Here is a 144,179-nt window from a genome sequence, read left to right as displayed (position 1 = left end):
ATCATCAGAAGGTATTTGAGAAATGATTTAAACAAAACGATGAGTAGATCCAAAGAAATACCTGAAGACAAAGAAAGACACGACTGAAAATAAAAAGCAGTGAGGAATAAAGATAACTGGGAAGTTGTATTAGTTTAATTAAGGGTGAAGAGAAAACATGACGGCCTATTCAAAAATGTTTAAATGGTCTCATCAAATCCCAGAAGATGGAAAAAAGCACTGGAAGAAATAAAAGCACTCCCAATTTCTCGAGTAATTGCTAGAGAGTGGGAAGAATTTGGTGGTGTAAGATGAGGGTTTAGACATTTCTGGAAATAATTTCTAATCGCTTTAAATATCAAAAAAGGTATAAGTTATCAGTGAATGGGGCTTTTTATGATATGTTGCTTCAAAAAAAATCAGAGAAGTAGGATGTGGATTATTCTGGAAAAAAAAAGAAGGAAGTATTCTTTTGAGCAAGCATTTAATTTTCAAGTATTTTAACATTATTTCAATATAAGCAAATCTGTGAGGGAGTCATGGTTCTCATTGTTTTCTTGTGTTGTCTTGTAGGAGAGAATACTATAAATACTACAAGTAAAATGATTTTCTAATCTCTTTTACAAAAGCTAATATTTTGCAGCTCAAGAATTATACCCAATTCCATACGACATTTAAGCACTTGCTCTAAACCTCTACTCATGCCTGGGAGGCCTTAGAAAACCAAATACTATATTTACTGAGAAAGCATGAAATTAAGAAAAGCATAAACTATACAATCCCCTAAAACCTGAATCTCTCAGAAAGAGGACATGACAGATAAAGAGAACACAATTTTTACCTGGAAAGACAGTTTGGCAAATGCTTTTGGCCTGCCTCCTTCGGTCTTCCTTTAGCCTTTGGTAATTAGTTGGGTTTAGCTTTTTGTATAGTTAGTCCAGCCCAACCTGCAACGCTCTCATAGAGGTGACCCCCCCATTTGCTCCCTGCATCAAGGTCAGAGCCACTTTTATGGACTGAACTTCATTCCCTCCAAAATTCATATGTTGAAAACCCAACCCCAAATGTGACTGCATTTTCGGATGGGGCCTCTGAGCAGGTAATTATGGTTAAATGAGGCTGTGAAGGTGAGGACCCCATCTGACAAGATGGCCTCCTTGCAAGGATAGACCACAGTGCTCTTTCTCTCTTTCCTCCCTTCCTCTCTCTCCCTCCACACGCAAAGGCCACGTAAGGACACGGCAAGAAAGTGACCATCTAAAAGCCACATCACCAGAAACGAATTGCTTATGGCACTTACATCTGAGACTTCTAGCCTCCGAATCTGTGAGAAAGTTTCTCTGAAGTCACCTGTCTGTGGCCCTTGGTTACAGCAGCCCCAGCCAACTAATACGAGAACAGGGGTCATCTACAAACTTTTTCTGCAAAGGGACAAACCATAAATATTTTCAGCTTTGTGGGCCATCAGAAAATGTGTCAACTACTCAAGTCTGCTGTTACATGGTGAAAGAGGCCATAGATAACATGAAAATAAGTAGGTATAGCTTGTGTTTCAATGAAACTTGATTTAAAAAAAAAAAAAACGAGCAGGAACTCTGAGGCTGGAGTTTGCCAAGCCCTGCTCAAAAAACAAAAACAAAAACAAACAAACAAAAAAAACACCTTTTGGTAACAACAGCTTGAATCAATAAACCCCCAGAATCTGCTTTTGGCATACCCTTGAAATCTCATTCTTCATATTACCAAAGGAACTCGAATATTTTCTTACCAATAAAATGTGTGAGACTTGGCAGGACCGAGAAAGGTTCCTGTCTGCAATAACTTCTTTCACACCTGCTTCCACACATGACTTTTGCTCCTAATTGTTCTATAAATGACCAAACAATGGCTACTAATCCGCAAATGCAATTCCTCTTTTAAGAAATATCCTGCACAACTATATGCAAAACAAGCTAAATTCGCCCAGAGCCAGTCCCACTTCCAAAGCCCTATAAAACATGGTGCCTGCCTTCAGGGGCTTCTCATGCATGAAATTCTCCACAAAAAGTCTTTAAAAGACTTGTGCCAACTGTGTCCTGGCCTTAGGGACTTCCACAGAAATTTCTGCAATAATGTGAGGCCCGGATATCCTCAGGTACATTTTTTTTAAAGTAGACTTCATTTCCTTTAAAATAATTTCATGTCACAGACTCTTAGATCCTAGGATCAAACACCTAGCCTTCTTCATCACTCTTCAATCCCTGTACCTGTGACCTGGGCTAGGGCAGCTTGGCAGAGGTGCACTAGTATAAAAAATATGGGATTGAGAGATACCGAATTTTTGTTCCTGTAGTTTAATTATGCCTGCATTACGGACCTAATCCATCAGATTTCCTCAACATAAATCAGTCTGGAACATACCAGGCCCTCAATAAATATTTATTGAATGCATGAATTGGAAGCACAATTTAATATTTTAAATGATGTAAGATCCGCGGGCCAGGAAAGATCACAGTGCACCTTGAAATAACTCAAGCACAACTGCTGCTGGAAATAGGAATTCTTAACACAGAGAGCATTACTGTCAACTGCGAATTCTTTTGAGAGAAAGGATAGGTATATATAGAGACTGTCAGACACCCCTCCGTAGTGTTTACAAATCAATGTTCTTATTATTGCTAACAACGCTGCAATGAATAACCCTGCATACATTTCATATCGTCCATGGGCAGGCAGGCAGTGTGGAACTCTTTGCTTCCTCCCGGTAATAGGATTAGTTACCCTCCCCGTGTGACTGTGCAATGCTTCCTGCTACGTGGGATAAACTTCACTGCCCTGATGACTGTGGTCTTAGCCATGTGACTTTGTCCAGTAGAATTTGGGCAGAAGGAACACCTTTAGCTTCTGTCCCTATTATAAGAACAACCTGTCCCAGACTGTGGGAGCTGCCTCAGCCCTAGTCCATGCAAAGATGGCACGAGTGAGACCAGAAGCTGACCAGTCACCTTCATGTCACATGGGCAATAAATGCATGCTTTCTTAGAAGCCACTGAGATGATATGGTGGCTTATTGCTGTCACGAAAACTGACTAAGCAGAGTCAGTCTCCATCCCCAGAACTGAGATTCCTGCGTCGAAGGGGAAATACAATTTTTATTGATGGATATTGCCAAATTTATTTCTGTAGGAATATTACCACTTTGCCCTCCAACAACATACCGGTATGTCTGCTTCCTGACAATTTGTGCAACGGATTGTGTTAAACTTCTGGAATTTTGCTAATCTGATAAATGAGAAATTATATTTTAGTAGCATTTGTATTCGCATCTCTCCAATAAGACTGAGATTGTTTTTTCTTTTTCATAGATTAAGGCCCCCCTATTTTAGAGAACTCACTGTTAATACTTTTGCACATTTTTCTTTTGATTTGGTAGTATTTTCTTCTCGATTTCTACATGCTCTCTGTAATAAGAGTAGTCCTTTGCAATATGAACACAAAATATTTTCTGTATTTGTCCTTTGTTATTTGACTTAGCTTATGTTTTTTTTTTTATGTCAAATTCAATTTTATTTTATGTCACTTCAAATACTTAAATTTACGTTATATTATTATGGTTCAAAATAAGCAGAAATCAGTTGAATCTCTCCAAGATGTCACCAAGAGGCAGAATAAGTAAATTTGGTAAAGTATGTTTGGTAGAGTTCTTTGTTGGACATATTCTAAGTTTAGTGTGTTTAATCTGAGTTATAGATTTCACAAAGTAGAGAAACCTAGGTTTGATAAACTCTACTTGACTATTATAATAAAGATTCTTTGTCTTAAGATAGTCAAACCCAGGTTTAAAAAAATTACTTGTAGAATTGAGTACTAAGAAAACACAGTTCTAGCTGATTCTAAAAAGAATTGCATGGGATATGAGTCATTTTACATTGATAAATAAGAACGAAAATAATCAAAAAGTCACATAAAAATGATCCAAGTAACACAGTATAACACAGCATAGCAGAATAATCTGATTAATAAAGTATGCATACCTTATACCTTATTTTTTACTATAGGTTCATCACAAAAGAATGACATGTAAATTAAACAATTTCCCTGCTCAACACTCACATCCATAAACAATAACCAGGTCTCTATTTTTCCAAATAGTGTTTTTTTTTTCGTATATTTTTGCTAGTTTGTACTTTTACAAATTGCCCTCTTACACATTTTTTTAAGTCGAGATCTAAAATTATTCATCATTAGTTCAAATAGTTGTAATATATTTTTGATTTTTAATAAAATATTTTAAAAAATTTATGTGGACAGTTGTATGGACAAGTTTAAATTATACTGGACATGATTTGTGGATACTTCTACCCTACCTGCAAAAGCATTTATTACTCTGTTAAGTTATTCAGTTCTCAATTCTGTGAGACTATGCAAAAACAATCAAAAAACCCCACAAACAAATAAAAACTCTTACCTGAGACTTATCAAATGACTCTTAATTATAATGCTAATCTTTAACCTTGACACACCTGCCTTAATTCAATATATTCAGCTTTAGGAAGAATGAAATAGTGTTCATATAAATATGTCTTTGCCAATAAATGTTTTGAATAAAATGTTTTAATCTTATCTCACTCTTCATTTTTTATGTTTGTCAAAACCTGGACCTACAGATTTACCTTATTCAATTTGGAAAATGTCAGCCTTACACCCTAATTGTCAAAGCCAGTCAATATTTTCAAACTAATCAGCCAGATCAGAATTCCTTCTGTCAGAGAAAGTCTGACTTCATTTTTCAATTCAAATAAACAAATTAATATGCATTCCTCTGACAACCATCTCATTTCTGAATTCTAGTTCTAAGATAGATAGATAAGACGGACTTTTCCCATGAATATCCTGGTTGAATGAAATAGCGTGCTGCCATCTTCAATATTTCTTACTGAAGCTCCCTTGCTTTGCTTTCATGAGATTCTCTCAGGGGTGATTAATTTTTTCACAATAGTTGGCAAATCAAAGAGGCAAGTTCCCCAGATGAAAATTGTTACTGTTTCTCTACTGTCATGCTCTAAAATACATAAAAACTCCAGCAAAATATTGTATCTAGGATCGCTCTAGAAATGGAAATGTACATAAGACAAACAATGCTGCCTTAATTGATGGAATCTTCCTGGAAAATAATTCCTGTTTCAAATAGTCACTTCCTTTCACACCCTAGCAAAACCTTTCTTTTGTAAAGTAGGAAGAGAGAAAAGAGAATCAACATTACCACTCCGTAGATGGCACAATCTTAGGCTGATAGGTTTTAGAAAAGAACAGATATGGAATTTGAATTTCTGGAATAAGACATACCTAAAATAGTCTTGTCTTTATATCCCTTTGTATGTTTTTGTGTACTGCAAAAACAAACTGTGCCCTAATTTGAAGTCTGTTATCTCATAGGGTGATAACTTCCTTTATCCTAGGGGAAACAATGTTTTTTTTTGTTTTTTTTTGAAAACATGACATTTTTCAGAGAAACCAGATCATGTGAGGTGGAGAGAATTTCTCATTGTGAACAGATAGAGACTGGAGAGATTGGAACCTGTAGAGTAGTTGGATCCACTTTGTTCTGGGTTGAATGGTGTTTCTTCAAAATTCAGGTCCACCCAGACCTGTGAATGGGACCTGATCTGGAAATATGATCTTTTCAGATGGTATCAAGTTAAGATGTAGTCATATTGTCCTGGGAGGGGGCGCCCTACATCCAGTATGACTGTGTATTTTACAAGAGGAGGGAACTTTGGGCACAGAGATAGATACACAGAGGCAAGATGGCCTTGCAAAGATGGAGGCAGGGACGGCAGCCATGCTGCCACAAACCAAGGATTGGCGGGCACCACCGAAAGCCAGAAGAAGCAAGGAAGCATTTTTCGCTAGACCCTTGTGGGGAGTGTGGCCCCACCGCCACCTTGATTTCAGACTTTGGCCTCCAGAACTGCGAGAGAATAGGTTTCTGTCATTTTCAGCCATCTGATTTGTGTAACCTCATTACAGCACACATAGGTAACTATTACAGGATGAGCTTAGGGCCTCTTATATTGTTATTTATACATTACTGAATTTTAGAAGGGGAGGATATATGCATATTTCAAGTAGCTGGATTTCTGATAGTGTCCTTGGTCTTGAAAAGCAGCAAATTTATCTAGCGATTGAGTTGAACAGGGATGCAATGTTTACTCTAACCAGCATAGTTGGTTCTGAATAGATGTTGAGGATTTTTATAAGGCTCTGGGTATTTATTCTAATTCTCAACTTCTTCAACAAGTTTAAGCAAAAGTGATATAAAAGAAAATTAAGGGAAGTGAAATTGACCTTGAGACAGTTATTAAATATAATGAACGTAGAGAACTACAGCTCATTCCAATTACACAGAGAAGAAGGCTTAGGCAATCAATCACTGAGGTTCTTTCTACACTTATTTCGTATTTAATTATTGAAAAGGAATTTGGTCATCTTGCTTTCGATATGCTTGTTCTTCAACCACATCAGAAAAGAACCAACGACTTAAAAGAGAGAGAAGGATGTTGATAGAATCAGGCACACTGACAACACTTAGAAGTTATGGCCGACATCTTGATGAAGAGAAGAAAGACAAACACTATCCAAACACAAAATAATTAAGAACATAACCTGGACTTATTTAACTGTAGTGTACTACATGATGCAATGTTCTTGAGGGATGGTTTTTATTATATAATAAAGTAGTTTTAATTATTAAAAAGCATGTATTATGTTTATCATCTTTAATAAGAAGAGAGAACCTGCAACTTGTTTGAGAAGAAAATCCAAAATGGCTAAGTTTTGCTATTCTCCAAAAAAAAATTCTCCATTTTCTGCCAAGTTCACTTTGTACCCATCTAGTACCTATCGATGTTAAATAAGAAAAGCCTTCTTGCATTTTCTATAAATATCATTAATAATTGTAAACTTAAGTATAATGCTACGACAGACATTTTATATATATCTGATCAATTCCATTTTCACAAGTTTTAGAACACAATGCGCACGTTTATTGTTTTAATAAAACTGCTAAAACATATGCATTTATGCAACAAATATCTTAAAGCACAGAAATTAAGTTAAACTTGTTTTTCTTTTGTAAATATATCAAAATTACTTTAAATTTGTTGATTCATTATTAGCTTGCTATTACATACATGTAAAATATTTCCACTTCAAGTTAATTTCAGAGAAGTTCTATCTGGAAAACACTTAAAAAGTGTAAATATCTAAAAATGCCTTTCATATTTCAATGCAATCTTTCAAAGTTTATTATAGCATTGAACTGTAGCATAAAACACTCTTGAATCAAAAACTCTATATAAATTGAGTGTAGCCTCCATATGGCTAAAGATTAACAAATGTGTAAAATGGGTTTCACATATTTTAATGCTTGTGCTAAATTTTGCTGAGATTAAAATAAGATCAGAAAATAAAATATATTATTCTGGGAAGAGGGCTGATAACTTAAATAAGGTTGGAAAACTACTGCGTGTATAATGCAAGGGTTTTGTAATATAATTTTGTGAGTTACCAATGAATGTGGACTTTTTGGCCTTTTATTTTTAAGTGTATATGCTTTGAAAATCAAATATTATCAAAAAAATTAAAGCTAAAATATCTTCCTCACACCTTCCTAACATAGACATATTATAGTTTATAGATAAATCATGATATCATGATCCATATTTACATTACTTTGACTGAATATGGTTTCCTGTGATACCAAGTAGTTTATTATGTTTATAATTATTTTCTTGCATAACTTTCCCCTCAAAAGTTTAATAATTTAATTATGTTTCATACAAACATTTTTATAAACTTATCATTTCAAATAGCCATACACCTACTATCGTTTTTAGAATTCTTTAATTAATTTTTCAAATTTTCGAAGATTTAGTATCATTTATTACATTTGTTCTGACAACTGTTTCTAGCAAAGCCTTCTATCTTACTATATAATAGAACTGATTATCAATAATACCTTCCTCAGTCAGATTTCCTTTTTGCCAGAGCCCATTTCTTCCTTTTCCTCAGATTTCTTCCTTGTTTTGGTGATGGATGACCTCCATTAATATTCTAAACTCAGATATATAAGAGATAAATTTTCTGTGTTTTTGTATGTCTAAAACTATCTTTCTTTTTGGCTATCATATTTTATTAGTACTGGACTAGAAATCTAAGTGAAAATAATTTTTGCAAAAATTTTAAAGGCATTTTTTTCCATTGCTCTCTAGTACTCAGAATATTTTGGTTATTATTTATTTGCAACTTTTGCTTTTCTGCAAGGTTTTAATTGGCATGTCTTTATTGTTCATATTCTAATACTTCCTGATGATTTAAGTCTGAGTTATTTTTCATTTATTGTTTGATCTTTTCTAATCCAGAAACTTACTAAAAGAGAGGTAAATAGAAAGAAAATTCAGAAAACATCAGGAATTTGAAGGAAAGAGGAGTGGCTATTAGTAAAAAAAAAAAAAAAAAAAAAAGATAAACAATTTGAGCAGGCTTATAAGGGATAGTTCTCAAAATACCACAGGGATAGGTCTCAAGAAAGAACCTAATTTCTGGAAGAATGAGCTGAAGGAATTAGTTAAAAGATTGCAAAGATAAAATCATTAAAGCTAAATCGTATGGTAACTAGTGACTGGCTAATGTTCACAGAATTATGTACTTGTTAATATGGAGAATCTCTAATCTGAGTATCTGTTTTTTAAAGTAGAATATTCTCTGCCATTCTTTTAAAGGACAGTGGCATTAAAATCATTCAACTAACCATTTTATTTATTTTTGTTGTTTTCCCTTGAAAACAACACAATATTTAAAGAAAGCCAAATAAAAATTTCCTGAGTTGATGTGCACTTATAAGTCACAGAAAAAGTAAATTATTAAAGTGTACACTCTTTAAAGAATTATGCCACTACATTTGTGTCCTTTAAAAAATGTTTATTGCCCGGTCTCTAGTAGGTGAATACGGACACCAAATAATCAACAACAACAAAAAAGTATGTTCCATCAAATACCTTATATAGAGTGGTACATAGTACATCTTTTTTTAGAGTTGAGGAAAGGTTATATATCAATCACTGAGGCAATACCTTCATAGATGAGATGTACTGGGCTTTTACTTTCATATAGCTTTATAAATAACAAATAAGTAAATATCATAGCGAATGTTCTCTAACTTTAATTATTGAAATATTTGAATAATAGAATGTGATACCTGAGACCAAACTTTACACACAACTTAACAAAAATTGTATTTCCTATACAATATCTTACAGCACATATTAAACCAATATTAAATAGATTAGTGCTGAAAGAATTTTAACTGCAAACCATTAAAGAACAGTATTTCTCTCTAAAATTCAAATACTGAATTATCTCCAATTGAACTGATAGAATTTTAAAATAAATTAGTTTAACAGATTCATATTCATACATGGTAAATTTACATCTCAAATCTAGTGAATAAAATCCTGTGGGGCATGCAATTGACACAATGAGAAACTTGCCAAAAAAGACATTTTATAATAATATGGAAGAATACAAGTACTCACGTAGTGTTCCACTAAAAATGAAAGAAATTAAATTTTTTTTTATTACACGCCCTTCAATACAGACATCAATATTTCAACACTATTTTATAGTCAATTTGAGATATAGGCAGCCTCCCATACATCACAAAGGAAGACAGCACCGGTCCTAAGGCTAGAATTCTGTTTCTGCTCTGTGGATTAAATACTATATTTCTCCAATTCGCTCACTGGACAATGTGAGTAACTAATTGTCAATAAAGGACTAAAGCCAATGTTATAGAAATTCAATAGACAGAACACACGAGAAGTGGATACACTGAGGGGCCTAAAACATATAAATGAGTAAAATATTTCATTGAAAGTGAAGTGATTCTTCTCCAGCAAACACTTTGGAGTGCTATTTTTTTTTTTTTAATCTTGCTAACGGAGTTTTCCAAATCAAGATTTCCTAATTTGTTTTTAAGTAGTTTGATTCTTATCTCATTTTTAAAACACCTTTCTTAGGTTCCTGGCTGCAACCTTGAGTATTTATTATTTTTTTTCTACTTAAAACGACAAAGAGAATCATAATCTAAATAATAAAAATCCAAACTATTTTTAGAGCATATTACTATATCTTTGCTTTTACAGCTATTTCATTTTAGTATTTTGATCATTGCAATATCTGTCATTGAATAAAATGAAGATTATATTGCTGGAGTCAGCACAGATCATTTAGGGCATGACTATTATTCTTATTAGCTCTTTGCAACATTTCAAACTATTCTATCCATATTTCATATTCATTATGTAAAAAAAAACCTTCAAACTATGCTAGTGATGGTCCATTTGGTCATTTAATTAGACTATGTCTAGTGTTACAATTATGAAACATTATCAGCATCATTATCCATTCTTTACTTTCCTTTTCTACCCAGTATCAGATATATTTTAATGGCTTTCAAACTGCACGGTCAACAAGATCCAGTTTCATTTAACTCCCAATCATTATTTTGGCAAATTTTATAAAACAGAAAAGTCATATCCTTATGCAATTGGCATCTAAGAATTTTATTATTAAAATCATCGAGAAATTGTTGTTCTCTGACTATCTGTTGTATCTCCAACCTCCAAATTAAATAAATACGTGCACACGCATGCACACACGTGCACACACACACACACATACACACACATATAGTCATGCTTAATTGAAACCTGTGATAGGCAAAGTCTTTATACTTAAATGGTAGTCATCTGAGATTTTTCAGTAAGTGTCTCATTATAATATATTTCATTCTTAATAGTATTGGAAGACAAACATTTGAAAGTTCATCCTGAAATCTGGCATGAAAGAAGAAATCAGGAAAAATAGTATTCCTTTTGAAATAAGGGGATTGTATGTCTTTGATTGTATGTCTTTTATACTGAACTGAGTATCTGGCATTAAAAACAAACAATTAAAGAGCCTTTAGTATATGCCTTGTGAATCTCCAAGATTTAGCCAAAATGTGAAACGCTATCCAAACACAGAATTTTTCACGTTGCCATTTATATTCACATATATAGATATATACTTTGAAGAGACTAATAGTCAAAGAATCACACCTTGGAAAACCTAAGCTGAAAACTTTAGAACAGGGATTTTGACCTTGAGTCAGTGAACTCCATCCATGGATAGGCTTTAAGGGATGCACACATAATCTTTCACATTATGACATTACCATGTGATTTTTTTTTGTCCTCTTATTTTTCCTGGATATATGACTGAACCACATATAACAAGCGGCACATAAAATATACACATTACATCACAAGAAAAGAATGGATGAGGTGTGCAAAATTTCTTTGAGAATACCTTCTTCGTCAAAAAAAATACTCATTTGTTCTTTAAACTTTTTGTACTGGAGAATACAGGAGAATCTTCTTATTTCTTCCACTGATATAGGCACTTATAATCAGTTGGAATCAATGAATCAGCCTCAAATAATGTTAAGAAAGTAATGATTAGCATGTGATTTTTGCCCAGGGGAGGTAACATATGGAGGCAAAACATTTCTCCCCTTTGGTTCCATCTCAGGGCCTTGTCTGAAGGCCTTAGCTGTGTCTGTCCCTAACACCATGGCAATCTAGGATTCTGGAATTTTGGATCACAGAAGCCTTCCTTCTAATAGAGGACCAGAAGAATTTCAGGTAATATGTGAATGTTGTTTAGCAAGGGACAATTAAATTTTGGGGGTTAATTTCTTTCTACTAGTATCATGAAATTTCAACTTACTGCAAATAAAAGAATAGTCACTATAGAGGCAACTTTATTATTTGCAAATCCTAAAATCCCTAACACTGTGTGCTCAGTAAGAGGAAAACGATGTTCAATCAACTAAGTCTCAGAGACTCAGAAAAGACTCAGAAACGAGGGATTAGAATCTCAGTGAGGATGAAACAGTCTCAAGAATGAACATATTACCGTGCTAAGAAATAGGACAGGTGGTCAAGTCAATGGGTTAATGTCAGATCAGCTGAGCTCTCAGGTATCAGAGCAGCTGATTAAAGCTACAGCCACGAATGAAAGAGGGAAGCCTTTCATCACTTACTGCAATGGTGCAAGCAAGTCTAAAAATCAGAGAAGCTCCTTGTCCCGTTTCTTCCACGGGGTGTATTAGACGAAGCTCAGGGAGATCAACAGAGATGTGGGGGTTAGCTCTCCATTGAAGGGGCTCGAACAAAAGGCTCCAGAAATATTATGGGATCTGGAATTGAGGGGAAGATGTGGAGAGGATGCTAAGGGTAGAAAAGTTTTGGGTACCAATTCAGAATGAGGAAAGCATCTTCAAAATTCTCCCGCCTCCCCTTGTAAACAGACCTCGGCTGAGGCATCTGAAGGAGCCCTCTGCCCAAGGCCTCAGGTAATGACATCTGTGAATAAAGTCACAGGGCTGGGAACACAATCATGTAACAGAGCATGACCAGCCAAGGGGCCTGAGTCCTTGACTGCCATCTCCCCTTAGTGACTTCAACGCGCTGGCTGTGCACCACGTCTGGTGGGGGGAGGGCACCCTTCCATGAGGCCTGCCAGGTAAAGCCTTCAGAATTGCTTGTGCGCAGGCCTGAGAAATCACACCTAGGCTTTTAACCAGAAGCTGGGCTCCTCAGTTGATTTGTACATTGAGTAATGTTCGGTCACACCCAAATCTACCATGTATTTATATTTATATAAAGGCTCCATAGCTTATCTTAAAAACATGCTTATTTATTACTAAAATTCAAGTCTATTTTAATTTTTAAGATGTCAAATTTTTAAAATTTAATTTCCTTTCTGATTATTTTTGTCTACATATTGCAAAGAGTAAAAAGACCCTCAATGATTATGATTATTATATTAAGTGTTTCAAGTAAAATATGTGACCTATATATATTTTTTATATAAAAACTGTGAGATACAATTCACCCATTTAAAATGTACAAGTCAACGTTTTTTGATATCTTCACAGAATTGGGCAACCATCATCACAATTAATTGTAGAACAATTTCATCACTCTAGAAGGAAACCATTGATTGACTTTCTCTCTGGATAGATTCGCCTCTTATGTACATTTCATATAAAGAGAATCATATAATACATGGTATCATAGGACCGGCTTCTCTCACTTGGTATGATATTTCAGGGTTCATGCACATCGAACCATGTATTAGTATCACATCTCTGTTTCAGAGCTGGGATGGGGAAGAGTGGCCTCAGAGTGACAGCCTCTGGCCTCCTTCGTTTGTCCCTCCTGGATGGAAATATCTATCTACCTCATTATGAGTAAATTCGGACAAGGGCGAGCAGAGCCACACTGTACTTGGCCTACCATGTCGCCACTACGGTGGTTGGGAGGAGGGATCCTTGGATCTCTTAGTCGCACTCACTTGATATTTAGCGTCTACAAAATGGAACTGGGGGAAGAAGGTTAAAAAATGCTGGCCACCTGTCCCTCCCAGGCTGACGGCACAGCCCTTGATGGAGAGCCTGTCTTCTGGGCCACACTCAGACTTGAGCTTCTGTCGTGCTGAGGTGGGGTGGGGTAGGAAAGAGTGTCTGGCTCATGTGACACAGGCTTACTGTTCTTACAGAGATTTAGTAGATTTTCTTAATATGTGTTTTGTCACTTGCTAAACACCCTTTGGACTATATCCTTAGGCTTTACTGTTACCTTTTAAGTAAATTTCACCAGTTTTGGTTGTTCCCTGGGGAGAGAGTTCATAAAGTTCCTCACACTGCCATTCTGGAAATTGTCCCTAAGTTCAGTTTTAACTACTAAAAATATAATAATAATAAAAAATGTTGCTCAAGTACTTTCGTTGTCATTCAAAGCTGATCACTATTTGGGCATACTGAAATAATTCACCGAGTGTTTTTTATGGGTGCTTCGTTTGATTAATGCCTTCCTGGTGTTTCTCTTATGCTGACTTCCAATAATACCACTAAACACAAACCATTGCTTTATGACCGAAAAAAAAAAAATAAAAGTAAAAGCAGTTCGATCTTTGGAATTTATAACAATTACATTTTTCCAGGTTTCAAAAGGTAATAATAATAACAGCCCCACATGGTAGGAATTCAAAATGTATCATTCTATGTTAAAAAACAAAAACATGCTTTTGGATTAATAGCACATATCATTTGGTATAGGTTTTTTTTTCCTTAATGAAAATACAATACTGACATATATAGGATTTTAGAGTCTATGAAAAAAACAGCAATTCATAATGAATTGGTTTTATTAGAAAATCAACAAGTATCTATTAGTATTTGTCAGATGCTCTAGGAAAAGCGCTGGTATTAAGTCTTTCAGGGAACATAACTTAATTAAGGAGAAAATACAAACATGTATTTCAAGGAAAAAAAACTTGCCATTTATTTCTATTATGTTCCTTTAGTTTTTCCTTTGCAAATCTACTATCTCAAACCCCTGATCATTACACCCTTCTCATTTTCAGAAAAAGAGCTTCCTTATCGCCTTAGCCTGGCTTTCCCTGAAGCAAAGTTCAGGAGGAGGACCTTGTGCACAAAATCCATTTAGAGATAACAGAGAGAGGACAGAAAATGAAAAAAGAAAAAGAAAAGAAAAGAAACAATGTATGAGACTACGGTATAGAATTCACTGCTGTGGGCAACTGAGACTCGACCTTGCCTTTGACCTTCTCAGACCTGTCTGCCCTACAATTGAATGTATTGAATGTATTTTCCTTTGGATCTCAGTCCACATCGGCTAAGGGTTGCCCGTGGGGTTGTGAGTAATCCTACACTTCAAGACTGCTCAATGGGATTGTCCAGCAGGCTGTCAGAGAGTCTGGAAGGAAAGTGAAGGGTGTGTATTCGAGACACAGTCAGCATGAACTGAACGGAAGCCCGCTCACAGCTGTGCCAAAGCCTTGGCTGAACAGGAGGTGATGGGTAAGCCATGAGAGGACTTCCTCTGCTCGGTTACTGGAGGATTTCCTCCTTCGGTACCTGCTCTTTCCTTATTCCCTCCCCAGTAAATACCAGCACTGTCTCTCCTGCTCATGAATGCTGAGCGTTCCACAACACCTTGGTCCATGCCTTTCCATCATTACGTAGGTAGCTAAGTAAAGTGACTCACGAACTTGTACAAAGAAAACGTTCACCTGTGTTTCAGGTTTATCACAATGCTTGATCTGTAAGGACCCCCCTTGCCCCCCAGGCGTCCTCTCATCAGCCCTCTAAACCATGGCTCCAGCCACCTTTAAAAATACAAGTCTAACCGGCATTATTTCTCTGCTTAAATCATCCAGGGTTTTCCCCTTTCTTCTAGAAAGAAGACCAAAACCCTTATTTAACTGACTTTCCCTCGGGAAATGCTCCCTAACTCAAAGACATCAGCTCCTGTTACCGTAGTTTTTTAAATAGCTCTTTATCCAGATTATATATTTATGTGATTGTGGTATTAATATATTCCCACGCCATTAATCTATTAGATACAGAAGGTCATTGTCATTATTTTTGTGTTCGTACCTGCCTTTGTATCCTAGATATGTCCTTCAGTGCCTGTCCCATAGTAATAACTCAGTAAATGTTGGAGAGTAAAAAGACAACATGAAAGTATAAAAGCTTAGATATTAAACTGTATTCCTGTAAGTATAAATAAACTGGTATTTTAAGGAAGGTTGATATCTGCTTTAGTTCGAGTGGTCAGGGTAAGCTTAAGGGAGCACACTCTGATTAAATTGGGCATTGACACTATATTCATATATGGAAATGAATGAAAGGAAATCATTTCCCATTTGGGATTAAAAGATTAGCAAATATAAAGATTCAGAGATGAATATTCCATACCATATATGAAACATATGAAGTTAGAAAACCTGGAAATGAAGATGCATATTGATTCATAGTAAAATTGAATAGGTAGAATCAAACCATTTTAAAAACACCCTTAAAAATCTGGAAATCCTCAGAATATCTAGCTGTATACATGAGAACTACTCAAGGATTCTGATCAGGAGAGAGGGATGATTAAAGTAGCAGTTAATTAAGATGTATAATCAAATAATATGGGTAAAATGGAGAGAAAATAGTGAAAGGTAAGTCCGATATCAGGATCTTGTGTTAATCTGCATACGGCCTTGATGGCCAGGTGAGGGCATTAAAATGGCAGCGAGAATCAAGAGTAATTGCCAAAAAAATAAATAGATTTTACCACATTAGATGTAGAAAATGATGTACAAATGAAATTAAGCATAAATTAAACTTGATTTTAAGAATATTTGCTCTAGGAGAAAAATTAATATTGTTAATTTTAGGGATTATTAAAATGGAAGAAAACTTTGAAGAGAAAGGCAGTGAGGAAAAAAAAAATAAAGTTGTTATAAAACAGACTGAGAGGACCTAAGGGAAAATTCGTTTCGGACATATCCAGAACTTCAAATTCATATCTTGGTGAATACCAGGAACTGAGGTCTGAGAATGGAATCGTGTAATGCAAATGAGACGTTGGTGGGTTACAAACGGCGGCATATTCCTTACAGCTCTTCCCTCCAAGAGGGGAGGCCAGTTTCCTCATGACTTGAACCTCAACTGTCCTGATGACTCTCTTTTGACGAACGGAATAAGGTAAAATTGTGCAATTTTTAAGCCTAGGTTTTAAGAGGTTGGCGACTTGCACCATTATCATGACTAAACATTGCCACAGTGTAGTTCAGACAATAGCCAACATCCACTGCCACACATGTGAATGGGGCCGTCGCAGACTACATAGCTCCAGTGGATAAGATAGATGACCACAACTCCGTGAGTGAAACAAGGTAAAACCAGCGGGAGGACAGACCACCACATGCAAAAAAAGTAGAACAGTTTTGTACTAAGGCACTAAGTTTTAGTGTAGTTATTACACAGCAATAGAAAACAAATTATATATCCCCCAAAGTGAGGGACCAAAAGTATGTGGCACTGGCTTTGTGTCCAAGTAGTCGGAGGCTAAGAAAGTGACCATCGAACTCCTGGTGGCCGCTGAAAATCAGAAAGGAAATTCAAATCTTGATGTAGTCGATTGATCATTTCACTTCTGCCTATTTTTCAGAGGCATCACAAAAATGCTCCTTTAATAATTAGAGAAAATGGCACATTCATCGAAGGGTTTTTAAAAGAGATAAAACTTTATTTTTTCAACCAGCATTGTTCCCTGTGCCTTCTAGGGAAAACGAAAAACGGAGGGATATGGAGGTGGCATGGAACAAATGCCTTTTGTCTGAGAACCAGACATAATTATCATCCTAATATGACCTTTTTCTGATGATTTTGGCGGTTGGAGCTGCCCTTAGTATTTAATTATGAGATGTGCCATAATTGGTAAATAGAATTTTTAAATGTCAATATGTGTGAAGAAAGATATTAGGTAACTTGTGGACCTTTGGAACTTAAGTCCATATTTCTCTGGATAGAAAGGTCTTGAAATACTCCCTCACAGAAAAGATGAAGCTAGGAAATAATTGACAATAATAAAAAAGCGGGCGGCTGCCTCCTGTGATGGTAATTAAAGGATTATTTCCACTGGGAAATAATCTTTGTACAAAGAGGATGATTCAAACTATGAAGACTGTGGTTTGTCACAGATCTTATTTTATTTTTTATGGTAGTATCAATATGGCAATAAGGGGAAAGGGATTCTAAAAACAAATTTATGAGAAAACAAGTTTTTCCTGACAACCACAATTCACAATTTTCTAAAACTAAATGTACCATTTTGATGATGGCAGAATATTGGTACATGAGACCAGCTTCCCCTCTCTCCTGTGAGGGCAAATAGAAGAGATGAGCAAAATATAAGACGAATTCATTTGAAGATCATTAAAGAAGCAGACTATGAGGAGGGCTTAATGTCAGACCTCTCGCGATAACCCGGTCAAGACAGCCAGGGACTTAGGGATGCATTTTTATGGGTGTGTTTTCTGTTTACACTTTTACTTTGTTATTGTGGTAAAAACACAGCATGAGAGCTAACTTCTCAGCAGATATTCAAGCGTACAATATTAACTTTAGACAGTGTTTTCAGGTAGATCTCAAGAACTTATACATCTGCCGAACTGAAACTTTTTTCATGTTAATTAGCAACTTCCCATTTCCTCTTTCGTACAGCCCCCTGGCAACCACCACTCCACTCTGTAATTCTATGAACCTGACTCTTTTACATACCTCATTGAAGTGAAATTATGCAGCATGTATCCTCTTGTGACCTGATTACAGTGTAAGTCTACACTTGACGTTATGGATAGGTTCTGTGACTGTAAGCGAAAAGACACATAGCAAAACCAATCATACCACAGGCTAATTGATATAAACAAGAGTTAAGTTCCTATGGGATATCATCAATGTTATACAAAACGATGTTGAACGAAAGGGTGTTATTCGAGGATCTGCTGTTTCACTTAGCATAATGTCCTCCAGCTTCATTCATATTATCACATCCTGCAGCCTTTTTAAAGCTGAATGATATTCCATTGTAGGTATATAGCATTTTCTTAATCCACCCATCACTTGATGCACATTTAGGCTGCTTCCATGTCTTGGCTATCGTGAATAGAGCTGCAGTGAACCTGGGACTGCCAATATCTCTTCAAAGTCCTGCTTTCAATTCTTTTGATTAAAAACCCGGAAGTGGGCTGACGGATCATAGAGTAGTTCAATTTTCAGTTTTCGGTTTCCACAGAAGCTACACAATTTTGCATTCCCACGAGCAGAGTACAACGGTTCCGGTTTCTTCACACTTTATCCCTAAGTATTCTCCAATTCCTCCTCAACAGTTGTTGTCTTCTGATTTTTTTTGATAATAGCTATCCTGACAGGTGTGAGGTGATAGCTCATCATGATTTTGAATTGTATTTTCCTGATGATTAGAGACAATGAAAATAATGTCATTTATTCGATGGTCATTTGTATATCTATTCAATCTTTAGCCCATTTTAAATCAGGTTGTTTTTTTGTTATTTATACATTTTTTTTTGGTAAGCAAACATTTTCTCCCATTCCTCAAGGCTGCCATGTCACTCTGTCAATTGTTTCCTTTGCTGTGCAGAAGCTTTTTTAGTTTGACGTGATCCCTCTTGTCTATTCTTGCTTCTGTCGACTAAGCTTTTGGTGTCATATCCACGAAATCATTCTTTAGACCAATGCCATCAAGCTTTCCCCCTACATTTTCTGCTAGGAGTTTTACAATTTCACTCTTACACAGAAATCTTGACTTCATTTTGATTTGATTTTTGTGTAGGATGTAGAATAAGAGTCCAATTTCACTATTTTGCATATAGATGTCCAGATTTCTCAACATAATTTTTGAAGAAAATATCCCTTCCTTATTGTGGATTGTTGGCACTCTTTGAAAAGATCAATTGACCATATGTGTGTGGATTTATTTCTAGGTTCTCTATTCTGTTCCATTGGTCTATATGTCTGTCTTTAAATCGGTATCACACTGTTTCAATTACTGTGTCTTTATATTTTTAAATGAGTAAGTGTGATACTCTAGGCTTGTTCCCCTTTCTCGAGATCGATTTGTCTATCTGTGGTCTTTTATGGTCCCATATGATTTTTAGACTTTTTTCTATTTCTATAAAAATACCATTGGAATTTTGAGAAAATTACCTTGAATTTGCAGAGAGATTTCGGTAGTATGGACATTTTACCAATATATTGTCTTTCAGTCCATGAACACAGGATGTCGTTCCATTTGTTTTGTCTTCTTTAATCTCTTCCATTAATATTTAGTAGTTTTCAATGTCTTTTGTCTGCTTAGTAAAGTTTATGCCTAAGTATTTTATTATTTTTGATGGTACTGTAAATGGTAAAAGAGTGAATTCACCAGGAAGATAAAAACAATTATATATGCACCCAGTATCACAGTGATTGCCCAGTATGTAGTAATTTGACTCGTACTTTGCAGCGTTGCATAAAATGATGCTTTAAGACTTTTGTAGTAGATAAATAGGAAATGTGATTGGATAGGGCATTAGCAAGAGCAGCGAGGTACCTCAATATTTTTTCTCATTTTATAAATTCCAAGCAACACAATGAATATCAGAAATTATTTCTTTTACAAAATGAAGTGACTTTTGTTACATATACCTTGACCTTCCTCAGGCTCTGGATCCCAGTGTGCTAAATCAGTTCTCCATTTTTTCTGGTTTACATTTAGGCCTGAGTGGGCAGCATTTTAAAAAGTGAATTTTATGAAATGACTCTCAGTGTGGTCTCCTCTGTGATAAAACTGAAACTTGCGACAAAATCCAGTTTACCTCTTACAACCAGCGGTTGGCTTATTTATTTTTCCTTTTTAATTTCTTGACCCAAAACTTGTTGCCAGAAGTACTGTCTTGGTCCAAGCCTTTTGTCACTGGATTTTGTTCGTTTGTCATATCACAAATATGCAAGGTTATTCCCTGGGAAATGGAAAGTTTAGTGAAGGGGCAAGTTGAGATGGGGGCTGGTTATCTGCTTCTTGTGAGGCTGATGTTCCTCACAAGCCTGTCTTGTGGGGATACTTTGAGATCCATTAATAATCAAAATAACATCTTTCTTCTCAGTGAAGTGATCACCATGACAGTAATTTGGGTTGCTTTGCAATCTCTAGGCTAATACTTATTTTCTAAGCCTGAAAGGTGTTTGAAGAAATCAGCAAATATGTGTTGCTGAGACCAGAAAAAGGGATCAGCCAAACTCTCAGTGTTCTGTGCTAACCATGGTCTGCTATTTATTTCCATTGCTCTCTGGCTGTTCCTGGGCTGAACTTCATTTCCTTTCAAAAACCATATATCAGAAACTAATGCAAATGGAATATCGCTTCTCAAGGATGGACTGGTTTACCTAAAATTCTTCTCTTAGATTTCTACCTCTACAAAGAACTATAAAGCAATGCTGGAATCCTGAAGCTAAATCTTTCGATCATACTACTTAAAAATAGATAAGTGTTGACAATTAGCCTGAGGAAAAATCAAGAAATAGGTGACATCAGGGGGCTTTTACTTCACTCTGTCTCTGTAGTTTTTGCTAGTGCCTGAGGCAAGGCTCCAGATGCTACACAGCAGAAGCTTCCTCTGGCCTCTGGTGGATACTATTGCATATGCCTTCTAATTGGGAGAAAATCCCTCCCTTGATTCAGACTGATGCCTCTGAGTCTGATGGGATGGGAAGCTGACCGAGCAGTGCCGGGACTCTGAATCTCTCAACATCCTATATTTTGTGAGCTAAGTGTGTATACGGTAGCTGAATTTTCCCAATGCTGAGTCACACACAGTCTTTGCAGTCTGTCTCTCCAATGAGGATAACCAAACAGAGGGGCTACCTCGAAATCATTTTCCTGCTAGTCGATCTTTGTCATTTTTCTCCCCCATAAATTTGTCCTTGTGGAAAATAGGATAAAATTTAAGAAGTTTTCAAAAAGAAATACTGGACCCAGTTCTTTCTATCAAATCTCACAGGCGACATCTAATTCAGCTGCCTTCCCAATGGTATAGTCTGTACTTCAGATGTTTTGGGAAAAATGTAACCACTATATTTTATAATATGGGCTACAGTCTGGCATACTAGAGATAAAAAAAAAAAAAAAGAAACCTTGGTAGGCAAAATTTTCATGGAAGAAGTAGAATTTGAACCGGGCCTCTTATAATATTTTAGATTTTAATAGATTATGGGTGCTGCTGAAGACATAGAAAATGGGTGGTTTTCAATGAAAGAAAATGATTTTATATTTTGACAGATTATTTTATATATCGGTAATGCTACTTTTTATAGAACTAGCCAATAAGATAACTGCAAACAAGGAACTAGAATGCTGGTATGTGGGCCTCCTAACTTTGAATAACAATCAAAATTAGTGAAACAAATGAATGAACTTTAAAAATGTGAAATATCCAAATGTGGTCAAATAAAAGGTCACAGTATATTGGATGCTGGATTCAAAGCTAAATTAGTAAACTGAAGAATTTAAGAACTCACAGTGAATAAATACTCCTAATGTGGGTACGAATGCTCTCATAGGATCATAGATTCTGTTCCTTTTCTGCCTTCAGAATCTCATGCAATTTCCTCTCATTGGCAACTTTACCATTAAGGAAAAGGGACTGTAAGAAATACAGTCATTTCCCCTTGGCATTATCCCCTAATGAGAACATTTCTCCCCAGGGAAAAAAGACCTCTAAACCATAAGAGACCAAAGTTGTATTTCATTAGCTTTCACAATACGAGGAGTGAGTCCTGAAGACAATACGGGATATAAACTGAGATACCTGTAAACTGTTTTATCTGAGTCTGCAGAAGCGCATTCCACTATTTTATCAGGCAGGAAGTAGGGTATAGGTAGGAACCATGAATTCATGGGCATAAGCCAACTGTTACACTTCATTTGCTCTAAAACTTTTTTTCTTATTCAGAAGCAATACTGTGGGAAAATTCCTAACAGCGAGTAGAGCAATCTCCAAAATGAATGGTGTTTTTGGCAGGATTATCATTGGCAGTGAAGGCAAATCCATCTCCAGAATAAGTGTCTATTCCAAAAAGAACAAATTGCTTCCCCTTCTGTGATAGAAGTGATTGAATATAATCAAACTGTCACCAGGTGGCTGGCTTGTTTGCTTGGGAAATATTGCCATATTGGTGGCTCAGTGTCACTTTCTGTTGTTTCTGTTGGGCACTCACCAGTAGTTACAGCCACATTGTCCACAGTTGAGGCCCGTGCTGTCGAGCCCATGAATAATGTCCACGCCGGCCTCTGTGGCCACTTGCTTCATCAGCCCAATGAGTGGGATCGCTCGGCAGAGTCATTGTGTCCACATGATTTCCGAGAGCCTGATCTGCTGTGGTTGTCATTTGGTAATCATTACACAGAACAAACATATCCTCACACTTTGCAGTCATGCCAAGAGGTGAGCCCCGAGCCTCTTTGCTACTCGTTCTCCAATATTTTTCTTCTCAAGTCCGTGACCACTCAGCCAAATCACTAGCCACTGCTCAAAAGTCACTGTGAACGTAATATTTCTCTACTTCTTCTTCCAGTAAAAGTAGATCACCATGTTCACTCCTCAAAGGTCAACTCCTGAAAAACTTCCCTTTACCTGTGTTCTATGTCATGCCCAAATGGGGACAATGTTGGAATCATCCACTTTTATTTTTGTAATTAATTAATTAATTTTTAGGCAAGGGAACCCTTGGTTGACCTCACAGATTGCAAGGAGCTTGTCAGCTTATGATCTCTTATATTTTATATTTTATGCACCTGGTCTTCCTAAGTGGTCTCCCATCCAAGTGCTAACCAGGCCCGACCCTGCTTAGCTTCCGAGATCAGACGGGATTGGGCTTGTTCAGGGTGGCATGGCCTTAGACTGACTCATCCATTTTTAGGTATTATTATTATATCATGTGGAACCATCTATAAGCCAAATACAAAATTTTTCTTCAGCAGACAGCTTATCACAGAACATTTGTTTTAAAGCCTTAAGTGTGGGTTCCCAGAGAGAAGGCCATGCTTTCAGAGGTGACTCATGGGTGTCTCAGCCTCCTGCTCATGTGACTTCACTCTGCTTTTAGGATCTGTCCAAGTCTCTCTGTGCTACAGGCCAGCCGCCTGACTCAGAATTCTCGTCAGTCGAACAATTCAGAACCTGCATTAAGTCCCCAACTTGTGCCAGATAAGGCTGGTTCCTTCTCTTCAGATGGAATCCGTGGTGGACCGTTTCATTCTGCCAAACTCTCTGCTCGACAAAGGAAGTTTCTGTTGTGCTTGCAGATCTGGGTAATTATTCTTCCTGTTGTGTACACTTGTTACTACGTTATGGTTACTTAAAGGGCATGGCTTCTATAAAGAAATGCACGCCTCTATAATTAATTAAGGGAAAGTAACATTATTCTTATTTTGTAGAGTAGGTGTGTGAGTCTTAGGACCATTAAGTGCTTTTTAGAAAAAATAAGTAATGGATTTAGACAGAGGCTGGAACAAAGACGCCTTTAATGTGATCTGATTTAAGCAGGGTAAAACTGGATAACTTTTATTGTAGAAAACTTTCAAGAATCTATGGATAAATGTTACATAGCTGTTTAATCGCTATGTTTTAATAATAAAAAAACAACTTAAAGAAATCTTAAATTTTATTCAATTCTCTGCTTAATACTTCTTGGTGACAATAAACCGCTACAAATACAGTTACTTGAGTTCATTTATCCTTTTATCACCATTCTAGAAGTGAGTCTAGAGATCTAGTGAAAAATAAATTCTACTTATGATCTTATTTTTAAAAAAATATCAGATTCCTGTCTTGATTCTCTTCTTTCAGACAAGTATCCAGCTCTATGTTTTGAATTGTTCTTGTAAATTTATTCCGGTTCATAATATCGGCTTTTTTTTTTTAACGGTAATTGGCCTTCACTAATTTGATAAGAAAGCAGAGAACCCAAAGGTCTTGAGAAAAAAATTATTTTTCCAATGTTACACACACAGACACACACAGAGTTTGTGGTTAAATAAGTTTGTGAAACTTATTTACAGTACATTAAAATATATTCACGGAATTCTGTGTACTCTAAGATAACGAAGACCAATGCCTATATCATCTTCTAGATTATTATTGTCTTGCCTCTCACATTTAGATGAGCAATTGACCTGAAATTGCTTATAGTAGTTTGACATATGGTATAAGCTCCATTTTTTTTTTTCTTCAAAAACTTTGCCCAGAGCTATACAGTGCTGGGTTTATTATAAATCAAATGCCCATGTATGTTAGGTTCTGTTTGTAGACTCTCTGTTACGTTCCTTTTGTTTTTTCTTGTACTATTGCCACGTTATTTTAATTACTGTAACTTCATTATAATTATTAAAATTAGAGCAAGGCCTCCCACCTTAAAGACTGCTTCGCTATTATGCCCATTTTCATTTCTCCTTAAACTTTATGATAGGCTTGCCAATTTCCTCAAATACCCAAATATACACAGGCTAACTTTATTGGGGGTTTTTATTGGGTTTGAATTTGATTTATTAATCAGTGTAGGGAGAATTGCCATCTTTCTAATCTATGATATATTTTTCCATTTATTTATTTCTTTACATTTGATTGTTAATTTTCTGCGAAGGGATATTGAACAATTTTAGGATCATCCCTAGATACTCAATGCTGTGTCTATTGATTTTAATATATTAATATATATTTAATTATGCTGTGATTATTATAAACTTTCACAACCTTAATTTCTTAACTTGAAGGTGATATGTAGAAATCTAACTGGTTATTTTTATATTTTTTTATCCAGCAACTTTGTAAAAACTCAGTCATTAATTCCTATACTTAATTATATGTTCTTTTATATGTTTTATATGTTAATTATATGTTTTTTCAAATGCAGCCATATGGTTTGCTTTATAAATGAATTCATGCTGGATACACTTTACATGGATTGCATCTCTCTCTTTCTTACTTTGCTTGTATACATAATCATTACAATCGGAATAAAAGTATATGGGAATACTATATCAAATTATATATCATATATAAATAATACATCATATAATAATCGATATTTCCATAATCATCGACTATCTGAAAACATAGTTTTTCTTCCTTTATCTTCTCCATATTTTGGCTGAACTGAAGTCTACATAGAATGCCCCTCAAAATTCTAAATTAGCAATTGAATGAATGTGTTCTTCAATAAAAGAGCTATTGTACATGCTATTGTATGTATGGTGTCAGATGGGTACTAGATTTATTGGGGTGATCACCTTGTGAGATATATACAAATGTCTAATCACTATGCTATACACCGGAAAGTAATATAACATTGTATGCCAACTATAACTGAAAAACAAAAATATTATTAAAAATAAAGAAAAAGAACAGAATGTGTGAGAGTCAACTCAAAGAGCTATATAATATTCTCAAAAAACAAAGTACATAGAGGGCATTATTGAAATGTGGAAGACATTCTTTCAATGAGTTATGACTTTCAATCACATGATAAATTCCTGCTTGAGTTTAGTTCCAAGTAAAAGGTTATCCATTTTTGTTTTTATCTTACCTTCTATTTATCGTTCAGCTAAACTCTGTCCATAATTTTATAAATCGGTGCATCTCACAGTGCTGCTCATATCTCTCATCTCTTCCTCTATAAAATGAGCTTTGTGTGTTTTTAAATTCTAATAGCCGGACATATTTTTATTTTATATAGTCTGTTACACTTTCTCAAATTCTTATGTTAATAAATAAAATTTAAATCTAAACTAAGTGAGCAGAAAGTGTAAATGCAATCAAATAAAGTTGTAAAAAAATATGATAGAATAGAAATAACTGAAAACTACTCCATGAATATTAAATATACCTGTAAAGTAAGTTGTATGGCTTAAAATTATATGTGCCATATTTTATTGAAATAATCTCCCATTGTTAACTATTTAGTTTTTTTCTGATTCTTTTACAATTTTTTATTAATTACCATTGTAACGATGCATCTGAACAAACAGTTAAGCTCTAGTATAAATTACTAAAATAAAATTACAAATCCAAAAGATATTTATAGTTTTAATGATCTTAAGAAATACTTTCGAGTTCTCCCTTTTTAAAAACAATTTATTTATTTAAATTAGTTTTCAGTATGCAGTACATTGGGTAGACATCTATATAGTTCATTGGGAATAACATATACTTTATGAGTTTTGGGAGATATATGAACTAAACAAATGCATTTGTCCAGCCTCCATCCTCAAAAAATATGACAGGTATGCTAACGATTAAAATGAGTGTAAACCCATAAATGTAAAAAGAACAAAGTAGGAGGAGAGTTACCATACTGAAGGAGTTCTATATTTTTTTTTGTAAAAATTAAATCAGATGGAATGATACTAGTAAATCTGAAGGAATACCCATAACTCCCAAATTCCAGATTATGGTAGATGAGAAACGTGAAAATAAGGGGGTCTGAATTGCACAGCTGGTGCCCAGAAAGTCTTTCTGCTTGGAATTAGCAGGCATCCGAAGAGGACTGAAAAACAGTGGTGAAATGCAAGGGGAAGCCATTTGCCTCGGAGAAAGCAGGCTGAGGAGGGACCAGGATGGAATTGAGTCCATCTCCAAAACAATTAAATGAACACCTTAGAGAGAATTAACCCTGCTATACTGTATGCTATTATTCCAGAATAAAGTCCTTCTAATTCTAAATTAGTGGGGCCTACCATTTCAAATATAGTTGTCTATCATTTCAGGATGAAGGACAGTCCTAGTCAACAAACTGTGCTCCTGTACTACCCTATTAAGCATCTTATCCAAGAGAGAATGCAAGTGGAAAATTCTAGCCTGCACACCCAAAAGTTGAGGTGACAAGACGTACAGTATCTAACTCTACTAATAACACTTTATTCCAACTTAAAATGAAAATCCAAGGATTAGTAGATATTTGAAGCACATCAGCAGCATGAAAAGAGAAAAACAAATCAAATACACAAAAATGTGACCCCAAAAGGAAACAGAGTCCAGTTACAAACAGAAGAGAATTTTTAAAAGTGTAATATCTTCAAAAGTCCTAGATGATGCTTCTATAAAACAAGAGTTATGAGCAGTATAAAATAACTCCTGAAAAAGAACCTTTGGAAATTAAAAATATATTGACAAAGTAAAAATAAAAATCAATGAGAGGATTAGAAGATAAATGAGGTATTCTTTTAGCACATATATGTGAAAACATAAAAAGAAAAAGCCTACAAAAGAAAATAAATTGGTCAAGACATCAATCTAGAAAGCTCAGTATCTAAAAAGCAGGAGTTTCAAAGCAAAGCATTAAGGAAAAAAATGAGTGAGGCAGGAGAGAATTACTAAATAAATGATATAAGAAAATATCTTAGAACTAAAGAGAGACCTGTCTCCAGATTTAACAGGACCCACTAATCACTGAGCTCAATAAATAAATAAATAATAATTCAAAGGTATATCACTGAGAGATTTCAGAAGACTAAGTATAAAAAGAACATCCCAAAAGAATCTAGAGAGAATACTAAGGGAAAAAATTATAATGAAGAAATTAATGTCATAAATACTTCACATTTTTCAACCAGCATCTTTGAGGACTAAAATAAAATGATAATAATTATTCCAAAATGATAATAGTTATTCCAAAATTTGGTCCAGTGAAGCTATAAATCAATAAGAATGGCATGATAAAGCCATTTGAGAAATTCAAGAAATCAAAAAATGAGCCTCCCACATACAATTTTGGAGAAGGCTGTGTGGGGATATTTTGCGCAAAACAGAGTTGACAACCACAGAAGATAAACATGAAATAAAAGAAATGATGGATTTAAGGAGCCCAAATTAATCCTTTCTAGATGCCCTAGTGATAAGACAAATGTAAACAAAAAATTCCTGAAATAAAACAAAAATTTTCCAGAAAGTCATGTGTATGGATACAAGGCAAACTGAAACATTTGAAGCTATTACTGATGGTATGAAAGAAAAAGGGTCTATTTGATTGACATATGCTATTCTTACCTGAGTGGCACTGGGATTGTGACACTGGACCCACATGGAAAGAACCGTAATGTCACCATACTTCTTGGCTTTTCAATGTCAAATAACTACACGATCATATAATTAAGTGGCGGTCTTCAGCTTTTAGAATCGACTTGCAGACAAACACAGCAGACTGTGGTTTTAAGATACAAATAATTAGTAAATGTAGTCAATTTTGAAATATTACTTTAAATATAATTAGCAGACGTTAAGATATAGAAAGGCAAAAAGAATGAGTCTAGAGTAGAACATGAATTTTTATTTCTTCATTTGGACAATAAGAACTCAACGTATCTAGAAGAGATCAAAAATAGAAGTCTTATTATATTATTGAAAGCTTTAAGTAGGTATTCTAAACATGTAGGTAAATATAAACATGAAATTTAAGAGGAGAGAGAATGGAAATGAAGGAGTAATGGGACTGGGCTTAACTGATGAGTAATGCCAGGTTAAAGGAGTGATACGAAGAAAACCATGAATGAGTCCTACTTTAAGGAGCGATACATAAATCAGTATGGAGATGTAGTTAGAGAACTAAAATGAGACCTCATAGTACTGACAAGCTTTCTTCTGTTCTAGCAAATTACTATTGTGCGAAAAGTGAAAATCTTTGATTTCCTCAATAGCATCCTTCCTATCAAAGGAAATAAATTGAAATTGAACACTCATATAACCAACTATTTAATATGTATATATATATATATATATATATATATATATATTTATGGATGAAATGAGCTTTCTCTTAATAAAAAAGAAAGCAAGCCAATTGAATGAAGAGGAACCTTAATGGATATAAAATAAAAAGACATCAGTCAAGACACAAGACAGAGAACAGAGAAAATTCCTTTATTTCTAGGTAGAGTACAGGATTCAGGAAGTCTACGCACAAGTGAAGAACTTGAAAAAATGTTGCTCGCTCAAATGCTAAATCGTGATGGAGTACAGAGAGAGGAAGACAGAGATTCTGTGATTAGCCATAGCAACGAATCCACCATTTGGAAATGAACAATAACTCAAGGTCAGACACAGTGTTTTTAGCCATTAATTCAGCCTGTCATTATTTTGCATACTTCGTATGATGTAGAAGCAAAAATTATAAAGGTTCTTGCCCTCAATTAAGTATTAGAACAGAGTATTTCTTTTCTTTTTCTTTTTTTTTTTTTTAAGATAGAGTATTTCAATTACACAGAGAGGATTCCTAAAATGATTTGATCAAGCACCAAATGGGAAATGATGCTATTTATTTTAATTAATGATTAATTTACTTTAAATGAGATTATTTGGTGGTAAATATACATTATTAAGACTTAATAAATGTAGATCGACGAGATAACATTGTTGGAGGAATGCTGAATTCTCAGTTTCTTTATGTTGATGTACCTAACAGTAAAACCTTAATATAGTCATAATGTACTTTTATTCTATTATAACTTAGTGAAACTGATTTTAATAACTAACTAAGTGGTTTCAATCAAATATTAAATCTCTAAATAATGGCCTCTGCTAGATTATACCACTTACGCTGATTTGCATAACTACAGATATTGAAAGTACTTTCTGCCCTAATTTTGTGTGATATAGAATGATCAGAATCTCTTTTGCTTTTCTTATTTGACTTGTAAGAATAATGCTCCCTTATAAAAATATGATATATTGATATTTTATACTGTTGTGTTCCGTAGAATTATCAAATTTTAAAATTGAATCCTAATAAATCACTTTCTCCCATACCTCAGTTTTCTGGCCCTCCAGTGAAAAACAACAAACTTAATGTCACTACTTTATTTTACTAGTGGGAAAGAAATCATTTTAACACCTCAGTGGGGTACTCAGTAGAGGCATACTATGCTTCTTAGTCACAGACTGAGAGAAAATATTTGCAAATGATACATCTGATAAATAACTTGAATCTATAATATATTCTTAAAACTCTCAAAACTCAAAGAAACAATTCGACTTTAAAACAGGCAAAAATTTATACAGACTCTATACCATGGAAGAAGTACAGGTGACAAAAAACACACAAAAAGATGCTCAAATCATTAGTTGTTAATGTCATGCAAATTAAAATCAAAGGAAACGCCATGACAAACCATTAGAATGACAAAAATGAAAAACACTGAACTCCTCGCGTTGGGAAGAATGTGTATAAATGGAACCTTCTTGTTTTGCAATTGTATGATATTTTGGAAAACTGAAAGTTTCTTGAAAATTTAAACATATACCACCCTATGATCCAGTCATTCCATTATAATATTTATGTACAATAGCCAACTAGAAACAATTCAAATCTCCACCAACATGTGAATGGATTAATAAATAAATATATCCATATAATGGAATAATAATAAAAAACAACAACAAAAACAACAATAACAACAACAAAAAAAACAATGGACTATTGATATGCCCTCAAATACAAATTAATGAAGAATGATAGCGCATGAAGAAAAGCAAGACAAAAAGAGTATATGCTGTATGAGTAATAACCTAAAATTTTAGGAAAGGTAAATTAATGCACAGGGACAGAGAGGGGGATCAGTGTTTGCCTGGGGAGGGAGGCGGGGTACAGAGAGAGGAATTTTTTTTTCTGTTTTAATGGTTAGATTCATGTTCTTCATTGGCCAGCAAGGATATGGGGACCTTTGGTCTACAGCCACAAGGAGATAACTTTACCAACAACACAAATGAGCAAAGAAACTCCTTAGACCCTGCACAAAGGAAGCCTGCTGACACTTCATTTTAGCTCTGTGGGACCCATGCCACCTTTGTGACCACCAGAACTGAAGAGAGTAAATCCGTGTTGTTTAAACTGCTCAGTTTGTTATAATTTGCTACAGGAGCAGTGGGCACCTGCCCCAAAGCTTACTGACCCTCTCTCAGAAAAGGGTTAAAAAATACCGACTTCAAATAAGTTGTTATAAATGTACTGAAAATACGCATGTGCACACACAAACGCACTTGAAAAACTTATGATTACTAAGTCCATTTCATCTTAACTTTAATATCCCTCATGAAAACACCGGGAGTAAAAGTAATTTAAATTTAGAACAGAAAATACCACTGGGACTTTATATTTATTGAAATATAGTAAACACTAATATTCCCTCATTTCAATTTAATAGCAATCTTTGAGTGTATGCTTTATTAGTTTAACCTTTATTAGATTATTTTCAAAGGGCTTGGGAAATGTATGTTTATGTAGAATTCAAATTCTAGATATCTACTGCTCTATTTTACTTAAAGAAAACCAACGTTAGATTTTAAGGCTTTTAATCTTTAAAATAAGGCAATCTGTTACGGTAGGTTTTATAAGGCATGCTTTAATGCCTTCTGTATCTCTCCTGTCCTAGTTTTCTGGTCAAAGGCAGAGAATTATAACTACCTGACACCTAGAAAGATTAAAGACACAAGACCCCAAAATAACTTACTATGATCATAAAATCACCCTGTGCAGTATCATTAGGAAAAAAGAAACTATGTCTAAAGTAAAATTACTCTCTTATAAACTAAAATAATTTACATCTAAATAAATGAATGCCAGTGTGTGTGTGTGTGTGTGTGTGTGTGTGTGTGTGTGTGTGTGTGTGAGAGAGAGAGAGAGAGAGAGAGAGAGAGAGAGAGAGAGAGAGAGAGAGAGAGAGAGAGAGAGATTTTAGTCCTTGCATTTTTCTTTAACAAATTCGAACACTCTTAAGAATGAAGAACCCCCCAGATAATCTATGAGGCAGTTTGCTTTATGCCTGAGTTAACGCACCAGGTAGCATCAAGCTGGTACCTTATGATAGTCACACAGAAAGACCCATGTAAAGCGGAGATGTCCATTTCTACACCGATCCTGCTCACAGTCATTTTCTGAACAATCTTACAATACAACACTCTCTGTCTAAATTCTGTTCTAGTCTACATAATTATTCAGAGCATTCATCGTGGTTTCGTTTTATTATGTACAAGAAACCGTTGCTAGTGATGAGACACAGCCAAGGAAGACTAGCTCTTTCAGAGGAAACTCATGGGCTTCTATATTTATTTAACAAATACTGATGTATCATCATATGTATTTTCTAGCAAGCTTCAAGGTAAATTTAGCTAAATCAAAAGCTGGCGGACTATGGCCCAGAGGCCAAATCCAGCTGGCTGCCGGTTTTTTATAAATAAAGTTTTACCTAAAAACAGCTACACATGCTTATTTACATATTTTCGATGCCTATTTAGGTTTATTGTTCATGGCATATTGTTTCACACTACAGTGGAATTGTTGAGTGGTTCTGGCAGAGACTATATGGCCCACAAAGTCTAAAATATTTACTATCTGGCCCTTTACAGAAAATATTTGCTGACTACTGATTTTACTCAAGGTAACCTGTAACTTTCTTTAAATGTAAACAAATATAACTTTTGTTATGTAATATTACAAATATTATAAATATTATATAACCATATAAAGTATGATAGAAAAAGGGTATCAAGCTTTACCTGTGAGGTCAAGGAAGTTTTCCCAGAGGAGGTGATATTTCAATTGAGTCCTAAAGCATACACTAGACTCTGCCCCCTGGACGCATGGGGACAGGGCAATCCAAGCAGAGTGCATCACACGTGGAAATGCATAGTAATTGTAGTAAATATATACATAACGAAATATTATTCAGGCTTAAAAAAAAGAGAGCGACCCTGCCATTTGCAACAACATGGATGAAACTAGAGGGCATTATGCTAAGTCAAATATGCCAGACGCTGAAAGCAAAAATTAAAAAAACTGCATGATCTCACTTCTACGTGGCATCTAAAAAGATCAAATACAGAAGGGTGGAAGGGTGAGGAAAATCGGGAGTGGCAGTCATGTGAGATGAATAAGTCTAGACATCTAACATACGGTGCGATGACTGTAGTTAATCATATTGTATTTAATACTGGAAATTTGCTAAGTAGATTTCAGGTGCTCTCACCACACACACACACATACACAAATGGTAATTACATGAGGAGATATGTTAATTGGCTTGACTGTGGTAATCATTTCATTGTGCATATGTGTAGCAAATCACTTTGTACATCATAATATATACAATTTTTGTTTTTAAAAACAATAAAATGACATTTTAAGAAAAGACATAGCACCGTATGTTCATAGGAACATTATTTACAACCCAAACATAGAGACGACCTAAATGTCAAGTGTACATTGATAGATAAATGGATAAAGACACACAATATGGAATATCATTCACTCATTAAAAAAAAAGAAAGAAATCCTGCTAATTGCAACAATGTGATATACCTTGAAGGTGCTATACTAAGTGACATAAGTCAGACAGAGAAAGACACATGCCATCTGATCTCACATATATGAGGAATCCAAAAGAAAAAAGAAAAAAAGAAAAATACCCTCATAGAAAGATCGGATTTGTGGTTATTGGAAACAGAGGGCTGGAGGAAGTAGGGTTGGATGCAGATGGTCAAAAGGGACCAATGTCCACTGATAAGACATGGTGTGTGCTGAGGATGTCATGCGCAATACGATGACTACAGTTAACGCTGCCATGTGTATGTTTGAAAGTTGTTGTGAGTAGGGCCTAAGGGTTCTCATCACAAGAAAAAGAATTTTAGTACTTATATGACAAATGTTTACTAAACTCATAGTGATAATCATTTCAAAATATAAGTCAAATCATCATGCTGTCTCCCTTCAACTTAGACAGTGCTATATGTCAATTATATCTCAATAGAACTGGAAATTGAAAGGAATTCTATCCAAGTTAAAAAAAAAGACATAACAATTTGGAAGATATTGATTTCTAGAAATAAATACAAGTGTTCTATTACATTCATGAGAAGAAGTGGCGGAAAAGGGGATGGAGAGGCAGACTAGGTAAGAAAATGAAAGGTTAATATCATGATGTGTTACATATTTGTTTTATGTTATATTTCATATTATTTCTCCAAGGATCAAATTTGCAACATAAACTGGAGATGACTATCACTGGAAACAGGAACACAAATGAGGCGCATAGCTCCAAAATACACGAGAGGATGGTAAGTTCTCGAACTGAGTTGGTGACGAGGGAGGGTGGAGAGGTAGAAATAGATGGACTAGGTCTTTAGGAGGAAGCTTTTCCAGCACTTAGCGACTGACTTGAGATACGGGGTTGGTGAAGAATGGGGAGAAAATGATGCCTTCTACTACCTAGTTCGGGCTAATCGATGCTACTAATCATTACTTGAGTTAGGAACAAAAGAAGAAGGAAAGGAACATATATGTGGTGGAAAATATCAATCGGTCTCGGTTTGCAGAGACCCTTAGAGATTCTTTGGTTCGTTTCGGTCATTCCGAAATAGAAAGTTATAGTTTTGTTCTGTTTTGTATGCATGTCTCCTCTTATTGTATACGGATATTATTCTGCTTTTCATTCTTGTTTAGCTCGTAATCACTTTATCAGGAGTTTAATTTAAATTTTTATGGCTGTGTGTGGAGGTGTGTGTGTGGGATCTTTGTTCTTCTGAACTTTTAGAAGTACCTGTGCTTCAGGCAGCTTTTCTAATTTGAAATAGCCCCTTTTTCTATTGTTTTTGTATAATGACAAAAATATATATATATGGTTGCTTGTTTCTAAGACATATTCAGTCTGTTCTGCTTCCTCTCTTTGCTGCAATGTCCCTAATCTTTGTCTCTATCATTCCCCTGCTTTTCAGATTTTGACCATGCCCAGGAGAGTCTCCTCATTGTGCAGTCTTGTCCTGGAAGTCGGCCCTGGCTGACCAGCTTCGTAGGGTGACAGGGGCTGCCCGCCACCCGCTACTCTGTCATCAAATCAGACCCTTTACACTCTCCAGCTACACGATCGAGCAATCCCCATCCCCCACCCCGTTGTAGCTGCTGCTTTGCAGAGAATAACTATTAAATATTTTGAATATTTCCTGTTTTCAGATTTGTCATATCCCTCATTTCTTTCTTCTGCTTTCTTCTGTAGAAAACTGATTCCATGCAGATTTTATAAATGTTGAGAGCTTTTTTTTACTATATGTATGCATACCAGGGCCCTTGTCAGTTAGTTTTGTTGTTCGTATCTGAAACGCCTTTGAGTTACTGCTTTTGCTAATTAGTTTCTATGTCTGCTTAACAAATGGACCCTGGGACACAATCCCATTGCTGCCGTCTTCCCAGAATCCTCCACATCCTGCGTTTTTAGTTGTTTGTATGAATGCTGCTAGAGATGAAATGACAGCCACACTACACTCCACGATGGTTTAGATTTAGAAAGAATTTCCCCATGTCCTCTAAGCAACATCTAGTGATAGAGGAGATAATTTAAGAGGTGAGTCATGAAGTCTGGCTGTTTGTATAACTTGGAAATGAATGGCACAAACTCTGAAATTATGAAGTGCTGAATATAAAGATTTAGATTTTGCGAATCAGCCCGCAAGACTGCGTGTGACTTAAAACTGCGTATAAAGCCACCTTCTGCATTTATTGCCACTGTTACTCTCCGCCGCACAGTTCGGGCTGATCTTTCCCTTGTGAGTGTACAAATCACAATCGAACTGGTGTTTTCCGACACATCTGACTTGAGCAGTTCAGTCCATATTAATAATCAGCCTTGGGTTTATGTTTAATCGAGTGTTTAGGAGGAGATTTACCGAGTCTTTTCCTCATCTCCGATTATATTTGCTTTATTAGAGATAATTAGTTTTATCATGTAATTAAAGAGGCAGAAACCAGAAAGGCAGGAAAATAGCAATTTATACAGTCTACATCTCCAGCTCATGGATTTTAACAGCAGGGTAGGCAATGGCAAATACAGGGAAATTAAAAGCATAGTCAAAAGGTAATTTTCCAGTAAAACATTCTCTAATAAAAGAATTTTAAAATATAAATGTTTTTATTTAGCATCATTTTAAACACACAATGGACTGTAAACAATATATATACATACATATAAATATATAATAACTCTCTTCCCTCTTGAGACCTCATTTCAATGTAAGAAACATAATTTTTAAAATATATGTAGTATCAGAGAATAAAACAAGAAATTTAAAAAATATATAGGGAATATACAGTAAATAAACAAAGCAGACATTGCAGCTTAAAGAAAAAGTAGATGCATCCAACCCGGAGGTGATGTCTGGAGCAGAAAGGGATAAAGAGAGAAATTGCGACTGGAAAAGCCAGTAACATTCTATTTTTTGACCTGGGCCATGAATACACATATGCTTCCATATAATTATTTATTAAACTATATGTGTGTGTGTGTGTGTGTGTGTGTGTTTTATATGTTTTCTTACTTATGTATTTTCAAAAAAAGTAAAAAAATGTTGATGAAAAGAGAAGATGAATGTACAGTGCATGTACAATACTAATTTAATCAAGATTCTGACACAGTTAGTCATTTTTTAAAAGGCATCTGGGTTACACAATTGTATATCCGAAGCTCAGAACCACATGTCTGGGCCAGCAGGTTCTGGCTACAACCTAAGAATTCTGTGGGCCTTCAGAGATATTTCAGAAGACACTAATTTAAGACACGCTGTCTATAGACTTAGTCGAAGTATTTATATAAATGATCTAAATAGATAAATATATAAAAAGATTCAAGCACAACATTGTATAGCTTGCATTACTGTCTTCAGCCAATTTTGACTAGATAATATTTATAGGGCATAAAATAGTTAAACTATAAAATAGTGCGATCTGAAAAGTAAGTCTTCTAATTTCTGTACTTATCAGATTCCCCTTCCAAAAGTTAGTGATTATTAGCTGTTTCTCTACTAATGAGATAGCTTGTGTACACATAAACACACGTATGAATTTTTTACACAAACAGAGTAAAATATATACGCTGCTCTGCGAATTGCTATTTTCATGTCTCAGTAACCAGTATATGTGCAGCTTACTTGGCCTTTAAAGAACGGCAAAATGGCTTTTACATTCATGTATTGTAGTTTTTCAAATGTGTACATGATGAGATAATGAAAGCATCTTACCATTAAAAAAGAACAGAGAGAGCAAGAAGGAACGTTAGAAAATATTTTAAATGTTATTGCTGGAAAATTAATAGAGGGAATGCAATATAAAACAGAAGATCCATTTTGAAATAAAAAAACAGAACTACCAGCAATCAGTGGCAGGGTGTATTTATCAGAAGAGGGGGAAAGCAGACGCACCGGAAATGCGGTACCTGCCAAATGCCGAGAATGGCGCGGAGACCCTGAGGAATAGAACCTCTGGTTCCCCAGCCCTCACGCTAAGCGACATGAGAGTAAGTGCCTGATGCTGGGAGAATCTGAAAACTGTGGAGCACTGAAGATAACTATAGCAACAACAAAACCCCCCAAACAGCCGAATGGATGTCTGTATTGGCTCCATGCATCATAGTAACAGCCTGAGGGAAGAAGAGGTAGGCTCGTCGCCAAGCAGAAATATTATGCCTCAGGTTCTAGCATTCTTCTTCACACGATGATCAGCAGTGAGTAAAAAATTATAAGACACAATAAAATGAGAAAAAGCGCAGTGCGTCTTTAAGTATGGTTCTAATAACTACCGTAGAGAGATAAAGGAATTCACAGAACTAGAACCAGACATGGTCTTAATATTGCAACTGCTAAACTGAGATTATAAATAATTATGATTAATATTTAAAGGGTATAGTGTAAAAGGCAGACACTGTCATGAACAGGTGAGAAATTGCAGAGGAGTGACTGGAACTATGAAAAAGTCACCTACTATACTAGTGATAAAACACCTCACAATATCAGATATAAGTAATTTCTTTGATGGGCTTTTCAGGAGACTGAATATCACTAGGTGCAGAATTAGTGAACTTGATCAATGATAATTAGATATTATCCGAACTGAAACAAAAGAGAAAAAAGAGTAAAAGCAAAACAAGCAAACAAATCAAAAGCAGAATATAACATCAAGAGCTCATGAACAGCATTAAAGTATTAATATCTATGTAGTCCCAGAGGCAAATAGAGAGGAAACGGAAGTTTTTTGAAACCTTATAGACAAGAATTTTCCAAAGTTAATGAATTACAAGAAGCCACAGATGCAAAAACTCAGAAATTCTATGTTGGAAAAGCACAAAGAAAACATAGCTGGGCACATGCACAAACAAAGACCCTACTGGCACCATATACAAAAATTAATTTTAAATTGATCATAGTGTTAAATATTAATACTCAAACTACAAAGCTTTTAGAAGAAAATGGAGGAAAAACCTTTATTACCTACTATTAAGCCAAGATTTCTCATATATCATGCGAAGAATCGCATGAAACAGAATAATAGATTCGACATTATAATTTTAAAGTTCTGATGTTGGAAAGACACTCAAGTTAATATGAAGATAAGACTCGAACTGGGAGATCATATTTGCAAATGGCATTTCTTATTTAAAACAAACAAACCTGTCTCCACGATAGAGAGAACTTTTAAAATTTAATAAAACAAGAGCAGTAGACATTTCCCCAAAAGACGTTATACAGAAAACAAATAAGTCCATGAAACAATGGTTAATATGATTAATCACTACAGCAATGACAAGAAGATTCTACTTTAGTACCATGTGTTGATAAGGATGTGGAGCAATTAAATCTATCATACATTGCTGATAGGAATTCAGAATGGTATGATAAGTTTGGAAACAAACTTGGTACCATACATTCTACCACCCCTAACTCATTCCTAGAAATTCATCCAAAAGGGTGATGCACATATCCACGCAAAGACCTAGATGCAGATGTCTACGGACATTTTCTTTATAATCTGTAAAGTAGAAACAACTCCAAATATCCTTTAACTAGTGAATGTGTTAAAAATTGCGTAATATTCATACAATAGAAAATAAATTCAGAAATAAAAAATAGATACATGCAACAATGTGAACACGTCTCAAAAGCATTAAATGAAGCCAAACTACAATAACTGAACAGTCTGACATTAATCTCCTTGAAGGCAATGTTTAGTAGAATAATTGACACAAAATACACTTCAATAAAACAACTGATGAACAAATGAATGAATTATCTTATAGATCTAGATGTCAGATGGCTATGTAAAAAGCTACCAGGTAAAACTCCTCATTAGAAGACCCCTCTCCCCTACAATGAGCCATCCCGCCAGGGGAAAAGTCACACTCTCTATTTCCATATTTCCATTAAGATATAAAAGATATATGCAGACATTAGAGAATATAGAAGGAATAAACATTCCACATCAGACTGATAATAGGTTCGAATGATCCAGAAATTTAGTGTTATTTTTTATTAAATAAAGAAACAAAAACCTAGGTTACAGAAACTGAATTCATATATAAACTGAGCAGCTTTGCAGTTAAGATTACCGTAGTCTACCACCTAGATGTAAATCTGCCAAAATATTTATTGAAAGTACTGCCAAAAGCAAGAATTTCATTAATGGAATAAACGTTGAATTTTAGAATCGCAATCTAATATTATTTATAAAAATGAATCTAAACGCATTTAGGACTGATTGGGTTAACCTCACCTTGATTGTGCATTGTTTCTCTATTCTTTGCAAATAAATTAAGTCTACTTTAGCTAAGTTGAAAATAAACTTCATAGCCAAATGAAGGAATTTTCCTGTATATGACCTCAAAAATGTTCTGTAAACTCTCTCTACCTTGGGTTCCTCATTTGTAAAACAAGAGACAGTGGTAATGCCTCCCCAAAAAAGTTCCTATTGAATTAAATAAGTTAAAGATTGAAAAATAACTAAAAGAAAATTTGGCTCAATGTAATTATCTTATAAGTATCTGTGACTGTGATTATGATGGTGGTGATGATGATGGTAATGTTTCCTTTTAGAAATGGAAGGAGAGATTCATTTGTCTGCAATGTCCATTCGGGAAAGCAAATACGTATCTCAGATATTCTGAGAATACTGTCTTTGGAGATCACATTTTGAATTCACCAGGATCTCAGGTTTTAGCAGTGACTTAGAAAGCCTTTTATCAGCAAAAGATATGATCCTGTCAATGGCTGCTACAAATGACTTGAGTTTTATATACCAGGACCAACCATTCCCATAAAAGTCAAGTCTCCTATACAATTTCCTATGCTACCTAATACTTCGATTCTCTTTTGTGATTTCATTTTTCCTTCAAGTCAATTTCAAATATTCATTTAACTCGATTTCACCTTTATGAAAACATACGGTGGAGAGAATAGAATATACTATTATACTTTGGAGGCTTAAAAACCCTTAGGGATTTTTCAGGTCTTATTCTATAAACCCTCCCTTTGCACCCCCTGCAATGGCTTTGAATAGATAGCATCTGAAGACAGACTTTGCATATTTTGAATTCTGGCCTAAAGCCAGCCTACTTTACTACTTAGAAAATGCTTTGAAGCCTGAAGTTTATTTATTCAGGCACGAGCTGCAAATGCAGCAGACTCTGTTTCTGCAGACTCATACTGCTAATAGCTAACAGGCTCTCTGCTTATTCATTTAACTCGAGATGCTCAAATTTCATTAAACTCGATTTCTTGTTCAACAAAACCAGCTAAAGAGCAAAATTCTATTAGAATTATGTCTAACCTTGTGTTTTTAACTACATCTTTACAGTCATAACTGTCAAACAGACATTTACCTCCCTGACCTCTTTTCCAAAGTTCAGATTTTTATTTTCATTCTCCTGCAGGATACCTTTTTCTAAATTCACTGTGATAAGAACAATGATAAAACAGGAAATAATAATAAGTACCATTTATTCAATACCTACAAGTTAGCTTGCACTCACTCATGATTAATTTATGCACATTATCTGTGAATTTAATAATCCTTTAGGATAGATATTTATTGCTATTTTGCTTTAAAAATACAGGATCTGAAAGATTACGTGCTTTTGGAAACCTACATTTAGCACAGACAACTATGTTCTCACCACCCCTCAATCAACTTTCAACACCTTGTAGTCTCGGTCTCTAGTAACAATGTCACCAGGGTCCCCATTTGTAGCCTCCGTGCTTAATTGTGAATTCTAGTTTAGAAATCCCTATCTAACCTGGCCTTTCCCTTTCATCAGCACTGTTCCATCCTGAGAAAATTCTTTATTATGTCTTAATTTGTTAGGTTATTCGCATCCTAAGGATTTCTTCCCTCAGCTTTGCACTTCGAAGAGAACGGGGGTCATCCTTAAAAAAAAAAAAAAGAAAAAAAGAAGAAGAAAAAAAAAAGAATCATGTTTGTTTCTTACTTAAAACCTTTTTTGTCTATTTCCTGCAGGATACAAATCCAAATGTCCTGGCTGACTGACAAAGCAACCCACACCCGGGTCGCACACTATCCCTGCTGACCCCGCTGAGAACCGCCACCGATCCCTTCAGCGTCTGAGCTGCTTTGGGTCGTTCGTGTTTTCAGTCACACCATGGTTTTTCACGGCTCCCTGCCCTGCATAACATATTCCTTCCGGCTGGATTGTCCTTCCCTACCCTAGTCCTCTAATCCAAAACATGTAACTATTCTTAATAATAAGCTCAGAGATACCCTTTCATGTAACAACGTAACTGACGACCTTCTAAAACTGAATCGGCCTCTCCCCATTTCCCTAGCACTCAGACACACTCCACCGTTTCGCCTGCAATCACCATTTCTCTATTTAGCTGCCGCCCCGCCTCCCTTCTTAGATCCTTAAAAGCCACTTGAGTAGATAAATGAATAGAAACAAATGAATCACCAAATCTAACTTTACGTCACATATGATCAAGAAATTACAGTCATACACATCAAAAGTCTAGAAAACTGGACCTAACCCTGACTTTTCTACTTTGTAATTCTGGAAAATGCTATTAACCAGTGTGTGGACTGGGGATATTAATGCCTCACCTGCCCGTGAGCTGGGCTTTGCCACAGATTATTATTCAAAATGACTTTTAGCTTTAGGACCTATGATTCTATAAAATAGTAATTTGAAATATTCTAATATGTCATCAGCCAGAAGAAAAGTTATATTGAATAATTTTTATCTAAAATATATCTATCTGCATTCTACCTTGTCATTTACTATTTTACTTCATCTCTATTATATTCCCTCTTTTTCATTTTGCCCTGGGCATTCATTGTAAAATGTTAAGATAGTCACAAAATTGCTGAAGAGAAACACATTTTGCCCCTGGATAGTAATAAGAATCTATTAGTGTTTTATCATCCTGGTAGACAAGTATACATAGGCAATGAGTGAAATGTTGAGCCACTTCCAGTATTAATCACCTGAAATTGCAAAGAAATTATTACATATTTAACCATACACAGACTCCTATCACCTAATTCATAATCCAATAAATCAGCCATCTATAAATATCCAATACTATTCCAACTCACTATCGGATCCAAACGATTATTTATAAAACACAAACCCTGCTAGTAAGTAGAAAATACTATAAAATATCTGGCTTGAAAAATGTCATAGCTTAAAGAGAAATATTTGATTTCCGACTTAGCCTTCCAATTCTGTTTAGCTTTAATATTCCTTGCAATATTAGAGCATTATTATAAAGTACAGGCTAAAAGAGTATATTATTTAGATTATCAGTTCAGCCAAATGACTAAGAGACTCGAAATACTAGTGAATTTAGTAAGGTAGACATTTATCTCCTTTACTTAGAAAGTCTGGCTAGAAAATCCAAGATTGGTAGTGCCACTATAGTCATTAGAAACTAAATCTTTCTAGCTCATTGTTCTGCCAAGCTCATCTTAGGTTTCCAATTTATAGTCCAAGATGCCTGGTCTGGCTTTAGCTATAGAGTCTAAATTGCAAACAATGGGAAAAAGGAAAGGAAGTGTTGAAAACAATCCGTAACTTTATGGATACGACCTAGTAATAGAAATTCATCACTTCTGCTCACATCCTACTAGCCAGAAGTCTGTAGGGCACTCACCACAACTTTCCTTAAGGGAAACACAAAAATGTAGTGATTATGCAAGGAGGCCCTGGGCCCATCTGAGATTCAGAGATTCTATGACTAAAAGAAGAAGCGGAGACTAATGAATAGCTGAGGGTCTTGGCCCCAAGTGTTCCACAGTCCAGAGATTTATGCTTATTTTATTTACTTTTGGGAAACAGTATAATAACAGAATTTTCTTTTTAAATCTTTTTAAAAGGTATTTTCAAGCAAGATTTTTCAATGATGATCAAATATTAAAAATGCTACAAGAAGAGGAGTGGAAAAACCTGGAAACATTTATTGTGCCTGTTTCAATATGGAGTAGTTCTCTCCTGCAGTAGAAGCCTGGGGAGACTTGCCAGGCCTTGTGGAGCCTGTAGAGAGAGAGAGATTTTGACAGTTCTATGCACTTCCTTGTGCAATACTGTTGGTGTGAACATGTTAAGAGTTAGCTGACCAGATCAAGTTTAATGACCCACGAAGCAAATGCAATTGATGATGAAACTTATGATGGCTCAGATATGATATTGAGAACAGGAATATATCACCATGGGTTCAGAAAGAAAGGAACAATTAAAAAAAAAAAACAGTTGTCGAGAGCATGGGTAAGGTATATCTATCTATTAATATGGTTGCCTATAAACTTTTCGTCTATTCCATGGGTGTATTTCCTGAATAATCCCTTTCTCCAAGTGAATATTTTTTTTGTGTTCTCTTCTTCGTTTATTTCTGTTATGCTACCTAAGATCCACAGCACAATAATGAGTAGCTAACTCCTCCATTATAGATTTTCCAAGCTCTACTTATTTTAATACATAGACATTCTCCTGACCTTACTACCCTTCCAGCTATTGAGCCATTCTTATCTCCCTGGACTCATCAAGAATTGGTCTAATTGCTCTTCTCCCTTTCTCATTTAAAACAATTTCAACCCAGATTTCACATCAAATACCCTAGCGAACTGTGTCCTTTTAAGATTACCAGTAAGCTCCAATTTGTTGAATGTGGTATCAATTTTTAGTGTTAATATTTTCCCACTAATTAGTATTTGACACATAAGATTGATTACTATCTACTTAATTCACCTTCTTCACTTATCTTTATTACTTCTCATTTTTCTTTACTGGTCCTTTCTCTTTATTTTGGACTTTCAATACTTGTTTGACTTAAGTGTCAAGTTTTAGACTTCCTTTCCACTTTATTAATATTTAAACCCTTAGTGATATCATTGAGTCCAACAAGTGCAAATACCATCCTGCTATGCACACCAAATTTACACATTTAGCCCAGGCTTCTCTCCCCAACTCTAGACTTATACTTAAAATAGTCTATTCTGTATCTCAACTTGAGTATATAATATGCATCTCAAACACATATATCCAAAACTAAACTCTTGATCTTCCCCACATGCCCTACTCTAATTGCAGAATTTCACATCTTATTTGGTAACAACTCTTTGTATCTAGTGTCTCAGGCCAACAATCTTTGAGTCGTCCTTTCTCTTACACCCTAAGTAATCATGTTGACGCTCTCTTCAACATATATATCCGTAACAACCATTACGTACTATTTCCAGAGCGACCATCTAGTCAGATCTTCAAGGATCAATTATCTGGATCCTATGATAACTTTCTAATAAGTCTCCCAAATGATACTTTTTTCCCCCCCTCTTATGATCTCTTCACAGTGAAAAAGCCATAGTGGAGTGACCCTATCAAAACATGTCATTTTTTTTTTTTTTACTTCTTTGTTCAATACATGGCAATGGCTTCTAATTTCACTTAGAGTAAAAACCAAAGTCTTTAAAATAACTGAAAGATCCTTTGTGATAGACCTTCTAGTCACACTTTAATAATGGTCATTCTACTCTAGGCTGGCCTCCATGTTTACATTGCAAAAGCCACATCAACACCATTGCTTCAGTTTTTTATTCTGCCTAAAACAGAGTTCTGCAACATATCCACTTAATTACCTCCCTCTTTATATTCAAATCTTTCCTCAATTAATTACCTTCTTGAAGACTCTTACATCACAACCTAACTTAATATTATATTCTCTCCCCTCTCCATGGGAATTTTGGTCCTCCAGTTATTTTTATCTTTTCTTTCTTTCTTTTCCTTTCTTTTTTTTTTTAATAATTGATCACTAATTTAATTTATTGTGTGCAGAGAGAATATTTTTCTGCATGAAAACAAAAGCTGTGAAATATGATGAGCTTTTTTTATACATCAGTATGTGGTCAATTTTTATAAGTGTTCTTTCAAGTTTAAAATGTATTCTGCTGTTGTTGGAAATAGTGAACACTTACCCACTAGATCAAATTAGTTAATTGCATTATTCAAATCTTTTGTATCCTTAGTGATTTTTTTCCTGCTGAATTTATCAATTATCAAGAAAAATGTATTAAAAATCTCCCATTCAAATGGTGCATCTGCCCATTTTCCCCCCAATAGTTCTTTGAATTCTTTAAATATCTCTGAGGTTGGTATTAGGAACATATATCTTTATACCTGTGTGCATATTTTTTATTTATCGAACTTCTTATCCGTGTAGAGAGATCCTCTTTACCTCTAGTACTGTTTTCTGCCTTCAGTCTGAGGCTAATCTTTATGGATATAAAATTTAAACTCTTTGCCCTCTAGTTTCATTTTGGATCCAGACAAATAAGGCAGCAGAGATGGATGTAAGGGCAGGGTAGCTCTTCCCTACCAGAGGCCACAACTAACGTAGGACAGCCACTTCCTACAGAGTCAATTCTCACTTTGCCCTTACCAATGGTGACACCAGTCATGTCTCCACACTACTGCTATATCCCTGGGATACTTTACATGTCATTGTTAGTCTCCTTAACCTCTCTGTAAACTAGTCCGTTCACAAAGTGTTCCTCAGTTACCTGGCTTGAGTATACCATCTGTTTTATGCCTTTCAAGACACGGTAATGAAAAGGTTGATAAAATATTTATCTACTTCATATCAAGGGCCACAGATTGCTCCACTAGAATAAATAAATGGCCAACCTTACCTTCTCTACACAACTACTTTCAAATCTTACAGTATGTTACCAAAAGCACACCGATTATATGCATCAATTTTAGAATCAGTATGAATGCATTTAGCTATAAGTGACAAGAAATTCAAATAACCATGACTTCAAGAAGCTACATTCAGTTTTTGAACATATGTCATGCAAAAAAGATACACCATTTCCAGCATACCTTCATGGATTAATGTATACATATAGCCATATATAAATAAAATGAAACACATGTTTCGAAAATCATAGTTACAGATATGACATGTACTACACTCTGCTATTTTCCATTTTAGTGTATGTTTTTTTAAAAAATTATTGTTGCCACCCATTAAATGGATTTCATATTCCATTCGCAATCTTGAGTTTAAAACATATTGACTAAAGTACTCAGCATATTTGCACAAAGCCACCCCTCACTGCAATGGAGCCTAGGAAAGTAAATACCTAATCATTTCAGCCTCTACAGTGGGAGGTGGAGGCCAGGGAAAGGCAGCTTTTGAGAAGCTATAAAATAGGTCAATGGCATCAAACAGAATATTTACCAAAAAGGAAAAGAAAGCATCGACAACGGTAAAATGTCAAAGCTATTTTAGTGAAAATTATGGACCAAGTCGGAAACCTCTGTTAGCATTACTTTCTTTTTTTTTCCTATAAAATTTTAGGTGTTGGTCTTAATTATTCCTACCACAAAAACAAAAGCAAACAACAATAACAACAAACAATAGGTGATGTGATAGAGGTGCTATCACTAGAATCACAATCATATTACGATATATATGTCTATCGAATCAACATGTGGTACATCTTAAATTTACACAATATTATATATGTCAAATACATTTAAACAAAAGTTTTTAAAAATAAAAAGTTGGAGGCTGAACTGAAGCAACAGAACAATAAAAAAATTTATATAAATTATGGACAAAAAGACATAACATAATTATGCTTTGAAAAAATTAAAGAAAATATAAAGCTATTAAAATTAATATGAAATGTCAGTAATTCAGTTAGATATAAAATAAATAGGCAAAAATCAACTGTTTCTCGCCAAATAAGCATAATCAAGGTAAAAATATAAAGTGGAATAATCAATTCACTATTAGGAAATTAAAATTCAATTGGAAAATTTAATAACTTCTCAATACTATTAATTATAGGAATCTACTCTATACAATAAAATAACTATAAAAAATATATATTATTTAAGCAATATTTATAATTATGCTGTCCAAAAATATTTTTAAAAGCTGAGCACAATCAGTTTTATTAGTAGAAAAAATAATGAATAAATTGTGTCATATTTTTACTATGTAAATTCACTGAATATTAAAAATAAAATAATATAGATAACACACACATAGAGAATATGGTATTCTAATACAGATAAATAAAGGAATAAATAAATATATAAATAAACAAATCAAAGAAATAGAATACAGAAATTATCCCACATATATGTAGTCAATTGATTTTTGAAATATGGGCCAATGCAATTTAATATGTAAAGAAAGTCATATAAATAAATAATGATGGGGGAAAAAAGGCTTCTTTACTATCACATATTGTACATATAATTAATGTGGATGGATCATGGACTTAAAAGTTAAAGCTAAAACAATAAGCCATCTGGAAACGAATATAAGGTATTTTTTACTTTGTAATACATAAAATTTTCTTACAGAGGACACAAAAAGCACTAACTACAAAAGAAAAGTACAACAAATTACATTTCATTATAATTGAAAACATCTGCCTAACCAAAAATGAAAAAAAAAGATAAAATAAACAAGACATAGAGTAAAAATATTCGCCCATACAGGAATCTGAGAAAGGACTTATATCTAACATATATAAAGAACTCCTATTCTTACCTTGGTCTTGCTGAAAGAAGAAAAGGAAAGAAAAGAAAAGAAAAGGAAAGGAAAGGAAAGAAAAGAAAAGAAAAAAAGAAAAGGAGAGAGAGAGAAAGAAAAACACCCTCCCAGACTATATAATTGGAAGACAATTTATTTAAAGAAAGTCGATCACGCAGTTCATAAAATGAGATAGGTTAACAAGTAAGCACGGGAACAGTTCATCTACAATGTCAGTGAAAACTCATTTTACACAAACTAGACTTGTGTAATGTGGCAACTTCTTATTAAGTTAAAATATACACCAACCAGCCAGCAATTCAACTCATAGGTACTTGCCAAATTAAAATAGAAATATCTACAAACAGAAATGTCAGACAATGGTCACAGCAGCCCTGTTTGTATCTCAAACTGGAAATAGTCCAAATGCCATCAAAAAGAAGATGGTTGATAAACTTTTGTTATATTAATACTACAGAATGATATTCAGTGATAATAAAGAAAGTGATTCTTACATGCATCAGTCTCAAAAGCATTCTATTAAGTGATAATGGCCAGGGTATGAGTTCCTTTACATAAAGTCTTATCATGCAAAACTAGAAATAAGAACAATGGTTGTCTCTGGGGGCAAGTAGAAAATTACTAGGAAAGATTCAAGAGATCTTTCTAGGTAATGGAGCTGTTCTAAACAATACATGAGGTGGTATTTACACAGACATAATTTTGTCAAAATTTCTCAACAATAGATGTAAGATCTGTGCATTTTTTCTATAAATATGCTCATTAGAAAAAAAGCTTTTGCTGTAAGCATCAGATCGTGACTTAAAAATTACTTTTTTTTTCTTTTTTGGATTTTTAAATTTTGAGTGTGTGTGTGTGTGTGTGTGGTAAGAATACTTCACATGAGAACTATCCTCGAAATTTTTTTAAGTGTACAATATAGTACACTGACGAGAGGTACATGTTGTACAGCGGATCTTTGGAATTACTCATCTTGCTGAGCTGAACCTTGAGGCTGATGAACTAGTGACTCCCCAGTTTTCTCTCCCACCCTGGGCAACCATCATACTACCCCTGATCCAATTAATGTAACTACTTTAGATACCTCAGACAGGTGGATTTACGCAGTATTTCTCTTTCTGGAACTACTTTCACTTAGGAGAGTGTCCTCAAGTGTCAATCATGCTGTCACACAGTACGAAATTTCCTTTTTTTTTTTTTTTCGAGGCTAAATAATATTCCATCATGCGTACATACCACATTTTCTGTATCATTCATCGATCGATGAACTTTTAGGTTGTTTCCACATCCTGTTTAGTATGAATAGTGCTGCAATAAGCATGAAAGTGCTATTATTGAGACCCTGATTTTAACTGTTTTCTATAAATATTCAGAAGGGGTTGTGGTTCATAGGGTACTTTTATTTTTAACTTTTTGAGGAACTTCTATATCGTTCTCCATAGCAGCTGTATAATTTTGCATTCTCATCAACAGTGTACAAGGGTTTCAATTTCTCCACATCCTTGCCAACGGCTTTTGCTTTTTGTTTGTTTTGTTTGCAGTTTTTTATTGTTGTTGTTGACGTTGTTATGATAGTCATCCTGACGAATGCAAAGCGATATTGTGGTTTTAATTTGCATTTCCCTGGTAACTAGTGATGCTGAGTATTTTTCCATATACCCATCGGCCATCTGTATTTCTTCTTTGGAGAAATGTCTATCCAAGTTCTTTATTGGAGTTAATAGGTAGTTTTTTTGTTTTGTTTTGTTTTGTTTTTCCCTGTTGAGTTGTAGGAGTTCCTCATGTATTTTAGAGATGAACTCACTATCAGGTATGTGGCTTGCAAATATTTTTCTCCCATTTTGGAGGTTGCTCTTTTGTTTCCTTTTAGTCTGGTGCAGTCATGCATGTCTATATTTGCTCTTGTTGACTATGCTTTTGGTGTCATTCATGGAATCACTGGTAAAATCAATATCATGTAGGTTTACCCTATGTTTTCTTGTAGGAGTTTTACTATTTCAGACCTTATGTTTTAGCCATTAATCCATTTTGGGTTGATTTTGTGTACAGTGTAAAATAAGGGTCCAATTCATTTTTTTCCATATGGGCATACAGTTTTCCCAATACCATATATTGAATAGACAATACTTTCACCAATGTGTATTCTTGATATTCTTATTGAAGATCAATTGAATGTGTGCATATGCATGTGTGTGTGTGTGTGTGTGTGTGTGTGTGTGTGTGAGAGAGAGAGAGAGAGAGAGAGAGAGAGAGAGAGAGAGAGAGAGAGAGAGAGAGAGAGAGATTTCTCTGGAGAAACAGAAACAACAGGATACTTAGAGAGAGGAAATTTAATATAGGAATAGATTCACATGGTATGGAGGCCAAAAAGTCCGACAGTCTACTGTCTGCAAGCTGGAGAACCAGGAAAGGTAGTGTTATAATTCATTCCAAGTTCAAAGGCCTAAGAATTAGGAGCCCTGATTTCTAAGGACAGAAAAGATGGAAGTCCCAACTGATGAACAGAGAGATTTTTCCCTCTGTTCACCTTTTTGTTCCATTGGGCCCTAAAATGATTGGTGATGCCCGCCCACATTGGTGAGGACAGTATCTTGGTTCAGTCTACTGAAACAAGTGCTAATCTCTTCCAAAAAAAACCCTCACAGGCACACCCAGATATAATGTTTACCAGCTACTTGGGCATCCTTTAGCCCAATAGAGTTGACATAAAATTAACCATCATATCTGTGTGGATTTAATTTTGGTCTCTCTATTCTGTTCCACTGGACTATATGTCTGTCATTATGCCCATAGTATGCTGTTTGACTGTTATAGCCCTGTAATATAATTTGAAATCAGGAAATGTGATGCCTCCAGTTTTGTTTTTTGTAAAGATTGATTTGGCATTCATGGACTTTTACAGTTCCACATGAATTTTAGGATTCTTTTTCTATTTCTGCAAAAAAAAAAAAATGCCATTGGAGTACTGATAGGGATTGTACTGATTCTGTAGACTTCTCTGGCCCATAAGCATGGTGTCTTTCCATTTGTTTGTGTCTTCTTTAATTCTTTCATCAATGTTGTGTAGTTTTCAATACCTAAGTCATTCAACTTAGTTAAGTTTATTCCCATGTATTTTATTCTCTTTGGTACTATTATAAATAAGATTACTTTCCTAATTTGCTTTTCAGATAGTTCAGTTTTTGTTAGTATATACAAAAAAAAAAAAAAAAACCTTTGTATGATGATTTTTTTATGTTGCGACTTTATTGAAATCATGAAAACAGTTCTCTCCTGGAGTCTTTAGGGTTTTCTATACATAAGATCATGTGATTTGCAAACAGGGAGAAGTTTGCCTCTCCTGTTTGATTTTGGATGCCTTTAATTTATTTCTCTTGCCTAGCTGCTCTCACTAGGACTTCCAGCACTACATTGAAAAAAAGTGGCAAGAGTGAGCATCTTCTCCTTGTTCTTGATATCGGATGAAAAGCTTTCTGTTCTTCACCATTAAGATGTTAGCTGTGGGCTTGTCATGCAGCCCGTATCATGTTTAGGTACTTTGCTTTTATTTCTAGTTTGCCGAGAGTTTTTGTCATGAAAGTAATCTGATCCATGTCAAATATATTATGTAATATGTCAGACACCATTACTTTGTCTAAATCATCTATAATATGGAGTTCAAATCTTTTCTTAACCATGAGATAGATTAATATTGCTATAAACCTATACTATCAGTATTAATTTTAATATTCTTCAAATTTCTTTCAACATAAAGAATTACCAGACTCCTTAGGAAAGAGTCATGTTTCCTAATCTTAGTTAAAATATTCTGAATTGGAGTGATGTTTTCTCTTTAAGTGTCATGTAACATATATGGCATATCTTTCCCTATAACAGTATTAAAATAGGCTGCATATAATACTTCGATCAGTTATTGGTAATCAAATTTTAAAAAACAGGAAGTATTATGATAAATTCATAATTTACTTCTCAAGAAAAATATTCCACATTTTAAGGCAAAAGAGAACTAAGATATATTTCAGGAAGTATAATATAGTATTGAAGGAAGACTTTCATTTATGGTATCTTTTGAGTTTTTTATTAATATTAAAATGCAGGCATTCCTATGGTCACTAGGAACCATAATATTAGTGCTGCTTTATAATTCATTCCTCTATTGCCCTAAATAAATACTCCTAAACAACAATGGTGATCATCAAGTTCACATATTCCATGAGGTCCCTGAAAATATAATAATCTTTTATACGCTAAAATATGCATTAGCATAAATATCCTGAAGACAGAGAATACTTTCAATCTGGAAAGAAAGATCAAAGCAAGGTCACTTTGGAATCTTCAAATAATGAAATGAAACATTGGGGAGAAAATACAAAAAAAAGTAAACTGAAAATTTCGATGGGAATACAAAAGCAGTAAATCAATGCCATAGGAAATCAAAACTTTTTTTGCAATTTATTTCAAAGAAAATATTTTGCAGTATGTGCTGGGAGGACACATTAATATTTAGAATTGTGCAGAGAATATATGACTGAAGCATATCAAACTATTTCATTTATCACCAACAACAGCATATTTTTTCCTGAAGTTCTGTTTAGTAATCACGGTATACGGTATTAAAAGGATTAATGCATGTTTTGAAGGTGTGGTAGGTCTCTAAAACAATATCCAGAGATCTCTCTGCCTCCGCATAGAATACCCTTCAGTAACTTTCTCCCCCTCCCCATGAGCTTGAGGAGCAGTTCTCACCTATTCACTTTTAATGAACACCATACAACAAAAATGGCAGGATGTCAACTTTAAGATCAGATTATGCAAAGTTGAAGCTTTCATCGTGGGCGCCTTCTTTCCCTCCTTCCCCCTCTTGGAGTTCTCACACGGAGGAGAAGAAAGCTGTCCACAATGACAAAGAACTGATATGTTTAGGTAAAAGCCAGTGAGAAAATGAGAACATGAGACCCTCCAAAAGCCACATGAGTGAACTTCAAAATAAATGCTTCCCCAGGTGAGCCTGAAGATGAATTTATCTCTGGCCAACACCTTGAGTTCAGTCTGATGAGAGAGGTAGAGGCACTTGCTAATCTTAATCCACAGAAACTAGGAGAAAACAGATGTTTGTCATTTCAAAATGCTAAGTTTGGGAGTACCTTGTTACACATAAATAGAAAGTTAATACAAAATGCATATCAGAATGGATAGCAAGGGAGAAGGAACATGAATGTGAATGATTGATTCAGATTTATAGAAGATAACACAGCAGCAATAATTTGAATGTTAAACTATAAAGAAAGTGCGTCACCAAAAGAAACCATCAGCAAGGTAAAAAGACAACCATCCGAATGGGGAAATAAATTTGCAAGCAATGCCTCTGATAAGGGCCTAATATCCAAAATATACAAAGAACTCATACAACTCAATAACAACAACAACAAAAATGATCCAGTCAAAAATGCACAGAGGATCTGAACAGACACTTCTCCCCAGAGGACATACGAATGGCCAACCAACACATGAAAAGATGCTCAGCATCGCTAGCTATTAGGGAAATGAAAAGCAAGACCACAATGAGATACCATCTCACACCTGTTAGAATAGCTATAATCAACAGGACAAGTAATTACAAATGCTGGAGAGGATGCAGAGTAAAAGGAACCCTTATCCACTGCTGGTGGGACTGCAAATTGGTATGGCCACTATGGAGAACAGTATGGAGAGTCCTCAAAAAATTAAGAATTGATCTACCATATGATCCAGCAATCTCTCTACTGGGTATTTACCCCAAAGACTTGAAAACTCATATCCAGAAAGATATTTACAAATCGATGTTTATAGTAGCCTTATTCACAGTGGCCAGGACATGGAAGCAACCAAAGTGTCCTATGATAGATGATTGTCTAAAGAAGTTGTGGTACATATACATAATGGCATATTACTCAGCCATAAGAAGAGGTGAAATATTGCCATTTGTGGCAACATGGATGGGCCTTGAGATAATCATGCTAAGAGAGATAAGCTAGACAGAAAAAGTTGAAAGTCACATGATAGAACTTATACGTGGGGTATAAACCTAAATGCAACAAATGAATAGGACAAACAAACAGAATTATGGACATGGAAAATAGATTAGTGGTTACCAGAGGAAAGGGGGGAGGGGAAGGGGGGGAGGTAGATGGGCTAAAGGGGGTCAGAAAGAAATCTAACTATGGGAGGTGAATGCATAGTGTAAATATACATATATATATATATATATATATATATATATATATGCCTTACTGTTGAAATGTACAGCTGAAACTTATTGGATTTCATTAACCAATGTCACCATAAAGGTAAATTAATTAACAGATAAATAGATATATAAATAAATAATTAAGTCCTTGTTGAAAAACTAAATCTACTAATTAATTTTGATTACATTTTGTACTCATTTTAAAGTAAACAACATCCCAGTTTTTCTTTAATTCTGTATGATATCTACTAAAAGGTTTGACTTTAACTCCATTCCTTTCTTCTAGACAGTTAAAAAATACAGACCCATTGATGTGAACAGTTAGAATTTGTAGCCCTATGTAATAGATACTATCCCCATAAGCAATGATAAGGAACAAAAATCACAAAACAGTTATCAGAGAGGGATTGAACTGCGTGAGTGGAAATGTATCAATGATAGCAAAATAAAATATTGAGCTTCTCATCACCTAAGGCATTTAATACTGTCAGAGAGGAGGGGGTTATACAAGAAAAGAGGTGTATGAAGAGAGGTACAGGAATGGAACATACTCTTCCTACAAATTTGTAAATGATGCTTTCTATTTCTTGCTCTCATGTTGTCTGTTTTTCTTTTCTGTTTCTGAATACTTGGCATGTAGACAAATCCCAGAGAGACTGACAATTATAAATTGAAATGGCCCGATCACAATATGGAAGGAGCCTAGATGTCTGATTTAATACTCAGATAAGCACAACCTGACCAGGAACAGGAAGTGAAAGCAGGGCTTGAGAGTAAATAAGAATTACAGTTACATCACTGTGTGTGTTCGTGTGTTTGTGTGTGTGTGTGTGTGTGTGTGTGTGTGTGTGTTTAGATTTATCTGTTATAGCAGTTAGCATTTAATTGTTTTCATTACCATACTTGCCAGGTGAAAGATTCTTGGGTACCATTTCTTGTGGAAACATAAATGTTAGAGCCAAGCTATGATTCCGCATGTAGAGAAAGTGTACAGAGAGGCTAAGAGCACAGATTCTTGAACGGAATTGGAACCCTGGATCCACCCCTTAATAGTTGTGTGAGCTTGAGCAATTTATTTGAATTCTCTATGCCTCAGTTTCCTCTTGTAAAAATGGATTTAATAATAGTTGCTAGCTTTTACAGTACTTTAGGGAATACATTTGTGAAGACATTTAGGGTATATGGAATGCGGCCACACGTAAAGCAATGCAATGCTTTAAATTTTCCTCCTCCTTATTTACCACCACCTTCTTATCATAATTCTTGACGAGCGTGCTTATTATATGCTTTCTCTCTTCTTATCTCCCTGAAGGCATTTTTTCCCCACAGATTACAAGAAAAAATGAGGAAAACAAAATGTATATAGTAATTCTGACATAGGCAGAAAGGATTTCAATCAATCGAAGCTGACACAAGTAGAAAATAAATGGCCAGAAGTCTGTTCGACTCCCTATAAATTGAAGAAAAAATAATGTAGTGGGTGGCCTTTTGTATTCAAGGATTAAGACTGTAATATTAGAATAAAAATAGTTTCAAAATACAGTAAAATTTGATAGTGTAGCTTAATTAAGTTTGCCTTAAAACAATGATTTTTAAATACAGTTTTAAGATGACCTATGTTATAATATTATTCATTTTGGAATATGAATTTTTTTTTAAAAAAAAATGTTGAGATTATAAATCCAAGCAATTAGAACAGAAAGCTGTCATATCAATCTTAAGAATGGTACGATTTTTATATTTGAACAATATGGGTAAAGCACCACCCTCTTTTTTTGGGTTAATATAATAATATTACAATAACGATAATGATAAACGTTTACATAGTGCTACGTGCCAGTCACTGCTATCAAAGCTTAAAGGCACTATGACTTATTTTATCCTTATGACAATTCCGTGAAAACATGCATTTGTAAAGCTAAAGTTAAATACATTTTCTAAAGCCATATGTTTAATAAATGGAAGAACCAGGATTTAAACTAAGGCAATCTAGCTCCCAGTTGGTGTTCTTAATGCATGCACAATACTGCTGAGGATATACGAATTGTTACATCTAAGTTTTTAATTTTCTTAAGAAACAAATGAACCCTGTGGGACACATATATTAAGTGTTAATTTCTCTTATTAGGGGGTTCTGAGTATTTTGAATTAACTTAAAAAACTTTTTTCTTCAGAAGCTTACATAGGAAAACGTTTGTCAACTGAAGAGAGATTCAACCTGTGACCATGAAGCAGATTTGCTCACTGAAAAATTAACTGAGTTAAGAAGATAAATTCTCTGACTTCACCAGACTTGTGCTTGAACCAGCAGAAAATCTAGGCCAAGGATCAGCTTGGAACTGAGTGCTATAGTATGAAATAAATGAAATGCAAAGGATGCTTCATAAGCAAATTTAATGATGACTGGCGGTACACTGAGTTTTAAGAACATTCTTAACAAGACATGCATGGATCAATGCTAGGTCAAGTTTCACTCAACGGCATTTATAATTAGCTAAGACATGAACCAATGATATGATGAACGACTCTTACAGGTGGTGTGAAGATGAGAAGTGACACAGACAGCTCCCTATCAATATGCCTATGTATACAGAAACTAAAAAGATGATAAAGATGAAAATAGAGACGAAGATAGATGAATAGATAGATAGTTAGACAGACAGATATTGCCTTATAATATGGATGACAAATTGTTCTATTTTGACAATGATAAAATTTGTTTGTTTGTTTTTTAAATAAATGCAGTATATTTAATACACATGATTTAATATTTACATGATGATTCAGATTCTTTACAAATTTTAGTCATGGCGATGGTTGAGATAATTTAATGACATATTCGATATTTAATTTGGATATAATTCTTCCATCTGATTATAAAAAAGCTACCTTTTAAAGTTAATTAATTGACTACTTTTCTGGTTTATAATCCCTTACCATCAGGATCTTTGCTTTCGCTTACTGTCCTTTTATCACTTAACTGTCTCTCAATCTATTATAAGTTGTTATAGGTATGTACATTTTAATGTTCAAGCATAGGAAAATTGTATACAAAAATAGTCTTAAAATCAGGACTTAATGATTGTTATTCTTATGAGTAAGATAATGGAACACTGTGACATATGTGTATTAAACTTTTCTGTTTTCCTAAATCGAGGTGTCTGGACATGATTTCCAGACAGGTGAAGTGACCTCAAAGTCCTTAAAGCTTCAAATGCTTTGTTTTGCCTTCTGTGTCCATGCGATTCTTCCCACATGGAAGGACTTCACAGATTAATCTGGTAGAATCTATTTGCAAGACTAAAATCTTGTGGAAAACTACTCTGAAGGCAAATAGGAAGAAGGAAGAAAAATTAACTTTAGCATAAGTGTACAGTTTCTCCTATCGTTAAGTAATGAAAGATAATACAAATATTACGTATCACGTGTCAAATAAAGTTTTTCCAATATATCATTTAAATTCCTCCTCTCTAAATCCTCCTCTCTAAATCGTCATACATCCAAAACAACTATTGTCATTCAATCCTCTCTCTCTTTCTGTATCCATTTTGACAATGGCCATAATAAGCATGATAAACTAGAGAGTTAGAAAGAAAACAGTACTTATCTGAGGCCTTTTTATAAATTGCAGCTATTTAGCTCTCGAGAGGTATATTAGCCATTACAACCTTTTGAAGTACCACATGAATTTTCTTAAAAACTTTCTTTGAGGAGTTCTGGATTCTGCTTCATACTGTTGAATAATATTAGCATCTTAATTCTGCTTTCTCTAAATTATCTTCCTCCACAATGTAGTCATGATACGAGCTGTTTCAATATGTTAATAGAGATATATTATCTAGACCAACTTTATTCACAAAATGATATATTTGTGATATAAAAATGCAAATTAATTACTCAAGTAAATGTAACACACAGGCGAAAAAAATAACCACTAAATAAAATTAACTAATAATCTGAGACCCATCATGCCTTCAGTATTTATATGAATATCCAATCCTGCTAGAATATCTTCATCTTTAATAAGTACCTAGCATTCTATTTCTGCCCAGCTACTACTCTATGTGCTGTAATGATGTCCCATTTTACTTCCAATATTATTTGTCCTCTATCATTCTCTTCTGCTTTTCAATGCAGTGCCACCAGTGGTTTTTAAATTTCCTTAGCATTTTCAAATAACCCATTTGGGGTGCATTTTTATTGCCCCTTTGTTTACTTACACTATTAATTTCTGCTTTTATTTCTATTATTTTCTCCTACAACTTTTGACGTTTTCAATTGCTTTATTTGTAGCTAAATAATGTGGATATTTTTGGCCTTTTTTCTTTTCTACTCTAAAGGAAGGCTATTATAATTTTTCTCCTATAGCTTTATTTCACAAGCTTTGATATGAGATATGTAATATTTGTATTATCTTTCATTACTTAACTATGAGAAACTCAAAGATGTCCCACTAATATCAGGTAAAAGGTGATGATGTCCTTCCTCTCTTACCACGGCTTTTCGACATCACACAGGAATCTTCCTTTCCAAACCGTTTCCTCTTACATCCTTTTCTTGCTTTATTGCATTATCCAGGCTTTCTAATATGATGCCGAGTCTTGCAATCCATGAACACAATGTGTCTCCTCGATTATTCAGGTCAGTATTTTGTAGTTGTTGTATGTAAGGCCTATACATTTTATTAGTTCAACGCCTAAGTATTTATTCTTTTTAAAGACATTTTAAGTGACATCATACTTTTAATCATTTTTGTTTCCTGTTTGCTATGGTGATATATAAAATACAATTAGCTTTAAAAGCTGGTCTTGCATCCTGCAACACTGATGAATCCACTTATTAGTTCTAGGATTTTGTTGGCTGTTCCTTGGGCTTTCTATATAGATAATCATTCTGTTTGCAAATTAGAATAATCTTACTTCTTCCTTTCCGAGCTGTATACCTAGTCTTACCTTACTGCACTCAGTAGAACTTCCAACACTATATTGAAAAAGAGTAGTGAAAATGGTTATTTTTGCTTTGTGCCCAATCTTAGGCCTAGGGTTGGGGCCGAGGGTTTTGTTTGTTTTGTTTTGTTTTGCTCTGGTTGATTTTTCTGAGTTGCTTGCTTGTCCATCTTCAAGGGTGGGATGTATGAGGCAAAAAGAAAACCCAGGCAACTAACTAGAGTGTTATTCCTTGGCTTCTGTCATCCCTAGCCAGGCTGCGTGTCGTGGTAACCTAATATTTGAATTATAAACATTTGAATTATAAATAATGTTTAGCTGTACTCAGTTGGAGGAATAAGGAAAACTGTGTGTATCCCATTTTCCTCACTACAGTTTAACTCCTAACACACCCTCAAACATCACTGTGCTACGATTTCACCTGTCTTGCTTAAGCTAAAAGGAAATGGTCAACTTTTTACATGCAGAATATTCTGCTATTTTCCATTGACAGTTAAGATTTATTCTTGATTGGCATCATGGTGAAAGCAGTTTTAAAATTCCTATCCCTTACCCCTGAATAAACAGACACAATAATATTTCTTAACAACAGCATTAGGCAAACGACCAACCTTCTAGCTGCTGATGCTCAAGGGGTCATAGCTGCTTAAGCATTTATTATTCAGCGCATCTACATTACTGGAGCTTAACAAAATAATGGCTACTTGTACACGTGCATCAGGAGCACAGACAGACTATTAAATCAGTATGGAACAATACCTTGTTTCCAGAGAAGAGAGGACAATTGGAAAACATTACTTGTGTTCAGCAACTTGGAATGGCAAAGATGCCATTAATTAATTTCAGCATCCTTGTCACTGACAGGGAATCTGGAAAGAGAACTCCTGCTTTGTGACTCTCTAACAGCTGGTTTTATTGCAAAGCAAGCGTTACTTAATTCTTAGGATCAACAAGGTTAGCATCCGAGCCTTATTTTTTCCCAGTATTGTGATAACCACAGCTGTGTTTACTCATCGGCAGAGACAGGGTAGAAGAAAAATAATACCTAGGATTTGTATGATCATCAAAAATATCAGTCCTAAGTGTCACCACAATCATAAAAGCCATCTACTCACATTCTTCAGATAAAATATATGATTAGCAAGATGTCTAGCTCAATGGGTGAAAAGTTATATTTAGAGGAAATTAAATAGCTGACTGATTTTGATACTGAAAAAAATTCTTAGTATACATGTTTGAATTTTTATAAAATATAACAGAAACCTGCAGTGTACAATTAGAGGTAAAGTATTTAATGTATTTTTTGAAAGCCAAATCCAAAATTGTCATGAATTTGGGTTCTTATTTGTACTACTTAATTAGACTAATAGAGGAAAATAATTTAAAATTATTTTCTAGTATAAAATGTAACTTTAAAACTAGAAAACAAATTTCAGCTATTTTACCATACTGATTCTATTCAAATATCTTATATTCAAACAACAGTTTGCAATGCTGTATATCTCTAGGACGAGCCTATCCTCGTGGACTACAACACATCTTGGAATAAAAAGGCTTTCTCCTCCAAGTACATAGATATCTTTGCAGATTTTGTAATGTATTGGAAATAGGACAAGAACCAACAATTATATTTTTGGTTTTGTCTTGTTTTTTAATCTGAACTACACCCACTAAGTCCTGCACGTTTTTAACAATGATATTAATTTAAGCTTGATATGTTATACAAGAAACAAAAAGTTCTTATTTCATAGCAGAATTTAAGCTTGATATGTTATACAAGAAACAAAAAGTTCTTATTTCATAGCAGATGATGTCTTCCCTTTAAATTGCTCCCAGATTTTAACAGGATCTTCTTTTATATCTAAACGTAGATAATGATTGCTCCCTAATTACAAAGAAAGTACCTTGTCTTCTCTTGAAGTAAATGAAGTAAATAAAAATGGGAATAATTAAGCAGCAAATATTTGCAAAAAAACAAACAAACAAAAAACTTTGATCAAGCTGATTTAAAAAAAAATCTAAAAAAGAAAGACTATCATTGGCTTGAGACAAAATACATCATGAAGTTACTGTATAAACTGATAGGTTGCTGGCTCATTGACTACTATCACTTTTCAACAAATTTTCAAGCTCAAGTTTCTTAGAAGCAAAAACTGCTTCGAATTTATTAGTGAAATATAAATGAGTGTGACATAAATTAATAGCAACTACACTTACAAACTCCTCTTTCAACTCTTCGTTCTTATAAAACACTATATAAATGAAATTGCATTCTCCTTCATTGCAATATCTTCTAATTTTTGGCATGAAGAACAAATAAAGAACTGAGATATCATCAAATCACAGGACTACAAGATTGGGCTCACTGTAATTTCTTAACCTAATTTCATAATTTATGAACATGTCTTAATGTTGATATTTATAATTTCCTTATGAAAGAAATGGGATTTTTTTTCTCTAAAGTAACTGCTATAGACCAAATATGTGTCCCCCCTAAATTCATATATTGAAACCCTAATCCTCAGTGTGATAGTATTTGGAGGTGGAGCCTTTGAGAAGAAATTAGGTTTAGTAAGTTCATGAGGGTGGAGGCCCTATGATGGGATTAATGTCCTCATCAGAGGAGGAAGAGGCCAAGTGCTCTCTCTCACTCCCTGCCTGATGAGGAGGCATCTACAAATCAGGAAGAGGGATCTCACCTGCTGGTATCTATCTTAGACTTTCTAGCCTCTGAAAATGTGAGAAGCAAATGGTTATTCTTTTGACTACTGAGTATATGGTATTTTGTTATAATAGCCCTAATTGACTATGACGATACTGCATTAGTCAGGATTTAGTCAGGGTTTTCCAGACTAAAAACTAATGGAAACAGAACTAATGGAAGATTTTGCATACGTACATACACACACACGTATATCCATGTAATATATATTATAAATATATACGTTATACATATATATGGAGAAAGAGAGAGAGAATTATAAGGAATTGGCTCTTGTGATTATGGAGGCTGAGAGGTCCCACAACCTGCTACCTACGAGAGGGGGACCCAGGGAAATGATGGTGCAGCGTCAGTCCAAGTCTGAAGCCCTGGAAACAGGAGCGCTGATGGCGTAAACCCCAGTCTGAGGGCAATGGGGGACCTACGTCCCAGTTTAATCAGTCAGGCACAGTGAATTCTCTCTTCCTTAGCCTTTTTGTCCTACTGGAGCCCTCAACAGATCGGATGATGCTCACGCAGACTGGGGAGGGTGCTCTGCTTCACGCAGTCTACCAATTCAAATGCTAATTTAAATTTTCTTCTGGGAACATCCTCCCAGACACATGCAGAGATGTTTAGTCAAATACCTGGGCACTTTGTGGCCCTGTCAAGTTGACACATAAAGTCCCCTATCAGGGAAACTTGGTTATTGTAACTGCTGGAAGCCCCTTCCCCTTTTTCATCATTATTTTACAGCTTCATAAGGTCTTGTATCATTCACTCATTATTTATTCATTTACTCATTTTTCCATATTATGGCTCAGGCACCACGCTAAACCCTAAAAAAGGAACAAAAACATGAACAGCAAATGCTTGCAATTAACGAACAGTTTTGGTTTAGTGGAGAAAGGAAAATAATTAGATAACTTGTACAGTGCGATAACTGCTATGTTTACCTTGTAGACCAAATTATAAGACAAACGAGTAGGTAAAATTAAGTTTTCTCGAGAATCTCAGGTGGTGTTTTAAAGAAGAAGGAAGGTATTTTAACTGGGTCTTAAAGAATGGGCACAGTATCCCAAGAAAGAAAAAGAAGAGAGCAAGCAAAGGGAATAGAGTGTGACCAGGCACAGAGGCCTGAAGCATCATGATACAGGTGTTGAAATGTATTGACACTGATAGTAAGATGCTGGGATAGACAAGGACCAGGCTATAATGTGAATTCTCGGAGCAATTATTAGCCTTAGAGACCTGACAGCAACAATTACATCGGCCGCTTTCTTCTAAAACCCTCCCGATAAATGCCTCCTTTCTCCGCCATTTTTGACAGATTTAGGAGTGCAAGTATGTGTGCTTCATTCTGTGCAAGGCTTTCATTTTTAGTCTTATCTTCCAATGGTACCGTAATTCTTTCAGGCTGACCCTACTACTTGGGATTGGTATTGCAGATAAATATCATTTCTCAGAAGAGCAGTAAAACGGACAATTAAAAACTTAGCACAAATTAGCCTTTTCACTGGAATCGACTGCACACAGAGGGACCATAAGAGATCTGGGACATGACGCAGGCCCATTCCAATGCAAATGAAAAGGAACAAAAGTGTGGCGATATTGGATACTACTCAGGACAGCCCTCGGCAGAAAACCAAAACATTTTTTGATAACCTAAGGGGCAGTATGAGTCTTTTAATTATTCAAACATAGCAGGTTACTAAGGCAGTGACTGACAGGTCCTAAAACCAACTATAATTCAGCTGTGGCAGCCCAGTCCCGGGCTCTTCCATTGTTTAAGGACCGGAGAGAAAGGCAAGTTGTCTTCGTTTTGGTTAACTATCAACAGAGCAGACAGGAGGTGGAAAAAGATTCACATAACATTAAGTTTAATAGAAGTGGATGAGGCTCACTGCTGTTTTCCTTTATTCTTCATAACAGCATATTCAATTTTCTCCGGTTTAAGCATTCCTTATGGGACCCTTATCCATAGGTGAGAGAACCCAGAAACACGTAGCCTCTGCTTATTTGCCACATTTGGCTAGATGGCTGGGGGGACGTGTCTGTACTCGAAGGTCTAAGCTATTCCCATGTAGGAAAACATTTACAGTGGCGTAACTGTATAATCATGCATTTTATATTTTAGTGAGTCATTTTATCAGTTAGCGGGGCTCCTGTGGCTAACCACAATTACATGACTCCATTTTTGTTTCTGCCTCAGGCTGTTCAGTCTACGGAGAGAGAATTAATATTTCAAAAAGATTCTTTGTTCACAATAAAGATTATCCTATTTAACTTCACTTCATCTAATATTTGTATTTTTATTTGGAAAGAAATTCCAATTGTTCAATTTCTTCTTCTGTCCAAATGCCAATATCCAATTTCTTGTTTTATGGGAAGTCACATAAGTCTTATTGCTTCTTTGAACTTAAGAGTCTGTTTCTCTAGATTAAAAACAAATTATTGGCTTTCCATTATGTATATAAGTGACCTCTTCTTAATTTATGCTTGAGTAGGAATGAGATATTTCAGTTTCCTCTATTATTCTAAGAGGTAAGAAATTTAAAATATATAAACTTAAATTTGGAGTTCTTGAGTTTAAATGCTGACTCTAAGATTTAAAATCAAAATGTTAACAGTTAACTTGGTTTCTCTGAGCCTCTTATATAAAGAAGGAAATTGATAAAGCCTATATTATATATAATGTTAAAATACAAAAAGTAAGACATACATTATTTTACATCTATATAATAACAAATACATACTTGTTGAATCGTACATCCCCATCTTTCTGACATATCTGATATTCTATTCTACTAATTTATTATTAAATTATTTACATTTATTTATGTATTTATATATAACTTTACTTACTAAAATATGCACTCAGTATTGGCAAGACCCTAAAGTTCAGTGAGCACTCAGATATTTGTTGAGTGAATAAATGTTATATACTTATTTTATCTTAAAGTACTTTAGATATATTTGTGTTGAGTGATAACAGACAAATGAAAACTAATCTTTGAGAGCTCATGTTGGAATGTACACATATATGAGTATGAATATGAACATGGATATGGATATGGATATTGGAAGCATTCTGAAACCTCAGTATCTCTGCACGACCAAACCGTGAGAGTTAAGTTCAATATCAAATCATCGAAATCATGATAATGCAGATGACAACTAAATCTTACATGTATCATCTCACTTAATTTACATGGCCATTCAAAGATGTAGGTTCCTTTCACTTACTCCTCCTAACCAATGTTTGGAAATGAACAGATAACTCGATAAAGTAGTTCATAATGGGGAAAAAAGCAAAACGAATTTAAATCCATATTTGAGTTCAAAAATCAAAATTTAGCCTTTAGATGGAATAAATAGCAAGATTTCCTAAGGCAGCTGTGGAGTTTCCCCCTAAAGAATGACAATGTACTTGGACAAAGATCATCTCTAAACAACTGTGCTGAGTGGCAGCTAATATTTTAATATACAATATTTCTGATTTTGTGAAGTCAAGTATAGGAAACACAAAACTAATTTGCCAAATAGGGTAAGTTGCAAGTCTCAACAGGTAAGTTGATCCGCTCTGGGTCCCATTAAACTGGCTCTTCTCTGCTTTCTAAGATAGTGATTGTGGACCTATCGCTGATCAATAACCTGTGATCAAGTGTGCATGACAATAAAGTCCTTGCTATATTAGAGGATATGTGAACTAGGGGAGCTTGCGCCACAACAGGCAGGGAAAGAAATCATAGCTCACACCATGTTATTCCATTTGTAACCTTTATCGGAAATAACAAACTCTTATTTTAAGAGTATGGGTTTCGAAGATGATCATTAGAACAACCCATGTGATAGGTTAGGGGAGAAAAGTGATTTGGGCATGAAGAAAAATTATAATTACTTTAAATTCTTTCTGAGGGACCTTATTCATTAATTTCCCCTACTCTCATTTTGTGAAAATGATGCGGGGTGATATGTCTTTCTTATAAAAATTAACATTAGATCCTTAATGAAATGCATGGATATATGTTTAATATGAACTATTAATATTTTTGTGCATAAATGGGTTTATACTTGAGATGAGGGATAGAATGGCATATCAGAAGTACTGAGCTATAATAACATAAGCATGGAACTGAGCCGAGCTACGTAAAATATAAATTTTGTCTTCTACTAAATATTTCTCCCTTTACATATTCCATCTGTAAGATAAAGAATTTGAACACTGTGACCTTAAGTTCTTCTCTAGTTGGTTTCTGTAATTATTAGACAGTAGAGCAGACAGAAGAAATGATAGAAGTGAATATATTTCATAGTATTACATGGAATTTCTTGTTTATTTCATGAAATCCAATAGCTTTTCTATTAATTAGAATAAAACCTGAAGTTTATATATAAGTGGGTTCATTGCAAATACATAGTTGTGTTTCACTTATACAATGCAGAAAGCTGAAGGAAAGCAGAGATGATTTTGAAATCATCAAAAAGTGTGCTTTTAAAGTTTCCTTCCTAATGGAGATACAGAAAAGTTAATTCTAATCTTTGAGACTTAGCATTCTAAAAATGGAAAAATTTGGTATACCACAGACAATTTTTGATAAAATTCTAGGCTATTTCTTTTTTAACACCTGGAAGTCATTAACAAGTTAAAGGAAGATGGCAGAATTCACATTCTCAAAATGCTTTTTAAAGCGATTTAAGTGGAAACAGGTGTTGTACCTTACCAGCTGTAAATGACCCTTTGCAAACACCTGCCAGCTAAAACCCTGATTGATTCCTGAGCTCTGGTTTGCCACCAAAACTTATCGAAAAAGTTAGTGTATATTTAGCATGTTCCAGTTCATCTCACTTTCTGCATATTTTCAACAATCGTATATGAGAAAAATCACTGAATGTTAGTTAATGCATTGAGTAGACTCTGAGGTCATTGAACATGCCAAGGGGAAAAAAAAATCCTGAACATATGGATAAAGCATTTCTACAGTGCACACTTGATCATAACTGCTACTGAACTGATTAAATAGGACACATATTTAAGTCTGTACACACACACAATCAGTGCTGAAAAACAAATTAATCAAGAAATAGTCACTGAACTATTATAGGTAGATAGCTGTACTGGAAGCCAAAATGTGTTAAAGATAGGGAAAAATTAATGTGTGTGCTGCCAAAAAAATTCATAGGAAACTCTCACCTTTGATCTGCTGTTTCTTCTTCCCATGATTCTCCAAGTCATGGAAAGTTATATAGAGATAAAGGTATAAACACAGATGTAGATAAAAATATATAGATAAATGTGCACGGATAGAGACTATCTAAATATACCAATTTTTTATGGTCTGCTTTGTCATATTCTATAAATATTTCAGTATTTTGAGTCACTCTTGTTTATACAAAGGACTTTTAGCTCAGTAAAGGATATCAAGGGAATTTTTTAGCTATGTGATAAACAGAAATCACTGTGCCATAAAATGTCCCCTATGAATAGAGACGTTATAGCATTTGCATCTTTTTACATTTGAAAGTTTAAACCCCATGCACCCAACTCCAGTTCACCACTAATTTTATTTAATTTTTAATTAATTAATTTAATTTTGTTTTAACTTTTCGTATTTGATGTTTATGTCAGTGCTGATGTATTTTAATACATTTAGTGCTTCTTCCTGCCAGCAGCTCCGCCATTAAAAAATATTTGCCTATTCTTGAACTTTACATATTGTAGACGATAATATATAGTCTTTGTGTCTGGCTTCTTTCATATTTATAACCCTGTTGAGATTCATTCATGTTTTTGCACATATCAGTAATTCATTTCTGTTACTGCTGAATAGTATTCCATTGTATAAATATGCCACAGATCATCAAGCCATTCTCTTATGGATAGACATGTTCCATTTCTAGTTTAGGTTCTTATGAATAAACTGACTTAATTTTTGTATAGTTCTTTTTGTAGTCATAGGTTGGGTAAATCTAGGGGTGGAATTGTGGGTCATAGGGTTAAGCAAATGATTAATTTCACTGGAAACGGTAAAATGGGATTCAAAAAAATTTCTATTGTTTCATGCACTTGCAATTTTTGAGATCTATGCCTGCACCAAGCAATAGATATAATCAGTGTGTGTGTGTGTGTGCATGCGCACGTGTATAACTTCAACTCTAGTGAATGTGGGATGGTATCTCATTGTAGTTTTAATTTGAATTTTTGTGATGATTAATGATTTTGAGCACACAATTGTTTATGTATTTTGCATTCTGACATCTTTTTTGTATGAAGTATCAGTTGAAGGCTTTTATTTTTAAATTGGGTTATTTCATTCTTATGAGCTGTAAGAATTCTTTATATATTTTGCACATTCTGTTAGATGTATAATATGTATGTCACAGATGCTTTCTTGCAGTCTATTGCTTTTATTTATGCTTTCTTAATGGTTCCTTTTGCTGAGAACATATTTTTTTCAATTTTTATGTGAGGTCTAATTTATAATTTTAGGGTTTTTTTTTTTTTCCTTTTATAGTCAGTACCTGCATTAGTTTGCTGGGCGACATAACAAAATACCTCTAACTAGGTGGTTTAAATAATAGACATTTATTGTCTCACAGTTCTGGAGGCTAGAAGTTCGAGACAGAGGTGTCCCGAAGGTTGATTTCCTCTGAGGCCTTTATCCTTCCTTCATAGGTGGCCATCTCTCCTGTGTCTTCACATCGTCCCCCTGAATGTGTGTTTCCAAATTTCCCTTTCTTACAAGGAAACCAATAATTTTGGATTTGAGCCAACACTAATAACCTCATCTTAACTTAAATGATTAAATCTGTAAAAACTCTATCTCCAAGTTAGGTCGCAGTCTGTGTTACTGGGGATTAGGAGTTAAACATATGAATTTGGGGAAGAGGGACACAATTCAGTTCATAACAGGGCCTTCTGTGCCAGGACAAACCTGTGCTCACCATAGTCAGATAAAATATGCCCCTGTGTGCTCTTCTAAAACTTCAAAATTCTAGCTCTCATGTTTAGGTAAAAGATTTAGCTCTAGTAATTTTTCGTTTGCTCTCAGTTAGAAATCCAACTTCGTTCTTTCCATAAAATATCCAGTGTTACAACAGCTTTTGTTGAAAATAATTTTTATTCTCATTGATTTCTTTGTGGTGCTATAGTCTAAAATTAAAATTAATTCACCATGTTTATAATGTTATTGTCTAACATTGACACTGACTATATATTTGTAAGTCTATCGCTGGATTCTCTGGTCTATTACCTTGAGCTGTTTTCTTATCTTTCTGCTAATAATCACACTCTCTTATTTATAGTGGCCTTATACTATAGTACGGTAGCATTATAGGAAATCTTGAAACCTTCTCCAGTACCATGTCTTACAAATTCTAGTTGCCTTAGCAATCCCAGACTCCATCCTTTGTTTTCTCCACCTAGGGAGATTGGTTTTTGTTCTCTTACTTTATTCCTCTCCATCATAGTTTAGAAAATGCTCCCAGGCAAAAAGCTGCAGTAAATGTGGAGCTTTATTTCATTTCTCTAAAGACTTGCAGTCCTGCCCAATCTGACAGATAATATCTGTCTCTTCATAAATTTTCCCAGTTGTGTAATTGTTTACTATGGGAGGTAAGTCTGACACCAGCCACTCCATCATGTCAGGATCAGAAGTCAGCTTCAGCTGCTTTGATCCATCAATTATTCTGTTCCAATGACTTTGGGAAATAGATTTTTGTTAACAAATACTAGGTCTTGTTTGATAACTCTGCAGCCTTACTTCCTACCTATGATGATGACCTTAGGGATAGCGCTTATCCTTTTGGCATTCTATAGTGAGTGTGATTATTAACCAGCTAGACGTGGCAAAGCCAGCTGCCTATAGGGGGACTTAGCTGAGGCAGATGTATGAGGCATCTAGTTGCTTATTTGGGCAGAAGAACATCCATAAGAATCACACTCTAGGATTCAGCTAATAGAAAGATCAGAGATCAGAATCTGAAGAGGCTTGTAAGGGCTGTATTTTGAAGTGCGTGTGTGTGTGTGTGTGTGTGTGTGTGTGTGTGTGTGTGTGTGTTCCTCATGAGTGATAATACAATGAAAAGAATGAATTTTGGAGACAAACTCAGTAGAAATCTGGCTTGAGCTTTTCTTATGTCTAGAACATAACCAACCGCTTCAACTATCAATCTCCTCATGGGTTAAAATTATATAACAGCAATGCATTTTTTAATGCTGTTTTCGGGATTAAATCTGTTAATCCATGTAATACATTTATCAAAGCATGTGGGTTTCACTCTCTGCTTAATACGCGGTAGTTATTGTTATTTTAACTGAAGGTGAACACAACGATCTTTGGCTAGATGCTAAAAGTTAACAAATGCCATCACCTCCTGGCAAATATTTACAAGTGGCCTGACAGTTTAATGATGTGTGCCAGCACACTGAAAGATAACAAGGAAAAAAAAAGCATTACTTGGTGGACCAAAGGGGAGAAAGCATAAAAATTCACATTTGATCTCCCCAAAACTGGTGTATTTTAAGAAAATAATCCTTCTGAAATTTACTCTTCTAGCATAATATAAATTCCCTTTGCTCCTATATGGTTCAAACCCAGTATCTGCTGATTTGAATGAAAACAAGAAGAGACATTGAACATAATATCTGTATCAATATGTATAGAGTCAATAAATGACTAATTTTGCATTTTTGTCGATTTAACATTTACCACTTTGAACTAGCATAATTTAATCTTTGAATGCAGTGCATCTCAAGAATCACAATGCTATTTTGTGGTTATGGAAATTTTTTCTCCCATATATTGTTGGCAAACTTTTACACAATAATAAGAAAATTATACCACCTTCGAATTTGGGTATGATTTAAACAATCAGGTGAGAAAATATTTTCTAACACCTGCTGCCACTTCTTAATGATACTGAATTTAATAAGTATTTAGCAAATATTTCCATTTTTCTAGGCACTTTTACACACATGCAAAGAAGTATAAGAAGAATTCCAAGTTCTGAAGATCTTACTCTCTTGCAAGGAAACTCAACTGTGAAACTATTGTAAAATATATTGCTAATGTAGAAAAACCAGACAGTATCTATTTTCTTTCTTGGAAAAGTTGGCAAAGGGCTCACAGGGAAAGTAACATTCCTGCTGTGTCTTAATATATCACTTATATTCTCCCAGGGGGTTCGATAGGGGGAAAGAACCTTCTAGGTCAAGGAAAAATCACAAGAAAAGGCACAGAATTATAAAAATGTATGCCATGTTTAGAAAACAATTAAGTTAGAGCATAAATTTTATAGAAGAGAGTGATAGAATGTGATTCCAGAAAGAAAGGCTAGGAACAGATTATCAAAGGTTTTAATGCCTTTCTAAAGTGTTATATTTTACACTAATGGAATTCATGGACAGATAAATTATGATCAAATCCTTTCACAGGTATATGATATGACATATTCTGTAGACAATATATTATAACAAATAAAAAATACAATATATAAAATATACTATGTATACTATATATGCTACATACGATGTATAATATCAATAATAATCTATAGATTTAATATTCTATAGAAAATTGCTGACATTAAGAAAAATTTAAAAAGTACTAGGGTCTGAGCACCATGCACTCATTTATTGCATGGAGAAAAACCAAAAATAATATGATTTTGTACCATTAACATACATGTCTTAAAATCTGGATTGAGATGTTTTTATTAAATGTTTACTGATTAGAAAGCATTTCAGTATATTCTTCTAGATTACTTAGAATTTTTTTTCACAGTGTGTTAAATGTACATACATAGTAGATATTATTTGTTTTTATGTCTCCACGTTATATAAACCATCTACTGATGTTTGGGGATTTATCTATCTTATAAATCTTAAGCCTGCCTCCTCCTGGGAAGCTAAATCTTCTGACAGCTGCTGTGCACGTGAGACCTACTGGAGTGAGTGACCCAAAAATGCAGGAAAGCACAGATAAAGAGGTTTTGTTGTTGCTGTGATGGTTCATTTATCTGTTTCATCTGAAGCGCTGTGACTCTAGAGAACCAGTCATAAAAGCGTCCCAGCGGCAGCACCCTCCCTGGACTCACTGGTCCCCGTGCTCTGAGTTTTGACCGTGGGTCTGACCTGATGGCCCCTCTTTTCCCTCTTCTCTGAGTCTGGTCCTTCCAAGGGCTGAGGCCTTCGACAATTCTGTGAGTTACCCCAAATCTTTCCCAAATGTTTCTTTCCTATAAATATCCTGTGTAGACAGATTTTGCATTGCTTGTAAATAATATCTCAAATGCAAAGCATGTCAACTCTTTGAAAGCAGATGCAGTGTCTGCTCCCTTTGCAATTTTTAGCACAAAATCTGACAATAGTTGCACAACTGTTATTGGAGACACACCCTTAATAAATTAATACAGAGATGGCGAGCATTACAAGGACACTTGCGATTTGAAAATCATGGATAACTGTTGCAGGCTGCTTTACCTGAAACTTGGCGTGCTTTGAACAAAAATGTCTAAAGTACTTTTGGGTCTAATGAGGGACCTAAAAGCTTCCAGAATTAAAATAGCAACATCTTAGAAAGCAAGACCTTTTAATGAGCTATTTAGTTTTGATTAGCCTTGTTCGACATGATTTGAGTATTACTGTGAGGAAGTGCCATACGGTATCGATAAATAAGTCTTCAGTGCGCTTCAATTATCCTCTAAAACGTATATAAAGGGTCAGTTATCTGTATTGAAGTCCCTATTTTCTTTGCTGGCATGTGTGTGTTTCCCTAACCGAGCACTCACATGGCCGATTAAGAACATATCAAAAACATATGTCAGGAGAAACTTTAAAATGCCTTGTTTCTTTCAAAAATAATAAAGGAAAAAAACCATGTGCCAGCTTTGCGCATTATCAGGACTTTCATTAGCATCCATCTATGCTCTGCTAAATTCTCCCTCTAAAATCTCTATCCCACCCCCATGTCAGTTGACAGAATGTAAGGCTACCTCGGAACAGAGACACATCTGTACCTTAGGGATTAACTACCACCTACCTACCCAGCAAGGGCTCAGCACAAATCCACAGGGGTTCACGGCATGAAGAACAGCTCCTGAGAAAGGAGGACCAGAGCAGGCTGTCGGGAACCAAAGCACCCTGATGCTGGGAGGTACACCATGGAAAACGTGGCGTCTGCGTGCACCCCGCAAAGCACTGTCATCGCCTGCCAGGCTCCCCTTCTTAGAGATTAGGGGAAACTCCACGAGGACACAGTGTACAGCTCAGGAAGCAGAGTTAATATTATTGTGATGGCCGCGTGTAGTGCCAGATGGGTGCTAGAGCCATCAGGGGGTCACTTCATAAATTACATAAATGTCTAATCATTTTACCGTAGTCCCGAAACTAATATAAAATAACATAATAAAAAGCTATAGAAAGTATGATAGCACTGTAAGCATTCTATTTAGACAAGATAACAAATACAAGAATTGGGCAAGAAGAAAAATTGAAAAGAGAGCGAAGAGAATATAGAGAAAGAATTATAAATAGAAATGTATATGATAAACTTGAATTACTTACTTAATAAATAGAAATATGTAACAAATGGTAAACTAGCAGTAACACAGAGCAGATAAACACAATAATAAAATAAAAGAAATGTAACAAAATAAAAGAAATACAAAACCAATAAAAGAATGAAGGAAGACACAAGAAGAATTAAAGAAAATATATAGAAAACATAGACAAAGAATAAAGAGAAAGAGTAAAACCAAAGCAATTGTATAAAACAAATAACACTGCAATTCAAGAAACAAATTCTGAAACAAAAGAAGACTTAAAGGTGTATATTTAGCAAAAAATAAAAATAAAATTTTTATTAGAAGAAAGAAAAAATAGAGTGGAAGTTACAAAAGAAGACATCAGTTATTAAATATACCTTATTTTGTAGATTCAACTTTGGATAAATGCAAAATAAATTACAAAAAATTAAGGGAAAGATCAACCCCTAATAATAAAACACATAATGAAAAAAAAATCTGTTTATCTAATTGGCAGCATACCCACCCAAAGAGGAACTATGCCAAGTGACCTTACACACGCAATTTTATTGTACATCCATTAATGGAATATAACTTAAGGATAAACAATAAGTACTGCAAGAAACACATAAGCTGCTTTCTGAGAATATGTGTGATTGACTGTATTGCTGATAGTTTTAATCCAAGACTCTTTTGTGTGTATTGAAGAAGGAAGCTAATGAGTATTATATTTATTTCATTGAGACTAGAGATTAGGGGTGTGGAAGAAGTGGATATGAATGTAAGATTGATGAAATTACATTTGAGAAAGAAGAAAAGTTTTTAAAACTGTTGTCCTAATTTTGCATTTGATGTATCATCATGAACTCATACTTCACTAAATTAAAAAAAAATACCACGTATTTCCTAGCCCTCTCTATTAAAAAAACTTTAAAAAACTATGACAACCCATTGAGCACCCCTAACAGTTATATTGGTGACTTTGATATCATTTCATGTTAAACAAACAAAGACTTCTTGGGATATGACTGGTTCTAGATATAGCAAAGGGAACGTATAAGGTGAATCTAGACTATTTTGTCATTTCAGGAAGCAAACAAGATCTCAGAGATAAAAGGGATAATGTCACAAGGACTCTGGGTTGGTGCCATGTCTTGGCCACTGTGAATGATGCTGCTATGAACACTGGGGTGCATATATCTTTATGGGTAAATATTTTCAAATTTTTTGGGTACATATCCAGAAGCAGGATTGCCAGGTCATATCATAATTCTATTTTTAGTTTTCTAAGGAAACTTCATACTGTTTTCCATAATGGCTGCAAACAACTGAAGCATCTTTTGACACATTATTGGATAAAGAAGGTGTGGTACATACATACAATGAAATAGTAGTCAGCCATAAGAAAAGATGAATTACTGCCATTAGCAACAACATGGATGGATCTTGCGATTATCGTGCTAAGAGAAATAAGTCAGATAGAAAAAGTTGAGAACCATATGATTTCACTTATATGTGGGATATAAAACTGAAAGCAAAGACGAACAGAACAGAGTCTCATGGACGCGGGCAATAGTTTAGCGGTTACCAGAGGGAAGGCGGGTAGGAGAGAGGTAGATAAAGGTAAAGGGGGTCAAAAATATCATGACAGAAGGAAATTTAACTTTAGGTGGTGAACACACAATGCAATATACATATAACATATTTCTGAATTGTACACTTAAAACCCCTCTAATTTTATTAACCAATTTCACCCCAATACATTTAATTAAAAAAGAAAAGGACTCTTGGACCAAGTTGAAATTCCAACTAGTCAATTATGGATTGGTTTGAGCATCATGAGGAATAAGATATGCAATGTATTGAATATAACCAAAATGTTTAAATGCATGAATTCACAATAATGTGATTAGATAGATAGACAGATAGATACTAATAATATTAATAATACTAACTGGTCCTCATTTTCACATGATGCTGGAGGTCCAACTTATTACTTTGAAAAATAATAAATGGTGGAAATGATTTTTCCTGCAAGAATTCAAAATAACCAAATGGTTGAGGAGGTAAAGTTTCCCTTTACAAAAGTGCAGCAACTAATGAAATATACAGATGATAACGTGAGATAATCATTTTGCATCCCTAAAGAGATTACTGATCTAGGCAATGATCAAGAATAGTTTCCAACCATAAAAAAGTGAGAGCAGACATCATGTCCTGCTTTGGGGAGAGGTCTCTCCTGAATCTCACCAAGCTTCTGTAAAGCTCAAACTACCAATTGTGGGCAATACAGCAGACAAAAAGAAGTATGGAGTTACACCACAGTGAAGTAATAATACAATTTAGACTGAGGAACTCTGCAGTTTGTTTTTTTTGAAACAAATTAATTGTGAAGAATGCAAAAGACAGTAAGAGAGAGAGAGAGAGAAGTGGCTGCAATGTATGGGACTCAATTTTATCCTGATTCTAATAAACAAATTTTGGGAGTACTGAAATTTTCCCAAAAGAGATAATTATATCAACAATGATTCAGCAATTCCATATTTTGCAGCCATTAGTAACAATGTTTTGAAGGACAGTCAAAAACTAGAAATGTTTATGATATCACCTTAAATTAACATGCAAAATGATGATACATGATTGTACATAAAAGGTAGTATATCTGCAGCTATGTACATTCAGACGTACATATAAATAAACGCATATATACGCAGACTAGATAGAGAAACAAAGATGCATTTCATAAAGGGACGAAATTGCAAATGATTTTTCTTCCTTGTGATTTTTACCTTGTGTTTTCAATATATTTTGTTCAATGAAATATAATTAAATATTGATGATTTTTACTCAATAGAATTATGATTAATTGACTTTTAAAGTTGTTTGGACCCTGATTACTGATGACAGTATAATATGAAAAGAGCAGGGTTTTTAAAGTCAGACATACCTGGGTAAAAATCTCAGATCTGCAATTATTTTAAAGCCAGGTCGTAAACCATCATAATGTAATTGAGCCCTTTAATCACAATGAATTTCTCCAGGAATTCTATGCCAATTCATCTCACATCAAATTGTAAGTCGATATATTTTAATTCTCTTTCTTATTTCTTCTTTCGACACTCAAATTTGAGAAACTTCTTATTGTCTCCCATTTACAAAAATGCGTTAAAATTAAACTAACTTATAATGTCTGAGATTCAATTAAAAATATTTGCATTAATTTTTTTATTTACAAAACATTATTGGCAAAATTATTATTTTCCATACATAAACTACTGCATTGTTTATAATTAATTTTCATTAGATTCCACATAATAAAAAATATATGAAGAAAATTTATGTTCTTGGTATTAATATTCTGCGGTGAAAATCCAATTTGGTGTCTAAATGGTCCTTTAGTTCTTAATCATTTCAGTGCTAAGTAAATCACAGCTGTCCTCATTCTTTTACCATATTAAAATCTCAGCCTGTATCTTTCAAAGGATAAATGATATTTTGAAACACAGGTTTTACTTCAGCCTACAATTTAATCAGCCCTCTAAATCCTGGCTCTGGACTAAACAGTTCTGTTCAGATCAAAATATCACCTTTAGTGCTTGTCTGTCATTTCAAGTTCATGCCATTGTAAGTCAAGATGGTGTCCTTTGTAGCTCTCTGTACTGAGAGGACTTTAAGGTATTCTCAATTTTATTCTGCCTTCTGTATTTCGGATAAATCAGACTTTAAATGACCCTTCATTCTGAACTCAATAACAATTTACTTTTCTCTGGGCCCTGTGATTGGCTCTCTGTACACTGTGCAGGAGACTTTGAACTCATCCTTATAATCCCATTATTTTCCTCTTCATATTTAATGGCCTGCTATGAGATCTGCCATTCCCATACAGCATACACTGCCTTTAGTTATATATTACAGCAGACCAGAAGGCCCTAGCTGAAAATTTGGCTAACAAATATTGATTACTGTTAATTAAACAGGAAATAGATATAGCTTACTTCTTTACTTAGCTTATTTCCTATAATTTCCTGAAAAATCTACATTTCTAACTAAATTTAAGAGACTTCAAAATCAAAGAAATAAACTTAAGGCAGAAACATGTTTGCAGATTAATTCATTAGTAATCATTCTTTCCACGTAACCTGCATATCACCCTTTCGATCCACACTCCAGCTCTTCTAGTCTCTATTTTTCCTCTTTTCCATAGCACTTATCACATTTTAACATCCTAGATAACGCTTTTTTGTTTTTGTTTTTAAGATCAAAAACAGATGGAAAGAAATTTAACTTCGAATGGTGAACAAACAATGCAATATGCAGGTGATGTAATATCGAATTGTGTGCACTTGAAACCTATAATAATAATTTTATTAACCAATGTCTCTCCAATGAACTTAATAATAATAAAAAAGAAAGTTCCGAAGGCAGCCTTAGAACACACCAAATGTGGTAATTCAACAAAGGAAGAACATCCAGGAAAGACTAAAAACCGCCATCCAGGAAAGAAAGCGGGAAAAAAAACAGAACATCATATCGTCCCAGAAACCCAGAGTAAAGATAAATAAGGCTCTACACCTTGAAAGTCAGTTGTTTCTGCTTCTGATGTGATTTTGTATATCACATCTCCTAAATTCTGGTCTCTTTAATCACAGAAAATGTTCGTACGGTTATGTATTTCTATGGAATATTAAAATATATACTGTGAACCATTTGACTTAAACTGAGTTTTGGAGAAAGTCATTATACAGAGCTTAACCTGCCCATCTCGACTTAATTTATAATATTGTAAAAACTGGTTATCTGTTAAATTATACCTAACCAAAGGTAAAATATATATTGGTCCTTACCTCATCTCCTTTGACTCCTTTATCATTTGTCTCTTTAACGCACGATGCTAGACTCAAATGTCCTTAAATATATATATACATGTATATATAGTGCTCTCTAAAAAAATCTATTAAGGAATTCGATTATATTACAGATACGCATTTTTGAGGAAGAAATTCATTTGCTATAAATAATTAAATGTTAAAGAAGGGAACTACAATTGTTTGAAAAGGTGCCTCTCTCAAAAGACTATCTAATATGGAGCGATTATATGTTTCATCATGAATTAGCTGTTATATCAAAATGCTTTCAAGATAGCCATAAATTATTTAACAGCTTTACTGAGATGTAATGTGCACACCACTACATTTTGCTGTTTAATGGGAACCATTCAGTGACTTCTGGTACATTCGCTGAGACATACATTCATCCTGAAAACAATTTTAGAACATTTTCAGCATCCCCCTTCCCAAGAAAACACCACAGCCGCCGGCAGCGTCTCCCCACCTCCTCCCACGATTTGCAGCCCCAGCCCTAGATAACCACTATTGCTTTTTCTATAAACTTGCCAGTTCTGGAAATTTCATATAAATGGAACCGTACAATTTATGGGCTTTTGTAACTGGCTTCTTTCACTGAGTGCGTTTTCATGGTTCTTATACGTTGTAGGAACATGCATCAATTCTTTTTGTAATGATGATATTGGCATTTATTTAGCTACTGATGTTATTCACAGCATTCTTTTATAAATTAATACATTTTATTTTTTAGAGCAGCTTCGGGCTCACAGCAAAATTAGCAGAAAAGGATGGAGAGTTCTCTACTGTTAGTAAAATGCTTGTTTGTGCTGTTTTAATTTGGGTCTTTGTCTTTGATAAAGAAGAATTTTATGAAAATAGTGTCTAGATGGCATTTGCTAAAAAGGCACTAACCTCTGCTTTTCTCCTGGTATCCCATAATATTTGCTCCACGAATGTTAAGGCTGAGCAGGTGAAGGCAACATACATTTAGGTGATTCTGCAGGGGGAAGTAATTTTATCTGTTGGTACACAGGAAATACTTCTTTCATAAAATTTCCCTAGGAAAGGTTCCACTAATAATGCTGCTGAGACTGGCCTTTAATCCAGCCCCTCAAGGGTTCATCTGAAGAAATACATCTCCAGAAGGAAGCTTTCTCCTTCTTCCTCAAGATGATTTTTTTCATTGTTAGATATTATTCTTTGTAGACCTATGAATTAAAGTTTACCACTACCTGGGGGGCGGGGCGGGTGGGGGAACCTTTTCTTCAGAAACAACTGGGTTAAGATGGAGAGAATAAATTTAAATTACTCAAAATAGAGAATGCCCTAAGGAAATATTACGGTTAATTTAATAAAATAATAAAATACGAGTGCCAGTCAATATTGCATGATCGTGCTGTTTCAGACAGCGGGTACTGGCTTATTGACATTAACCCCAGGATTGTGTGTTCTTATTTTTAATAAAAGATTCTATTCTTCATAAACAACCATATATTACCAACTTTCTTCATATCTTCCATCTCTGGGACATTTCTGTGATCGTATAAAATGTCATTCTTCTACCTGATTTAAAACCTGGTTATTGAAGTTTTACCAATACCCTAAAAATAAGATTGGACAATACTTTAGCCAGTCAAATATGACAAGTTAATTTGGTTTTCACATTTATAGCTATATCATAAAAAAAAAATCGCTTTAAATGGTGAGGAAATGGCAGTTTACAGTTGCATTAAAATATCAAAATGAATGAATACCATTACTCAAGACACAGTCATGACAGGTCTGCCGTTGCTATTCATTCCAAGTGCCTGCCAATATTGTCTGTCCTGAACTTGGATTCTGCTGTTGGCTGGCTGTATTCACTCTCTCAGTGTCAGTGCTAAAGAAACACTGTTTCTAAATGCAAGTGAGCTCAAGATCACAATTTTCTTGCTTTTAAATTATAGTTGAAGGGAAACAGTTTAATTTTGGAAGAGAATTTCCCAATCCTGTTTTTCACCTTTATATTTATATACTCCAAAGTATACCATAGAGAAGTAATTGGTTTATAAAGAAATGAAATCTGAAATATATCTTTTGGATTGCTTAATGGATAACAAAAACACAGCTCTCTGGAAGATCCATGAAGATGTACCCTTTAAATTAATGTTTTGTTCCTTCTTCCACATATAGAAATAGGTTTCTTCATGAGTGTTTCAAAAAAAGTTTGTTCAGCCTGCCTTGTGAATCTTAGCTCAGCACTTTTCATTGTATTATTATCAGCAAGTAATTTAACCTTCAGTGGTTTATATTCCCAGTCTGTAATTAGTTATCTCATATTTAAATTACTTGCACAGTCAATTAACATACCTAGAAGAAGGATATTCTAAGCCTCAATGCATGTGTTTTGAAACGCTGTATCCTACTTCAAGGCTGATTAGCCACAATGTTTGGAAATGCCTATTTTGATTTCTTGGTATATTTTGTTTTATCCTAATAACCCATTTCAATATCTAACACTGGTAGAGTTTTACACTTTCCATGCTGTCTCATGTAATTTATGTCCTTCTTAATGTAATGACCATGGCTACTCTGGGGAGAGATATTATCATAATCTCATGCTCCAAAAGAGAAATCTGAGACTGAGGATGCTCCAGCCCTGAAGTAGACCAGAAACATCCAGCCCATTGGCTTTGGTTGTCCACAACAGGCTGTTTTTTTTTTAAGAAAATGCAAGTGCAAGATTAATAATCATTGACTGAGCTAGATGTTACACATGCATTATGTCTAATCTTTGCAGCAACTCAGTAATATTGTTTATGATGAGCATTACCTTCACGCAGAGTAGGGATCTGAGGATTCAGGGAGGGTTCCAAACATACCCAGGCTCTTAATTCTGTGCAGTGATCTTTACCTCCATCCTCCAATGCACCTAAGTGATTTTTAGCAAAAAAGATAAAAGCTTCATGTTAAACCAATTTAGTGATTCTATTACTATCGCAGCTTGTTAAGCATATAGCTTATTAAGCCAAAGCATAATAAGCATAATTTTCAGTAACTAAATATTTATCATATATAGATGAATGATTTCCAATATTCCTGGGCCTTTATTTCCTGTCACTCTGATATTAACTCTGAGGATCAGGGCCTGAGATATTTTCTACTGTTTTCCCTCAAAAATGTGAGTATTGAACACTCTTTCAATATCATAAAATGCCATCAGCATTTTATAAATTGCCATATTATAATATATTCGTGTTGTCTGTATTAAAAATTCTAGTTGTAATTCTAGTTCTATATATATATGAGCAATAACTTATGTATGAATTAACTACTAACCCATACTTTCAAGTATTAATTTTTAAGTACTTTCCATATAGGAATACTAAATAACAAAACTTTTAAGATCAAATAGTTATAAAGAGTTCTTTTAAGTAAAAAAGAAAGGGATTTTTAATTCAATCAATTACTATTCAAAATTGATCAGAGAAAAGGCTCAAGGCAGATTTATCATATTTCAAATATGAAAGGAACTTCAAAATTAAAAATTGTTTAACTTGCCATAATGAAAATACTTCAAATTTGGTGGTGTGTGAGAAAACATTTTACCTACTCCCTTTAGCGAAAGAGAATTAAAGGCCTCATTCATGGGTCCAATTAGATAATGGTTCTGCCACGAATAATACCTTATGACTGAGTTTGCATTTTTTTACTCAAAGATAAAGATCTAATTATAGTTACAGAATAAAATGTAAATGCTACAAGCCTTGACATTTTAAAAACCTTAAAACTGCCAACATTTTAGAAAATAAGATGTTAAGAATAAAGAATAATTTCTTAATATTATTATTTGAGAGTTAAAAATACAATATCTGAAATTGCTAAGGCAGAAAACTTTTAAAAATCATAAAGTGTAGCAGTAGAATAAAATGATTTAAACAAAAAGGCATGGAGAAAAGTAAGTTGAGAATGACATTGCGTTTAATTCCTGTTCTGTTAAAATAAGGCGTCAACAAATTCAATCCAAGTTGGCGAATCGAGAAATTGACACACAGATATATTGTTGAAATTCATAAAGATGACTACTAGAGGTACCAAAACCTAATGCTATTAAAAATGATTACTTCTGAAGAGGCAGATTGGAAGTGGGACAAAGGTTAGAGACTATTTGATTTAGACAATTCTACATAGATTTCTACTTTGCTTTTTCGTTTGAAGTTAATAATAATATTTTATCCCTCCCAATGACTTTCTCCACAAGTAAAACCGCATTAAGATCACAAAAAAAGTTTACTTTTAAAAAATTCCCCATTATTTGGCTCTAAAGAAAAAAAAAAACATAGCAAAACAATGGTTTGAAATGAGTCCCTTATGAATATCAGAATATGAAACTCTCGTGAATTTAAAGAAAATAGATTATTACGTTTTAGTTACCACGATGACCTTGTTTGATATATTGCTTTCCTTAAAGCACGCATGGTAACATCCACAAATTCGTTATCTTTTAAAAAATCATTTGAGCATCCCCGGGGCTACATAAGATGCTGATTAGCTCGCCCAAGAAATAGCCGCTTAAAAAGTTTTTTTTTTAATTGAATGAAATTCACATAAGATAAAATTGAGCATTTTAAAGCACACATTTCAGTGGCATTTAGTACACCCAGCACAATATCGTTCCATCACCACCTCTACCTAATTCCAAAACCTTTTATTCACCAACCCCCCCATCCCCACCCAAAACACCCATATCCATTAAGCAGTCCCTCCTTATTCATTCCATCATTCCAGTCCCAGGCCATATGCAATTCACTTTTTGTCTCTATGAATTTACCTGTTCTGGACATTTTATATAAATGGATTCGTAGATGATGTGAAGTTTTGTGTATGGCTGCTTTCACTTAGCATAATGTTTCTGAGATCCATTCACAGAGTATCATGTATTCACAGTACTTCATTTCTTTTTTATAGCTGAATTGTATTCCATGGCATGTATATGCCACATTTTATTTATTCATTTACCCATTGATTAGCAGCATTTGGGTTGTTTCCATCCACTGACTATTGTCAATAGTGTTGCAATGACCATTTTAGTGTGAATATTTGAGTACCCATTTTTATTTATTGGGTGGCGGTATATATCTAGGAGCAGAATTGCTGGGTCATATAATTCTCTGTTTAATCTATTTTCCATAGTGACTGCAACATTTTACATATCTACTAACAAGGTACTACATTGTCATAGCTACTTCTACCATTTTATCATTTCTTTCTGTGCAAAGTTAATGAGCACACACATTCATTCTGACTTGCAAGTCACTGACTGAAGTACTAAATATTTTGTGGCTTCAAAACACTTCGCTTGTTAGATAGATGTTTACTAAGCAACAAAGATCTGTCCCTAACTATGCTGAACAGAATGCAAAGGCAGACGCATACTTTGTGGGTTTGTCCTCTCTTCCATACTCTGTCTGATACAGTTTCCTTCAAACATGCTCTTTTCAAGTGTTTTTCCAAGTGAAATGACTATTTTAATATCTCAGGAAATTTAGCATTAGTATAACCAGCATATAATTTCCAAACTCATTTTAAAACTGATACATATATATTACATATTTTTACATTATCTATATATACCTTTTAATCTGCAATCAGGTCATTTTCATGTCTTCAGTGAGTTGGCAGAAATAATAACTAATGGCTCTGTAATAACATCAGCTAAGTCTTACATGCTCTCAATGTGTGCCATCACGGGGTTTTTAAAAGCAAGTTTTAAAAGTAGTCTGAAGATGCTTCCCTTCCCTTTGCCTCCATCACAAGTGATGAGCTCTGATTATGCGATCATATTTGTAGACACATCCTATATCCATTTGATTAAATAAATACATAGACAGATTCCACGTGGCAGGAATAGAGAAATGTACCTAAAACCGCCATCAACAGGGAGAATTAAGCCTCTTGTTTTTCATTTGTATTTGCCGTGAGAGAAGACTCAAAGTTACAATGGAATATAAGGCGTTTGTCGGTTTTAGGTAATCTTTTGCTGATTTTCAAGATGACTCGAAAGGTAGAAAAATAACTGGGGCAGGTACCGAAGAGAGACACCTATGGCAGAATGTACAGCTGTTCCTAATATTTAAAGGGCTCTTCTGCAAAGGAGGGGGTGAAATTTACCATGCACAAATTCAGGAAGAACTAGGAATAAATAGCTAAAATCTGTAGGGAGACAGGTTTCTACACAACACAGGGAGTGAGCTATCTAACAGGGTGACCTCTGCAGCAATGCCTTCTGCTCTGTATCTGCTAGTTTCTCAAGTGCTGGCAGGAAGTGAGCTCAGTGAGGAGGGTATCGAAGGAAACGCAACATCGTGACTGGACCTCGACATGGTGATTGTCAGGGGTTCTTCCAGTACTGAGAGTTTGTGATGCACAGTAGTCTCCCCTCATCCCCCAGAAATATGTCCCAAGCCTCCCGCCAAATGCCTGAAATTGTTTTTGTTTGTTTGTTTGTTTGTTTTTTCCTACATGACATGTATTTATATATTCTCCTTGGCAGGTCCAAATTGCCAGCATCACTACTCTTGCACGTTGAGGCTATTGAGTAAAATAAGGGTGACGTGAACATGAGCACTGTGATGCCACTACAGTCAATCCGATAACAGAGATGACCACTCGGTGACAGAGATGACTAAGTGACTCATGAGAGGGGAGTGTATACAGCGCGAATCCAAGGACAAAAGGGTGATTCACATTGTGGGTGGGACAGAGCAGGTCAGCAACAGACTTCATTACCTTTCTCAGAACGGCACACAATTCGAAACTTATGAATTGCCTATTTCTGAAATTACCATTGAATATTTTCAGACTGTGGTTGACTATGAGTGATTAAAACGGCAGAAAGAGAGACCACGCATAAGGGGAGACCACGGTAGTTACATATTTTATAGACGAGAAATTTGCCCATATTTCTAAGTAGGTACTCAGAGAAACATTTCATACAACAATGTAACTCTAACGTTTCTGCATGTCAGTTGGAACCCATTGAGCTTCAGCGACCATGTTGTAGGAAGGGTTTATTATGCTCACAAGGTATGTTGGAGGGTAGGAGGGGCTACGTTAAAGACTGAATATACGGCCAGCAAGAAAACGCTTTATTAACGTTTACTTTATTTATCAGGTTGCGCAGACTGTTTCTGGAATTCAGGAGAATGTTTAGGCCTTGGAAAATGTTCAGTGGATAAATAGAAAGACAGAAAATAGAGAAGGGGTCAAGAGGACTTTTATTACTAAAATGACAGAAGATCAGGGAGAAAAAAACGAAGATCAGGATCAGTATGCCATGAAAGTCATGTAAGAGAATAACAGTTCTGAGAGGACTTCCCTGCGAGTGAGCAGAGAAGGTGAAAAGCATCTTAAGGAAGAAAAAAAGTGGGGTTTCTGAATACTTTCTAAAAGAAGAGAAAAGGTTACTTCAGGGCGGGTGCAAATCAAAGCAGAGAAGACCCTGGTCAAAGAATATTCGAATAGCTCAGAAATAGACGAAAAGATTCCACCACAAGAGTTTGGTGCTGACTTGTGGAATCTGCCCAAGTAATTGTGCTATGGGTTGTTAAAGACTTTGGTTAATAAATTAAAAGGCTGCAGAATCACTGTCATATTTGGCTAGCGAGATTTACTTTTATATTTTTTCTGATTTTTATAGTAAGAGATGCTCACTGTCAAAAACAATTGAATGCGCATAAAGTTTAAAGAGAAAATTAAGTTTCTGCACTAATGCTATTCATCATTACTATTAAAATTTTGTACTCTGAATTATCATGCAGAATTTTGCCCCTGTTTCTAATGCAGTATATTTTAATAGTGAATTGCATAGGTTCAAGATGGATTTAAATTCCTGAACTACAGGCAGGTAAACTTCCATAGTTTTACTATTTATTAAGCATCACCCTCTAAATTCATAGTAACAACACCTGGGCTTGGAATATCTTGCAGAATTCTGGCAATGTCTGTACACTATTTTTTTCTCTTAATTTTGTTTTTTCCTTTTAGTCCTTTTGTAAACAGGAAACGGTGTCTTCAAAGCTTTCAATGAATTTCTCCAGGATATTTTTCATAAAAAACTGAACAATAGGTCATAAAAAGTAATGGCCTTAAATCTTATAGAGCTCTACAGGAAAGAGGTAAAAAGAGGCCTACTAAGTGCCAAATGCTTTAAATGCATTTTTTTGTTTGTTTGTTTCATTCTCATGGAAGCATTTATTTACTACAGAATGGAAAACTGAAGCTCAAGAGAATAGTTGTAAAATTATGTTTAAAATAATTTACAGGAGTGAGAAATAGGTTATACCATTTAAATATATTGTTAATTATTTCAGAAAATATGCTATGGATTTGGTTAACAAACGAGAGCCCATACAGCTGTCCACACTAGTGCAATATGATTCTCTGTTAATAAGAATAATTTCTGATATAAAATATATGATTATGCATTTAATCTTTCTCACGTTCTCTCCAAAATGCGACTAATACCACTTGGCAAACATTTCAGACAGTCGCATGTGTTTAAAACCAATGTAATTTAGATTTCCTTTGGCATAAGTAATGCCACATTAAAATTGCATTAATATACTAAATAATTTAAGTAATAAATATTTAAAACAACATTAACATTAATATAAGGTGGTCTCATCACCTTTGCTACTATGTGCTGCTCTTAACTTTTATGTCTTTTAAAATTAAATTTATTGGGGTGACCTTGGTTAATAAACTTATATAGGTTCAACTGAATTATATACAATTCAAAAATACATCGCCTGTGCATTGCACTGTGTTCACCACCCAAAGCTAAATTGGGTGGTTAACCTCCATGTCTTTCATTTAGATCAGTGTGGGTGAATAAGTTTCAACTCCTATCCCATTTCCAGCTGGGGGGTGAATGCTTGCCTAGAACACTGTTTTAAAAGGGTATCTGAAGTTATATCTGTATTTCTGACTTGAATGCAGAAGAGAGAAATTTGGAGCAACTAAAGGTATATTTTCCATCACTGAGATACCCTCACATGGTTCTCCAGAATATTCGTTATTAGCTTTATTTCTTAACCTATCAGAGTTCAGGTAGGAATGGTTGCCATGAAACTCCTCTCATCCGTCTTATCAACTTTTTTCTCTACTTCTTTGATCTCATTCCATGTGCCCTCTCTCCATCTGTCAGAGAGAGACTGCTCGTAACATCCGTGCTTTTACTCTGAGTGGTTGAAACTTAGAAGAAATTTGAAATGGAGGCATGTAATCATTTTACATCTGAAGCTCAATTTCATACTGGTCTGTCTCTACCACTTTATAACGTGACCTCTAAAATTAATTCTTAAGGATTACTTTCTTCTTATCTGAACAGCCTAGCATATTAAATGGCTCTAAGTAATTAATTTTGAAAGAGAAAGTGCAGACAGTGGTCCATAGGAGTGTGGAGTGCAGTGGTTGGACAGACAGAGACGAATGAGGTCGTAGAGGCTCCTCCCCCTGCATGTCAGTATTTTCCAAGTCAGCTCCCCTCCAGGTGGGTGTTCCTAAGAGCTGTTCAGTCCCCTTCTCTCTCCTCTCGCTCTCTCTCTCTCTCTCTCGCTCTCTCTCTCTCTCTCTCTCCCCTCCCTTCATTTTTCTGTAAGATAGATGAGAGGTAAGAGATATGGATAGATAAATGATAGACTGATGATAGATAGATGATAGATAGATAGATAGATAGATAGATAGAAAATAGAATACTCATAATTTTTTTGATTTACTGAACAATTCTCAATTTTCTTAGGTGAGGATTTTATTTTTATTTGTGTTATTTTGTTGCTGACATGATTTGGTTTCCTTGCTCGGTGCTCTTTCAGCATTTCTGACCTCACCTGAACTCTAAAAATATATAATTAAACAAATTTAATAGTCAATTCTTCAAATAACACTGACAACTCTGTGTGTGTGTATCTGTGTGTATATCCAATCATGGGTAACACAATCATATATTCAAAGGATTTATCTTCCAAAAGGCAGTGGAAGAAAACAGAGTTGGCATAGTTACCTGCTCGCAGGTGAACGTTACAGCAGGTGCAAACTGGGAGCGTCTTCTTTGCAGTCAGAGGTTTACACTTCTGTGGCTTTGTGTTGGTTGCGCTGAGGTCATCATACACCTTCTGTCGGCTTTAACGAGCTGCTAGTTATTTTTAATTGACAGCAATCGCACACACTAAGGTTATACATGACAAGCAACAGCAAGACTGCCGGGCCTTTTCCTGTCTAGTTTCCTCTCATCCTCCACGTTGTCCGTCCTCACCTATCTATCTTCATTTCAAACGGCAGTCTTTGGTAATTCCGCTCACTTCATATTTCACATTTCCTGTTCTGGAGGATCTCTGTCCCTTGAAGCAGAATGTGCAATGACGTTTCAGAACAACACGAAAGTCCAGCAAAGAAATATAGAGAAAAGATGACTCTTTCTTTGGCAATGCTCCCAAACTTTGAAGGCAGTGTATTTCCACTACTAAGCATTCTGTTTTGCTTTGCCCCTTAAAAAGCAGGACTGAGCCGGAGTCAGAGCACACTACGATAGCTGGCCCAGCTCTTTAAATGTTGAGATACTTTCATATTTGTTGCTAAATTGGCTGCTCCAAGCCTCCAGTGTCTCCTGGCACCCTGTGGCCCTGCTGCTTCCTCTGTGCGACCCAGACCTTTTTATCCTCCAGCAGGTGAGATGTCTGTGTGCCTGCAGGACGCCGTGAGGCTTTGCCAGCCGGAGCTTGTCCCACTGAGTGACTGTGTGACGACCTGTTAAAGCATCTGACCAGGACTCAGCTCGCAAGGTTTGGCCCCTTGACTTCTTCCGTCCACTGGGCACACACGTGAGATTTAAGATTTTTCTCTCCCCATGCCACTGCATTATTACAGGGATTATTCAAAACCGGCAACGCTTTGATGAATCAGGGCAGTGATGGACTTTGAAATTCAAGCCAACCTTGATCGGAAAAAAGTAAATCACCCTCTGTCACAGGATGAGACACTGAATCTCTCCGGTGTGAGGCCCTGTCTAACGAGGGCCCCTCATTTGCAGACACTTCTCACGTCCTCTTTCTGTCTTCACATGCCACCTCTCGGCCTGCTGTCCTGAGACGCTATTAATTCAAGGGAGGATAAAACAGTCTGAAAGGAAGACGCCGGAAGAAACAAGAACACAGGAGAAAACCCAGCCTGAAGCAGATATTAACTGTAAAATTTGGTTAAGCATGAGCCCCTCTGTAATGCATGAAAAATATTTCTAATTTTAAAAAAGGGCTTTGGGAAAACTTAGTAACCGAATGCACTGTTCAGATGAAGTTTTAGAATTGGAAGTTTACGTTTGCTTTATCCATGTGGTTGTATATGATATTAAGGAGATTATCTTGCACAATGCTGGGTTTCTATAAAGCACTTTTGGAAACACAAACAGACGCACACACAGACACACATACACACGTCTTTGGATCAGAAATAGCTTGAGCATGAGCCAAAAAGGCTCTTGAGCCAAAGAAGTTTCAGTTAATTATACACATACTGAGAGATTTAGGGGCAAATTTACTTTGAAGGATACCAAAAAGAAGATAGATTCGTAGTAACCGGATACAGGAATGGATAAATGGGTAGATATTTGATAAAGCATTTATAGGAAAATGTTAATCTGGAATCTAGGTGATGACTGTTCATCGTAAAAGTTTTTTGGCTTTGCCGTATGTTTGAAAAACCTTCATTCTAAAATGCTGGAAAGGATCTATTTTCTTCATGAGATACCAGTGTTCCTTAAATTCGTTTTTATGATATTTTCCTCCCATGGGACTAATAAAGAAAAATGGGTCTGCAGTCACTCCAGTTGTGTTAAAACGTTTTCTCTCTACTCTTATAAAAGTTAGAACAGGGATCGGGCCTAGAGGAAATAGAGTCGAACAAATCTTGAGTTTTCTGTAATTTTCCTGATCTATTTCTTGTGATAAGACCCAGCAGAGCTGACTGCTGATATTACACAACATAACAATTTAGGGAATTAGTGATGAGAAAATCAGACTCTAACCACTATAAGTTTATAAATCCTAGAGCTATTTTACGAGTTGGAGAGTCAAACAAGATTTTATTATAGAATTTGAGATAAAATGTACACCCCCTCACTTTTTATTTTTACGCACCCTGAAATTCAAGACTAGAGTAGTATTTACTCAGCTACTCATCCCCGCTCACTAATTTTCACACCTCCTCCCCAAAATTCTTTTGCAAAACTCTCTACAAAACTCACTAAAATACTCATTGAATTAGAATTTGTTTTAAACCCGTAACTGTGGCCTGTGGCAGATGGCGCCATCTAATTACTGGTTTTAACTTAAATCAGATTTTTAATGAGGACATCACCTCTATGTCATGGAGCTACCTGCTCCTCCACAGTATAAGACATGGGAAAGGGGGAAAAAAGGCATTGCTCTTCTAGAAACCTCAACTGTTACTTTCTACTTTTATTCCCCAAACCTTTCTCCCCTGAGTGAGCCGCCATGCACCTAAAAGTCTGTTCTAAGAATCAGAAGTCATTCTGGTAGCTTCTTCTGTCACCTTTCAGTGGCATGTTCAGACACCAGCCAGAACAATTTCAATGTCCACGCGATCAACAAACAGCCGGGAGTCCAATACATCTGGCATTCTGACAAGCGCACTCGTCAGCCACACACTCTCATGACCACGCTTCAGATCTCGCTATGTCCCTGAACTGCGGCATCTTCAAATCTCAGCCTCCGTCACAGCGAACCTCATCTGCTACCTCTCTGTCTCACGCTACATAGACACACAGACCCTTTTCTATCAACCGCCACCTCTCATTACAATTTTATCTGTTTATACAGCTTGGAACCTATGGTTCATGGAGCTCTTGGTTTATAATTTCAACCAGTTATTATAATTCCCAGTGGGTATTTTTTTTTTCCTTTTCTGCTATTCTGCCTTACAAATCCTCAACCTTGAGTTAATCCATCCAAATGCCTCCTGTGCTCCTAATAATGAGGCTTTGTAACGAGGTTGAATAAAAGGATACCGCCATCCGCCTGGGATTTGTGCCACCACCAAGGCATGGGCTCGAGCTCAGCTGGGCTCCTGGCACTGTTACGATATCATTTTATGTGATCTTGCCAGACCTCTTTCCTCTGGCCACAGTGGCTAATCCAAACCTATAGTTCTATGTCTCAGTATATAGCCAGGTCCCAAATGTGCAGGAAAAAAATAAGAAATCAATTAAACGATCAGTATGGTTTTCATAAACCCCGTTCCCATTCCTAAATGTTATCTATCTGTTTTTGAGCGTTTTCGCTCTTTCCCTCAGTCCCTGGAGAAGAGCTGTATCATCTTTAAGTTCAAGGTGTAGCTTCTCGCTGCTCCAGCCCTCAGAACTCACTGCGAGATTTCAAACCTGGGTTTCAGAAAGGCTGAAAACATGGACCAAAAAAAAAAAGAAAGAAAATCTCTAGAAAGGGCTAGTTTCGAGTATAAATAGGAGGTTTAGCAAAGTTCAAATTATGTACAGCATACTTTTTTTTTTTACCAATTTTCCTGATAAAGGTTAAAAAATTAAGAAGTCAGTCAAAAAGAATCAAAGTTTATAATTGACATTATAAATTGTTCTTGTATGACTCTATACAAAATTAAAAATATTTTTTAATACATGTCCATAGTGTTGGCATGTCACCACTATAGTGCCAATAAGAAAACTAGACTCAAAATGAAATTTCGATTTTGACAAATTTTGAAATTTGGTGTTACTAGAACAGTCCGAGGTAGCATAGCAGCTCAGAACACAAGTTCTGGAGCTTAGATTTCGGATTGTGAGTCCTCTCCTTGACAAGCACCACAGAAATGAGCACTATAAAATTAGGAATGTATTTAATTCTATCGCTCATATGTCATATCTGTAAAATAAGGATAATTTAATACCAAAATCATAAGCTCGTTATGAGGTGTAAATGAATGGGGATTAAACGCTTGGTGAGGTGCCTGAGGCAGAGTAAACAAACACTTATTAAACTGTAGCTATTATTATTACTTCTTCATTGATGTTTGCCAGTAATTTAAACCAAGCAAACATAATTATTTTCCTATCTAAATTCAATATATTGAATGATGAAAAAGCATCATTTTTATTTGAGGAACTGCAGTTTTTTTTTTCCACGAAACTAAAATGATTTTTCTAATATCGTGAATTTTTCTTATTATTTTTACTCTCGAAGTTAAAAAAGGTAAGGTTGTTTAGATGGGAAGTGAGATTTTTCATAGACATTTTACTGTTCTATCCCAAAATGACTATAATATCCACCAAAATTGCCTTTAAAACTAATGCATTCTTTAGTGTAAAAAAACAAAAAACAAAAAAAAACAAACAAAAAAAGACCTTACCTTCTAGATTAGCTTACCCCTACAGTTGATTTTGACTTGATGACATTACATAATTAAACGTCTGTTAGACAATCAAATCACCCAATATTTTCTGATATTTAAAAATATTTCAGATGTTTATATGTAGGTGCAGAAACACATGTTAAAATAAAATAGAGTATACCTTATATATGCTAAAGCACCATATTATTTATCAGAATTGTTGTCTTGATTATTTTCAAAACAGAGCCTTATAAGACAAAAAAGTGGGAGCCGACTTTGATAGAAAGGCTGAATAAGAGCATCAAAAACCATCCAGACAATGTGAGTCACCAGCAATTTGGGGATGAACTGTAATTTAAAGCTTGTGTGCCTAAAGAGTCAATGAGATGACTATATATTAACAAGCCTAGGCGGATGGTCCATTTTCGCTGCAGTGGTCAGATGAGGCCGCTGGTGCCAAAAACCATGGTACCCGTGTCACAAGCAGAATTTCTAGATGTTGTCTTCTAAGTGGTACATAAAAAAATAAATACATCCTTTTTTGACCAATGCTCTCATGTGGAAATAGCTATTACAAATGAAATATTGTCTCTCATTATTGTTAATTATACCATGCTATTCATGGTTAGTTTACTTATTTTTTATGTAGCTGCCTCTGTATATAAACATTGGGATATCGGCATAAACAGAATGACCTGACATACAACTTCACAATGATCATAAAAATATTTACATATACTCAACAAAATATTATAAAGCCACTTGGTATAGAAGCACATGATGAGGGAGGGGCGAATATTAAAAAGGTTTAGGGTAGTTTCTACAGATTAAGGAAGAAATACGAGGAAGTTGTTTAAACATAATTTATATCAGAAGCATAAACACACATATATACAATAGACTTGTATTTACATGAATCATTACTATTATCTTAATCAGATGATACCCTAATTTTTTATCAAATTGCTAATTTTTTTTCCTGTTTGAAGTCCATGTGATGATTGTGTAATGAATTGAAAGGGACATGTGTACGATGTGCTAAACACATGATCACTCTATATTAGATGTAATTCTATACCAAAATCCCGATGAAGCGTTATTACTCCAATTTTCTTTAGTGGAAAATTAAAAGTCAGGGAGGTGAAATAACCTGAACATATTTCCAAAGCTATTAAATGTCTTACCTGTACTTCTAACTCTGCACTACTTGACTTAAAATTTCTGCTTTATACTATAGTCACCAACGTCTAGTTATTAAATAGAACAAACCTGGAGGGACATAAGAACATCCGATTAGGCATCCGAAACATAGTTTCATCAAAGAGCCTCCGCAGGTTGACGAGACCTGTTTTCATGTACGGGATACTCCTGCATCCTCTAGATCTTTGCACACTCTGATTTTGAGGACTATGTTCACTTCTCCTTTGTCACCCAAGGCCTGGGGGTTTTGTTAGGCATCTGCACTCACATCCACTGCAGACCTTAGCACATTTCACTGTAATTTCCTATTCATTATTTTCTTTCCCACCCTAGGTTACATGCAGAGTTTGTGTGAGATGCTTTATAAAGTCACTGGGAGACCGTAGGAAAGCAAATGTTCCTAGGCTTGGCTTCTCCTTATGGTAATACTACCGCTTGTTTAGCAGAGAGACACACAATTAAGCCTCTGATGCTTTACAGAGTTACTTGACAATGAAGAGAAATTGTTGAACAACTACAAAAAGACCAATAATGCACTCTTTCACAAGACATCTTTTTTTTTTTTTTTTTTTTGAATGTCTGTGTGGCACACGGTCCTTGGAGCTGGTGCTCAGAGTTACACTGTGAGTCTCTTGGCTCTTTGCACGAGCCTGAGCGATGAATGCATGCCACACTTCTTCTGCAGAACCAAACCTGGAACAATTAACTGCCTCCGAAGTTGTTCTGCTGCTTGTGGATAATGATCTCTGTACCACACGTTCTATCACATACGTTCTTCTATTTTCAGCTTTGGTACACTGACTTTGCTTTGTCATCTTGGATGTGACTGCCAAACTGCTTTCTGGTAAGTGTCTCCAGACTCAGCTTTACATCATGCTTACGTGGGCCTTGTGTGTAATGTAGGATTATGACACACAGACACCTTCACTGAAACCTACCTGGGAGTGAAACCTCCCTTCTGACATTAAAAACCTGTTGGGGTCTGGGCTGTATGATGCCAGAAAAATCACTCAAAGGCATGGTCATGAAATCTGTGTTGGAGTGGATGTCAAACATGGCCTATTATTTAATGAGATGATTACTATCAGACATCCACTTCCATTGTAGCAGGGATAACCTTTGGTCTAAGCAGTCAGCATCCATCTCTATAGTATGGGCAGTTAGCAAAGACTAACCATTTTTCTTAAAACTGATTTATAAGATTAACTATTTTTAGCATTAGGACTATTCCCCAGGTAAAAATACATATCACCTCTTAGATCTTTCTAATTTTCAAGATACTTTTACTTATAATATTAATTTTGTCCTCAATTTCCAACTAGATTGTCTCCAAGGAACTCACCTTTACCTAAAATTATGTTCTAATTATTTTTAGCCAAACCAGGGTTTCAAGTGTTCATATTTTGTCAAGATTATACATGTATATCCATAAGGTGAATTACAGATACTTTTAAATGAAGTAACAAGTGTAAAAAGTGATAAACTAGAGGCTGCATATTTTTACCCTCGTGAGGATTTATGGACTGGGCATACACTTTAAAATAATTAATATAGAGAATCATCACAATTAATGAGATGAACATTTTCATAAGTATTTATTATTAGGATTTAAAGAACCATGAAATAAAAAAAAATTAGTTTGAAACATTTGTAAGATGTGTATATATATGTGTATACATATATGTTTGTGTGTATATATTATATATATTGTTTATACACCATCCCTCCAATTTTAAAAGATGCCTCAACAAAAAATTTAAGAAAAACCATTAAATGGCTCAAAAACATACTCGAATCATGAAATATGAAAATATACTGTAATGTATTAATTACCATAAATTTATATCAATTCTATGAACATTAAACTGCTCACACCTTTAGACAAAAACATTATCTTGGGAATGAGTAATTATTATATATATATATATAGCAGCCTCAGAAGATGGTAATTTCAGCGCTTGCTGTGAATGAGCTGTGTTTGACACAAAAGCCCAGTTGGATACTAATTTCTTGCTTAGAGCTTTTGACTTGGACTTTTTTGTCCTAAAAGTCTTGACAGACTGTTATTGGAATTTCTGCTTCTACCCTAGATTCTTTTCTCTTCACTTTTCCAATTCTAGAGCCCCTTGACCTTGTCTAAATTACAGGTCTTCGCTATCCCGAAAGGACTGTGTTCTACTTCTCTTGATTACTCTGCGAATCAACGCTGGCACCTAGACTTCACTAATCGCCTCCCTGTTGACCACTTGGGCTGAGCCCTCCCACGTTGCTTGCTGATCCCCGTTATTCACTACGTTTCACCTCAACACCTCTCCCTCCAACTGCTTTATCGGAGACAGAGGCTGCTTTTTTTTTTCTCAAGCCTTTTCTATATCAGGAGCTTCTTTTCAAGACGTGGGCTTTCTGCGGTGACGATGGAAAATCACCTTTTAGCAACAGCTGCCAGCAGATCATCAAAGGTTCTATCCATCAAATTGTTCGCAACCGCCATTTTTATTTGTCCAGATAGAAACAATTCATCATCATTAAAATGTTGCAGGGAGTCTCTTTCTAAAAAGAATTTGTGTGAAACCTGTTTCTGGTATTCCTCGCCAAAAGCTCGTGTATGAGACAGTTTGTTTTCAGGCAGAAGATCAAAATATTATCATTTCCTAATGATTTATCAAAGCATTTTGGCAATATAGGACTAGGTAGCCTTTGAGGCTCTCCATCAAAGGATGCCACTAATAGTATGTGAAAGTGTTCATCTCTAGATGCAACACTTGTAAGGGTTCTGCAATGATTCTTTTGTGTGCTCACTTAATGAGGCTTTTTCTCCAGCTCTGGATATTTATAATGACAATTCCACACACGAAAACATAAAAATAGTACTTTACACTTGCATAAAAATTCACAATTTTCAACATTCCCTTCCATTAATGATCTCGTTTCATCACAGCAAAAGCTCTGTGATGTAAACAGAGTAAATCTTGGTGAGTCCATCGTGCATTCAAGAGATAAAAGCCCACTACGATGACAAGGTTTATCTCATACTGAGAAACAGCAACCCCAAACACGTGCTTTCTTGCACCACACGCAGGGTGTGCATCATCGTGAGGTTCACCTGTAATTGCCAACGTAGGCATCAGATAAAAAAAGAAAGTTGCTGTGCATAGGGAGAACGAGTCCAGGATTCTGTTGGCTGAGACTCTTCCTAACATATCACAGAACACAGTTTTAAGGGTTGATGTGATCAAGTCTGTGTTCTAAACAAACAAAAGAGATGCAAGAAAAAAAGAGGACTCTGTCATAACAGACTGGTGCAGAAGAGAGCATGTGGGAGGAAAAGTCATTTTCTATCCACTCACATATAAGTGAGAGAAACCATACAACTGGAAAAACATGATGAAAATGTCTAACGAGTTTTATATGAACTATATTTAAGCAGATGGGTACCTGTACATGTTAACCCTAATTGTCTTCTGGATGAGCTCTTTCTGACTTGACCTCATTCTTCTACCAATAATTATTTAAAAAGAACTTTTAAATACATTGTGCCTTCTTTAGGCTTACACCAATTACACCATGAAGTCAGAAACTATTGTGCTTTCTAGATGCATCATGGGAAAAAAAATACTCATGTTATAACTGTAACTCTATTAAATATTTTATAAAATAACCCATAGACTACTTGGGAGAATGCCTAACACAATAAATCCTGGGCAACCTTTGATTGCCATCCTCCTAAATTTTGCTTTGAGATTATACTCCGCTTCAATTAATGCAAATTGTTACTATAGCAACTTGAACTGGGTATATTAGGGTAAGGACCTGATTTGCTGGTAGCAAAACTAAGTTTATAACTGGCTCTGCCAAGTTTTTTTTAAATGACCTTGGACAAGTTACCTAAGTGTAAAGGGTACCACTTCATCATTGTAAAATGGAGATAGCAGTGCTTACTTTGTAGGCTAAATTCTGTATTTGAATTAATATATATAAAGCCAGTAGTAGTACCTGATGCATAGTAAATAAATGCACAATAGTTATCATTACTTTTAGCATCAATTGCTTCATTTTTAAGAGAGTCAGAAAAAAGAAAACAATAGCCCAAGAGTAGGTCTGAATGACCAAACTGATCCTACAGTAGATTTTTGAAGGAGAATTCCTCAGATGTTGGTGGGTTCCAAGGATGAGGAAGAGTATTTTCAAGGTGAACCGAAAGCATAATCCTATTCCAGAAAGTAAAGAAGTGCTAAAAATACAAAAAAAAAAAAGTTTTAAAAAAGCAGGTGGAATCATTATACACGGATGCAGAAACCACCTGAAGAGTGCCCACTAGTCAACACTGTAATCATTATAAAAAATTAAGTACAATAATGAACTATACATCTATAAAAAAACAAATTCATGAGTCCATACCTGTAATAAGTAGATGAATAAATGTATACATACATGCATGCATAGAAACACATAGAGAGAAGGGAGGCCGTCTGAATAAGTAGCATGGGGGAGGGGACCTGGTAAAAGTTTACGTACAGGTTGAGCAGGAAAATGATTTTTTTGCTCTCCCCATAGGAGGGACTGAATCAGGCAAGAATTACCGGGGAATGCTAGATTAGGGAAATTTTTTGATGAGAAATATAATATTTTCATGGTGTTAAAGTTTCTCCTCACTGACTCCTTATTAGTTACAAAGCAGGGGGAAAAAAGGGAATGATACATAAAGATAATTGTTCAAGAGACCAAAACAAATTTCACCAATAAGAGACAGATGGATATCACCTGTCTTCTTATATGACACCCTGAGGACACATCACCTGTGCGACAGTTCTGCTCAAAACAAAAACATCTAATCACAAGTAAACACAAGATAAGCATACCAAAGACAAAGGAGCTTTATTCTTTAAAAAACGTCAATGTCATAAAAGAAAAAGAAAGGCTGTGAACATATTCCAGATTAAAGAAATCCAAAGAGATTGGACAACTAAATACACTTTCTCACCCTAGACTGGGTCTTGTACTGGAAGGTGGAAAAAAAAAAAAAACTATAAAAAGAATTATCGGGTCATCTGACAAAATTTGAATATAAATATATGGATGGTATATTAGATTAAAATATTTTCATGTACTGATATTGTATTTATGTCAAAGTTTTTGAGGTTGATCACAGTATTATGGTTATGAAAGAGAACATTGCTATATTTAGAAAACACATATTAAAATATTTAGGGGTAAGAAGCCATGATATATGTAAATTATTACTCAAAAACTCAGGAAAAAATTATGTGTATGTAAATTATGTATATATGTGCATGTGTGTTTATTATAATAGAGAATGAGAGTGATAAACAAATGAGGTAAAATATTATCAACAAGTGAATCTAGATAAAGAATATATGGATGTTCTTCGTACTAATTTTATTTTTTACAACTTTTCTGTAAGTTTGAAATTATTTCCAAGTAGAGCTAAAAAAAATAAAAATAGGTCTTTGGATAACATTACTATCACAAAATAAGTGTAGTCAAAGTCCCTGAACTCGAAGTTTGCTTGTGTGTTTATTTTACTGTTGCTTTTTCTGACTGGTCTACAAACATTTATCTTGTTATGCAATAGGAACAGATATTCGAAATCGTAAAAGTAAGAAAAAGTTGCTTTGGTTAGTTTACTTTTCTCACAGAATTGTGTTTCTCACCTTTGTTCTCTTTGCTAAGCAGTCAACAATGGCTCATTTTTATGAATAATAAAAAGTATATGAGTTTTACTTTCAGTTTTTATGGAAGGGAAGTAGCTAAGGGCAGGAACCACATCTTATAAATTTTCCGAGTATTTTTATTGTTCTTTTTTAAATTCACAGTTCTAAGACTTTTATAGTTTAGAAATGAGGTATATTGCCTATTCTTCCTGCTTCTTTACTATGCATGTAGATTCGGTGGGCATATATCTTTTAAATCACATATTATATGATATAGAATCTGTGATGAATTAATAATCTCACCTGTTTTATGTTCATTGGGACTTTCTTACAAAGGAATGAAGTTAAAAATATCCTCAAACCTTTAAGATCTTTCTGTGAACATTCTTTAAAAACTTCGAGTTCTGCTGAGTTGTTTTCAGAGTTATAAAAATGTTTTTCTATATTTCAATCAGTAAATTTCACACTGATATTATTTTGATAATTTCTGCTTTCATTATGTGTTTTGTTGGTAGTTTACAAGACAATAACAAATAAAAAGCTAATTTTTAGCTCAGAAAACTCATAGTTTTGAGAATCACTGGATAAAATATTTACCAATATTTGAACATACAAAAAGAATGCCAAATAAATTAATAAAAGGATTCTTTTAAGAAATGAATTTTAATACTCACATTTTCAATAACTTGTAATGATCATTTTTTGGTACAAGAAGATTTATTACATTGACACCTGAAAATTCATGCATGTAGATGTTATCTACAATTGAACTATTAAAACATCTATTTGAATTTCTCTGCCTTATTCTCTCTTATAGGATATTTTAGTGTCCAAGGACTAATAGAATTGCTTCAGGTTTTTGCTTTGAATTGTCAATGTGCTGTCTAAAATAACTCCAGGACAAAAAGTGTAGCACATTAGTTATTTCTAAAACGTAGTAATGGTCCACACTACCTCTACCACTGACTAAAAAGTGAATAGACAGAGAAATTAAAAGAAATATAACATCTTACATGAATAAATTACTTAAGGGACTTCACTAAAACATTGGGTTCGGCCCAGGGATTTTGACTTAAAAACACATTCATAGTCTATGGAATTGTGTATTGTAACTATGTCATTGATGTGTTCATCTGATCCGGCTGCCCAAATTGGAAATTTTCAACTCTTGAAGCCCCAGAAATTGGGTAATATCTATGCATTCTTTCACCTTTTAGTAATGTGTTATCAGAGCAGATCAATGTATCACATTTTGCTTTAGTCTCCTTCGTGAGAGAACTCTTGGTAGAATGTTTTAAAAGTATTTTCATGCCCACAGTCACCAAGCAAACACTCAGCACAGCAATTGTGATCTAGCTCTTTCTGTATCTCTTCCCTGCCACTTTTTAGATTTTAATTTGGAAATAAACAATCCAGACCTATATTCCTCTGCAGCTAAGAGACTAGTTTATGTTCTTAAGAAATCTCTGTTGAGAAAAATGAAATAAGACTATTTTCTTAACGGTTCTAGTGGCGTTCTAGTGTGTGTTTTTGTGGCGTCTATGCAGACATGCTCCTAATTCTGAACTCTGAGAAGATCATTTGTTTTTCACAGTATCCTCCAAGATGACTGCTATGGCCATGGGGCTGGAAATTTACTCTGAAGGAAAAGGGATGGGGTGTCGGGGAGAGGCCTTGACAGAGGAAGCGTTTTTCTTGATTTCCTTTTTCAATACAGAGGAAATACATACGCAAAGAATTCAAATACTGGGGAAACTGTACATTCTAAAATAATCAATTTTGACTGCATTTTGGGGAAAAAAAACATTTTTTTTTGCATATATTTTAAGTTTTGAGTGAAAACAAGGTAGGCAGTAGCTGTCTCAAAGCAAACACTGAGGCACGACAGCTGAAGTACAGGGGAGGCGAGGTGAAGTGTTGGGGACAGGGGACTCCGGGGTACGGGGACGCTGGCTGACAGAACTTCCGGGAGAATGAAGGAACATGCGAAGCCTCTTCGTGCCTGCGAGGAAGGCACGGAGGTCGCCTTGGAAAGAGAGCCAGCCCACCTGAAGGAGTGTTTAAGGTGGACCGACGAGATGAAGCAGGAGATGCCGTGTGAGCTGCATAGCACGGCCTGAATAAAAACTCAGGATCTCAGCAGACACCTGTGTTTGAAGCTGATCATTGTGAGGGCGAGAGGGGCCAACGCACATAGATCCAAACACAGACACACAAGGACAGGCCAAGGTCAAGACGTGGTTCCAACCGTCCTAACTCGCAACGTTATGGATCTAGAACAACGTGCCGGAAAGAAGCTGCTTAAGGTGGAGTGAGGTGAGGATACGATTGGAGAATTCTGAACAGACTGAGCTTAAACCTGTAATACTGAATTTACCTAGAACTGACTAATATGTTTTTTGGTATTAGAGAGAACGGGGGCTTGGAATTGAAATGTTGCTGAGTGATAAAGAAACAAATTTCTCCCACCTCAATAGATAGATGCCTTATAATTTTCTCCAATGTCTTTTCAATATCTAAAAAATAATTAATACTTATTAATGTTAATATGTGAATCACTCTCTTGATGATATGAGCCCTTTGTCCTTTCAGTTTAGAAGGGTAATGTTAAAAAATATGTACTAAATAAGTTTATTCATATGCTCTTAAATTAATAATGTATACACATTAATAGCTATAAAATAGAATACAAAAGAATCCTGTATTTTTCTCTTCTTATTTAGGCATGGCCGAAAATATTTATGCAACTTGTTTTAACTTTCGGTATATATGCATGTCTCTTAAAATAGCAATGTAATATATACAAAAACTTTTAGTATTACATTTTACTAGCAAATAACTCACTGCAAATGCTTATATGTCATATTTGATGACTACAAACTTATATCCTTACCGACTTCTATTCCCTTAGGAAACTGAATTTATTTGTATGAAATAAAACTTGATAATGATGATCGGATTCTCCATTTTCATTTCATAGCCATCTCAATATACTTAATTTAAGTTTGCCTTTAACACTAACTTTGAAGTTATTCTTTTTTTTTTACTTTTATTCCTTCCAATTTCTTCTAAATGACTATAAAATAGTCTTTCTAAATGTCCAATAGATTATACAAGAAAGAAGGAAACACTCTCATAATGATAGAACCTATAATTATGTCAATGGCATTCAAACAAGTGTATCCTCTGCTCATTTAGAGTCTACTGAATTTGGAGGCCAGTTACACCCAGATCAAGCATGTTTGCCTAATGGCACTGATGTTCCTTCCTGAACTTGAGAATTTATAAAGACAGAAAAGTATTAGTTGTGAGTGACTAAACTTGCTGTCCTGCATGCTCTATTACCAGTTTGCTACAAACATAGCTTGCTGAGAGTTTGATTGAAATTGCATCGAATCTATAGATCTAAATGGGGAGCAATGATGTCTTAACAATACTCAATCTTTTAATATATGGATATTGTATATGTTTCCATTTATTTTTGTTTATTGATTTCTTTCATCAAAAAATTGGTTTTCAGCACAGATTCTGGACATATTTTGTCAGATTTCTACCTAAGTGTGTGTGCATATATAATATCCATATGAATATATAATATACATATATACACACATATATAATTACAAATATGTATAATATACATATTATGTGTATATGTGATATATATACACACACACATATAATTATAAATATGAATATAAATATATAGTGATAATGTTAAAGCATTTCTTTAACTTAAATTCTAATCTTGCATTGCTTATATAGAAATGCAATGGATTTTGAAGTATATGTTAGAATGGAAGTTTTGGCACTGTAGGGGAGGTGAATCTTATATTAGGTTTAATTAATATCACTCCCTACACTAATAAGTAAAGTAAAATCATTTCCATTTTTCTGCCTCTTCATTTTCTGTTTTGTCAATCAGATAAGACATATTGTATTTGATATGTCATTAGTAGGCATGATTAATGGAGATAGTTAAAAGTAGTGGTTTCAATGGAGAATGACAGGGAAGGCTAATCCTTTCATGAAAATGCTATTAAGATTTTTAATTAACTGATTACTACCTAAAACTAAGGTATTCATAATATTCTTTCTACTCTCTCTCTACTCTAGATGAGAAAATAAAATCACTGAAATTTTCTCTATCACAACACAAATTGCAAAAATATTATCTTCTACAAACAGCTTACGCATATGAAGACAAACTAATTTTATTTTAATGTCACTTAACTTATGACTGAAGAGCTTTTCTTTAACATAAACTGCTAATTATTCTGAACATAAATTGATTGGTTGATAATATATACCATCGCTAAGAAATGAGAAGTTGAAGCAACAGTAAAGGGGAAAAAGGCATACGATTGGCAGGAGATAAATTTAGAGGTCTCCAGGAACCCGTCTCTTTCTAAATTAAATCAGTAAGCACAACTCTGTGGCCCTTGGGTCAGGTGAAATGAAACAATGCAAATAAAACATCTGAGAAAATTCATTAGTACTTTAGATGTAGACATAGCAGAAACCTTGAATTTAAAAAAATAATGTTTTTGGAATTATTTGTAATCCAAAAAGAAAATAAAAACATTCTTTTCTTTTGTAAGATATTTACTTTAAAGACTTTCATACACATAAAAATTAACATCATGGAAATGTACAGCATGGTGACTATAGTCAATAATACTGTATTGCATATTTGAAAGTTGCTAAGAGAGTAAATCTTAAAAGTTCTCTTCATGAGAAAAAAATTGGTAATTATGCATGGTAATGGATGATAACCAGACTTATCGTGGTGATTATTTTGCATTATACACAAATATTGAATCATTATGTTGTACACCTGAAACTAATATAATGTTGTATGTTAAGTATACCCAGTAAAAAATCTTTGATGCAGAAGAATGTTAGGAACTTAATAAGCACAACTACAAATGTATTTTAAAATGTGTAAAAGATCAGATGAGTAATACAATAGCTATGTTGTAAGAAACTGTAATGTGACTTTAATTGCAGAAACTATATACATAATTATAAACAGGAATGGATACATAAAACTAAGTGAATAATTTAATAATTATGTGACTGCCTGAAAGTGCAAATTTTTTCAAGGATAATGAAATGACATTGGAATAAACTAAAACAACTAATAGGATTTGAGATAAGACGCAAAAATAATAGCTTTCAAAGAAAAAAAAATATTTTTACAGTAGGCAAAGCAAAGAAAGCTAGCCTAATCTTGGGGCAGGGGTTAAGAAAATGTTGCCTTAAAAAATATAATGTAAACAACATCTTAAAGCTGGTCAGGAACGAACTAGATGGAGAAAAATTAACTAACTGCTTCATGGAGAGGAGCAGAAGAATGTGCAAAGTTCTGTCAGTCACTTTCCACTGAGTTAAGCTCCAATAACCTCAACAATCCCGCTATCCCAGTGGCTTCGTTTTGCAATCAGATTAAATATCGTTCACGGGTCAGCTGTACCTTATTTGTGACATGACCATCTCAGGGCAAAGGGGAAAGACAATGACAGAAGAACATGCCACCACTCACATCGACTGGCCAAAGAAAGCCATCTGTCCAACTGCCCCTCTGTGGGCAAGAGCAGCAAATTCTTAGGAACAGTAATGCGACTTATCAAAATTTCTAATAATTTTTTAAGTGTTCACAACACGATTTTATTTAGAAGGCTGTCAAAAAATATATATATTTTGTTTCTAACTACCTTTCTGATTCTAACATACAACATAACCATCGACAAAATGTTCATTACTATGATTGTTGCAAAATGCTAGCTTCTGATGATGAGGATGATGATATGAAAGGAAAATTTCTTCTTCTATTATATCGTCTCTGGTGTTGTATTGTTATTATTCCCATAAAAGAACATCTCGTTTACACCTCTTTCTATTTCTCTTCACTGGATACGGACCTAAAGGGCCTTTCTGGGCTTGGCAGCTGAATTCACAGGACGTGAATATTTGCCACGCAGAAGAGTGGGCTCTTCCGACTGGCAGAGTGTCCCATGTGCTTTTCGTAAACTTGCCAGTCTTCTTCAAGTCCATTTCTGTCTCCACTCTTAAACCCAGTGTTCTCAAATTGCACCAAGAGCAAAGCCCTTCGCATCTGGGCTCGTTTACATCATTCTTCAGCCCTATCCTCTGTTATTTATTGCTACTCAGAAAACCCCTGAGCCACACACCGTAAAGAAAAAAAAAAATCTAGATTCTTATGGAACTCATGCCTTTCCCATGCCAGTCCTTTGCTCCTGGTTCTCTTTTTTTGTCTTTCTCCTCCTTCTGCTCTGTTCTGCAGACAGTATTTCCTAGGTGTCCACATCAGCTGGCTGCTTGTTGATGTGTCTAGTGGGAGGCGCTGGTGGAAATTTCGGGAGTGGCAGATTGGGAGGAGGGAGACATGGAGAGGCTGGCTTGCTTGTTCCCTGCGGGGTCTCCGGAACTGGCTGTATCTCTCTTTTATCTGTAGTCCCTGACAGACAAGCCCATCACTGTTCCTGGAGGCAGTTCTGCCCTGGGCCCTGTCATTACCATTTCTTCTTTTTCCTTTAAGAGGTTTGCAGCTCCCAGTCCCTGCTAAATTCTGGGTTGCTCACATCTGTTTAGATCGTATACCCACATCTGTGTAACAGGGCCCCATAGTAAATTCTTCCTATTTCAGCTAAGTTCATTTCCCCACGGCATTCTGATTACCTGTCCTAAACATCACTCGAGATCTTTTTTCTTTTAACGGTATGGTTTCAACATTATTAGTAATATAATGTCTCACAATAACACATTATCTACAGGCATCGTAAAGTGTATGATAACTGGATCGGTCATACAATAAAAACCATGACTTATGACATATGGTGTACTCATGTTGATTGAGCTTAAAGCATATCACTCTGGCATCAATACAACACCAAATTGCATTTTCCCTGTCTCTCATAGCCTACACCAAGTCATTTATAAATGCACCACGTTGCACTTACAATTCATCGTAACTGCAGAGATCGATAAACTGATCCAGCCTTTGATGGCTATTTATTTACCAGCTATACCTTATGAGACTGACAACTACTGTTACTACTGAGGACTGATGTGCTTCTATTTTAATCCATCTTTAAAAAGACTGCATTTATCATTGGAAGATCTCGCGTCCCCTTTTCCTACATTTTGAGAGTTATGAAAAGGTATGTCACTAGAAGCTGTGGATCACAGGGCCATGTCTCCCAAATTTTATTTAGACTCATGTGGTTTAAAGACTTTGGTGCCTGAGTAACTAACATTTCATAGACTACTGTAACCATTTCAAACTTGAAAGATAAAGAAAGAAAACCAAATTCCATATTTTTTTTCCTAAGGAAACAGCAACTTGTATGATAAAATAGCACAAATAAAAATCTTATAATGGTCAAAAAAATGTAATATTCCCATTCTTGTTAAATCTTGCCTATTTAAAATTTTTTAAAAAGTGGAGCCATTTTAGCATCTATTTTCCTGGATGCATCTTCTATCTGATGAAGATACCTTACCTACGGATGAGTGTAAACAACGTGGACATGCCCTATCAACTGGAAATTGATAAGGCGGTGGCCAAAATAACGGGATTAGACCTTGATTACAGAATGCAGGGTGTGACGGAGATTCTGCTTTTGCAGTACTCACATCTTCTCACTCAGACCTCCCGTGTGTCTCAGCCGACCCATTGCAATCACTCACGTTTCTTTGACAAAGGCATTTCTCTTGCTACCAGAACCTCATTTCTGCTTGAGTGAGGGATGGAAATGTCAGAAAATTACGTGCACCACTCCTTTACCTCACACAGAGCACCAAACCTATGTTTCTTAAGAGCTGGGATGTAAATACTTCACCTCATCCCTGCCTGAGGCGAGATAAATCCCAAAGTCTCCCAGCCTGACATTTTTTTTTTTTTATTGGCTGCTGTACCATTTTATCTGCATGTCTCTCTCCAGCCATGCCCCTGAAAACCTTGGATGGAATATGTTAGATGATGGTGGACTTAACCGACTAGGTGGCCCTGGTCAGGGCTGCTCTGCGGGATGCGAGAACTTCATGAGAACAGCTCAGCAGGCAATGCCGGCTGGCTGACGGTTAGGAACTGATTTGGCAGATAACAATTCTTTTCGATCTCCATCAGGAAAATTGGATCAGTTTCATCCGCTTGGAATTGACAGAACTAGACATTCATTTTCTTCCTTAAGGTCATATAAACTCCCTTGCTCTTAGTCACAATATAGGTAAGAAGTTAGTAAAGACATTACTTGGGTTTTTTTTTCTGTTTATTTAAGCTTTTGCTTACAAACGTTGGATGCCACTATAAACCTGATGACTTTAAGATTAATCACTCTGTGCATATCAGGAATATATATCAAGATTCTTGAAAAAATTTTTAAAAAATGTGATGTTATCAAATTATTGCCTGTCATTTAGGCAATTAAGATAAAATTTCCAGAAATAGTATCATACACAGATTGAAAAAGTGCAGTACTTGGATGAGAATTTAAGATAATGTGCTATTGAAAACTGTGATAGATGACTCAAAATTTGGCTGTAGTGATGACAAACTACTGATAACAAAATGTAGAGTCTGAGTAAAATTAACTTATAAAATGCAAAAATAGAAAACTACTTTTTATAGTAATATATTACTTAACACAATATTTTAAAACATGTATGGAGCTAAATTTAAACATAACAGGTAGACATGTGACTATTAAAAGTTTTTTTTTTTTTAATGCATATATTTGAACCACTCATGATGAGCTTTTTTCATTTCTCTAGCTGGCTCAGAAATGGTACAGCGGCATTTCCACACAAGAACTTCTTACAGCCAGGAAGTCCGCATGGGACAAGTTCAAGAGGAACTGTGTTACATTTGTTACAACTACCCCTGTTTGACTCACAAGCCCTGTTCCCCTATTTGACATCAAAGAGCAAGATCCTTCCTTGTCAGTTTTTTCTTGAATTCTCAGCACATCATTGTTGTGTGAGGCTTCTTGTAACCAAGCTTTCCTCTGCTCAGTCTGCTAATCACGTCTCCATAGATCTTAAAATTAATTACAAATATGGCTCATTTTTTTTTCCTCTAAGAATTCCCTCAGACTTTTATGGATCCCAGCTCTATCCCCAAAGAGATACCTGTTATTATTTATTCTACAATATAGTAGGATCTACTTAACCATTTCTTTGTTTTCAGATGTTCACTTAGTTTCCAATTTTTTACTATCATAAATTATAAGAAATAAATCTATGCCTAAGTTACCATCACCAATATGAACCCTTTTTCTTTTTAAATAGATTCTTGAAAGTACGATTCCTAAACTGACAATGTGATCACGTTCTTGATACTTGTAAACACATCTATTTTTATTTTTACTACATATAAATGTGTTTTTGTAATTTTGTCACTGAGGCTATTTTTTCAAATAATAATTAGTAACTTTAGATAAATTAAAGAACATTAATAATAATGGAGTAAATGAATTCTTTTTAAACTAAATCTGTTGAGGTGACAATGGTTAATAAAAATGTACAGGTTTCAAGTGTACAATTCGATACTATGTCATACGTATACTGCATTGTGTGTTCAACACCCAAAGTTAAATTTCCTTCTGTCATCATAGATTGACCTCTTTACTCTTATCTACCTCCCTGATCCCCCTTTACCCTCTGGTAACCACTGAACTGTTGTCTATTTTGAGTTTTTGTTGTCTTGTTTGTTTGTTTGTTGCTTTCTGTCTTACATCCCACATACGAGTGAAATCGTATGGTTCTTAATTTTATCTGTCTGGCTTAGTTCTTGTTTTTATTTTTTTTTCAATTAATTACTTTAACTTACTGAAAAGCTAATGTTGACTTTTCTTCTTTTATTCAAAGTACAGGCAGTTCTTCCAAAAAAAAAAGAAGGAAATTGTCAATAATAATTAAAGAATAGATTTCTGGTCAGGGTAAAACTATGATATCAGCAAAGTTTGTGAACCTCTACAAGTTTTATCACCAAAAAGGGACCAAAAAAATAAAAAGAGATAAAGAAAAATGAAGCCACAGGAACCTTCACGAAAGCTGGTTGCAAAGATGTCCCTGTGATGCAGAATAAGAGAGTGTGAGGCCAGCCACCAACGGAGGGGCTCCAGTGGCCCCCAGGTACCCTGAGGACTGCACAGAGGTAGTAGAGAGAAATAAACCCAGCGAGAAATGTTTCAAATGCATATGAGAAAAACTTAAACGAATGGGAAAATACGGCATCCTAGCGCCCCCACACCATAACTGGAGGTGTCGGCTTTTTGTCTCATACATGGACTGAAACCCAGATTTCTTTTGAGGATTACCTGGCTCATGACCTATTTCATATAGTAGTATATTACATATCTTTTCCAAGGATAATCCATATATTACATTAAGGTATTATGTATATCAAGTTTTTTAGGGAAATAGGTAGTATTTTAGTAAGGTAATACACAATAGCACAAGAATATAATATATAATATATAAACTCCTGTCTAAACAGATATTAGAATATATATGTGTATATATTCAGAGATAGATACACAGATTCAGATATATGGAGATATATATATATATATATATACACACACACACACACATATGAATATATATATCCTATTCCTCTAAATTCTAAAAGCTTTAGTGTGTTATGAATATTGTATCCTTGCTGTCATCTATTTCTGGTTGTTTTACGTCTTTCCTTTTAACGAGATGATGGGAATCCGAAGGGCAAAAGAAGTGGTTTTACCGCTCCCTACTCCCTAACTCCCAGCTCTACCTTTCACAACTACAGACTTAGCATTGTAGGCATACGATCCATATACCGTTTCCAGAAATATATTAAACTAAACAATGCTGAGAGTCACAGACCGGGAATACACAGTTCGTTTGACTTGTCATTTAAGTGCAATAGGCAACAGGCATATTTTGAAGTGTAAAACAGAAAGTTTTGTAAAAGAAAAAAAAAAGAGGAGAGAGAAAGGTTGCAACCTCCAGCAATTATTTTTTCTTGTAAAACTGGCCTCATCAGAGGTGAATCAGCAATCTTTACCAGTGTGCAGAAGATATGGTCACTTTCATTTCAGGGACAGTCATCTTTGCCACCACGTCGTTAAAGAAGTCAAAGCTATTATGGGTTTTTTTGCTGGTACAAAGTAAATAAGAGACACAAAGTTCAACAAAATAGTGGACCATCACTATAATAACCATACCTTCAACAGGCAGAATGAATCCCCCTTATCAAGAGGAAGGATATATCCTCTCGAAACTATGATGCTGTTACAAATGGGATGAATGCAAAAAGAAAACGAATAATTTTTTAAAAAGGTCCAAGAAGGTAATAAAACTAAGGATATGAACAATGATAGTGAGATAGAAATAGTGAATGAAGTAAAAGGGCAGAGAAGTCACTGCAGCAAGAATGTAACTGTAAATTTCAAACTCTGGTTTAGAAATATTTGTGGTAATTTAAAACAAACAAACAAACAAACAAACAAAAACCAAAAAACAAAAACAAAAAACGACACAGGAGGCACTGTGGTATAGGAGAAGAAGCCCCGAAAAGAACCAAGATCTGATTGCAAATTTGGTTTCTGCCTCTTTCTAGATGTCTATAATTTCACAAGTTAATCTTTCTTCTTCACACCTGTAAAACTGGGTTTGTAATACCTACCTAAAAGAATCAGAAAATTAACTGATCTAATTTATGCAGAAGGTATAGCACAGCATCTGACACATCACTATTTTCTCATAACTTTATAGATTTCATTTATTCAAAAGTCCTTAATTTGATGAAAAGAAGCATGTGATATGCAGATAATAAATGGTGGTTATTATTATCATAAAACTAGTTTTATTATTAAAATCTTATTATTATTATTAAAATATTAACTTCGAAAAACTTTAAAAGTTTTATTATTAAAATCTTAACTTCGAAAAACTTTAAAAGTTTTATTATTAAAATCTTAACTTTTAAAAAACTTTAAATTGCAGAAATATCAGAACTAGGTACATTCCTTCTATCAGAAGACATTAATAGTAATATTAACTAATATTATTAAACATGCAAAAATAAACAGGGGTCATTACAAAACTAACATTCTACGAACATCAACACCAACATCACAACATATGAAGAGCTATGTACGTGTCTTAAGAGCTCATTTAGTATTTATTGAACCCACTAGTATGACCATAAACAAATCTGCATTAATTCTTGTCTCCTGCATATTTTCTTGTGCAGCTACTTAAAAGCCCTGTAGACACAAAATTTCTAAAATTAATTTCATTTGCTTTTCATTCAGTTAACATTTTAACGTAATGCTTTAGATTAATTTAGTAAATCCAGCAACGCCAGCTCTATGACATTAAAAAAGGCTTTCTTAAAGGTATACGTTTTATAAGTTGTGCTTTTTTTTGCAAAAAGAAAGCAGAAATCTAATCTTAATAGATTTGAATAAAATTGGAACTCTGAATAGGTGACAGATGAATGGCTTATAAATTTTATGTTTTCCTCCAATATTGTGTAATGTATCATTCGCCTAAATATCTCACAGCACGGGGTAACATACTATATCACAAAGTGTGACGCCGGCGAACAGGTTAGATGAAGCATCAGGCAGTTGGTAGCACTGTAGGATATATAATGGATGAGGAAAGGAGTTTCAAATCTTTTAAGTTTCTCCTTACCTCAGTCTGTCATATTCTGGAACCAAACGAAAATCAAAGCAATATGCAGAGACAAAAAAAAAAAAAAAAATTATGACTACAATGCTCCGAATTTTCTATGAATGCATGACTTGCACACTGAATTACACATGATTTAATATTTCCCTTTAAAACTATTAAAAGTCATGAGTCACCTCTAATGTGCCCTCAAGAATAGGAAACTTCTGGTAACTGATCACACCACTGCAGGAGAGAGAAAATTCCTTTGGCAAATACGACAGAGGATAAATTCAAATATGTTAGCTTCATATTTTAATGTTTAAATAATCTCTCTAACCTCAATGTTCTCATACAGCTCTTCTCCAAAATGCTCAGTTTTTCATATCTTCTATAGCTTATAGCGCATGTCCGTAGAGATAATATACTTTAAACACATATTGATTAATTATTAATTATATAAAGTTTAATCAGTGATAAAGTGATCAAAATAAGTGTTAGATAGGTTGCTTTTTTTATATACAGTAGCCAATATTCTTTCATGAAGTATATTTAAATGTGAGAAAAAATACATCATATTTCAGAAAATATTTTAAAAATTGAGCCTACAAAACATCACTTCTTGCACTTGGCATACATCAAAGGGATTCGTTCTCGTTCTTTTAAATATCATACGCTTATTTCTACTCCACCTTTTTCTAAAATACTTTTGTAACTGTAACTATGAAAGATTAATCAAAAGAAGAAAATGTCAACATCCCTTACACCGTAATAGAAGGAAGAGTAAATATAAAGCAATAATGAGCATAAATATCTTAATTAGACATTTCTCAGAAGCCTGACTCTGTGTTGAGTGTAAGAAACATTCCCTGAATTGAAGGAAGATAACAGTCAACAACACAAACTAGAACAGGCCATTATGAACAGTATGTGGTATCTAAAGTAAAAATTATTGCAATTTAGAATAGAAAATAAGGCCTCGGGATGTTCTAAGAAAAATGATTAATCATCATTGATCAACGAGGAAAATCTGAGATCTGATTAACTTAGCGAGGCAAAGAAAGTGTTTATTGAGTGTCTGCTACATGCTGAGCACCTTGTTAGTACTTTCATGTGATTCTTGTCTTGTAATGCACACAAGAACACTGCACTACCATTATTTTTTATCATATGAGGAAACCACCTCTCAGAAAATTTAAATGCTATGCTTGCCGCTGTAAAGCAAGGAGACTATCAAATTTAAAGTCAGACTCAGGCTCATCTGGAACTCAACATCGTGTTCATTACATTCAATCTCTTTTTAAGGACTTTACGGTTCGCTAAATTTTTTAAAAATTTGATAAAGTTTTTATCAACTCCTATAAGAGCAACATTTCCAAAAAAAAGGATATAGTGCTACTGTAATATTTCATGTGCAAATTCAAAGGAAAATTGATACGCCGACATAAGGAAATTAAGTGTGTGCAAACTTGGACAGGAGAAGGTCTGAGACTACTAGTTCCTTTCCTGCAGGGAAATTCAGGGGGGTGGGCAACACCAAGTAGATCTCCTTGGTAACTACGCTATTGACCTTGACCCACCTCCTTTATTAACATAATGTTATTTGTATAGAAAAGGGAAGTCTCTAGCTATTAAATGGATATATCTAGACAGTTTAGATTGCAATATTGTAAATTAACCTACCGTTGTTGATTTACGCTGCAGGGCTGCCCAGAGAATGGGGATTCGTAAATTATATAATTAATTATGTGTACAAAATGGATTTTCCCCCCCAAATTAAAGTGGATCCCTTTGTGAACAAAGTTATCTTAAGGTGGAGAAAAAAGGACATTTCTGGATGTCGTCAGACAGGTTCAGTCTCTTTCTGGAAAAGATCGTTTTACCTGTACTTGATGTTTCCTGGAATCATCTGTGCCTGGGTATCAGCTTCAGTCCTCTGAACCTGCTCTGAGGTTTTAACCTATCGCACTATCATGAAAATCAAGAGGAACATGGAGAGAAGAGAATATTGCCAAGAGGAGGAATGGCAGGAGAAACAGAGTCCCGCTCTCTGCCAGCTACCTACAAGTGAATCACCCATTAAATATCCCACGTATTTAAGGGCCATTCTTTAGACTGACCTTGGCTCTACATACTTTAAGATACTAGATTATCTCCTACTATGCAGTAATGTGTGACTAAATAATGTCTATTAATCTATAAGCCCTAAAAATAGGACTAATTCGCTTGATGGACAATTGAGTTATCTTAAAATTAACCAATGAATGTGTGTATTCCAAGCCTTTTAGTGACTTCCAGAAATAACTCCCTAAGAATCTACAATTCTGACACTGAAAATGATTCCTTAGAAAAAATATCTTCGTATAAGTCATATTCTCCTGATACATGAGTGAAGTCCTTCGAGCTATAACTTTTTAGAAACTTCACGATCAGTTTGCTTTGAAGATTAAATAACTAACCTTTCTATGAGAACAAAATGGCACCTTAGCCATATAAAACAGATGTACTTCCAAAATCCTACATAGTAAATGAGCAAATGAGTGGCAGGGATATGGCCAAACTCTAGCCACAGAAATGTGATCCTTGACCTTAAATGGTTTAGAGAAAAGAGAACTTGATTTAGTCACTCTGACTGGTTCCCTAATCAGTGTTTAGAATCATTATCCAACTTGAACTTTAGAAGCCCGAGCAGCCCGCCTCTCCCTACCAACTGCCCAGCTGTGCATGATGCCTATTTGAGGCTAATATTTAAAACAACTGTTACTTTGTCTAGTACCTTATGACATAGAATATCTCTCCTGATGGACAGGTAAATGGACAATTTTCTGTATCTCTACTTTCATTGCTGCAGAGGGTGACTCCAGGGTCCCCCAAAGTGAATTTGGCACATGGCACATATAGCCTGAATTTCACAGGATACTATCACAAATGACCCCTCTAAATTTAGTGAAAAATCCACTTAGAAACTTTGCATGATAATGATAATAAACACGATGAAAATTTTATGGATACCTGACAATAATCCTAATTCCATCAGTACTTTCAAACATTTATTATGGCTATTTTATGAAGTTTTAACTTCTAATTGCAAAAGATTTTGAAAATATATACCTGGACTGTTAATTTTTAAAATAAGATTGTTACAGATAAACACACTATTTAAAATTAAGACTACTCTTGCAGTATGGATTCATACTAGTTTAGAGCATCTTTTGTTGTAAACATAAATATTGACTTATAATGTATTCCAATTTGTGCTTTTATAGGAAATGTAGAACATTTAGGTATGTAGCAGCTTACCTTCAGGTCAGTTGTCATTTTCGGCAGACTACAGTAAATCCTATCAATTAGATCTTCATTATAAGGCAGCTAAAAGTGTTATGAGCCTGAGATGGAATTCTGCTAGGCGAACACTTTGATCACAGCAAACTGATTACAGTGTCTTTATGTATCTCTGGACTCATTAATCTCAGAATTATAGAGATTTGAGGGACTAGGATCCAGCCTCTCATCAGTGGCAAAAATCTTTTCCATAAAAAACCCAAACAAACATCACTCAGCCTCTACTTTAATACTTTCGTATCAGAAAAATCACCACAATCCAAATAAACCTGTTATTCTGTAGGGCAATTCTAATGAATAAAGAGCTCTGGCTTCTGTTTGTGTTAAGAAACTTGTACCCTAGTAATTTTGAATAGTTCTCTGCTATTGAAAGGGAGCACCTAGATCTAACTTCATCATTCTCAATTGGCCCAGTATATCTCAAATGCTTCTCTCTTTTTTGCTGCCCTCACCCCCCCAAACCCCATCAACTGGTTCTCTCAGTCTACTATCTGTTTACTTGTAACCATTAAGCCTTATTTAATAGAGTCATCTTGTTGGCGATGCTCACAGCCAACCCCATTCATAGGCTTGAAAAACCATAACTAAACTGGCTCCTAACTTCATAAATGATACTTTGACAACCAGCAGTTGATGACTACACATGTCTTTAGAAAGCCATGTGATTCAACCTTGTTTGTATCTTTATTTTAACCAATATAATATGGTGATTAGTTAAATATTTATATTATTATTTTAGGAAAGAGTATTGCAATTATTGAGTTGCGGGGAAGCCTATGGACAAAACTATGTGCTAAAAGACCTAATACTGAGAAGGTAACAATTGAGAGATTTGTGATGAGTCCATTGGTCTGTGAATAATCAGACCAATTTTGTAAAAGTACCCAATTATGAACATTAAGGAAAATAACTATCTGTTTACTTAGTAACCACTATAGTCCAGGCATGTTTTTAGACGGTGAGTATCCAACATCAAACAGCCAATGACAGCAGGGCATCGAAGTGAGAAGCGGGAGGTGAGTGGCGCTTTGGGAAGACATGGCAGAGCCACTCAAGACAGTCTCTGGAAGACAGGGCGCTCTTCCAAGCGAAGTCTTTAAAGCGAAAGAAACAAAGGATGGGTGCGTCGACAAATTGAATGGAAAGAGAAAATATGTTTTCGTAGGAGAGGAAGACTGCATGAAGATCAACGATGACATATTTTCTGGTACGATTGCAACAAAGGCCATCGTGGCTGGAGCACAGGAGAGGATTCTGGGAGCACGCTGAAGGGACAGGGAGCCTCCGGGTCGCAGGGGCTGTGGACGTCACGACTTACGCTAGCGTGCTTCACGCCCTCAGTGAACTAGGTACTGTTAAACATGAAATCTTTGCTGAATTCTTTTGTGAAATAATAAAAAAATAAGTTCTCAATTTACATGTTATTAAATTGTGCATAGAATCAGCAGTATGTAATCGGTTCTTCGGCGATTATATGTCTTTCCCTGCGAATTGCTTAGTTTTGCTGGGCCATTCAGCTGTTGCATTGTTCATCTTTTTCTTATTGATTTTTAAGAAAGAGGTAGAGATTAAGAGATATCAATGGTTCTTAAGAGATTTTTTCCAATTATTTTTCTTGTTTTGTTAATATATATGGATTATATAGTGTATGTATAGTGTAAACATGAAATCTATTAAGCCATAAACATATTTATACAAATATGTAATTATATCAGTGACACATATAGATAGATAAATGCTTTATCATGTGGGGAAATAAGTGGAGGAAAGCAAAGTCGAAAGAAAAATTAGCTGTGTATCTGTTGTTATCACATATTGATTAATGGAAAGGATCACCTACTACAGGAAGAACTACAATCATCATTAAGGATAATAGTTAAGCTAAAACTAGAATCTTCACTAAACCTGTGTTTTGGTGAGAAAGCACATAAATAACTAGTATTTCTGTCTTTCAATGGGTGTATCTTTTTGACACAAAAAGCCTGTGGTATGGAGATCGTATACCACATTTTATAGATGAAGAAACTGAACTCACAGAGGTTAAGTAAATTTACAATTGACAAAAGGCTAGGATATACAAAAAGGGTTTATTTTGTTCCAATTCCAAAATTAATTCCAACACATAACAGAAAAAAAAGGAAGGAAGGAAGGAAGGAAGGAAGGAAGGAAGGAAGGAAGGAAGGAAGGAAGGAAGGAAAAGGAAAGGAAAGGAAGGGAAAGAAAGAGGAATTGGAAAGGTGACCAGGTGTGAATGAGGAGATTTGACAAAGTGACTTAGTCACTGTGAAATATCATTGGTGGGGGAAATTAAGATTTAAAAATCAGAGATGGAGAGCTCAATGTCAAAACCATTATCTGGACATAAATTTTTAAGAAGAAATTCACAGGGATTTAAGGAATAACGCACCAAAAAGCAGTCTGAAAATCAGCGCCTTGCGCCTTGCAATCCATTAGTTATAAATCACAACAATAGCAAAGAACAATGACTATTTATATAAATAAAAGAAATGGAACTCAGTGGCATAGAAATCACTCCATAAGCAAAAAGAGTGATATGGATTGATAATAAAATAAGATTTGATAGTTTAAGAAATTAAATGTGTCATCAAAACCAACTAAAGAAACAAAAATCGCAGCCCAGGTTCAACGTGATTTAAAAGCAATGATGGCCATAAACAGGCTCACTCATCTAAAAATATCCAATTACCAGCTTAAAATCTTCTCTACCAAAATCATTTCTTTGAGTTATAGCATGGATCATTTGAAAATAAATCGTCTTGGAGGGATAGTATAAAACCCGCTCCTATCCACCAACATGGTTTAGTGGGTCCAACCAGAAGGATGCAACACAACTAAGACAAAACTCTAAGGATTTGGAGCACCGGGTACATTACGCGTATAACAAAGAAGACATGAACAACAGTTCCTGAGAGACAATTTTTTTCAGGCTTCAATGGGAAAGGTACTCGTGAACAATGATGGCAGGACTGTCCTTCAAGCCAAAGTCCCGAGAACCAATTCCTCGCATATTATCTTCTATAAGTCCTAGAAATATATATTATTTATAACACATGACAGTCAGCTGAATAAGACAGGGAATTTTCCCTGTACTTTTTCTTGTAATTAAGAGAGTAATTTTTCCTGAACAAAGATTCTGACTCATGTACTGTTTATTATATTTCATACTTCAAATTGTTCATCCATTGATAATTAATTGAATAACTCTGTTGGACTATAAAAACAAAAAAGCAAGAAAAGGAACAAGCAAAAAGCCAAAAAACCTAGGGGACTGCTCTGATTTATATTACTAATCTAATTTATTTGTTCTAAACTATTAGGATATTATAGGCGTTATGGAAAAATAAAGACTTTTCAAGTTGGTTAGGGTTATCAAATATATGACCTTATACAGCAATGGCTTTGGGCATAATATACTCTAGTTCAGAGTTGTAGCACTATATTAACAAGGAACAAATATTTACTAATTATTACACAGACTTCAAATTGCCATGCTGGCCTAGGGCCTGTGATTAAAGAGACTGGATCTCAAAAACCATGGCATGGATAATTAATATTGAAAAGTATGATCCACTAAATTAATAATGCATTTCTGCCAACCACTAATAATCATTTATACCAGATGTAGCTTCTCTGTAACAAACTGCTGAAATGGTTTAAGCTTCTAAAGTAGTTTGTTTGCCAGAACTTAAACAGAATTGGAACCTGTTTAAATAAAGATTAGCAACATATCTCTGATTTACTTACCAGCAATTTGTTCTTTATAAAATAACCCAGATTCAATAAAATTAAGAATAATTGAACAACACCATAAAGTTATCAATAATTTCAACTAAAACCTATATTTTACAAAGATAGGTATGGTGTAAAGTTAAAATAAATTATCTGTAAAGTTAAAATAAATCTTGAAAGTTTTCTAAATTATTGATGTTCTACTTCTCAAATATATCTATTTTTGTTTCAAACTGACTTCCAGATCTTGCCCATGTTCATACTTGATGCTCATAACACACACACACACACACACACACACACACACACACACACACACATAGATAGCCACATTTTCTATCATTTGACATTAATATATTTTCTTATTTGCTCCAATTAACTTATGCAATGCCATATTTTCCCAGTCACAGTTTAACCACAAGAAAACTATCTCTGTAAGTAATTTGATAAATAAATGTTGAAATGTTTACCCAGAGAGTCTTAAAAAATAAAGTCAACTTTCAAAATTTCCAAATTTCTAAACCTAGTTTGAGAAAACATGAGAATCTGAAAAAAAAATCATATTATTGCTGAGTTCTTAGATACATTACATTCTCATGGTCTACAAACTGTTCTTGTCAACACTATGACCAAAATTTATCTGCTGTTAATTTTTCTTTTTTATCATTTTATTTATTTTATTGTTAATGATTCTTCTATTTTGATTCCAGAACTATTGGCTAAACCTTCTAGGTGAAAATGAATTTGTCTATCTTATCCAGGAATCACGTAAAATTTATTTTTAATGCTAATTCTGACTTTTATCCCCTTTCTACAACAATTTTTATGATCTCAATATTTAATGTGATCAGTAAAATCATCTTTCATTCAAAAAGTTCCATTAAACATTAGCCTTTCACAAATCTTTGAATATTCTGATATGAATTTAATAGATGCTAGTACATGTTTATAAAAAAAAAAAAGAAGTACCTAATTCAACAGGATAATCAGAAACAACTGATCTCTTTAGGTTAGTTTGATTACTATTTATTAAACATTTTTTTTCGCCAATGATTTGTACTGTACTTTTTCATAGCACATAATTACATGGGGAAAGGGGGAGCTGTATCTATATGACTTTAATGTCTAAGAAAATTTATTTTCAGTACTTCAGGCATATTGTAGCATATTTTTAAAGGGTTCTGACATATCCTGAGCTTAGAGAAATATACTTTTATAATGGTTTATTTTAGGAACACTGCATACTTCTAATGCCACAATGTATTCCTAAGAAATATTACTTGCTTATATGCATATATAAGAAATACACTTAAGTTAGCTGAAGCAAAAATAGAGAAATATGCAATTGGACTATATTAAGTATTCATAGAACCTAAGGGAAAAGGGAAATATAGCCAGCTTCAAGAGCCTGGAAATAAGATTGCAAAAACTGTCAGAAATGAGCACTTTTCTCTCTCGGTCCGTTGCCTCTCCTTCACTCTTTTCTCTTAGTCTTTTGCTTCTCTCTGAGGATGGGCCAGACATCACTGGCCAAGAATCATACCATATAATTTCATATTGTAATGACTGTGTATATCAGGGAAGGAGGGGCATTTCTATACACGCCAAAGCTTCTTTATTATAGATATTGACATTTCATTTGTTGTACATTTCTCTATAGTCAGATGGATATATATAATATCTAGATTACAGTGATGTATATAATTTGTCACTGAGCTCTCATGACCTATGATATTCCTATCACCATGAAGAAACAAAGAGATAAGCAGTGGTCTAAATAGATCCTAGGAAATCAAACTAGATACAGAAGCCAGTGGACCAGATGTACAAATCCAAGTTTTTAAATTGTAAACATGTATACCAATGTTTCTTTGTAACTATCATACATTTTTCGATACAAAAATTCATTAAAAAATATAAAGTTTAATAAGCCAAGTTAATTTTTGCAGTTTTTGAACTACATAGTTTTAAGCATGTTTTCATAATAATTCTTCATTTGTGATTTTTTTCAAGTGAAATATCCATGAAATGTGAAAATTTATCATTGAAAAACTGTAAAAACAAAACATGACATTTTGTTTTATTTTCAGTAGCATTCATTAAGTAGGCATTACTAGGTCCTGGGAAGGTAAATCTGAATATATTTTAGGCCCTATAAAATTTATAATCACTTAAGGTACATATGTTAGATAATAAATTTAATGATGACTTGACTGACTAACCAGAATTCTTATTTCACTCTAGAATGTTTCTAGATGTGTTTTTTACTGTCTAAAATCCTTAGTTGTAAAATGATAAAGGTTTTACAATATCTATTATTAAAACACAGTATCTGTTTTCAATAATAAATTCAATGTTACTTGATTGTAATTTACTTGAAAACTTTTTTTGGGTGGTGAATACACAATACAATATACATAGGATGTATTATTGCATTGTACACTTGAGACCTATATGATTTTATTAACCATTGTTGCCCCAATAAATTTAATTAAAAAAAAAAAAAGAAAAATCTAGGAATGCTGGAAAAAAAACTTTTTAAAATTAGTTGATCTTATAGAACAAAAAATATTTTTTTTTAAAATGTTAAATGTTTTTTTAAATGTTTATACTTTTCTTCAAATATATTCAATTAATATTTATATTACATTTTCTTCATATGGTTTTTGATATATTTAAAGAGCCTTAAATAACTAAAGTGAGGACAAAATTTTAGAAAAATGATTGTGCTTGCTTGACTTTTAAGGACAGTCTTCCAATATTGAGTGGCTCGACGACAAGCTCTTCCACTCGTTAGAAACAACAACAACAAAAAAATCAGAGAAGTAATACACATTATGGCGTGGAAAATTTTTAAAATACAGTTTTGAAAGTGTTTTAAATTTATTTTATTTGAAAATTTTGGTAAACTTAAATTGCAGTGGTCATGAACCTGCCTCTTGGTAGTTTATCTGATCCATCTTCCATCATAGTAGCAAAAACTAATGCTGTGACTACGAATTCAGAATTTAGTGTGCAGCAACCAACATATGAAATGCATGTATGATCTCATTTAAAACCATCAAACCTATGTATTAGTTATGATTATCCCTCCCACCTCCAACACCCACCTGCTTATAGAGTAGGAAGCAGAGATTTAGAGAGATTAAAGATCTCAAGCAAAACCACTCAGCTAAGGAGTGATGGAACTACGATTCTAACTGGCTGTCCTTCTCTTCGCCACACTGGTCTTGCAGATGCCCTTCACCATCATGGAGGGTCTACAAGAGCACGCCTCTGGGCTGGCTACCACACTGAGGGCCGCTGCCTGAGACACCATCACTGAAAAGTCCTTCTCTGAGCTAAGGTAGTTCTTTATTCCTAAGTAAACAACAACGGAGCTGATGAGTTACTAAGTTAATGTGGATTCTCGCATGACTTTCTACTTAACAAAAATCTATTGAGGTCCTTGTGAAAGCGAGAATGTCACAAGAGGAAGGCAGGTAAATCGAAGCGCTTACAAGGAAGGATTGGTATTTCAAGGGAACTGATTTCAGACAAAAAATTCCCTCTTATGTCTAGCTGTTGTTCATGAAATTTCTGTGGACATACTTTTAATTTAATACTTAACCTATATAAGAGTACGGATATTTGTCTAACTTGATTTTCCAAATGATCTTGATCTTTATATTTTGGACTTTTCTGTAATGAAGCCACAATTTGCAAAATTTTAATAAACTTTAGAAAGGGAAGTATGAACAATTTGATTCAAGATTAATATTATAATTGACAACACTTGAAAAAAGATTTTATCACACTAGATAATGTCATTTTTTGTAATTTTTCTATAATTAAATAAGTCAAAGAGGTAAAGAAAAATAATAGATATAAAATTAATGATTAGATTTCATTGGAAGATGAGAAGAAAATGTTTCTTGTTATGTAAATTGAACTGGAAGAAAATGCACTTTGGGGAGACTAAAGATCGCTACTAAATTTTGCCTAATTGGTTCGTCAAATTAATGTTTTAAAAAAAGGTTCATAAATGAGAGATTTTCAAAGAGAGAAGCCTCTAGTAACTTCAGCCATGCACTTGTCCATATCAACTGATCTTATCTTCCAGCCCTGCAATTATTAATTCTCTTTGTGCAGTGCTTAAAATGTGGTACTTCACATAAGAGGACTATAAAGAGGGAACAAAGACTTGTAAAGTGCTACAGGAAGAGGATCTCAGGTCTATTTGGTTGATTAATAGTGCTTAATACTTAGGACAATTACAGGGGAGAAACTGTAGCCCAGGAAGGAGCTCTTAACCCTGGATTTCAATGGTATTAATAAGAAAAGCAATGTAGCCATGACCAGTGGTAACATGCTCCTTAGTGTTTGGGGAAGACATCTAATTCACAAAGTAAGTTACTCTCTAATAGTTGAAAACTCTTCCCTGGCTTCTAAAATCTACTTCGGACGTCTGTTTGGCCACAAAATAATCTGATATGAATCCTTGATGTACAAGATGAAACAGTTCTACCTTGACTAGGTGATCTAGACACTATATAGCACACTCGCCACCTAGTGGATATTCGCTGTAATTTTCCTCTTTATTTTTTATCTGTTCTTAGACCACATGTAAATCACCTGTTACATTTCATAACATAAAAAGAAAGTGTGCACTGTACATGTTGCTTGATTCTGTGGTCAAGAAGTTTCTAACATGTTATTCTATAATCTGGATAGTTTGGGAGATGTGAGAACGCCTCTAAAAATGTAATACGAAATCTCTCCGGAAAGATCAACCTACTCAAACTGTAACGAGGAACCGCCTTATCAAAGCTTGTACTGCGAGTACTTCTTCCTCTCCTTTATGACCATTATCTATTGCTGAGACCACTTAACAAGCATCGTCCATGCTGGAGCATTCGACAGTTTTCTCTCCAACATCCCACTTGGCGTAGGAGTGGGGATTTCATTCTTTCGTCCCAGTGTTTTGATTTGGAGAGAAAGTTCCACTCTGCTATTAGTTGACAATAATCAATGTGGTTTTATCTTTTCCTTTTCCACTCCTCCTCCCTCTGTGCTACCTCGTTATCAGGGCAGTCTTGCAAGACTCTAAGAAATAAATCTCTAATGGTGGGAATTTGAGCACGATGGCAGACCAAGGACCAGCTGTCAGGGTCTCCAGGCCTTTTAGACCCATGTCAGGTCCCAGAAGGGCTGCTGACCTGTCTCTCTGTAATGCTAGTCAAACCTATGGCATTTCGTTTTACCATTTGACACATCAGGATGGGCTTCCCGCTTAGTAATCATCATCCCAACGTCAATATAATAAAATTACAGTTGGGGGAATGTAAAGGATTTTAAAGGTTGATTTTGTTTGCCACTAGAGTTTCCAGAATGCTTCATACACTTGTGTACACAATAACTCCACATATGATGGCCAACGAAGCCTTCTCTATTCTGCCCTTATAACACCAGCTCTGCCCATGATGTACACAGAGCTCTCCAGTGACCCCTCAACTGTCCCATGTTATGTGCAGTGAGTTATGTAGAAGTATCAACATGCATGTTAATATCTCTACATGTTTGCATTAAAGTTCTTTCTATGTACTGTTTTTTGTTTTTGCTATAATTCATTCTTCTAAGGGCCTTTTTTCATCAGTCTAAATCTCTCTTCTGCTTTGGTACTACTTACTTGGATCCCATCCCTAACACCATTATAAGGTTACCTAGTATGAACTGTTAACCACACAAATAAGCAGCAACCTGTATAATAAATGTTTTCAGTCAGCACAAAATGGTCACAACAATATAGAATCTGAGAAAGTAACATAGTTCATAAAATGAAATGGCATTAATATGTAGACAAAACAATGACAATAGGGTTACAGATTTACTATTAAATATAATCAAGTTCTATTGTGCATGCTACTGTGGTAATAATTCTGTTGCGTATTATATTTAATTGGCTAAAGATTTTCACAAGAAAAATCTAGGATCGACTCACAGCAAAACATTTAACTGGACTGATCGGGGTTGGAAATCTCCAGAAAGCTGGGAGGGAGGAGCATGAAATAGATACCTTTTTTAAGTGCATGGGTTAAGAAATGTTAAGAAAATGACTATTTTTTAGAAACTTTACATGATGATGTGCTATTTAAACATTTATAATCTTGGAATTTATAACATTACTTGTACCAGATTTGATGCAGATACTGAATCATTTTGTGACATATTACTATCACACACACACACACACACACACACACACAACAAAAAAAATGAGAGCGGATACACTTAGAAATATTTTCAAACAAACAAAAGGGCATTTTGGGGTGATTCAGTGGTAGACTAGAGCTGGCTTGGACCCGCTTGTAAGAGGCAACTGAGCCAATTTTCTAAAATTCAGGAATTCAGTTAGCCAGTTGTTAAACCCATTATTAATATTAAATTATATAAACTTACAATTAAATAAATTGTATTGAAAGCAAGGGCAATAAATACTCATCAATTCCTGATTATTTTAATGTTTCATCATTAGCTATGCTCATCAAGTTATTTACATCTATTTTATCTGTATTCTATCACAGATGCAGAAGATCTGAATACAAATTCAGATTTCAGAAGTAACGAAACACAGTGAGCTCCTGAACGTTTCTTTGGAACTCCTCATTCAGTGGCCTCATGTTGGTGTCTGAAAACCAGCCATGGTGGGAGCCGTATGCACCATGGAAATCAGCATATGCTACAGTTCAAGGCTTCTTCTCCAGGGAGCTGGTTGTCAAACAATTATCAGGACATCAGTGGATGGAACACAAACGCTTCAAGCCCCAGGCTCTGGCCTAGATTTGTGCCATTGGCCACTTTCTTAAACTTTTCAAGCCTCATTTTACTCATCTACAAACGAAGTGTTAGAAACGTTGGCCTCCGTAAAACATCGAACTTTAAAATCGAATCAGTTTTGTTGCCTAAAGGGTAAAAACGCAGTATAAACCGGTAACATCAATTTAATACCCAAACTGACAGAAAGACATAATTTATTTTTAAGTGACATACAGATTTCTCAATTATACATCAACTTGTCAGGAGTTCCGTAAAAATGAAATGTTTAGGAAAAAAATCCAGACAACTTGACCAACGAATGGATTATATTTTCTAAAATATATAACAACTAACTTTGTCATTCTCATTAATTTTATCCTATAATGAAAATTCACTTATTCTGTGGCCTTTTAATTTTTAGAAAAATTGAAACTCAAAATACAAATCTGCAAATTACGTTTTCCATATTAGTAGGTTAAATTTAGTAAACATTATGTGAATATATTGTTTACCATTGAAATGCATTTATCATGTTGGATTTAATTTTTCTCTGTTATAGACAGAACAACTTTGCTCTGCAATGTAAAGATTTTTCTATTCTAAATCTTATTGTATCTTAATTGCAATAGGAAAACATTATTTAAGAGACGTTTTTATAGAAACTGAAATTGCTTTTTTTGAAGTGCATAGTAGTACCATTCTTGTTCACAGAAAATGGAATAGTAGGAAAATATTTGACACTATGTCTAAAAACCTAAATTCCAGTCCCAGTTCTATCCCTTATGAGCCCTTTGAAGAAAAAAAAAAAAATCGTGTATCTTCAGTGGAATGAATTTTCAGTGAAAACGTGGATCATTAGTAGAATGAATTTAGTTTTTTCAATAACTACTTCCTCTCGTAATTTATTAATAAAATATAAATGTCATAGAAAGTGGCAGCAAATGTTAATTACTACTAACTTACTCTTGAATGTGTCTATAGTAATAATACATTAGAGCACTTGACCCTGCAACGATATAGCAGTCGCCTTAAAAGAAATGGATGCGATCCCTCCTCCGTGCCCAGTACAGACACTGGAACGAGGTGGATGCTCAATCTCCTACTGAGATTCAGCTCGCAGGCTTGAGTGAAAAGAAGGAAAAAAAAAAAGTGAGAAGGGCTTTAGAGTTGAAAAGATAATTTAGCGCTCGTTGCAAAATGCAAAAGTGCGCTTCCTCCGCCTCCTTCCCACCCTTCGCTGGTGTGACGTGCTCTCAGCCAGACGACTGGGCTTGAGCGGGCCATTGCTCACGCGCTGCGCGAGGTGTCACGCAGAGGGAGGACGGGGATGGTGGCCTGTCCGGAGAAATCCATAATCTTATCTCCCTAAGGGGGCCGCTGTAGCATTTCTAAGAATACAGTATGTACACTTCCAACCCACCAACATAAGGCGATCCCTTAAAGTTGATCTCTGATGAAATAAAGGGTTTTCTTCTTAAAACTTTCTCTTTTTGTGAACTTCACGGTTACCAAGCCCCGTGTTCGCAAGGCAGCTGTCTGCAGCGAAGGGTGGGAAGCTACGGGTTTCAGAGCGGGCGGGTCTGTGTCCCCCCTGGACTCCTGGAACTCCGAAATCAGTGACTCTGCTGTGTCTCTGGACGGTGGGGGTGGTCTCAGAGTGTCAGGGCTGCCTCTCCCACGGGAGCCTGCGTGTTCTCAGTCCCCGGCCTTTCCCTGGAGATGTGTTCAGCCGTGGTGACCGAGCTGAAGGACTCGGGAACATTATCCGGCGCTCCAGTTATTAGCAAAAATGGAAGCAGATGGAGCAGGAAAATATCTTTTGCTAACTATCTGAACGGATGAGCTGACAAGACTTTACACTCTCCCACGAGAGCCAAGGGGTCATGGATCTCCGGCCACTTCTGGCCAACCTGGCCGAGTGCCATGGGCCCAGGGCCCGCTGTGCCCCGGCTGCTTCCACCCACCCTGAGGCTTCTGCAGATGGGCCCTTGTATTTTTTATTTCCGCACCTGTAGTGGATGGGAGGAGCTTTTGCAATTGTTGTGGTCTCAATAACACTTTGCTCTAATGACGGATTCTCTGTTAAATGTTAGAAAAAGCTATTTCAAAATCAAGCGGACAAAAATCTCACAGACAGACAACAGTATACCGGTTACCAGAGAGAAAGAGGAGATGCGAGAAGGCAGACAAGGGTCCAAGGGGGTCAAACACATGGTGGCGGAAGGAGATTTGACCCTGGGTGGTGAACACACAATGCTATATACAGATGATGTATTATAGAACTGTGCGCTTGAAACCTGTATGATTTCATTAACCAACGTCACCCCAATACATTTAATTTAAAAAAAAAATCAAATATCTAAACATAGATGCCTAAATGTTTTCTAAACATCTACATGTCCATTTGAAACATGTTACTCTATTTCTGTACATTGTTTTTCTCGCAAATAACGCACAGGAATGTTGTTGGTGAACTTGCTATCCACTCGAGTGTTCATTAATCTCTCCCAATCAGCTCACGAGAGCCTCGTTCTCCTCGCCGGCTCTGGTTGCCGATGGCCCTCCACTTACAAGTTTAATTTGTGCACAAGCCTGTTAGTGACGTTCTGCTGAGCAGCTTCCAGCTGCCCTCTGAACCCCGCACAGATGTTCCACCAACCCGTGCACTGCGCCTGGAGGACGGGCAGGGCAAGCGGGGCCAAGCCGTCACCCCAGCAACCCACAGCGTGACACCTGTTGGAGGTGAGTCCCTAACACTAGAGCCATGTGCGGCACAGTGTACTATACACTATACGTTCTTCCCCGCCTTAGTCCTTATCCTGCACATTTTACACATTTGCAGAAAGATATCTGAAGCTTTCTATCCACCTTTTCCACTTCATTGAGCCTCTCAGAGTCTCTGGCATTACCTTTCCTCTCGGGCCATTACCTCCGGCACAAATGAGCTCCTTCCGAGGTTCATGCTTCTCATCTCCCAAGAAATATCCCATTTCCTCTAAGTGCTTCAAGACCCCTAGCCTTTTAAAACTCCTATGAAGTTCCCTCTGCTAAGACAAATAATGTGATCTATAGTATTACATTAAGTGAAGTATTAAATTACAGGTAGCATGTCTAGCCCTTTCTGGATAACTTAAGGATAAAACGGAAATTTGCTAACTTGAGAGTTCAGGAAAAGCCATCGATAAGTATGAAGTGATAGGGATGTGGGACTCCACTTCTCATCTTGGCATGGATTCTTTTGCCTAACAGAATTTGACTTCTAGCGTAGTAAAATGTTAAGTCTATCGCATTTGGCATTGTAAAAAATAACCCTCTGATGAAGTATATTACTAAAGAAACAATGTACATTATAATATTTATCAGCCTTTGAAGGAAAATGCAAAACAAAAACAAAAAACAAAAACCTGTCATACAAATGCCTCAGTCACCCAACACATGAAGCGCAGTTTACTTTTTCAGTCATGCGTGATTGAACTACTCAGGGTTTCTTTCTGTGCTGTTCTTACTGCTGGGGATGTAAGGCCACAGGCTTAAAGTGAGAAGGGACCAGAGGTCTAAAGCGATCACTTTATTTCAAACGCTACTATTATCTCTATCTCACATAAAAATTAAAAAAAAAAAAAAAGGTTTGAGGACTTTTTTTAAAACAGAAGGAGTCTTACCTCAAAGCAAATAGCTAGTTTGTGCTTAAGCTGAAATTTGAATACTAGTCCATAGCTAATGCTTTTCCCATACTTTACTATCTATTTAAACTGTAAACGCTCCCTCTCAACATTTATCCTCCATAGTAATCAACAGATGTGCATTGTGTTCTATTTGTCCTATCATGATGACAATAATTAAAAATAACCTCCAGGGTTAGAAAATTGTAGAGATAGTTAAATTCGTATATATCATGAGTGGTGCATTTCAATTGCGAAAAAAGAGTGATGATATAGATCCAATGCTTTAAGAATTATTACTATATGTCTTTGAGTATTTTATCAATTTCGGGCAGAAAACAGAGGACACACCCAAAGGATGTAAATGAGAGATTAATAAATATTCTTTTTACAGAGATGTGGCCGGCGGTAAGAGAACCAAAGCATGGTGAAGTGTTGAGAGACTAGCAACTTATGGAAGCCATTTCCACTCTAAGACAAAAAGAGTAGGTCAGGAACTCATGAGACATAAGGGTGAGGACAAGAGGGAGGACATTAAATCACAGAACTCGGTTCCCGTCAGACCTGAGGCTGGTAAGCATCAGAACACCCCAACTTTTCCCTTCGTCCATCAGCTAATCTGTCACTGTCAGGGGCTCCCACTGGACAAAACCAATGGAAAGCCAGAGTCCCATTCGATGATGCTTATGATGCAGCATCCTGGGGTGGCTTCATAGAGAGGGACGCGGATGGACCTCGGGAGGCACTCAGGAGAAACGGAGTTACCAGCACACTTACAAAGCTGTTTCTAAAAAAAGTAAGCCGAACTTTGTGCAAAAGTCAAGGCATAAATGTTAACTGCAAAATTATTTATAAACGTAAGGTACTAAAAGAAATATAATCAGCGGTAAAGTAATGGAACCCTCAATTTTAGATGTTACCCATAACTTTTCATTTGAACATTACAAAATGATTTAAAAACATACTATAAAGAATATTCATTGAAATATTCATTAAAAAACATACTGTAAAGGATTAAAATGGGCATAGTCATGCTATGTTAAGTGAAAATGAAAGGCTATGAAACCTGTACATGTGTTTTACATAGGTGCACATGTATGACTATGAATATATATGTATATATACATACATATAACCAAATATTTATATTAACACTTTTCTCAAAATCAAATTGATTTTAAATACCTAAAATGAGGTATTTAATTAGAGATTGGAATTACAATGAACTAATCTATAAGAGAGGAACATTCTTAAAAAACTATAAATATTATGTGCTCTCTTTTAAGTTCAACTAGAACCATGGGGAAGAGGGAGGGATAGAGTCTCTGAATTGAAATCAATGTGACAGTATGATTTCACAAACAACATATGCATTTTTTTTATACAAGAACAAATTTAAAGCTATTATGATGAACAGATGATCCCCTCTAGGTCAAGGTCAGTAGGTAGGAAAAGATTTGGACAATAATTCTAGTTGCAATTTGAGTACCTTTGAGCCTGGAAATAGAGGATAATATCAAATAAAATTAATTAAGACCAGTGGACATCTTGCAATTCAGAATTATGATTATTTGTCATTAATACCTGTAGCTTCTAATTTCTATCTGCCTTATCTTTCCTATATGTATGAATTTTAGTTGGAAAACACAATGCAACTTTTTTTACATGCTAACTATGACAAAATTAGGAGGATACTAAGGGATTCTGCACTGAAAAAATTTATATTCTCTACAATTAAATGCCATCAAATAAGCATCTGGACTATTTCATTACCCAAATTCTCAGATTTCTTCAGAGCCCATATATGGACATTTATTCTTCAGGGGTGAATTTCTCTAGCGCATAAACTTCCATTTGAATTTAACCATCACGAATGTGAGAAATGATTAGTCTAAGACCGTTGAGAATATATTGCTTCATATTCTCTTAACTAGTAGGACATATGACTTTTTCAGTTGGAAGCTAATGATAATATTGCTTAGTTAAAAAAAAAAAGGGAAAAAAAGTATTGTTGAAAAGAAAATAAAGAACGAGGAATACGAATGCTATAACAATATTGAAAAAACACAAGACACAGGCCCCAAATTCTAAGCGCTCACAGTACCAAACAAAACTATATGGTTGTTACATTTAAAAGAGATTATTGTATATGAGGAAAAGAAAAATGACATCCAAATGTCAATATGGACCAAATGATGATATTTGGGAATCAACGAAGGATAGCACGCCAAGCAAATGCTAAAATTTTGATAAAACTTTACACATGAAAAATGTTTTGGCAGTGGACATGAAAAGACATTTCTCCAAAGAGGTATAAATGGCCAACAGACATATGAAAAGATGCTCAGCGTCACTAATTATCACGGAAATGCAAATCAAAACCACAGTGAGATGCCACCTCATACCAGTCAGGATGGCTGTTATCAAAAAGTCAACAAATAACCTGTGTAGGCGAGAATGTGGAGCAAAGGGAACCCTTGCGCATTGTCTGTGGGACTGCAACCTGGAGCAGCCTCTGTGGAAAACAGTATGGAGAGTCCTCAAAAAACTAAAACTAGCTATATCATGCAATCTAGCAGTTCCACTTCTGATACTTATCCAAAGAAAACGAAAACACTCATTCGAAAAGATATGCGCACTCCTATGTCCGTCCACTGCAGCATTATTTACCATAGCCAAGATATGGAAGCAGCTTAGGTGTCCATCAATGGACAAATGGATAAAGAAGACATAGAACACACATATAAGAAAATATTAGGCAGCAACAGAAAAGGATAAATTCTTGCTCTTGGGGATAACATGGATGGGTCTACAGGGTATTCTGTGCTAAGTGAAGTAAATCAGGCAGAGAAAGTCAAATGTCATATGGTTTCATTTATATGTGGAATCTAAAATCAAAACAAACAAAACAAAACAAAACAAAACAAAAACAGACTCATGGAAACAGAGACCAAAGGGTCAGTTTCCAGAAGAGAGGGGGTGAGAGGATGGGAGAAAAGGAGAAGGGAAATATAGTCACTAATACTGTGGTCACTTTGCGTCGTGACAGACGATTATGAGAACAAGTGGGGTGATCACATCATAAGATATAAACACGTCGGATCACTATATGTACACCCGAAACTAATACAACCAATATAAGCTTGTATACCAACTACACGTAAATAAATTTTAATAAAACAGAGAGAGTAGAAAGCACTGCAAAATCCATAACAACAACAATAACAACAACAACAAAAATCATAATGAATGTTTCTGTCTGCGGGAAATTTTACATTGCTGCTTTACCAGACTCTTCGCATAATAATTTGAATTAATTGACATCTGTAAGTAGCCTGATTCCCTAGCGATGCCCCGGCAACAACTTCCGTCTATAAACAGACATCAATACGCAGATCCTGGATCATTTTCTTAAACGTTTACATAATGTTCTAATCGCTTCCAAGATTAAATTATTATGTGCATGTTTAGAAAGCAGAAGCCACGTGAACAAAGCTCTAACTGCATTAGACAATCAGGTGGCGGACGGCACAGAAAGAGAATTCATGTCCGTGTATAAAAAAAGAAAGTGAGTCTGTCCAGAAAAAAAGAAAACCATGGTGTCTTCAGTTTTCCCAGGGCAAAGAATCCTAGGACTAGGGGAGGTTGTGGATGAGCTGGCTCCATAAAGGATGCCATTTTAGCAAATCTTGGGATGAGAAAAGTGAATAATGTTAAATGCTGGAAATTTGCCAGAACCAGAAATTTCCATCTCATCAATCATTGCTCTACTCACATTTTTCCTGTTTTTTTTTTTATCCTAATTTCTGTCATTCCATCCTTTTCCCTCATTCTCTGTCTCATGCAATTTAAACTTTTATGTGATTTTCCATTTTATCATTAACAAATTAACTGTTATTTGAATATGATCTTCAACTAATTATCCCTATCTGAATGGGATGGTCAATTTTAACATTAGTGGTAACTTAAAGGTCTCTTTATTTTTTTTTTTTTTAAAGTAATAGTCTAATTCTATTTGCTCACTAGTCTTTTTAATGCAAAATTATTTCTCATTTGCTACGTGGCAAGTTTAGAAGGCAATGTAGCTTAGTCAAGGTCATAGCCCCTATTGGCAAGACTGTCTGGGTTTATATCCAGGATCTGCAGCTTACTGGATATTGCTGACCTTAGGCAAGTTAATCTGTTAGCTCCTCAGTTTCTTCTTCTGTGTAATGGCAATAATAAGGTAGTTGTAAAGGTAGGATGAGCTAATTTTTGTAAAGCTTTAGAATGGTTCCTGGCACTGAGGAAGTGGTATAAATATCTGCTAAATAATGAATCAACAACCTTATTAATTTCATGGGATTTAGCTAGGTAGCATATTAGCTTCTGAACAGCCAAACAGACCCCACTAATTATGCTGAATTTCAGGTCTAAGGTTGGCACTCTGAAAACATATCCTTACTAATGAGAGTATATTGAGAGTCACATCATCGAGAAGATGATCTTCATTCTGTTCTTTAAAAATACTTGAAGTAGTTACGCGTTGAATCAAGATAGTCACTTTCACAGCTACTTAATAAATGTTTTCTTCCTTTCCAATCAATTTAAATAGGGATTATAATAATCTAGAGATTAAAATAACCAGAGAATATGCCTTTGGACTCTAATGTTTTAGAAGTGCCCAACTACAAGAAGACGACTTAAACACGACCTCCATGTATTGGAGAAGCTACCAGCCCTAGCAGGATCACTACCTTAAACACATATTGTATCACACTTTCTGAAACCTAGGTCATATAGAGAATATAACCTACCAAAACACACAATTTCCACAAAATTGATATGATGCCTTAAGTCTATTATCAATGGAAACCATAAGAAAAATAATATGTAATAAATTATATGCATGTCTGTATATTAATATTCAAGTACAACGAGACTGAAAAAAATGTCATAAAGTCTGCAGAGCGTCGCCCCTACTCACCATGCTTGTGTGCGCTGCACAAACTGTAGGGACAAGGACTCTGCTTAGCCAAGTTCCATTAGTCTCGCAAGTGGTGTTGGCATGAGTGACGTCATATTCTGGAAAGAGACAGGATGTTAAGGTCTACAGGAATAAAAGACACTAAGATGTTCCTCCCATTTACACTGGGGTTGCATTTCTGGAAAATTAAGTGTATTTTAAAAGTGCGCAGGAAATTGTTTGAATTTATGGCAAAACTAATTTGGACTCTTGACTCAGTAATTATAAACTCATGTCCCACTGTGCAATGCACAATGCACAGCAACTAGAATCCCTCATCTGGTGAGTGTCGAAAGCCTTTGTAATACCATGACTGCCAAAGGGCACTTCAATTTTCCAAAATTCTCCCTAGTATTCCTGTTAGTGGGGGCCACTGCTCTAGATTATGGGATTTTAGAAAAGATGTAAACTTTTTAGTGAATATAACGTGTCTTTTAAAAGTGAAAAAACTCTAAGTTACATATCACAGTTTGATGAATTTTCACAATGTGAAAATACTCTGGCAACCCATGCTAAAAGACTTTTAAAAGGTCTGCGTTAAAATATAAAAAAAGAAATGATTGATCGTTGAAGCTCTGAGAATGGTTAAACTTTTTGAAGGAAGAAACTTGATATTGATCTGTCTTTGCGGATGAGTACCATTGCAGTAAAAGGGATTCTATACATCACCAGGGTTCTGGAAGTTACTCTAGAGCCTGAAGATGGTTTAACTTCATTTCTATATTTCTATACTAGCAACCTGGTGAAATCAATAACAAAAGTCTGCTTCATTGAACACTTAACCAAATATGACACACTGCAGGAGAGACCGTGGAGCCGCTGACCACGGAGGCCACGCCTGACTACTTGACTAAGCGACAGAGATGAGCTCTTGTTTCACTCCGTTCTCATTCTTATACATCAAGAGAAACCAGAAAGGTGGAAAACTGAATTCAGAGAAACTGTCTTTAGGACTCGAGATTGAACTTTTATAATTTTTTTACCTGAACTGAGTTTGGGTTAGAAAATCTCCCCTCCACCCACCATTATTTATTTATTTTTTTTTAACTCCTGCTAATGTACACAGGGTATGTCAGTCATGAGCAAAGAAGTCGTATTTGTTAAAAAATGGTGGAGGTATATACAAGGCGGGGGAAGAAAGTTAATAAAACACGGGCTCATGAATGTCACCCTAAAATAAATTTAATTCATTACATTTAGATTTCCAAAACTTTCTCGTGTTCATATTTGTAAGCCAAAACCTTCCGGTTTTCCTCCTAGCCACTGGCCACTCTGTCGCGATTATTTTTGCTGCCGCCTCCTGACAGTTTAACTTCCCGATACTGGAGCGCTCTAAGACCCCATTCTCACGTTCTTCCCCTTCTCAATCTTCACATGCTTCTCCGTCAAGTTTATGAAATCTATTCCAACTTTGATTTCTGTCTTTAACTCCAGACCAGACATTTCTCTACATACCTGGCATCCAGATTTGACTTTCTCACGAGCACTACAAATATTGTCCAAAGGAGAAGGATTATTTTCACTCCCAATCTTCTTCTGCCGCAGCCCTCCTCATTTCGGTGAATGTTATCAACTCTGCACCCAGTTACCTAATACAAAATTAAAAATAAATACATAAATGCATGCAAATAGTAGCTATACTCGATTTCCACTTTTATTTATAACTAATCCATTAGTAGATTGTATTGACTCTAACTTCAAAGTTTTATCCAAAACATCCATTTCTCTCCATCTCCATTCGAATTACAGCCATTCGAGCTCTCATGTTGTCACTTGACTATACAGTAGCTTTCTGACTGACTTCTCTCCTTCCCATCCTGGCTCCCTGTCTGCCTCCCCTCTATCTTGAAGACCTCATCATCTACTCCTTTCTTGCTTGTTCATTAGCCTCTGACCAAACTGAGCTATCACAATTACACTAAAATCACTCCCACCTCAAAGCCTTGCAAAAACTATTCCGTTTGCAAAGGAGGAGGAGGAGGAGGAAATGCTTTTTCCTTCCAGTCTTCATATGATTGATTCTTGTTCTCTGGTCTCAGCTTGAAAAAATAAATCTCCAAAGGAGTCGGTATTAATCGTTCAATCTGTGGTAGTCCGCCAGCCTTTGAATCACATTAATTTTAATGGTAACCAATCACTTATCATTGTATAATATTTTGCCCCATGTAATAAGACCTAGGAGATCAGACATCTTTCCATCTTGTCTATTTTTCTATACCAAATACCTAGAGAAATGCCTAACTCACAGGATGAAGTCACTAAATGTTTGTGGAATGAAATGAAGAAATAAATGAATGAAGCTTCGTATGAGATATTTGTGCCATTTATTTCTTCTGATTTTCATTCTCCCGAAGAGTGGAAATAATGTTTCAAGAGTGAAGTGAGTGTCATTTAAATGTATTTCATGTGCTCTAAAATGCTATGTAAATCTGCCTATTGAAATAAAGGAAATAGCCTCCATGTTGCCAGTTCTTAAAATGACTACATATTAATTAACATTTTGTGGGTAAAAAGAAGTATCAGTTTTCTTCATGACATTCTTTTATTCATTAAAACTTGTTACCTAAATCACAAAATTATTTTTCATGATTCGTTTCAAATTTATTTGTATTTTGAATGTAAATACTACAACTTATAACTGTTTTAATTTTTTTCCTGGTGTGGGAGGTAGTTATGATAGAGATTATTTTCTGGTAGAACAGAGGAAACAGAATTAGACTGGATTGTGGGTTAATTAATTTAAATATTAATACCTTTGAAACCATTCAATTTTAATAATTCTTATATTGAAATTAACTTATCCCTCTCTATTTACAGAACTGTGTGATAAAATAAAGAAGTACAAAAGTTGGCATAATATTTGGATTTGCTATATTTCTAATTATGTTTTAAATTGATATTGTTATCTTATAAAATCTAAAGTAACCAGTGGTAAATTACTTCTTACTTTACTCAGTTTTTGTCCATTGATTTTTTTTTTTTTTTACTTGATGTTACAGACACCATGGGTTATGAGATAATAGTCTGAATTCGGTAATAGAAGTTTCAAGACTTAGACCTCTATAAACTGTTTCATGTTTTTGTTTTTACTATTGTCATTTATTTTAAAATAAGAAATGGACTATTGCTATCTTCTTTAAATCTCTTTATACCATAAGCATTTCCTGTACAATGGAGGAATATGATTATTCCAATAATAGTCTCAACAGGGAAAAGTAAGCAAAAAGTATATGACAGTTGTAATTATCTGGGTAACCTTCCTCTTCATTTTGCTTATAGAAACTAAAATCTTTGGGTTTTTGTTTCTCTTTTTTTTTTTCTTGAAAATAAGGACCATATGTTATATGGCCTTTGAAGTCCAATAAGGGGAAAAGTTGTTTGATTTCTTTATATACTGTCTTTTTAAAATAGCATGGAATAGATAATTAATCTTTAAAATTATTATAAAGAATTTTTATCAGGTTTTGAGTAATCTTCAAATGCAATGATTAGAGAGGAGATTAGAGAAGTCAGTTGAAAAACTAAAATGAGAAATAAATTAATGAGAATGCTGTATATGCAGAATTCTGAATCTATATGGTATATACTTTAACTAAATACTTATTAGAAGAGGCTTTCGCCAAACGATAAGAAGAATCTAAATGCATGACTGATTTCCACCACCGAACGTGATACAGTTTGATTCAGTTCTGAAATTTGAGTTCAGTTTTATGAAATTCCATCTTATTTTCAAATGGGCACTTGGGGAACATTCTGGCAAGAAGCTTTGTGAACGATGAGAGCATGGACTTTAGCGACTCTTGTTAAATTATAATCACAGTTTAGGTGAAACGTATTCAAGCGAGAATAGTGTCAATGCCACTTTCACAGGACGAGCCTCACTGTGCGCTTTTTTTTCGTGCCCACTCCTCTGCTGGTCCTCGGTGTCTCTCTCAGTCGGTCACAAATTGCAGGCGATTTCTTACACGGCGTGTCAAGTTAGATGAGGAGAAAAGGATGAACCAGATTGATGTAATGACGGAGACATGGGAGGGGAGGTGAAGGGGGAGAGCATGGAGTCACAGGCTAATTTCATGGGACAGCTTTGGGTCTCCTTAGACACATTTGTGGGGTCACCAGACATCTTGTTCCTATTTTGGTTTAATGTTCTATTCGCTCGCCCTCCTCTTTAAGGAGGCACTGAATAATCACTAGAGCTGACCATCTTAGCCAAGTTAATCATTTTAGGTGAAGCTGATGACCTTGGAGTGAAGTTATGCTATGATTTCTCCTATCGTGATACTAACATGAAGGAGACAAACGCTAGAAAAGTTCTTGCAGTTCCTTCATCAATAAAATTGAGAGAATTCTTATTAAGATGTTTTGATTACATGTGTTAACTAATAACTCTAACGAGTTGGAACCAGAGCTATATTTTCATCGATCGAGAATGCTTTACTGAGTGTCTACTAGATATACGTTTATGTCATTCCCAGCCCAACACACCCCCTTCTGCATCTGGTGGAATTTTAGTAATGAACTCTGGCAGAAGAGAGAAGAGAAAAGTTTCCCATAAGCCCATCCTCTGGTTACTCAACCCAGTGCGAATGTAAATAACACATCCACAGCACATACATTTAGAAGGAAATATGGTTACAGCCCTCCTCACTCCCTTCAGATGTTATAAACAATAAAAATGATCACCGTCACATTTCAAATGTGTTCAGTATAGACAATAGAGGATTTTACTCTCAGAGTATGTAAGTATAAAGAGTATGCCACACACACCGGAAAGTACTTGAGTGTTGGCATATAAAAGTATCTGTTCCTCATTAGACATAAAGTATATTTACAAAGATTATATCAAAAATGAGAATAATATGCATGGTCACATAAGAGTTAGATATGTATGCATTTTGTTCCTCTCTTTCCTACAAACTCACGATTTAAATTACCTTTGGAGGTTACCTCAGAGACTCCCAATATGGAAGTCTGTAAATGGTTTTTTCTTCTCCACTGGGGAATTGCAAGATGAGGGACAAGAGGATGTATAAACCTTTGAGGAATAAAAATGCCAGCAGGTTGGTATATAACCTTTATAGTAACAACCAATTATTATCCTAATGTCAGTGACTGAACCCACAATAAACCAGCGTTGTCTTCTGTAGTTGGCATTTCTGAAAATGACATAAATTGAAAATATTCAAAGTGGCATATATGTGACATGGCTTGATGTTACCAGCGAAGGAGGCAGAATCTCAGTCTCCCACAAGTAGCTACAACCATGGTCCCCAATGGACATAAGCAGAAAAAAGTCAAATAATTATTTACTACCATCTAGTACTAGTTCCTGGACACTTGGATTGTAGTATTCTGGCAAAAAAACAAAAACAAAAACAAAAACAAAACAAAACAAAAACGAAACAAAACAAAACAAAAAAACACAATGATGAACCAAATTAAAAGATCTGCTTAGCTCCAAAGTCATTTGCGTCTGCCCATTTGGTTCCTCAGACGCCACCTCATTTCCATCAGGTGTTTAAAGGGAGTGGAGACTTACCTTTCTAGGTGGTAGGCGACTTCCATCTCAGCTTGCTACATGGCCCCTTAGGGATTTAAGAAGATGAAAAGAAGATCAGAAAAAAAAAAAGCACATTTAAAATAGCATCATGCTAACTCTAAAATCAGAAAAGTTCCAATCTCATACCCAAAACTGCAGTATATGCAGTTAAAATGAGGACTGCATTAGCAAATTCATGAATTATCAAAGGAAGATTCAGTTATGTCAGTCTGCTCAACACACTAAAGCAGGTATGTGAGCTAATATTTATTAGAAATATTATTAAACAGGATGTAAATGGAAAAACCATCTTCTCACTCTCTTCCTCATTCCAAGCTAAATGCTAATCAAGCAGAAAATTTAATAGAGCAAGAGATCATTAATTATTATAGTATCACACAAACTACCTTGAGTATCATTAAATTATAATACCACAGATATTTGGATGTTAGTAGGATTGCTATAATAGAAGAACTTTAATATTTATAAATTCAAAGAAAAAATCTTTAAAAGGAATAATTAACCATGTTTATATTGAAGCTTGTGGTTAAGGCCATCTCTCAAATTCATTTAAAAATCATCACATGAAACAAACTGCAACAGAATTTATTTTTGGTTTTATGTACGTGATATAAAAGACAGCTATAGGTTCCATAATTTTCTCCAGTTCTGCATAAGTAAAAGAGGTCTTACCATTTCCTACTGCCTGATGAGACATTGCATCCTTACAGGAAATTAGGATTACTATGATCTATGGAATCTAGTTGTAAATGTTTTGGCAGTAACTATGCAAACTGGCTTAAAATGTTTAGGGAATAACTATCACCTCCAAGACTGCTCCACTCAATACCTTCACCACTATAGATTGAGGACATAAAATAAATCACTATAAAGAGATTTAATTCAACACAGCTTCCTAGATGGAGTAAAAAATATTCTTACCGATCTTATTTTCAAATGACTAACACCAATGCCTACAGCGTGAACAATGTATGTCTCTTTGTACCTTAGCTTGTTAAAATGCCCAGATTCCCCAGGGCAATATGACCTGTTTGCTATATTATATTCCCTAATCTAATCTGAGTATGAATTCAATCTAATAACCAGATTGGGTGTTGAATGCTCTCTGGTGCCATTAAACTTGAAATTACATTTCTCTTAATCTGTGAGATGGTCAAATAATTGAAGACTTATGAAAGAGTAATCGCTACATAAATTATAGGTTAGATTTGTTGGAGCCACAGTTGTAAAATACCATAGAAAAAAAGTAGTTGTTAATTGCAATTCTGAAAGAACAATTATTTCGAGTTATGTGATACATCTATACATGTTAGACTGTAATTAAAGGAATTCTGGATGTCCAGAAAGAATGTAATAAACAATAAGATTAGGTTTTATGTTCTAAACATTATGAACTGGTTTAGTCGTCTCCCTCCCAGCTTCCTAAAGTCAATTATTAATTTCAAAGATGCCTCATACATGCCTATCTTCAGAGAGTTTGGTCCAAATAACACTAGCTGTCACGCATTTCTCTGACACTTTTAACGCAGACCGGGGGTGGGGAAGCTACTTATAGTTTATACCATCTTCCTTGATCAGGCTCTCCCATAATCCATATTTGATTATAATGTGGAAGTACCTCATTGTGCCCAGGTCTGGTTAGCACTGCCACAGGCCAGGATGCTAAAGTGGATTTTCTGTACATTAGAGACTTTAAAACTTGACCTCGTCCTGTCCTTTCCTACCAGAACAAAGACATCCCAGACACATCCTTTACATTCAGAGAAACAGGTGCTAAATTCTTCTCAGAGTGCGCGATCAGACTGGCAGGTATTTCTGCTCTAGTTAGACAACATTTTTTTCTGAGCAAATTTACTGATACTTGGCGCAGGTGAATAGCTTGCTTTCCTGGAGGAAATTCCACTCCGAGGACCTCACGTAGAGATATCCCAAGGTGTCTCTACTGACTGAACCTACTCAGCGGTTCCTTCAACAGTTACTTCAAATTGTTATTAAAACCGAAATATTTTTACTCACTTTGTCATTTCATTTCTAAAATCTGAGGAGGACTTTTGAGATAATTTGCCATATGGGAGATCATTTACAGATCTCTAGAATGACAATGACGATGCTTATGATAATATTTTTCTATTTTGATGATATTCATTATTAAAGAATATATGAAGATACTGAAATAATTATCCAGTCAAGATTAACTTGGATAGATGTTGGTATCAAAGAGATGCAGACTTATTTTTATCTCTTTATTCAACGTTCAATCCTCAATGCTGTCTGCCTTGCTTAGAGATAAAATCCCAGCATTTAGCACAACGTCCAGCTCAATAATCACACTCAGCAAATATTGAATATGTAAACAAATGATGAATATATTGATAGTGAAGCAGTAACTCATTCCCAATTATGGGGTCATGTTAACATAAAAAAAAATGAGTCCAATAATTTCTGTTGAAGAAGAAAAGAGGATGTGAGTTGTGGGAAATAGGAAATGTCTACTTTCTTATTTTATATGACTCTGCTTCCAAAATAATGCAACTTGCCCATCTTCCTTCCCCATTGTACTTTTTTTTCTTCGTGTACTGTTGGTTCACTTAGTTTTACCGTTCTCAAGCTTTGATACACCTTATATCCAACTAAGGAAACATATTTCAGACCATCAAACGCTGTCTTCAATTATTTGCAAAAACAATGTCATGCACATATAATGAATTTACTCTCCGAAAGAAGAGACAGTCCATGTGGACCAGATGTAATAGTCATCTGGTAGAAACACTGCCAGTCCTCTGATTGTCTTATCAGTTTTACAGGATGTTGAAGGTTGACCAGGTCAAACAGGCTTAGTAGTATCTATCTTCTCTCAATAGTTGTAGTCATAATTGAAATAAAAAAAAAAGGTTCCTAATTTTAATATCTAATGTTGACTTGGATGGGGAGAATGTAGCATTAGTATCTAAGAGATACTGCAACTCATAAATTCCCAGTTCTTTAAGTATACTGTGAATTCCAATGTCTTTATCCAATGAACAAAAATTTGAAGCTAAGGTAGTAACGGTACAAAGAATGTGCCATCATTAACTTTCAAACCTGGCAAAATGCACTGAAAATAGATGAAAGCGGGTTCTTAGCCCAGCCTGGTAGGAGGTAAGACCAGACTATGTATGTAGCACAGTGTTGATACGGGGTGGTTACACATGTATCGTTCAGACTAGGTTTGGTTTTCTTTGTGTTTACTCATTAAGAGAAATGATTACAAACTAGTCAGAATGCTTTCTGGGGAAGAAAAAAAAAAAAAAAAACACCCTCAGGTATGTCATTTCCTGTTTCAAAACAATTAGGTAACAACTGCCAGCTCCTTTTGCTCAGTACCCTGAGAAATTGAATCATTTCAAATCTGCTTGAGATACCAGTCGAATGGCACGCATTGAGATATTGAAATGGTAATACTTTCAAACGTTTCTTCTTTTATTCTTCTTTAAAAAAAATTTAGTGCCACCTTTTGTGGAGTTTAGTGCAAT

The 144,179-nt window shown here is 35.1% G+C and overlaps 2 long non-coding RNA genes and 1 pseudogene across 3 annotated transcripts; 1 reads left to right on the top strand and 2 right to left on the bottom strand.

The window, feature by feature from the left end:
- Positions 1 to 23,264: 23,264 nt before the first annotated feature.
- Positions 23,265 to 23,383, bottom strand: LOC118611120 (annotated as a pseudogene).
- A 13-nt stretch (positions 23,384 to 23,396) lies between these two features.
- On the top strand, positions 23,397 to 37,521 carry LOC118610751. The gene is made up of 3 exons (XR_004954013.1): positions 23,397 to 23,792; positions 34,493 to 34,581; positions 35,239 to 37,521. It is a non-coding gene; the product is annotated as an uncharacterized LOC118610751 (long non-coding RNA).
- Positions 37,522 to 79,156: 41,635 nt separating this feature from the next.
- On the bottom strand, positions 79,157 to 140,865 carry LOC118610752. 2 transcript variants are annotated; one of them, XR_004954015.1, is made up of 5 exons: positions 140,647 to 140,865; positions 136,563 to 136,696; positions 135,069 to 135,166; positions 81,416 to 81,514; positions 79,157 to 79,600 (listed from the first exon to the last, which is right to left on the bottom strand). It is a non-coding gene; the product is annotated as an uncharacterized LOC118610752 (long non-coding RNA). The 2 variants fall into 2 exon arrangements; XR_004954014.1 differs by lacking the exon at positions 79,157 to 79,600 and having other exon boundaries at positions 79,889 to 81,514.
- Between the last annotated feature and the right edge of the window lie 3,314 nt (positions 140,866 to 144,179).

Source organism: Rousettus aegyptiacus, unplaced genomic scaffold, assembly GCF_014176215.1.
Source record: "Rousettus aegyptiacus isolate mRouAeg1 unplaced genomic scaffold, mRouAeg1.p scaffold_m13_p_13, whole genome shotgun sequence".
NCBI lineage: Eukaryota > Metazoa > Chordata > Mammalia > Chiroptera > Pteropodidae > Rousettus > Rousettus aegyptiacus.
Note: the sequence above shows the minus strand (reverse complement) of the source record. Positions and strands in the feature narration are given on the sequence as shown.